Source organism: Calliphora vicina, chromosome 5 (genome assembly GCF_958450345.1).
Source record: "Calliphora vicina chromosome 5, idCalVici1.1, whole genome shotgun sequence".
NCBI lineage: Eukaryota > Metazoa > Arthropoda > Insecta > Diptera > Calliphoridae > Calliphora > Calliphora vicina.
Window position 1 is genome coordinate 59,170,331 of NC_088784.1, and position 144,179 is coordinate 59,314,509.

Genomic DNA, 144,179 nt, shown 5'->3' on the forward strand with positions numbered 1-144,179 from the left:
CTATGGATTTAATCGAATCATTCGATTGGCATCAATTCACAACGAATCTTTTTGATAAGAGTAGAACTATATGGAAATTTTAAGAAGAAAACGTAAAAAAATTCCCGAAATTTTTCGATAAATATTTTCCGGGAACGTTTTCACGATTAGGAGTCTCAAAAAAGAATTTGTTTATGTAGAATAAGACAACAAATTTTGGTTGTATGTACTTGCTAAACATAGATATAGGAGGACATAATACTTAAAATGTCCAATTGTGCCAAAAAGTTGGCAAATATTCAATGAAATTTAAACAAATTTGGAAAAAAAATGTCTTATTTTGTGACCAGTAAACCTGCATTTTCACGTGCAAGCAAATTGTTGAGAGTTGTGGTTTTTTTATCAGCATAAACCAGTGACTTCATGTGGCCCCACAGGGAATGATCAATTGACAGGTCCAACTCTCGAAATTATTGCAAAATTTTGATTTCAAAAAATCGAAGGTTGCGGTCACCATATGGCACGTAAACCACAATGTCATTCATACTTTCAAACAAAAAAAAATAAATATTGGTGCGGTAATGATCTCCATTGATTTTTTTGTTAGCAACTCTGTTTATCTTCAACATCCATCAATTTGTTTACTTAGCGGACAATTTCTTGTGCACACATGCATTAGTCACGTGTGGACAGGAACATAATATTGACAAAAGGTGTCTAAATAAGAAATATTTATGTGCACAAACAAAATTTTTACTGAGTGAACAAATTGATGGCTAGTCAAGACGGGGCTAAATTCACTGGACAGTGCGCTGCAAGTGGCTGCATGATTGTATGAGTCAAGTCATTACCAAATGTTTGCTGGATTCGTATATAAATTGTTTACTATTATAAATATGTATGTATTTATTTAAAATCTTTTAATAAAGTAAAGTTCACAACCCCCGCTTTTTGTTAAATGTTAAAGCTTCTCACTCAATTTAAAAAAATTCCTATAAATTACAAATAATTAAAAACATTTTATTATAAATTCAATTTCACTTTCAAAACTATAAACATAAGTTAAATAACAGTTTTTGTTGAAATTCTTTTATTACAAAATGTTAAAAAAAAGAAACACAGAAAAATTACATCAAAATCATGTACAAACAAAAAACATTTTTATTATTTAAAATAAAATAAAATTTAAAAAATCACAACATTTTTTTGCACTTTCTCGGTGAAGCACAGACGGACAGATGGTCATCGTTGATTTTTATGGCAAAAAGAAAATAAAAAAATAATGTGGCGCAACAAGTTGCCAATAAAATTTCAATTAATGTGACAATTTACCACGATACTTTTTTACATATTATTTGATTTTTTATTGTTTTTTGTTAATTTTGCATGTTTCTGTTACCATTTCATGGTATAAATCTGTAACATTGTTTTTTTTTCTTTCTGCTATTGTGGTTTAAATTGCTTGTAATTGTTACCGGTAGTATTGCGGATGCTCTTTTTTACGTAGTTTTGCATATTTATAAAATATATTTATGTTTTTTGAGATTGTTTACGAGTTTATTACAAACAAAACTAAAAGTGAAAATTGCTATTTTGTCGTAAAAAATATATTTTTTGCTTCAATTTGTTATTATAACTCCGAAGCTACTGAGCCGATTAAAACGCAATATATATGTGAAAATTTGTACATAGCATGGGGGAAATGTTTTCAATATTCAATCAATCGAAAGAAGAACATTAACTACTCAATTTTATGTATATCAAACAAAAAACTAAAATTTTGTGAAAACGAGCGAATTCACTTAATTGTGAATAAATTCGAAAAGAATCAATCGATTTTTATGTCAGATATCTCATTTTGTTGCTATTATATGTGGATTTGCAATAAAGCAATAAACCTGAACAATTTCTCTTTTTCGTTTCGTTTTCGATTTTTCATGAGTTTTTTAAAACAAAAAAAATGCTATTTTCTCGTAAAGTTAACATAAATTATGTGGAGGAACGTCTAACAAAATTTATAAGTTTACTTTTTTTTACTTTTAAAATTTTACTATTTTTGTATTTAGGTAGCCATGATGCATCAAATCTATATAGTGGTTATAAATTTGAATTTGAAATACTTCTGTGTCAGGTGAAACTCTGTTGCTCGAATTTTGACTTAGATTTCATGGTATATTTCTCCAAAGCTTCATAATAATGTTAATACAAATCCATATTACTATAGATTGAGTTAGAATATTATGATTTTTTTGTTACGCTTTTTCTCTGTCTTAAAATAATTGTGGTTTTTTGACCCCAAGTACATCACAGGTTTAATATTTTTATATAATCCTTAGCCATCGTGGAATATATCTGAGTTTTATCAAAATCTGCTTATAAATACCATTATCGTACTTCTTATGATAAATCAAAAATATTAAAAATTTTGATATTTTACCTCGTTCGGAAAGGTGGTCACACTACTAACCACCTTTTTATAGTCTTTAAAACACAGTTTATTGGCATCTATTGCCATTTCAATAAACAATTATATTTTTTGAAGTCATCGTTTATGATTTTTTGCAAAACTTTGCCGTCAGGGTGCTCTGGTTAGATAAATATATTATTTTGAAAATATTGTAAAAATCTGTTTTTTTAAGAGACTTTCACGCATTCAATAAAAATGCACAGAGTGTTTATTATTCATCGAATTCAGTGTTACTTTGCTATTACGGTTGTTTGTTAAAAAAATATAGTCAAAAATATTCGATTTCCAAAAAAAATTTATGAAACAAAAATGTTTATCATAGTTAACTAACCACTTCACTCCACAAAAAATGGGGTGGTTTTTTATTTTTGGATTTATTTTTTCTTACTTTTTATAATATACTAACCTTGATTAAAGTAAAAATGCAATTGTTTTGATTTTAAACTTTTACACAAAAAAGCGTGGCTGAAAGAGCTAAGTAAAACCTTCAGTATACACTTCATATAGATTGAATAACAATATTCAGATTTTTCTTTATTAAAAACGAGCAGCAATATATAATAATTGAATATTGATCAAAAATTTAATTTTTCCGTAATCCATTTATTATATTTATATGTAGAATTCATTAACCAACATTTTAAAAGGTTTGAAATTGAAGTTTTTACTCTTTATAATAGATACTCAATTTCCTATCCATTGATATATACTATATTTAGGTACATAGAACATGTTCTAAAACATTTAAACAACTATTTAAATATCAGTTGGTATTAATACATAATAATTTCAAAATGTCAAATATTTATTGATTTACTTCCTTTATTTCACATTTTTCAATAATTGTAATTAATCATGATTTTTATCGCTCAAATCGAATTAAGGCGTGACATATTATTTAATTAATTTGTTTAATACTCTTTAATTATAAACAAAGAATAATAACAAAAAAATCATACTAATAAAACATCAAAAATAAATGTTTGTTTGTTGTCAAGCACCAGCAAAAACCTAGAATGAAATATTTGACACTTACGCCTACATCTGCTAAACAAAATCCCCCTTCAAAGCCAAAAATAAAACTACACAATAATTAAATAATTATTTTTTTTGTAAATTTTTCAATTTAAAAATTATTTAATGGATTTTTTTTGCTCAATATCTTTGATTAAGTCATTTAAAATAGTGAATTTTAACACGATACATTAGAATTGTATACAAACAAGTAACTTTTTAAACATCATTATCACGTTTGTTTTTATGTGGATTTTATTGGACACTTTTTGAAAATATTAAAGAAAACTTCAGTTACATACAGAGTGATTTCTGCTTATGTCATTTTATTTAATAGTTTTAATGTCATGTTCCTTCACACTCTTTTAGCGATTCAGTGTAATCGAACATTCAGACAATCAGTGGTCATTTATTCATTCATTCGTTCATTCATTCAATCGTCCAACCCAGCCATTTGCTATTCATGCAAGTGCGAGTACTCGACTACATTCAGCCAGACACAATGACAATAATTTTAGCAATTTTATGTTGTTGACAAAAAAGCAAAAACGAACAAATAACTAAAACCATAAAATAAAACTTAACAATAGATTCACTGATGAGGTTTTGGTCTGTTTTGTTTTGTTTATGGTGTCTACTGTGTTTTTTTTTTTTTTGCTTTATGTTAATATAAATCATTTGGAATTCATACATTTAAATGCAGACATTAATTTATCAAAATAGTTCCAGCACATACTTACTACGACCACTGATGCATATTTTAGTCATTTAAATAGTTTTTGTACACATTCATATGTGCAAAAACGACTAAATGCATTCGATTACAATACGAAATAAAGTTAACAGTTTTTTAACTGTCAAAATGACATTTAATTTTTTTATCTTTGTGCTATTAAAAGGGACTCTGTAGAGGTTGTAGTTTACCTATAGTATATGCATTTATAATTTAAGGATAAATTGCCAGCGATAACATATTGTATTTAATTAATTAAACTTTCTTTTATTTGAGTTGCATTCACCAAGATTGGAATGTATTTTTCAAGCTTAAACAAACTTCCAAGTCTTTCCTCGTATCAACCACCATTCACATAACGCTTTTAATTTCTTTAGAAAATCCAACTAATTAAAATTCTGCAATTATAAATCAATTCCAGAAATCAATTTAAATTTCAATTAATTTCAAAACCCTACATATATGGTCAATAGAATAAAATCCCTTTTGTAAGTGAGTTTTCTTTTTTTACCAGGCAATGTAATAAAACCATTAAGTACGAAAATAAATTCTAAAGCAAAACAAATATCTATTGAAGTTGTTAAACATAGTTGAAAGCATAATTGATAGAATATGGATACATAGAACTAGTGGCTGGGGCATAGAAAACAAACCAAAGTTGGAATCTTAAAAAAACCTTAAATTTATTGCATTTGCAAACAGAGATTTCTAAACATGCATTTATAATATAAAGCCAGCAGTCTAATAAGAAATCCTTGTGGTGAATAGTGATTCTGGAGTCAAACTGGCTATATACATATTTTACAAAAAAACTGTAGTAAAATTGTAATATGTAATGGTTTTCGCAAGCAATTGTATGTATATTCCACTGGAATACAAAAAATAACCATTGAAAAGAAAACTTTAAATTACAACATCTCCTTAATGGTGGTGTAGACTATAAAAAGTAACAAAGTATATATATATATATAGTTGGACTTGCAACACCAGCTATATTTTTTGTGTATAGACTTTTTTGCGAAACTTGGAGGTGTGCTTTTCGGATTATTTTGACATTTGAAAATTTCAGTCAATTCGGATAATGTTAATGTTAGTTTACTGTTGCAATATATTTTATTTAACAATCTAAAAAAGTCTACTTTTTGGGTTAGCGTAATCGATTGTTCTACTTTTCAAAATAGATTGTTCGACTTTTTTCAAAATCATGTGCGAAATTTTATAGAAATATCTTCAAAATTGCGACCTGGGCATCATAAAATCGATCTGTATTATTTAAGGTGCTTATTTTTGGGCGTTAGAAACGTCAGCACTAATGCAATATCGGTAAAGGTATTTATAGACGGCAATACTGAGTATTAATATTTGTAAGAAACTCAAGTATCATAATATAATTTCATCGTTTAGAAAAAATTGGTATTAGATTTTCAAAAACTACGAATGATTTTTTTGATTTACGGTCGGTATTCAATATTTGTTTAAAACAATTCAAATACTTTTTATTTTCATATGTATCGGGTATGTATTTATAAATACAAATAAGGCAAACAAAAATGTCAAGAAAATATAAAATAAAAATAAAGTTTGCAGAAAAATATCAATCAACAAAGAAATAAAATATTTGTAATACTATTGTGTAAACAATAAATGTTTTTTCGAAACGATTTTTTGAAATACCGAATGATTTCAATAATATTTTAAATTTGAAAAGTGTTAATACTCAGTATTGCCGTCTATAAATACCTTAAGATATTTTTCTAGTTATTAGAAATTTGACATTTGTAAATGAAAATTCACCAATTAATTTTAGTCCTTTTGAAAAATTCTATAATGCAAAACCATTTTACCAGCCTTATATTCGCAAAAGCTCTGATACGTAACTAGGATAATACTTACCCATCTGAGACTTATACTATGTTCACATTTGCAGAGTTAATCATCTCAAACGTGATTAAGCTCTAATCACTTCAAAATCGAGATGATTATCCATACATTTAAATGATTTGTTAATCACTTCAAATTGACATGATTAAATCTTAATCACTTCATTAATCACGTAGGATCAACTGAACATACCTCAAACTGATGATGATGTAGCATCGGCCATAAATAAATTTTGACAGAAGTTTTTTTTTCCTTAAAAAACCTTAAATAATTCATCAATATTCACAATTTTATAATTAAAAAGTTTAAAATAATCTGCTGGTATCTTTAATAAAGTATTTATTTCCATATTTAATGCCTTAAAGAAATATAAATTTGTTTGTTGTTTTTTATTTGTCAACTTAATCATTTTAGTGTCAACTTAATCATCTCAAATGTAATGTGAACGGCTTTGATTAACTTAATCAAAATTTTGCTTAAACGCGTTTAAAAGCCCAAGTGTGAACATAGCATTATGAAGCCAAATTGAAATTTTTATTAAATAGATTCTTAAAATGTTGGAACTGATCTATAAGATTTTATTAAGTCAGAATTAGAACAATATATCTCATAAGTTTTTCGTATCAGCAATTAAAACTTTAAGGATTTGTGGAAAAAGTTAATTTTGAGAAATAATTTGGTCAATATGCCAATATTACTTTTGCTCTATATTAAATATACACAGAGAAAACACATTCGTTGTGGTAACCGAATTTATCGCCAACCGAATTTAGTCAGTTGTATGTACTATCTCAGTAATCAGTTGCAACTACTGAATATTTTCGGCAGACACAACTGACTTTTGAGGAAAATAATTCGGCAGGCATAACTGAATATGGCAGTGGTTGTAATTAATATATATGTATGTATTTTTTTTGGTTTTTCCTTATTCACACTAAAATAATAATTTATTAATCTTGGCCGTATCATATCTCATATAATATTTTATATTTAATAAACTTACATTATTTACTAATCTTGAGAAGATTTACATACATATATATGAATGATCTTAATTTCTCTCCAATGGGATTACTTAATTTATGAGAATTTTCTTTTATATTTTTAATATTATTAATTGTACAAACAAATTTTGGATTTTTGTTAATATTTTAATTTAATTTTTATAACAACTACTAATAGGTTGAGAACACAGATTCATTATTATATATCTTTTACAATAACCGAATTAGATACATTTTCACAATCAATTATTGGTTATTATAACAAAGAACTAGGGTTTGGGGTCCGGGAATTCCCGGCCAGGAAATCCCGGGAATTCCCGGCAATAATTTTACGGGAATTCTCGGGATTTAAATTTAAATTTTATTCCCGGGAAAAACGGGAAATTTAAAATTAATTAAAAATACTTTAATACATTTAAATATAAAATCTCTGTTTGATGAATGGCTTGTTGTAAATATTAGTGGAGGTTTTAAATCCCATTAAGGATACAGTAGAAGCATTAAGCCGACATTTCGCTATGATGAACACTCCTTATGAACAGCAGTTATCTAAAAATTCTACGATTTCTCAAAAAATGGGAGCAAAATTTTAAAAACGAATTAGATTATACAATCAAAATTGAAAAAGAAAATCCTAAACATTTAAAATCAAATGCTGAAAGTTGTTTTAAGTGGGAATTAGCTTTTTTTGAAGCAAGTAGCAATCGGAGAAAATTTAGATTGCCTTTATAATGCTTTATTAACGATAAAGGCACCACCTGTTTAAAGCGAAAGAGATTTATCGGTGTTTGGAAACTTTTCCACTAAAATATGAAATCGGCAAATGACTTAATTCATTTTGAAAACTCAATTTTAAAAAAACAAAATAGTTCTATGAGGAACATATAACATTATTTATATGAAATAATAGCGGTATTCACAATGTAGAGTACTTTATCTAACAAAGTAACAAAAGAGCAATTTAGCAGAAACCAAAAACAAAATACATTAGAACTACTTTTTTACTTATTTACACTTTTTAAACTATATGATGTAATTTTTGTTTTGGAAATTAATTAAATTTTATTTTAAAATATATTTTATGAAAAAAAATATAATAAAAAATATGTATAACAGAAAAATTAAAAAAATGAAGCTAAAAACTGCATTACAAATGCAATTAAAATATTGATGGACAGCGAATTATAAAGGTAGATACATTAGGAATTTATAAAATTGTGTGACACTTTATGGCTCTTTTACTCTATTACCAGGACAAGAGCTCTACATCATGCATATCGCTAATATTTAATTTTATAGTCACAAATGATCTCCAAATATTTTATCCAACATTTTTTTTGTTTTATGTTAGTAGAATTGAATTGTAATGTATTGCTTTTAATTTTCTTTCCATAAAATTAAACAATTTTGTAAAATAAATTTATCCGGGAAACCCCAAACCCTATAAAGAACGTATAATATTATACATACAAATATTTTGATATTACAGAATTATTGATTGTAATCCTTATATTAATGGTTATGATTCATAACCATTAATATAAGGATTACAATCAATAACTTATGAAAACGAATTTACTAAATTTAATTCAGTTGTGTAATCCGACCAAGTCAGAATTTCTTTTGTGAAGTCCCATTTTTATTATACCGATTATATTTACTATTGTGGGAACCTATTTTCCATTACAATTATGTTTTTACAGTTATACGAGTAGAAATCCATTGAATAAAAAACATTTACTTCGTTTTATTAAATTTTAATAATGACAACCGATTTGTAGACTAATTATCTATTAGAATCGCACATTTTGCTGTAAAATGACATTGATTTGTTAGTGCATATTTGCATATTTTATTAAAATGCATATTTAGTTATATTTAAGTTCAAAATGCATATTTATGTGCATATTATCCAAGTTTTTAATAATAATAGCATTTTTTGTCGTCAATGGGCAACATATTTGTCGAATTTGTTATAGAAATAGCTCCAAGTGGGTTATTACTTTATAGCTCGACCAAAATATTGATGATTTAAAAGACAATTTTCTGAAAATAAGTGAATTCAATTAATTTTTTAAAACAAACAAATTTGCTCAATTTGAGTTATCATAACTTATGTGGAGAAACGACTAAAAAAATTCACGATTTTACAACAAAAAAAATGTTTAAAAAAACTTTTGCATAGAATTTAAAATTTGGACCATAACTAGTGGAACCACAATACATCAAAATTGTGTAGTGGTTTAAAAAGCCTCTAAATTTTTTTTCGATTTTGTTGCCTGTGCTATTGTTGATTTTGAAAAATTACGAAAAAAAATATACATTTTATGAAACTAAAGTACTAGGATCTAACATAAATAGTTTTTTTTTCAAAATAACTCAAAATTTTGAGGGTGTTTCAAAAGCTTTTAAAACGGGTTTAGTATGTCCTCACCTAGGCCTACAACCCCCATCGGGCCGATTTTCAATTTCTGATAAAAAGTGCTATTTTGTAGCAGAGTGTTATTACTTAATGTTGTTTAGAAATTTAGAAAAAAAATTAAATGTCAATTACTTGCAATTACTTTACCAATTATACGTAATTGGTAATTACCATTTACCAATTACTAATTACAGTAATTGGTAATTGATAAAAGCCAATTACCAATTACTTGTAATTGGTATTTGTTGGTTGCCAATTACAAAATGTAATTGGATTTGCAATTGGCAAATTTCAATTACTAATTGCTAGTAATTGGTAATTGGCATTTTTCAATTAGCAATTACATGTAATGTAATTGGTAATTGAAAAGTAATTGGTAACGCCCAAGTCTGATGATTCCGAAATACAAATGGGCAAAATTTTAAAAACAAATTAACCCTAAACATTTAAAATCAAATGCTGAAAGTGTTTTTAAGCGGGAATTAGCTTTATTTGAAGCAAACACCAATCGGACAAAAAATTTAGATTTTCTTTATAAATCTTTACTGACGATAAAGCCAACATCTGTGGAAAGCGAAAGAGTTTCCTCGGTGGCTGGAAACTTTGCCACTAAAATAAGAAGTCGGATGTCAGATGACTTATTGAATGCCTACACAGAAAAAACTATTTCTTAAACCGTTTCAATTCAAACATTTTTAAAAAATGAGTTTTCAAATTAACTTACACAGAAAAAATTATATTTCAATTCAACCATTTATCCCATATTGAACTGGTTTCAATTATTTCATAATTAAATCAAGTATTCATTTGCTCAAAAACTAAATTTCTTGATATTTTCTATTGAATTTTTAGTTTTGAATTTGATTATTTTGACAACTGAATATATAATTTTCGTTATTGGTTGAATTTCAAATACAAAAATTATTGAATAGATAATTTTCGTAATTGAAAACACATTTTTGTTATTTTTTGTGTGATGAAATTGAAATGAAATTTTTCATTCCCGTTTCCCGGGAAATAAAATTATCCGGGAAACCCCAAACCCTAAAATGAATAGTATCAACATTTATTTCAGATTTATGACATTCTGAAGTAGGCCTAATAAAGGGGCCAGGGTCAATTAAGAAGCGATCATCATAATATTTGCTATAGAAATTTCGATTTGTGTAAAATTTTCTAAATTATAATAGTAGCTCTACGTTACAAACATCTGAATAAATAAATATTGATCACCTCTATCGTGGTGTAGGGTATAATAAAGAAATAAAATAATAATAGTTCAAATACTGATTTCTTAACTTTCCACTGTTACAGTCAGTATAACCAGGCAGTTCATTGAACTAGTTCCACATTGATGAATGAGTTTGGACTAATAACCACCACAATTTACTTGCTGAGCTTGGTTCGCGGATGCTTTATTTTTGTTTAGAAGATTGTTAATATGGTACATTTCACTCGGAGCTTTAAATTTTATTTGTATAATGTATAGTACATATATTAAAAAATAAAAATGTTTAACCAAATGTCCAACAAAAAATTAGGAAATTATTTTCTAAAACACGGTGCCAAGTGATAGTTTTATTCAATATAATATTTGGAAATATATCAGTTGACCCTAAGTTATCTAATATGTTCTATTAAACTGCAGGGTAATGACTCGTGCTTAAAAACATATACACACATACACACTAGACAGCAATGCAGACTGGATCGGAAATGCACTTTCAGTTATTATTTTTTTGATTATTTTATTTTTTACTTTTTGGCAAAATGTTACAAGTACTAAGTACTTACGAGTAGTAGTTATAACTAGCAGTTTTACTACTTAGTAGCAAATAAATATCGATTAAATATCTATGTATGTATGTTTTTGTATCCATGTGTATAAAAATATATTTTTTGTTGGGTAATCTCACAATAAAACTATCTAAATGTTGTTGTTTGTCTAAACATTGCCAGTCATGTGGCTGCTGCAAAAAGGCGATTGTAGCAAAAAAATAACAACAAAACAAATATTAAAGAAAAACATCGTCAATAGTTTAATCTAATATTTAACAGAAATCGAGAGCAATATTTTTAACGATTGGCAGTTTAGATTTACAAAAAACCAACAATTTTATTACGAATGTTTTGAATTTGTTTCATACCAGTTGACTTGTCTTTTTAGCATCAGGGACGTAACATTAATTCGTTTCGCCTTAATTTTAAGTCACTTTAAAAAGTTAACAGAAACAAGTGGTGATTTGCTTCAATGAATTTAAATCCGCTTTGTTTGAGAACAAGTTAATTAAAGTTTTTTTTTTCGAACAAATAAAAATTGTACTTACACTTTCAATAATAAAAATTATGTCCACAATCCTAAAAAAATTCAAAGGAGACCATTCGTTTGTGCCTTATTAAGCCTGTGATTTAAGGAAGGTCAGGAAGGTTAGATTTAATTTGAAGCCTCTTGAGGCATAGCTCACTTAGGTGAAAGTGTAGGTCCCTTTGTGATAACTTGTGTCCATCACACCATTCCACAGTGGGGCAGAATCGAAATTTTTTGGAAATAAATCTGGCATGAGGGTAGTCAAGGACTATTCGAGTTTAACTTATTAAAATGGACCCTACAAATGCTCCAGTGGCGGCGCTATGGGGGCTAAAAGTAGGGTACCTTCGATATGTAAACTTTTTAAACACGTGCCATCTTTTTCTTCTATTAATTAAAAATGGTTTTAATTGTTATACCCTACACCACCATAGTGGGGAGGGTATTATTTTTTTATTATTATAAGCAAATTTACAATTTATTATAACAATTACATACATATATAAATTGAAAATATACATAACGTTAAAGCATGTAAATTTTACCATTTTCTCACCTTTTTAACCAATTATATGACCAACATCCCCTTTCACGAATGGTTATACAGATTCCTCCATTATTGTTCTTAAACGAGTTCCTTCTAAACTCGACGCATTTGATGATGAAAGAGTCCACTGAAATCCTGTTGAAAAATAGTTTTATGTTATTTGTTCATATGACTGGCGCAAATTATTGCGATTGAGATATTGCGATAAAATTTGGTAGCGAGGACGTAGCCTATTGAAAGCGACTGAAATCGGTCCATTATTTCACCTAGCACCCAAACAAATGTTCTCCCGAAATTATAATTTATCGGTCGTAAATGGTTAAGTTATATATGTATCTACACAATTTTTTATCCAAATAAGTTTTATATAAACTGAATTAATGTCACCTAATTTTATGATGATCGGTCCATAATTAGTCATAGCTCCCATATAAGCCCCGCTTCCAAAAATCACTTTAACGAGCTTAAAAATGTTGGTATAAACATAAAATTCAACAGAAATAACACTCTTACAGACATAAATCACACGACCTATTTTCATGGCGATCGGTCCATAATTAGCCACAGCTCTCATATAAGACCCGCTTCCGAAAATCACTTCCATATAGACATAAATCACACGACCTAATTTCATGGCGATCGGTCCAGTATTAGTCATAGCTTCCATATAAGCCCGCTTCCGAAAATTAGAAAGGATTTTTTTGCAAAATATGATAGTATTGTTGATAGAGCTGACGATCTCATAATATAAATTGCAGCCTTTGCTTATATACCCCTCATATCGTGGGATCTTTATCAATCAGTGAATATTTAGATAAGCTGTTCTATCTGATATATTCGTCATTAAAACCTAGATCGAACACGGGTTCAGGTATCGTGTAATCAATAGGAAAATTCATATTGACTTTACCAAAAATGTTGGCAAGAGCATATTTAAATGTTTTGTGGCATTTAGCCTCATAGGGTAACCAGTTATAGTGAACAATACCTTAGATAGAGTAATCCTAAGTTCACATCTTATCATAATCGTCCACTTCAAGAAAAAGTCTCCATCTGGGTCACCTCAGCGTGAAATTAAAATCCCTTCAAATCGATTGTACAACAATGTAAATTTCAGCATTAGATATGTGGCACATTTCAACATTATTTTCATAGTCAGTCCTATTGGAAAGGTTGCTCCTTTCACTGAGCACCTGTTCATCAAGAGGATTTAAGTCTGCCTCTGTTTTAAATAACATTTTAACATTGGTGGATTATGTGTCATGAAACCTTCGCCTGTTACATGTTTTATCTTTTTTTTAGCAGATTTAATATTTTGTAACTTTAAAACTGACATACAAGTGGTGGCAGCATTTGTGTTGTGGCAAAATATTTAAAAGATAAACAAAAGTCAGTTTTTTTATAACAGAAAAGAAGGAGCGTTCATTTTCTTCGAAAACAACTTTCCTGAGATTTTACTTTTGGTTGGTTCCTAATGGAAAACGATGTAATTTTTTGCTTAGTGCTGGCTGCACTTGTTGGCTGATGTAATGTTTTTTGCTCTAATGATGTGAACTTCAATTGTAGACGGGAGTGTGTGGAGTAGAGTAGACTGTAGTTTGTTGGAGTTTCCTTTTTGTATTTATTTGCTGTTGTTATTCTTAATTTCAGATAACCGTATCTAATAGTTTTGGGTTAAAACTCTTTTCGTTTTTCTCTCTTTTTTGTTTTTTTTTGCTACAAATACTGCAGAGTCAGAGTACTTCTTGGCATATTGCACCTTTGGAGTGTTTGCTGTTGTTGCTGCTGGTGCTGCAATTGCTGTGTGTTTCCATTTTCATCTGTTCTGTAAATTGTATTAAAGCTACCTTTAATGTATCTAATCGTTTAAGCGTTTTATTAAATTATGTACGAATTAAACATTATATTGCTATTGTTTTTTTTTATTTCTTATTTTTTTGTTATTGCCTTTTTAAAGTTAGTTACTCAGATATATAGTTGTTTTTGTTTTAGTTTTAGTTTTTTAGTTGGTTCACTTGTTTTATTGGTTTGAAATTTTTTGTTTGTGTGGCTGGGTCGGTCGGTGTTGCTGGCTTAAAGTCTTTGAAACATTCGCTAGACTGGGCTTGGGGATACCAAGTATAACAAAAAGTAATTTAAATCAAAGTTGTTACATCATTGTTCAACTTGCTTTTATTTCTGTTTATTTTCTTAGACAATTTTTATATATATTTAGTTTTTTTTTTTGCTTCCATTTTTATCTTTTATTCCTGCTGGTTTCATTGTCTGACTTTGGTGTTTGAATCTTTGTATATATGTTTGTATGTAAGTGTTGTAGTTGTTGTTTTTTTTTCATTATTATGTATTGTATTGTTTTTCTTTTTGCTGCTGTTGTTGTTGTTATGGTTGTTTAATGGTCCATGACCTTGTTGGGTGTTTCCATCGTGTCAAGTTCAAGGCCAATTTTTCTCCTTTGAAAAAGTTCATTTTATAATTAAATCGCAAGCGAATTACGTGAAACTTCATTAAAACGCAACAGTTTAATTTCTGTTATAAATAGAAAACCGCACACGGATATTGTGAAGTAAAACTGAAACAAATGAAGTATTTATTAAATAAAAGTTTTAATGCAAAACAGTCTAATTTCACACGGTTGGTAATCCATTAATTCTTAAATTGTTTTTAGAACAGGTCATAAATGTTGGTCTTGTAAAATTTTTTCCATCATATTCGTACTAAAACAGTTTAAATTGTTTTTCTCTGATTGTGATTTAAATTTAGCTTAAGTGTTAATTGGAATGATTTTATTTTTTAAATTAAAACGGTTGTTAAGATAGCGCTACACGTTTTAGTTTGAAATTGATACCTTCGAATCATATTGTATGGAATCCTGTGACCCTTCTTTGGACGGTTCTGGAAAAAGTTAGATGATCAATGAATTTTGCTTGAAATTGTCAAACTTGGAACTAGTTTTACCTAAACGGTAAATAACAAATATCATATCATTGGACAGGTTATAAAATAGTAGGTCCTTCCATTAAGGCTTTCTTAATAGAAATTCCAAGTAGTACCGAGAAAGCTAGTATTTATTATTATACTCGCAGTACGCAAACAATAAAGTAGCATCGATATAATTGCGTTTTGACTAAACCAAATCACTTAATGCGATCGATGAACTAGATCAAGACTAGATGCTAGTGAAATTTGTTTGTCATAACAACAAAAAATTAATTCTCAAAATGAAATAGCACTGTCCTTATTACTGCCGGAGTTGTGCACAGTGTGGCACAAACGATATTTTTTGGAAATAAATCTGGCATTTCTAAACGGCTGGTCCGATCGGAATAAAATTTGCCGTGGGCGTAGCCAAGGACTATTTGAGTTTAAGTTACTAAAATGGGCACTACAAATTCTCCAGGGGAGGCGATATGGAGGCTCAAAGTAGGATACCTTCGACATGTAAAATTTTTAAACACGTGCCATTTTTTGTTTCCCATCCGATTTCAAAGATTTTTATATTTTTGGAAAGCGCTCGACTAGGTCTTGCTATTTATCTCGTATAAATTCCGAGTTATTGGAATTTCAAATTTGAAATTATAAAATTAGTTAGATAACTAAATTACCAATAATATACAAAAGATTTCAGAGCAATATCAATTATGAATTTAAAAATAATATATGTTTTTCAAGGTATCTTAACGGAGGACCTATGTTCCTTATAGGAACTAAAGGAATTAATAATAACAATAAATCTTAACGGAGAATATTTTCGCCTATAAAATATGTACTATTTTTCGAATGTGTCGGCCTTACGCCCTTCGGAATGTGACCTATTTTTTACCAAAATTTCCTTTAACATTTTGACAAGTTTTTTTTTACACTTTGTTATTTAGAATGATAAATATAAAAAACGTTGAAAATTTCATTGAATTTTGTTAATAAATAACGATTTTATTACATATTTATTGAGTTTCTAAAACTAAAATTTGTATCAAAATTTTAATAGGATTGCAAATATTAGGACCAGTTTGATCCACATTTATTCCGAACTAATTTTTTGTTTAAATTTCAAGTCAATATCTCAATTAGATTAAAAAATATGCCACTTTTAAAACTCAGTCCAGGGCCAATTGTAATAACTTAAACTCTAAATTTTGAATCTGCCCCTCTGTGCAGCGGTGCCATGAGATAATTTCCAATTCGGAAGCAATGTATTTCTTAATGCTTACAAAAACTTTTTCTTCTCTGGGGTGTATAAAAGTGAATATTTCTCCTCAGGAGTGCATCAAAAACCGGCTTCGCCCAGTAAAGATTTATTTTACTGCAGATATGTTTTGAAATACTTCAGAAAACCTTTGCGCCCAACTAACTGAGCCAAGCCGCTTTTTGATACATCCGATATTAGAAAACCTTTGTTGGTGATTTATTTAATTTTCAGAAATTGGGGAGTTATATCATTATCATAATTTTTTCAAAAATTCAAATCTGTTTTTCAATATTTTACGAAATATTTACACCATAACCATAAAAGCAATTTTAAAGTTTATTTTTGGTAAAGTTGATTTTATTTCGAAATAGAACTTTTGTTTTTTTCGTACCAACACATACATTCAAATAAATGAAAATATTTTTCAATGAATGTAAATAAAAAAAAAATTAAAATAAAAACAAAATGTATGTACATAAAAGTTCAAAACAAAAAGCTTATTTTAAAATAATAAAACAACGTTTTAAATCATATTTGAAATATGATTTATGGTACGAAATTTAAAATAATAACTTTATGGACTTAAAATCGACTTTAAGGCTTTTGTGGTTAGGCTGCTAATGATTTTTGTAAAGTTCTCTAGTTTCTTTAGTATTTAAAAAAAAGTTAAATACTAATTGGCTGTGCTAAAATCTGCGGAGATTTAACTGACAATTAAGAAATTTGCAGTTAATTGCATAATCCTGGAGACATCATTACATATTTAAATAACAAAGGAACAAACATAAAGATTTAAGACTTGGAAAGCCTGAAAAACATAAGATTTATCTGGAAGATGGAAAACTTTAGTACCAAATCATTACAGAAGTTCATTTTAGAACTAAATATGTCATATCGATTTATGTATCATATCATGTTTAGTGCTATATCTCTAGCATCCACAAGCAGAAAGTCTAACCGCATTACTGGTGAATATAGCTATTAAATAAAAATTTATTGGAGCTTTTGAAGGACTAGCGCGTAGTGCAACAGAATTATCAAATCCCTACAAGCATCAGTAATCCTCTTAACCCTCTTTTTTAAGTATAAGAAAAAAACATCGTTCAGAGTTATTTAAGAAAGTCCTTTAATAAGTCCATTATCAAGTGGGAACGTAAGAGAATTTCAAACCGTCTATATTAGTTACAGTTTTACATAATGACAACATAATACCTAAACCATAATCCAATTCATCCAAATCATTTCTAAACTATGTTTTTGCAAAGCAATATGTAGAAGACATTCAAAGGGAATGCAGTATTCTTCATATACAATTTTTTACGCTTTAAAACATATAATTTTGTAACATAAGGCCTTTAAAAAATTAACCTTGAGCAATAATTTTAAGTTGGGATTTTCATGGCTATGGGAATTTTCAAACAGAAGCCTTCTTAAATTCATGATTTAAAACATTTTTTTTATTTTCCCTTTCAATTGTCAAGGTTTAACTAGCAACTATTGTACTTCTTTTACACTAAGAGGAAAATATAAAATAAAAAATAACCTGCTCAAAAATAATTTAATTTATTTTATTTTATATTTCTAGATATTTAACTTTTTATGTGTTGTAAATAATTGTAGACGCGGAAAAATTAATTTTTGTTGATCGTAAAAACCAAACTATTTTATTATCATAAACATTCGTACAATATACACACTTCAATGTCATAATGCCCATCATGGCAAAAAAAACATATTTCCTTTGTGAAAGCCTTTAAGCAAATGCTGTTCTATAGGATTTTTTGCTGAAAACTTCAAAAATGTTACTAGCTGTTTTTTTCTGCGCAGAATGATATTGAAATCATAGACAATACGCTTGCCATCCATGTGTTCAACCATAAATCAATATTGAACATGACGAATATTGAAATGAAAGAAAAAAAGAAAATAAAATACTACTAGAGGCAACATACTGTGAAAATAAATATGGAATTTTTAAAAAAATAAAAATCTCGTTCTTTTCTCATTTCAAATAAAATGATGAATGACTGCAAATTTTATTTATTTTTTTATCTTTTATTTTTAACTCACATACATATATTTTTGTGAGTGTTTTATGACAAAAGGAAGTTTTTAAAGTTTTATTGTCATACATATTTAAACATGCGAATATAGCGTATATCAAAGTATATCAGTTGTTTCCAGATATTTTTTTAAAAAGTTACCCTACATTTAACAGACTAGCGACCCTATAATCACTTTTGTAGAATAAACTTATAGTCCAGCTGGTCTGAATTTTTTTTACAGTGGGTCATAGTTTTAATTTTTTGGTCGAATGTAGCATTATACTAACTGAAAAAAATGTTGTAAGTTAACATCTGAGAGAATTTATCTTGTCAGAGTTATATTGTGGAATTTTATGGGGATCATTTTTGTGGAAGATCTTAAACCCCTATCTCCTGTCTTTAGGGGTCAATTTGACCTCTTTTTTGAGAAAATCGAAAAAAGTCCTTTCAAAAAGGACATTTAAGGATTAAAATATTCTACGAAACTTTTTGCCGTAAAATTTCATTGGGGTTCACCAAAGACACAAAAGTTGTAGATAGAGCCCTTTACGCTTAATTAGCAAATCGGGTCTCACATTTTTTAAAAATATCTCCAAAAATCCAAGTATGATCCGAATGAGCTGAAATTTTATTTATTTTTTTTTAATTCAGCTCGATCTTTTTTTGGTTTTTTAGATATGGCGGGCCTACGAAGGTTCGAAATTTTTTTTTAAATGTTATTTATATTTGCTATATAATTTCGAAAACAATAAAAATAAAATGCTAGCAGTTATCTCATCCCTATAAAAAGTTACACGCGTCCAAAGTTGAAACATGAAAAAATGGCCATATTTTTTAGTTAAAAATTAAAAGCAAATGTTCAAAGTAAATTAAGTTTTTCAAATAAATAATACAAGTAAAATATATTTTATTTATCGCATGTGTCCTTTTTGTAGTTTTGTTGCCATGAGTGACCCCTTTCGTCATAAAGCTTTATGCCTTTTAAAGGTGTCGTAAGATCCGGTTGTGCTGCACACACATCTTTTAACATTTCTTTTTCAATTGGCATAAACATTTTTTTTCTCAGTTTTCGTTTGCATAAACTGACAGTGATCAATAAAGATTACAATCTAATGGATTTTATGGCAAATATGTTTCGTATATACAAACAACACACAAATTCATATTTCTGCAAGTGTATAAGCGTCTGTGCGTTCAATATTGAATGAATGATTTAGGGTTTTAATTGTGGGCTTGTTGGAATTGTTGGAAACCTTTCAAAATTCACTAAATAAATCCAAAACGATCGATCGATCGTTCGTTCATAATGCGTTAAATGGTAAACACCCGTTTATTTTAAAATTCAGATTATGTAGAATGATTAAATGTCGATTTTTGTGTTTTTTTTTTAATTCTCAGTTTTCTCTGTGTTATAGTAGGTTTATTGTAGTTTTTTTTTTACCTTTGTGGTTCTTAATATTGTTGTATGCATTCAATTTAGAAAAGAAAAAAAGACAAGCTTCTTTATAAGAAACATTTTATGATTCTTTACACGTATTGATTATTAATAAGTTGAAGTTATTGTTGCGGTTGTTGCTGTTGCAGTATGTTTTGTTTCTGTTATTTTTCCTGTGCGTTTGTACCCCATAGGTATTTAATGTAACGTTTTTTCTTCATTGTTTTGTTTTTATATGCGTATTATTGTTGCATTATGAGCGGTTTGGCGTTGTATTTATAGTCGTCTGCAGAAACTAATGTTTTAAGGAAACCATGTGGCAATAAGGCACTTGTTGCGTTTAAATGGCTTTATGCTTATCGTACATTTGAGTCTTAGATTGATTTAACTTATGCCGCTTTTATATACCTTAGAACAAACGCACACTCTTTGCCACTTGTTGTGGTTCTACAAACCAATTGTATCTACACGATTACACGTTTAAATATTTTGATAATGAAACACTGAAAATGTATTGATTTGATACTTTTCTTTAAAGCAAATGGAGTGCAAGGAGAAATAATATTTATATTTAATTATGAAATATTCATTCGGTGTTTAGCAGTGACCAGCATTTTTACAATTTCAATTAAATAATTTTGATTTTGTAATACCCTCTACAGGGTGGTGTGGTGTGGCTTGACTGCAACAAAATTTATGCTATGACCAACCCAGAGAAAAAATATAGTTGTACATGGTTACTGTAACCATTTCAATATTTTTACAATATTATAGTAGCAGTACTTATTTATATGATTTCGGTAAAAATTATATGATAAATTTAAGTTTCACATGATTGTCACATAATTGTAGTAAATAAATATAGTATGTTTATGGCAATCATGTTCATGATGAATCATTATATCATAATATATTGTTCTTAGATTATGATATATATAAGCCGGTAAATCCTTCATCATAAAAATGGTTGTCACAAACATATACTTATTTACTTCAACCATATACCATATTATGGTTACCGCAATTATATAAAAAATTACAGTGACCATAGTATTATTCAAAAACTTGCGACTATATTTTTTCTCTGTGTGCATATGTGATAAATACTAAACGATTTAAATTATTTTCCTACTTGAACTTTGGACTGTAATGGCCTGTTCGCAAGAGCAAACGTATATGTCGGTTTGTCTCTATGTTGTGTCTGAGTTGATTTGTGCCTGTTTATTTCATACAAATTGAGTCATAAAATTCAAGCTATGTTTCTGGGATTAAGATTTCCTTAATTTAAGAATTTAACTGATTTGCAAATTCGAAAAAAAAACATTAATATTTAACAGTAACATGAAAACTGAATAGTGCATCATAATTCTTGTAACAGTATAATAGCTAATGCTAAACTTATCGCTATTAAACCAGAGTATGATATAGATATGCGTAAAAAAGTATCTCCATTCAGAGATATTCGTCCATATCTACCAATGCCCAAACTAAATAACGACGAGACCACCAGTTATTTTGAAGTGTGTTGATAAGAGTATAACAAAAATAAATATTAATATTTATATCTCCCAATAACATGACACAGTTTTCTCGATCAAATTTGTTTAAAAATATGACTGATTTAATACTACGTCTAGCTCAAACTACTAAAAGTCATCCTTAATGAATTTATATAAAAATTTATTCAATTAGGAATTAATTAATTAGAAAAAACTTTGTCAAATAAATTGAACCGATCAATTGTGGACTGATCCTCAGAAAATTTGGTACTACACCATTTTTAATTGAAATTTGATAACATTATACATGATATAGAGAAAATGCCAAATGAAATTGAGAATTTCCATTTTAGATTGAGAAAATTCCAATTGAAATTGAGAATTTCAATATGAAATTGAGAAAATTCCAAATGAAATTGTGAAAATGTTGGTAATTGGGCATGGTTACTGTAACCATTTAAATAGTGTTACAAGATTTTTAACAATATTATAGTCACAGTAACTATTTACATGATGGTGGTAACCATAATATGGTTAATTTATGATTCACATGATTGTATCAACCATATATATGGTTACAGTAAACAAATATATGTTTGTGACAACCATATTTATGATGAATAGTTTTATCATAATATGTTGTTCTCAGATTATGATAAGCCTTAAGCCGAGAGCAACATAATATGATAAGTCCTTCATCATATGAATGGTTGTCACAAACATATATTTGTTTGCTGTAACCATATATATCGTTGATACAATCATGTGAATCGTAAATTAATCATATTATGGTTACCACAATCATGTAAATGGTTACTGTGACTATAATATAGTTAACAAACTTGTAACAATATTGAAATGGCTACAGTAACCATGCCCAACTATATTTTTTCTCTGCGTGTACATAAATGAAATACATTAAAAAAATATGAAACAAATAACATAAATATGTAAAGTTATTGTCCAATAGGCATATCTTGCTATTCCAAAGCGCTTTGTTGGAATGATGTATATTGTATAGCTCTACTGCAATCTCCAGTAGTTGTACAGGACTTGGAATCGTTAGTTATTAATTATTCAAGATATAAAATCCTCTGCTCTCCTACATTAGGAGGAATTACGGATGGTATGTTCATCCTTGACTTCATTGGTGACAATTTCACGTTGACGACTGTTGCAAGGGGCATTGTCACATGCCAGAACGAGTTCAGATAACTGATTGCCCAACTCTTGTCATCTATCAAGAACTATTTTGACCCATTCGTTTGCGCTTTCTGCAGTGAACGAACCACTACTATCCATTTGAATAATGTCTGCGGTACCAATTGCACCAATTCTACGACAAAATGAATTAAAATTGGTCTCTCTATCCTATTTTATTTAGAATTTTCTCAATTTCAAATTGAACTTCTCAATTTCAATTGGAATTTTCTCAATTTAAAATCGAAACTCTCAATTTCATTTGGAATTTTCTCAATTTAAAGTTGAAATTCTCAATTTTAATTGAAATTGTCTCAATTTAAAATAGAAATTCTACATTTCATTTGGAGTTTTCTAAATTTTTATTTGAAATTCTCAATTTCATATGGAATTTTCTCAATTTCAATGAAAAATGGTGTAGATATTGTTTCCATACTAAATCAACCAGATTATCTAAGGATTGTGAAAGTGTATCTAAGATTCATCCTCGAAAGATCTTCTTAGAATAAGAAGTAGGAGACACCAAATATACGCTTCCTCATAGTGACCAAGTAGAGGTGAGACAATGTCATTTTCTTTTACTCATTATAACATTGCAGTATTAGTTGATACCAGTAATATATAATCTGATTCGATTCACTTTCGGGGAAATATAGTTAATAAGATTTACTTCTTTGGAAAAGTACCAGTTTCATCTTTAAGAAATAATATTGTTACCAGAAGTTTAACTATAGCGCTATATCATTCACATGTCCGAAAGTTTTAATTCCTCTGTTTTCCAACTCAATTAACAAGTTATTTATACACAGAAAAAACTATTTCTTAAACCGTTTCAATTCAAATAAATATATATCACATATTGAACTGGTTTCAATTATTTTATAATTGAATCAAGTATTCATGTGCTCAAAAACAAAATTTTCTGATATTTTCTATTGAGTTTTGAATTTGATAATTTTGACAATTGAATATAAAATTTTCGTTATTGGATGAAATTTAAATACAAAAATTATTGAATAGATAATTGAAAACACATTTTTGTTATTTTTTTCAAATTCAACAAAATGGTAAATAATACTTCTCTCTGCTGAGTATCAACGTAGTAAATGTAAACCTATTAACAAATATCCTATAAATGAATTGGAGTATATTAAGATCAACCCAATAGGTTAGGTATTCAGACCGTCCAAAATCATTCGTCTCGTACAGCTCACTTGGGTCCATTGATAGTTCCCTAGAAGATAAAGGAAAAAGTAAGAGATATAAAAGAAGAGGGAAATATATAGGTTGAGTGGGAGTGAAGTTAGTAAGAGAAAATATAGGTAGAAATTGGAGGAGTAAGAGGAGAGAAGAATTTGAGATTTCAAGGAATTCAAATAGATCATCATGGGACAGTTTGAGGGTCATTATGAGGTGCAATTTGCATGTTCGGTGTTATCAACCACCTGCTTTCCCTAAAAATGGCATCTATGCACCTTAATTCCTTCCCAGATAACCCGGAGAGATTACTAAAGGATCGCTCGCCTAAAAGCCTGGCACGCAGATCACCCAGTGCCGGACAATTACAAAAGAAATGTAAGATGGTCTCTTCCTGCTCCTCATTCTGACAACTCCTGCAGAAGTCGTGGTGAGGCAGCTCAAGTCTTGCAGCATGCAGTGATCATCGCCACCATATTGCTAAGTTGTATTCGTTGCAAGCGAAGTAGATACGTCGTGCGTTTACAGTCCAACGCAGGCCATATCATCCATATCATGGCACAAGTGGATTCACTGGTCTTAATATAGTTCAATGCTCCATCTACATATATCCAAAAATGCACCAATAAAGCACATCAGTGCATAAAGAGCTGTTTCCACAAATCTGCCCTCAGTATAGTCATGCTGTGAGGTACTAAACTTATACTAAGCGAAAATATATATATTTTATGTTTCCTGATATAAATTTAAATCGTTTCCCAGAAGTTTCTTAATCATTTATAGAACTAGTCTTGAAATATGGTATAATTAGTGCCAATGAACTTGTTTAGAATCACAATAATGGTCAACAGAACGGGTTATAGAAGTTATAGTAGAAGTAGAGTTCTTCCAATGCTGTCATTAATTAAGCACAAAAGGTTCTGGTTCTAGAACTTGGAAGTTATTTCAGAATTAGTTCTAAACATTCTTCTAATGGTTTTAACAAATTCAAAACTAAACTAGTGTTTATTTTTTTATTATTTATTAGCAAAATGTGTTATCTCATGTTTAATTAGCAGCATTTGAATGAAAACAAATAAAACCGTAACACCTGACAAATTCACATTACTAAAATATCGAGCTTTTAAGAATTCTGTAAGTCTCTTGCTTGATTTGAGAAATGTTGGTTTTCTGGTTTTCATTTGTTTATTTCTTTGTAGAAATACCACAGCAGTTAATAATTATGAATACAAAATAAGATTCCATTTATAAAGGAAATTAAAACGTCTTTGTTTTTAAATAAAAAAACTTACTGCGTTGTTAACACACTTCTTTCTACCCATATGGAGCAAATAAATGTTTATAAGAAGACTTAAATAAATGTTTTCTTTTGTAAATGAAAATGGAAATACTAAATACACAGCCACATATTTTACAAAAGACCTAAATATGACATGTAAAATCATGGTCTTTAATTTATTAAACATGCATTTAACAGTTAATCACACATGATTCTAACTGAGTCATATTGAAGGAAACAAACAAAGCCAACAACAAACAACAATAACAAAACTTAACAAGACTGAAAAAAGAAAAAACAGCATGAATCAATTATATTTCGGTTTTCAAAACAGTAACAGCCGTTTGACCTACTTATCAAATTAAATCATTACTCACGTAAATACACTTTTTTTGAAATATAAAAACAAACTTCATACGTCTTTTTTTGTATTTTTGACAATAACTGACGCTTTTTTTTGGAAGTGAGTTTGTGTTGTTATTGTATCTGCTGCGTACTTCTCCGTATCTCTTATCTTTTTGAATGTGTGAATGAATGTGGAGTAAATAATGCAAACAATTACCGAAAAAAAATAAATAAATTTATACACAATATTGTACATAATAAATATAGAACATGTTACTTTTTAACATCATTTATTTTTTTGTACGTTTCGTTTACTTTTGACAATGTTTACAGCCAGCGAGTATGTGATCTGAACATGTTTAACACTTTTAAGTAATTAATTATACTAAAAATTTCATAAAAATAAAAATGAAAAATATAGAACACCATTAACAGAAATTGGTTTAAAATTGTTTTTAAACATGATCGTAAACAAGAAATGATTTTAAGTAGACATGTAGTTTCAAATGACTCAATGAATTGATAATGAGTGCTAAAAGAAGATGCCAAGTTTAATTTATACAATATTTTTTGCATCTAACTACTACATAAATAAAAATCAAATGTCGTTCATTGGTAATTGGATCAGTTGAGAATGGCTGGACCGATTTGACCATTATTTTTTTAAAATGTTCGTAATAGTCCAACTTAGGTTTTTACGGAAGAAAAATTTACCTTGACCACTCCCACTTTTATTGATTTATCTAAAACCGGAAAACGGCTGCACCGATATGGTTTCTTTTTTACTTTTTGTTCATAGTAATCCAATTTAAGTTTTTACTGAAAGAAAAATTTACCACGCCCACTTTTTTTTCGATATATCTAAAATCGCAGAATGCCTGGACAGTCCTGGATAGTCCACAAAAGTTTTTTACAGAGAGAAAAAAAAACCACGCCCACTTATCTGCAAATATGTGACCATAGGCAGTGACATGTTTGTTGAAGTTAGTGCGGAAAATTCCAACGATGAAGTCACTCAATTTCAAATGGATCGCTATGTTAGCAGTAACGAAGAAATTTGGCACATTCTTTCATTTGACATTCATTAAAGATATCCAACTGTTCTTCATTTAGCAGTACATCTGGAAATGGTCAAAGATTGTTGATCGACACCATGAGTTCGATTTTTTTTTGAAATGTGCCGGAATAATGAATTCTCCTGAACGCCAAGATATTGTACTTGAAATCAATCGTCAAAGACAATTCAACGGCGGAAACAAATAAATCCAGTTCCAGGTCAGATTTACACAGTCCATCCAAGAACAGTGATTGTTTCCATTTGCGTTTGCTATTAGTCAAAGTTCGTGGCCCAACATCATGCAAAGACTTCCGAACTTTAAATGGTGAATTGCGTGACACATATAGAGAAACGTGTCAACACTTGCGATTATTGGAGAATGACACTCATTGGGAATACACCCTCGCAGATGCTGTGCTTTCATCAAATGCTCATTATCTCAACATGCTTCACATCCAAACTGACTGATTTGTGGAGCAAATACAAAGATGTCATGTGTGATGGAACACAAATTCCACTATTACATGATCCACAAAAATATGCGTACGACATATGAAACATATGAAAAATGAAACTGGAGGAATTTTTTTTTTGCACGCTTCCAGTGGAAATGGACAAATTTTTTTGATCGACTTGATTTTGGCAACGATGCGTTAGCAGAATGATATTGCACTTGCTTCATCAGGAATTACAGATACGTTGTTGGAAGGCCCTCGAACTGCTCATCCAGCACTCAAGTTGCCATTGAATATGGAAATCAATGAAAATCCAACATGCTACATTTCCAAGAACAATTGCTTTTTCCAAGAAAAAGTTTTGCAGACCAAAGAAAGTTTTGCAAAGCAAACTTATCGTTTGAAATTAGTGTAAAATGGCAAAACAATCAAAGCCGGTTTGGTGGTGCGATGATTCTGTTGGAAACTCAAAGTGACTGTGAACATGCGTGTCGAGCTGCAGAATGATCAATCGGGAGAAGTATTTTCCAAACAATTGCTGGACATTTGCAACGGCAAAATCCCGGTTTATATTTCGACCGGCTGCATTCAATTTCCCGTCGCTTTCTGCCAGTTCACCGAATCAAAATCCGAACTCATCAGAAAGGTCTTTCCAAACATTGCAAAAAATGGCTGCGAAAAACATTGATGTATACGAATTGAATTTTAACCCCTTGTGGACCAAGGCTCTAAATCGTTCAAAAAGTTTTATTTTTTTATAAAATATTGAAAATAAGGACTTCAGGAAGTTATTTACAAAATTGTAACTTTGTGGAGGACCTGCAAGGTACCGAAAGGGATCTGCAAAAATCCGAAAGGGACCTGGTACCGTTGGGTCAGCATCGGATAAAAGATAAAAAAACTTATAGATTTCTGTTTACATTTTATTAATATATTGATTAGTTTTGTAACTTTAATAAAATTCTTTCTATTACTAGTCTATTTTATTGTATTTTACGAAACAGTATTTTTTGCATTGCAACATAAATAAACATCACAATGAGAACATGAAATAATTCTTCAAAGTACTTTTGTGCAAAAAGGGTAAAAATATGTTTTGTTTTCATTTTGTAAGCTTATTATTGTTATGGTACTTATAAGTACCGTCGGTCGACAAAGGGTTGAGATTCAAAGTGAAATTGCTGTCGAAGATGATGTCCCAAGATGATGTCGTCAGCTATCCAACCGACTTTTTAAGCTAGCTGGAATTACCTGGATTACCGCTTCACAATCTCCAACTGAAAGTCGGTAATCGGATCGGTAATCATAATGTTACGGAACATAAACCAATCACGTCTTTGTAACGGTACCCAACTTGCGGTAAAAAACCTGATGAATAACGTCATCGATGCAACAATACTTAAAGGAAAGTGCAAAGTTGATACCACGGATCCCAATAGCTCCGACCGACATTCCATTCGATTTTAAACGCTTGCAGTTTCCGTTAAGGCTTACATTCCCAATGATAATTAACAAATCTCAAGGGCAGTCATTGCGTGTTGGTGGCATCAACCTTGAAAATCTATGCTTCTCGCATGATCAATTGTATGTCGCCTGTTCCCGTGTCGGAATACCATCAGCGCCAGAGCATTGCAATGAACGAAATTATGATATCACAGCAAAGCAATCGAAAAAAAGTATTTCTTCATTCTAATTGGTTACCAGAACATCGATCTTTCAATCAAAATGTAAAAAGAACACCAAAGTATAGGCTAGAACTAGAGGCGCAACAGAATTAAGCTGAGAGTAAAAATACTTACTCTTTCCCAAATTGTATGGCTGACAGAACAACAAAAGTGCAAAATAAAGACCACCCTAATATATGTGGAAATTAAAATGCAGATGATTTTAAAACAAAAGACTTTAGACGATAAACTTGATTCTAATTGATAACAAGCGAACTAAAACGAAAGCTTAAGACTGCAACTAGATTTTCCCCTAAACAAAATAATTTATTAGTCATTATTAGTTTAATTGTGTTATACTGCTTCCTAAATACACTCAATCAAGTTTCTATTTGCATCATTCTATATACAACAAACTGTATTTGTTTAACTACAAAATCAACTCATAAACCAACAAATAAATTACAATTGAATGTACAAAAACAAAACAATGATTTCTTTATTTAACATTTATTTTAAACTTTTTAGATGGCAGCAGCAGCGGCAGCCTGTCGACCTAATTGTAATTCATCTTTAAGACATAAAATTTAATTTAGAACATCAAAAGCATCAACACGTACTACTTTGCATTTCAAATTTGTATCTGTTTTTGTAACAAATCTAAAAAAAAACAAGATCATAAACAAAAGAAAGATGGTCTGTCAATAACCTCAGGCCAAATACAACATTAACAAATACATGTAAGTACAGACAGACGGACGGACGAATGGGCCGACAGACAAATAGACTTACGGACTGACAGACAGACAGTCATAAGCTTTTTATGTAAGATGTTCGTTTCAAAACAAATATTAATTGTTGTTAACACTTTCCAAAGCCTGTTTCAAAGAATGTAGTATTTTTTTCTTTCTATTTCTCTTAGATAGATTTACTTGCCTTGTGTTCTCTTGTAACGAAAAGAAGTGAAAATTTTTACACTTTTATGCGGGCTAGATTAGACACCACAGTAATTTATCATCTTCAAGGAAGTTTAAACTTTGTATACTTGTATCTAACGACCCATTGGGCTAAAGCAGAAACTAAATAAAAAAATAAATAAATAAAATAATGTAAAACAAATCTAAGGGAAAAAGATTTCACCATTTATTTAAAAGACTCCAGCTAATGATGTTTGTATTAATGGGCGGAAAATAATGAAGTTAGAATTTATACGAGGTTCTTAATGGGAAGTTTAATGAAATGTGGTTTATCAGCTCGATAAAAGTAAGTAAATAGAAATAAACATTGTGCAATTAAATGCTTATTTTATTTAGTTACTTCTGTTCGTTATTTCGAGTGCCATCAACATATTTAACACTACAGGTTTAGAAAAAAACAAATACAGTGTTGAATTATTGAAATAATAAATAAAAAATATAGCTTTTAAAGTCTATGGTAATTATAAAAATTTTAAAAAATTAATCGAAAGTTACATGAAATGCAAAACATTGCAATTTTTTACGAACTAATTCCATTAGTTGTCTGTTTTAATACAGTCTATTTAAAGTTCCTCTTATAATCGACCAATATCGTTTATTGATCGTAGTTCTAGATAATATGGTGGATTGTTTCTTTTGATACAAAATAAGTTTTCTCACAAAATTATTCGAGATTTTTGATACGAAAATAAGAAAACCTATAACAACAAGGTAAAGCTAATACAAAAAAGGAGAATAATTTATTATTTTTGACGAAAAATTAAAACAAAGTTTTTAATTATAAAAACCGGTTAACCCATAAAAGAAACCTGGCAAGTCTTGTTATTCGAAAATATAAAATTTTATCATTCTGTATTCAGAAAAATATGTATTGGAAAAGTACTTTTTCAAATATCAAGGTCGGCAAGGGGATAAAAAGCAGGGACCGTAACGGTTATAAGTGATATCAAAAAAGTTATTTTATAACAGTTAGTTTGTAACTTTAAAAATAAAAATCCATCTAAAACAGTTATTTTTCAACGTAAAAATAAAAGTTCGCATGAAACTCTTAAAAAAGAGTTTTAAATACTCGTCATAAAAAAACTCATTTGAGGACTTTTATTTTTTCCGTCATAAAATAAAAGTTATTTAATGAGTTTTATTTTTCCCGTCAGAAAATAAAACTCCTTTTATGTAATTTGACACCTAAAGCTTGTCGATGGTCAGATCATTACAATTTCTAAAGCACCTTGCATTGCAATTGAAAAAATTGTCATTAAAATAAAAACAATTGGGATTTTAATTTGCTATTCTTTGATTACTATTATTAAATTGTTGTTGTTTTTCTATCTTAAACAAATAAATTACTACACTCATTATAACAGATAGACTCAATAAAGAAATATACTGAACAAAAGTAGAAAATAAACCAAAAGAGTTTTATTTTTTGACGGGAAAAATAAAAGTCCTCAAATGACTTTTATTTTATGACGGAAAAAATAAAAGTCCTTAAATGAGTTTTTTTTCTGACGGAAAAAATAAAAGTCCTCAAATGAGTTTTTTTTTATGACGGATATTTAAAACTCTTTTTTTAAGAGTTTCATGCGAACTTTTATTTTTACGTTGAAAAATAACTGTTAACTGTGGAGTTGGGATAATTTTTTTAATATCACCTTAGATTCTGAAAGAGCACGTCAATACGAATCTATTAGTATATAACAATATATGTGTCCGTTGATTCTAACATAGTGATTTTTTGATTTCAAATTTTCTGGATAACCGTTATTTACGGTCCCTGATAAAAAGCTCATCACTAACATCAATTTTAAACTAACTAATTGTATTGCTAGTTCCAGTAATAGAAAACGTTACCCTATGTTTTGTATTGCTAGAACTAGTATTGTCATTCGAATAAAAATTATTTGAATAATCGAGGGAAAGCATATATTTTTTATTCGAATAAGTAACATTTTTCAATTTAGAATAAAAAAAATATTCGATTAATCGAATAAATTTATTTTCAACTTAAATTAAAAATAAAATATTTATATAAAAAAAAGTTATTTCAAGTTTGTTAATTAGCAAATTTTATTATAAACGACTTTCTATATTAATTTTCCATACGAACTGTATCAGAAATTTCATAATGTTAACTTGAAAACGAAAACCTTGTGATTACTAAGACCTGCAATAGAATTAAAATGATTTACCAATTAATACTAAACAATATAGATATAATTTATAGTCAAACGCCTTAAAAATTTACTAAAAGCCTTAAATGAATTTAATAATACTGTAAGTCTTTCAATCAACAAATATTTCATCAAATATTTAACAGAATTTATATAACGACAACGTTCTGATTTATTATTTACAATTATATATTACTAGCTTGATCGGGTGCGCTTCGCTACCCCTGTCGAAGTAAAATAAAAAAAATGTGAAAAGATTTTATAAGCAAATAAATGAATGTAATTAATACCGGAATTTCTTGTTTGTGATATCCTGTGATTTTAAAAAATCTTGAAGCTTTTTTTAAGACATTCGCCTATTTTTAGCCAGACTCCTTATAATGATATGGAAGCTGTTTATTATAATAATTAAAGTAATGCTTCAAATGAGTTATTTTGTTACTATTGTAGATAGTCACAATTTTAGTTCTGCAGATATTCGTAAATAACTATTTACTTTGTATGGGTGCCCTCTTTTGTCCCTTTGTGGTCCAAGTTAAGAAAAACTATATAGTCAATTATAGCTAAGTTCCCACCTCATAACAGAAAAGGCATTACTGCTCCTATATACACGCATCTAACTGACAGATGCCTGGCAGAATTTTAACAAGCTGTTTCATTCAGTTTGTGTTTGACTGCCATTGATTGCAGACTACCTCGTAACTTGAGGAGAAATTGTCAAAAAGTAAATTTCGTGTGCTTATTTTTTGTGGAAAAACCCATCACTCAAAACAACCGAAAAAATTGAAAAAACTATATATACGGTGTTGGCCGGCCGGAGATTGAAATTATGAGAAATTGTGGAAGCTATAGTCATTTCACATGGCTCAGTGGTTTCAATATCGTTCACAACCGACCGCAAACCCAATCGAGTGACAACTTCGCAAGAGTATTTGGCATTGTTCAACTACAATATGGAAAAGTTTTAGCGCCGTTTCGTAACCGTGGATAAAAAGTGGATCCACCACAACACACCAGAGACCAAACGGAAGTCAAAACAGTGGGTTTATCGGGATGAATCGGCGCCAAAGAAGACCAATTTAGATTTGTCAGCCAATAAAGTCATGACGAGCGGTATAATCAGAGAAAACGAGAAAACCATCAATGGCGAATATTTTCCATCTTATTGGGGATTTAAAAATGAAAACGACCGCATTTGGAAAATAAATATATTCTATTTAACCAAGACAATTCAAGGCTACGAATTGCTCCCTCATCTTTTCTATTCTCCTGATAAATTGCTCGACGGAAAGAGAGTAATGAAATCATCTCACGAACACGACCTCGACAAATCTTATTTTTTCGAATGGATAAACAAATTGTAGAAACGTTTGACAAAGTATATAGAGCTCAAAGGAGCTCCTCCAGTAGCTAAAATTTTCAGCTCTTCATACCGTGCCGGCTGGTTGCTAATGTAACGCCAATTCCCAAAAAGGGAGAGGCTTACAACCCTGAAAATTATCGCCCAATAGCAACATATTCTGCACTTTCCAAAGTTATGGAGAGTATGGTTAACTCCCATCCAGTGAAATATTTAGATTCATTTCGAACTTTCTCAGAGATCGCACTATTCGAGTTGTTATAGATGGGAGAGTTCAAGATAAATTCAGGGGTACCGCAAGGTTCAGTTCTTTCTCCTACTCTATTTCTTATTTTTCTAAATGACCTTCTAAGTCAAACTTCCAACCCGATCTATTCTTTTGCGGATGACAGCGATATTTGTCATTCATATTCATTCAGTTACAGACCAAGCCTGTCGGAGATTGGGGAAATGAGGCAAAACATGAATAAATCCCTTAATTGGGACATTCTGACAATCTCTGAATGGGGTCGAGCGAAAAGTTTTAGTGTTACATGTTGACACATAAACGAATGACAGACCATGTCGCTTCATATGTATTTATGGGTGGTGTAAATATTGTAGAATCAGACACTCTTGATGTTTTGGGCATGAGAATACAATGCGATGTCCGCTGGTCTAAACACATTTTTCAAGTGTCGAAACAAGCATTCAAGTGTCTCGGATTTCGGAAACTCCATCTGATCTCATCACTATTTACACCACCTATATCCAACCGAAAATGGAATACACCTTCCATTTCGCCGGTGCTTCAAAGTCTATTTCGGATCTTCTCGACCGAGTACAGGAGAGGGCGAAGGTGATTCTTGGTGACAGTAGGGTATCCATCTCTATTGATTCGCTGGAGCATCGTCGCAATGTGGGCTGCGTTTCAAAACATATGAATTATTTTAACTTAAATCTAAAATTAAAACTGGATTCTTCAAATATTTTTTTTTAATTGCGATCGCAATATTTCAAGTGCTATTAAGATCACGATTTACTGATGCGATTAATTGCGATTAGGATTAAAATCGATTTGCAATCCCTAGTGGTAGTTATATAAGATTCGACACAGAAGAATAGAACTATCATACTTATTCAAATTAATTGATTCATCAAACGATAGTAGATTCGAAAGTTGATTGAGAATTTATACTTTCAATAATAGTAATAATATTTTATAGAAGTTAAATTTTATGAAGATATAACTATAACCGACATTACCACAATGTATTGTTGTGTTTTAAAGAGTTTTTTTTAAACAAATTGTTTTAAAAGGCAGAAATTTCACACATGTCAAATGAATTCATGCCACACTATTAATGTGATATTTCTGACTGTAGCATCTACAGGAAAGCATATCGGCATCTTAAATACAAACGACGTAACTATACTTTTATATTTCTTACAGGAGAAGCAAAAAACGTTATAAAGTCAATAATAAAGAATTTTTGATAATTTTTTGCATTTGAATTTCTTTAATAAAGTTGTAATTTTTGATAAAAAAGAACCTTAATCAACCAAAAACTCGATTTTGAATTTATGTGTAGTTAAGTCCTTTTGCATTTAAAGTGACGATATGTAGATGATCCTCTTTAATTTTCATTCAATTTTAATTTTTCAATTTTAAAATAAATTTTCCAAAAGCCCTCGCATAAACTGCAGTGGCAGGCAGTGTTTAGCAAAACTAAAGAGTCAAGACACAAACTCGATTTCAGTTAATGCTTTAGATTTGTTTTTGTTCCTGGATGCTGTTTCTTGTTGTCGCTATTGTTGCTGTTATTGTTATTAACCTTAGTTTCGTTTACTTTCCTTTAGTGTAAATGTTTTTAGGGCTTTTTTCTCTCTTTTGTTGAATTTTTGTTTTTTTTGTTTACCTCTTTGCAACATAAATGACAAGAACATCCAAAGCACACCCAAAAAAAAACACACTAACAAATCTTTAAATGAAAAAACAAACGAAAAAAAGGCCTTTAAGACATTTACTTACTTTTTAACAAACATTTTGTATGTAACTAAGTAAGTAAGTAAGTAAGCAAGTAAGTAAGCAAGTAAGTAAGTAAATGTTGTTTGTTGTTTTTTTCAGCTCTTCTCTTAATGTCATGTAAATCCCACATTTAACCACAATTACCATTGTCTGACAAAAATATCACAAAATAATGAAAACAAACCAAAAAAAAATCGAAAAATAAAAACTAGAAAAAGAAGACACTTTTAACCAAGTAACCGAATAGAATTGTCGTGAAAACGTTAACAACAACAACAGTAAAGTAGACAATAGTAGCACAGAGATACAAACACATTCATACACACAAAAGTCAAAAAGGACACTTTTTTGGTTGTTGTCAGTCTAAATCGAACAAAACAAAAGAAGCCCAAAAACTAAAAGTGTTCATAACCAAATAGATGTTTTTTTTCTTTGGTATTTAAGCCAAAGATGATCTGTTTAGAATCCCTGAGATTTTAAATATCTTTTTTGTGGTTGTTTTTCTTTCTTTACATTTTTTGCCCGAAACTCTGTCAGTATTTTGGGCCAAAATATGCTTAAAGCTGTAATTTTTGTTGCTTTAAATCAGCTTAAACTAAAAACTCTTCTTTTAAGATTTGTTGGCTGTTTTTTCTTATTTTTTGTTTTATTTGGTACATGTTTACCGCGAATTCGTGAAACGTGATGTGATGCTACGCGTTCCAAAATATTCATTTGTTTTGCCATTTGGCTAAAAAGGAACCATATACTTTGTTTCTGTCTCTCTTGACTTGTATTTTTTTCTATTTTTTTTGCTTCAAGAAACGTTTGCAGATTTATATTTTTTGCATTGTGTTAAAAAATCACTGATATTAATTTAAAAAATGTTTTTCATAGTTTTTTGCTGGTTTGTGACTGCAAAAAAGAACTTTAACAAGAAAAATAAAAACAAAAAAGGGAAAACGAAATGTCAACATAATAGATTTGATTTTTTCTTTAAAATATATTCAACTAAGAGTATGGGGTTTTAAATGTTTAAAATTGTTTGAAAATTATACGTTATCAAATTGATCAGTTTACTCTACAATCGAAAAAATCTTGAAGTTGATAACAAATAATAAGATCATCATTTATTTACACAATCGGAGGATCCATGTGAAAGCGGACAGCAAAAAACTTACTTTTAATAACGTTTTTCTTTACAACACCTGAACTATTCGAGTCTCCATTTTTTGCACGAATATAATAGAGAGTTTAGGTGTCCTCCTACCGTGTTATTTTTTAATTTTAAACACCGCGATTTTTGATATTTTTTTAGGCACAATATCTTTGGCTTTAAAATGGAGTGAAAAAATTATGCTAGTCTTTGAGGGCAATTATGTGTATATAGTTTTAGACAATTTTGAAAAAAAATTCAATTTTCCGATGAAAAAGTCATTGATCTGTGGAACCCTTTAGAACCGTAATTAGTGTAGTAAATTTCATTAAAAACGAAGATGTCAAATCCGAAAATAGCAGTTTTCTGTCCGTTTTGAAACGGATTCTCCCTAAGTTATTAATCTTCTATTAAGTCTGAAAGTAACGCTGCCATTGATCCGATTTGGGGAGGTTTTTTTTAATTTAAATTTGTTATGTGTTCAATGCAAATATACTGCAGCTTTAAAATTTAAACAATTTGCTTCATAAAAAGGTAATCCTTTGTGGAGTAATTCTCAGGAGGGGTCATCCCTACTCATGTAAAGCATTGTGTTGGAACTAGGATAATGTTTGTGGACATTCGATTTGAACTTTCCTACATTGAAAATGACAAGTCATCAACGGGAAGATTTTTCCACATACTGACAGTACGGCTAAAGAACGAATAGTGTGTAGACCCCAAAGGGTCTTGATCAAAAACGTGTATTACGTTAAAATCTGCGGGTATCTGGAACACTTGTGCCTTAATTTCATCAAAACACATTCCATTGTAGAGCCGATAGAACAGGTATGTATGCAGTCGAGAAACTAAAAAATAGACTTTGAAGCTCCGGCCCATACATGGGAGTTGTATTCCATTTTCGGTAGGATATAGGGTTTTAATAGTTAGGAGATCAGATGGAGTGATGTAATTCCTATGCCGTTTCAGAAAACCGAGACACTTGATTGTTTCTTTCGACACATGTATTTAGACCAGCGGACATCACATTGTATTCTCATGCACTGAAAATCAAAAGGGTCTGATTCCACAATATTTACAGTACCCATTTCGCACGAGATTATCACAAGGTCCCGATTAAGAGAATCATGTGTTGAGTCATTGCCCTAATCTCCGACTGGATTGGTCTATAACTGAGTGAATATGAATGGCAAATGTCATCTGCAAAATAATGGATAGGGTTGGAAGTTTGACGTAGAAGGTCATTTAGCTAAATAAGGAATAGAGTAGGAGAAAAAATAGATACAACTCGTATAGTGCGATCTCTGAGAAAGCTCTATATAATTCGATAGAAGTTATTACCGAGACTTACATATATGTTATAACTAACTGTCATCTGAAATAAATATAACATAATTGTATAAGTCCCATATAAAACTCAAATGCGAAAATATATATTATATATTAATGTGGCCTTATTCAAAACTTTTGGATTGTCTATGCTCCCAAGGTTAAATATTTTATTTAAAGTAGAAGAAGTATAAATAACAAATACAAAAGTTTTCTGTCGTCGATAACACAATTTAAAAAAAAACAAGTAAGAGAGCTATATTCGGCTGTGCCGAATCTTATATACCCTTCACTAAATTATAATTTAAAATAAAATTTTTTTTGGTAAAAAAAAAATCGGTTTAAAAAATATTTTTCCCGATATTAACCCATTGTACGTACGATTTACCTTGACCTTAATACGCCGATGCAAAATAAGTCAGAAATAGAGGTTGTCCTGGTTTTTTCCTTATATCTCGATTTTCACAATTGTATAGCAACCAAGCCGTGTTTGAATCATGTATGTAAATTATTTGAGGGCTATGGGAAGCTGATTTTAACATACAGACGGACACGGCTATATCGACTTCATATATACTTTGTGGAGTTGCAAATAAAAAATGTAGAAACTACAAGGCGAATAACAAACTTATATCTACCCTGGCCACTCATGGTGAAGGGTATAAATATAGTTTTTTGTTCATTGAATGAAACATATATTTTAGAGAAAGGTACTGCAGTTGATTAAGTATTTCTTACGACTTTGTAATTTTAAATTTCTATGACATTATTCAGCCTTTTATATCTTTGGTCATAATTGTCCAAGACATCTAAGTTAGACCTTCTCTACTTATTTTATAACTAAAACTAACCCTTTACTTTAGTAATATTTATACCAAATAAAATTCCTTCTTTCAACATACTTCTATGATTGCCATTGGCATACAGAATAAACAAAGACATAATTTGTTTTAATAATAGTTTTAGATACCTATAGCAAAGCTATTATAAAGAAACTACTAATTTTCCTAAGTATCTGGGGCAATTAAATAAATGCGTGTTTATAAATACAGCCATTTGATTGTGGCCTCATGGAACAGCCCATATTATAAATAGTTTTCCTTACATCTCCCATATTTCTTCACATACAATGCAAGCTAGAAATGATGGTTGCTTATGTTTATTCTTAAACAAAAAAAAAGAAGGCAAAGTAAACAAACAAACAAATAAAAGAAATCCTTTATCTGCAAATGCTACAAAAGGTGAACAAAAAAGTAAACGAATAAAAAACCCTTCAATTAACAATGGCAACAGAGAAATAATAACAACAATTGTAAAGGAAACTCAAACGTAGAATGAAAAAAATAACCCTTTTTTCAGCCTCCTTCGAACACAGCACAAGTACAAATATAGAATTTTGCATGTCATACAAAACAAACAAACAAACCAACAAATGAAACGAAATAAAATAAAAATAAAGTAAATAGATTTACAGAAGGAACCAAAGAGATCAACCAAGAAAAAAAATAAACGAAAAACAAGAAAAATAGACAATGAGTTGTGCAATTTAAGTTAAAGACGAAGAATAATCCTGAACTTTGTAAAACGAAAATAAAAATCGAAAACATACCCAGTGTAACCAAACAAATAATAATGATGATGATGGTTTTGCTGCAGTTGCAGTTGCCACAACTACTATTAAATCTGCTGCTGCTGCCGCTGGTGATGATCATGACGCTGGAGACGACTTGTGGCAGTAGTAGCATCAGTTGAACTTTTAAAGCCTTCTTCAGTTGCAATTGCTTTGTTAGAGTGTTACTCGTAAATACAAATTTACTAAAACTATTAAGAATCATCATCATCATCATCCTCATCTTCAGACTATTTCAACTTTGTTAGTTTTTTTTATATTTTTTGTTTCTTTGTTTTTAATGCAAACCTTTCATTTTCATTATACGAGCATGAAATCACACACATTTCAGTTACAAATATATTGATTATAGATACAAAGAAAAACAAATATCAGCCACAACTACCAGCCACCTCGATGTAAACAATAAAAACAATAAGTAATATTTAAATGGCCATCAGCAATAAATAAATAAATGAAAAAATAAATAAATAAATTCTTTAATATACAAATACTTATAATGAACATTAAATGGCAGAGGGTATTAAAATGATTGAAGAAGAACTTGTGTTAAAATGTGTTCATATCGTCAGTAAGGACTGGGAAAATGTAAAATCTTTTGAGGCCAAGATCTTTACAACTATCACAGATACCGCAACAAATCATCGACTAATCACAAAAGATCAACTGAGCTTTAGTAATATATTCTATAAAGTAGTCAAATTTAAACACACGTTCTATTAAAATATTTCAAAGTTGTTTCACAGTTTGGTGTAAAAAACTTAATGAAGCTGTTAATTATTGCCATATACATATATTTATAACACAGGCCAACAGCAAAATAAGGCTTCACTAACCACTATATTTTCTAATTTTAATTTGACAGTGATTTTTATATTAAAACAAAAGTGAACTTTTTGGTGCAGAAATTGATTAAACGTTCAGAAAAACAAATAATTGCAATGCAATATCAATTCCGCTTTGAAAACTAAAAGTGGTTTCATTCCGAAAGAAATTTTCGTTTTAATTTTTCTGAAGAAGCAAACTATGGAATTGATTCTCCTTTCAATCGGAATGAAATTCTGTGACAGGCCTGTATATTTTTAATTAAACAATAAAAACAAATAGTTAGTTTGAATAGATATTTAAACAATATTTTTTATTAAAACAATTCAAAATCAAACTGCATACGCCTACAGAAAATATGGAAAATACTGTTATATACAATATTTTCTATGCAAAAAATAGTTATACACAATATTTTCTATGCAAAAAACAGTTATACACAATATTTTCTATGGAAACTACTGCTATACACAATTTTTTATATGGAAAATACTGTTATACACGATATTGTCTTTAGAAGATACTGTCATAAACACATTTTCTATAGAAACTACTGTTGTAAATAATTTTCTATAGAAAATATTGTTGTACGCAATATTTTCTTCAGAAAATAGTTTTTTACGCAACATTTTCTGTAGAAAAAACCTGTTATACACAATATTTTCCATATTACAATATTCACTTAACAGTATTACCAAGCATTGTAAACAAAAAAACTATATATTCATTTAAAAAAAATATTTGATTCTATTAAAATGTTTGTAAAAATCAAATAAAATATTTGTAAAATAAAAATTTGCTGTGTGGAAGTGTTGTCTATAGTTTAAAATATTTTAAAAATGTTTCACAATATAAAAACATATGTACTTGATTTGTAGTACATTAAATAATGAAAATTGAAAAACAAATATTCGTTTTTGATTATTTACCTTAACATAGTCTTCATCTATTGCGAATTTGTATAAATAGTTTGCCAATAAATATGTTTGTTATCATAAAATCGTATCGTAAAATGCAATCTAAAAATTGACTTCATTTTTAGATTTATTTTCAATTATTATTAGAAAAAACCAAAAATAATTATTTACCAAGAAAATAATTTTAAACTTCAACACATAAAAAAAAATGTGCATAAAAACCGTTTAATTTACGTGCTTTCCGCAACGGAAGTAGGTTAAAAGTGTTAACAAACGAACAAAAAAATAAACAATTTTTATTGCCACTTCTTTGTTTTCTTCAGTTTTCTTTTGGCCGTTGATTTGAGTTCATTTGTAATGCTTTCTTAGCGCACGTCTTAATTGGTCACTTGTCATAAAATCATAAAGTCATAACTACTTCATACATACTTATAAATAGTAAAAACAAAAAAATAGTTGGTTTCTACCACATCAATGTACTGCTAAATGAGCTGATTGACAACTTGCCGACCGACAGACCGACCAACTGACTGCAAAATAAAAATAATTTAATTAAAAATATTATTTTTTGATAAAAATAAACATAATAAAAAATAGTTTATATTAATGTTTTAATTACTTCTTGACAAAATAAAGTATGAACAATTTTCTCTTGTTATTTTATTTTAATAAGGTTTTTTATAAATTAAAAAAAAAATATCACAGTAAACAAAATATGTAGTTAAGAAACTAACGTGTGAAAAAAGTATCGCACAATTTACGAATATTTAGTTCATTAAAAATAGTGCTGCTTCTTCAATAAATGGCCCAAAGTACGTATTTATTATTTTTAAAGAGCTGAAGAGAAATGAAGACGTCTAATTATTAGTTTTTTAAGGTAATATTTTTATTAAATGACAAATTCCGAATTTTATTATTGGAAAATATGTTTCAAAGAAATCAAAATATGAACTAAAAATTTAAAAAAATATATATAATCCCAAAAATTACACAACAGAGTTACAAACAAATATGGCTTTATAAATAATACTAACAATTAAATAGTTAAAGTTTTGAAATTATAATTTTTCTTCTGACATAACGATGGATATATTAATTGTAATGTATTGAGATTAATACTTGTTTAACGCCATAATCTTAGAGCCTCCGACATGCGACTTCCTTTTTAAAATCAGTAAAATATATATGTGAAGTTACAAAATCTGTTGGTAACTATAAAAAATATATATATGCTATTGATACAATTGTATCAATGAATTTCTTTTATACTTTTTTGAAGCATAATGTTTTGGAATGTTAATTTTCAATTGCTGATAGAGAGATGAAGAAGTGTTATTACCAGTTTGTCGATTTCGAAAGAAGTTAGTCGACGACATTTAATTCTATTTCTATAAAAACAAAATAAAAAATATTCTCTAAAGTAAGCGAATGAAATCTAAACAAATTTTGTTTTATTATCATTAATTGGAAAAAACTAAAAACAAAATTAAAAAAAATTTTATTACATTTTTTCCAAAAAAAAATCAAAATAAAAATATAACAATAGGGATAAAATATAACAAAATATGCCCTAACAAATCAATGCCATTTTACAGCAAAATGTGTGATTCGAGAAAAAACATGCATTTGTAATTGTAACGGAAACAATTATATAGAAAATGTTCGACATGTTTTTTACTTATGTATATGAATTGTATTTTATATAGCAATATTTGTTTAACTAGGTTTTGACAAACCTTTAATTTGAATCTAATACAGTGACTTTTGCGCTCGTGGATCTCATGTGCACTGGATCGTCCCAAGTTCACAAATAAATTTACCTTGGATCTTTCTACTGTTATCATATTCGGTAAAAACTTTGTGCCCCGATAGACTCGACGTTAGTGCGCTAGACTATCAATCTGAGGTTTTCGGGCTCGATTCCCACCAGAGAATGTGGCGGTAACTGCAGACAAGCAAAACGCTTCGCTAAAATAAATTTCGACATTTCGACTTATTTAAAATATACCATTAATATATGGGCAATTCCATGTCATCGTAAGTGGCATTTGTACGCCTATAGAGTGGAATGGATTTTGCAAAAATAAGAGTATATGAAAAGTAATTCGGTTTTTATGTTCCATTCAGAGGCTACTAACTATATTTTAAAAAAATAATAAGTTCTTTCGAAATATTGTTGTCCAAAATATCGAGCGAAATAAAGGTATATCGTACGTGACATGAAACGAAAATAATTTAGTGGTACATGTAGAAATATGCGAAAATTTGCGAATCGTGAAAGGCGTTATGTTTTCTTTTAATTTTTATTTATTTTTTTTTTTTTTTTTTTTTTTTTTACGTGACAGATTTTATCTAATAGTAAAACAATATATATTCTATAGAATATATTATAGGGTCATTTCGTACGATTAGTCAACCAGGATCGAAAAATAAAATGTTGATAATCATCGTGTTTTATTGAAGATATTTCGATATAATTTGGTACATATAATTCTTTCGGGCCAAGCAGGAAGTCTATTGAAACTGGATGAAATCCCATACAAATGTCCTCCCGAAATTGGACTTTATCGGTCATAAATGATTAATTTATGTAGGTATCCACACAAAAATTACCAAATTTTATTATGATCGGTCCATAATTTGTCTAGCTCCCATGTAAGACTTTAACGTTCATAAATCTCATAAAAATATTGGTATACACATAAAATTCAACAAATTTTACTCATGAATATAAATTATTGAATTTTTTAAAGAAAAATTTTACTCAGTGTAGGGTATAATATGGTCGGACTCGACCAACCATACTTTCTTACTTACTTGTTAAGGAAATTTAAAGATATTTATGGGAAAATACATGGTGATAATAATAAAAAAAACATATGGAAAAATCGTACGTTCGATACCGGTACTTAAGCCAATTAAACAAAAACCAATAGAGATATTTTATTATGTGAGATAGAGACCTACATTAATACACTTTTAAAATAAATTAATCGCTTTTAAATATTCCGTTCCATTTCGCCCATTTTTACATTTCACTACTGTCAGCTAACGTTGACTTTTATTTTGCGTACGTTCATTAGCACATGTTTATAACTATCATTATGAAAACTTAAAGTCAATGAAATCCATCTTTTTCAGTAAATATAGAGCTACCATTAGAAAAAAATATTTTTTTTTGGCAAAAAAAATGTATATTTCTAAAACGACTGCGAAGATTAAAAACATGGTAAGCCTTACTTAAAGGTAATTTTATTGCGGAATTATAAACAGTCTTTGAGTTAAGCGAATATATGTTGTGCAACCTCCTCCATTTTCGAAATAACGGTATATCTCGAAAATACGAGCGAAAAAACGGTTAGCACCACTGAATTCAGCGTACCCGAATTAGTTTAACCCACAGGGTGCCCTTCTTGACAGAACAAAAGTGTCAATTTCGTGCACAGTTTAATTATCGCCCAATTCAAGAGTTTTTACGCTCTCCTGAAAAATTTGACACGTGACATTCAACCAATATTATTTAAAAAAAACAAGCTTTGGTTTAGAAAATATTACAATATATTACTTATTATATTTGTTGATGTTGTTTTCTCTTTAAAAGTCATCTAATTTTGCTGAAAACAGTGCTTACGTTTTTTCGTAAAATATCATTAAACTATAGTTTAGGCTTAAACACAGTTAATAATAATTTATTGTATGAAATGAAATTGATTTATGTGGGGTTAAACTTTAATCAAAAAGATTAGAAAAAACTTTAACTACGTTTAAAAAATTGATAATTAAACAGAGCTAAATATTTTTAAGAATTCTGAAATTTTATATCTTAAAGTTGTTCACAATTTATTTATCTTTATAAAAAAGATTTATCTAAAAAAAATAAACAATAAAAAAATCGTTTTAAAGAAGTCATAAAATTTAAATTTTATATTTTAAGAATAGTTTAAATCCCAGCTTCTTTTTTAATTTTATTGGCTGACATTAAATTCTAACAAAAGCGCAACCATTTTTATGACTTTTGCTTTAACCAAATAGAAAAACAAAAGATTAAAGAAACAAACATAAATGTATATGTATGTATGTTTGCATGTAGAAGAAGTATTTATAAAGAAATAATACAAAATTTTAAAACATCATATTATAGTTAAAATTATTCCTTCTTTTCTTCTCTGTTTCTTTCTCTGCTTACCATACAAATTATATAACACTATAATTTAGTTTTTTTCTTCTTATTTACAGAGATACACTCTTAACACGCCTAGACTACCGGGTAGTACACAATTAAAAATAATAATAAAAGAAAGAAAACTAAAGGTAAGAATTTAATTAAAATAAATCATAATACTCACTCATTCATACAAGAGTTGGGGAAAAAAAGACAAAACGACGAAAAAACGGTTCTCACATATAAAAAGCAATAATTTTATGAAATTAAATGCTGTGAGAAAAAGTGTTTAAAAATAGTCTGTTTTCTTTTCTTTTTATTCATACTAAGAATTTTTCAGGAAGAATCAAAAACAGAAAAAAACAATGTAGACAATTTAACAAGTTTTCTCGAGTTATCATGTTTGTTAAAGCTGAGGAAAACAACTAAAGATGTTGGTTGCTTGTTATTATTGCTTTTATTAATGTACGAGTACTTCTCTTAAACTAAATTAAATCATTTCACTTTTTTCTACAAACAAAATATAACAAAAACAACGATAATGAAGTCATTAACATTATTGTTAAAACTATTAACAACAAAACTAGATGAGTCTGCTTAGAAAGCCACAGCAGTATTAAGCTTAAATGGGGTAGAAATTAAACTTTTGCTTTATCTTTTCAAATCAAACATTTAGTTTAGAAATTCAAACAAAATTCACAACAAATCAAGTTAACAGCAACAAACATAGCCACACAGCAACATACAGTGGTTCTGATTGAAATATTGATGGTAGAAAAAGATAGAATGTTCTGATCTTTATTATTTCCCATAATTTATTGTTAAAATATTTTCGACAATTCCCTTTAAATTAAAATACTCAAAGCTTCGAATTAATTCAATCTAAGCTTAATTCAATGTAATCTTAATTCAAAATTAAAAAATATAATCTATTCATTGCATAAAACCATTCTCAATAAAACCAATTCTTTAACTTAATTCAAAGGCTTTTATTTGAATAGAATTATTTTATTATTGAATTAATTCATAATAAAAGTCTGGAAGATGTTTCTCCAAAGGTTAGAAAGAATTAATTCCTAATTATAAAGTGTCTTCCAATATGGACTTCCGAACTTTGACAGTTGATAGCGACCGCATTGCTGAAGCTACATTTGTCGAATTAGCTGTCATTTATTCAATCACCATGGATGGGTATAACGTTCAACAACAGGAGCAAATAATAAAATTGTTTTATCAAAATGGATGTTCTGTTCTGTTTGTTTTTCATCAAAAGATCATCTTCCACGATTTCTGAATGAATCGATACGTTAATAACCAAAGTTGTAGAATTTGAGACCATACCAATCCACATAAGATCCAAGATCGTCCAATGGATTCCGAAAACGTCACTGTTTGGTGTTGATCGGCGCCATCGGCCTAATTTCTTTGAGAATGACGTTGGCCGGGACATCACCGTCAACAGCAAGCGCTATAGGTCAGTGATTACAAGCGATTTAAGGGCATGGTCATCTCACTTGGAGGTGGTGTGAGCTGGCCACCAAGATGACCCCGTTAGACTTTTCCTTGTGGAATTTTCTTAAGACGCAGATCTATTCGAATAAGACATAAACCTCAGCGGTGCACGATGTTATACTCCACCGTAGGGCAGAATCAAAATTTGTTGATCCGATCAGGACGTGGGCGTAGCCAAGGAGTATTTGAGTTTAAGTTATTATAATGGGCTCTACAAATGCTCCAGGGGCGGTGCTATGGGGACTCAAAGTAGGATACTTTCGACTTATAATAATTTTAAGCACGTTTTTTTGTTTCCAATTCGATTTTAAAAATATATTTTATATTTTTGGAAGGCGCTCGGCTAGGTTGTTATTTATCTCTTATAATTTCCGAGTTATAGGCATTTCAAAATTGAAATTTAAAAATTTTGCCATACCTTGGTCCGCTTTTTTAAAGTATAGGTCGAGCTTTTGGACCGATTTTTTTTATTAGTTAGACAACTAAATTGCCAATAATATAAAAAAGATTTCAGAGCAATATCAATTATGGATCCAAAAATTTGACCTATTTTTTAACAAAATTTCAACTTTGGGCCACATGTTCTAAAATCTCAAAGCTGGGATCAGAAAACTGATAGCAGATTTGGAATCCTTGATGTCTTCCATATTTATCCCCAAAGTATTTTCCCAGTCTATATGAGAAAAATTTTATAAAATACCATTATTAGGATTTCCGTTTAAAATTTTAGGAATTATGGGATTCACTTTGAACTTTTGACAAGTTTTTTAACACTTTATTATTTAGAATTATATCTATATCTATTCAGTTTCTAAAATTAAAATTTGTATCAAAATTTTAGTAGGATTAGAAACAATTTGATCCACATTTATTCCGATATTTTTTGGTTTTACAAAATAAATTTCAAGTCAATATCAATATCTTTCTGACTAAGTCAGAAACACTGACTTGTTGTTGAATAAAATATTAAGAAAGTTTATACAAATTTTTTTAGTATGAAAAAGTTCAATATTTTTGATATTTGCAAGGAAAAATGAGGGCTCCGAAGAAAAGAAGGTACTTTTTAGAATTTTTTACAAATTTATTTTTTGGTATTTTTATAATATTTGGGTTTAAATCTTCCAGAAAAAATCAATTTCCCAAAATTTTTTAAATTTTCAAAAACGTACCTTTTGTTCTGCGGCTCCTCAAATATATTAATCAGCAAAGAGAATATAAAAACACAATTTTAGAAGACAAATATTTGTGTTTACTTGTTATCTTCAAATATATAAATATTATAACAATATTTGATACACATATGTATAATATCACTAAAATATACCCACTGTGCAGCATCTTGTAGCCGCAAAACCACTTAACACAGACTGGTTTTTTGCCAGTTAACTTAACAATGCTCTGTTAAATTTAACAGTGTTAATGTTAAATCTCTATCACTGAAAGCTGCAGCGACGTTAGCAGATGTTAAGCATGCGCTTTAACATTGTCTCTCTGTCCAACCGTTCATCTGTCCGTCCGTCCTTTCGTCTGTCTGACTGCCTATCAATATTAATATTTTTTAACAGTCTAACGAGTTGGTTTGTGTAGTTGTTTTCTGTTTTTTTTTGTTAATTCACTCTTTAATAAATAAAATGAAATGAAAACGACATCACTTGACATTCTTAAACCGCTTTGCTACTGCTCTCTTACTCTCCCTAAATTTTTGTAAATTCTCCTATTCGTTCGGTTTTTTTGTTATTTTTGTAAAACTGCTCAGCTGGCTTCAATTACATGTGAGTATCCAGTATATGTGAGTATCTGTTTGTTAGTTGCTTGGCTGTGTAGTTTATTTCTAAAGACTGAAGTTTAAGCTTCATTGATTCTTAAGCTGCGGGCAAAAGTAAATTTATAATTTTTGTGTATAATTTTTTAGTTTCTTTCAGTACACATCGTTTAACGTATTCGTTACTCTGTACATTTGTTCGACTGTATGACGACTGTTAACATGTTTAATGGTGCCTGGTTTTTCGGATTGTTTTTGTTTTCATATTTATTTCTTTCTAAACGGTTCTCTCTTCGTCATCGTAATCGTTAATAAAATCAAAACAACAACAATAATCTTCTGCTTTTTCTTTTTTTGTATTTTATTATACAATGTTCTTTGATTTAATTCTTTTTCTATACACGTCCTCAACGTTTGGCTACAAAAAAAAAACTTAACAAATTTCTTTAGTGCTGGTAGTCGTCGTCGTCGTAGTCACTGTGTTGCTGTCGTCGCTTAAAAGAGAGGAAACAATAAAAACAACAACAACAAAAAAAGTTGGAAAAAAGTTTTGTTAGCCACACTAATGTCAGTACGGGTTCTGTAGGTTTAGTCTTCACTCAGAATCCATTTTATTAATGTGTCTTTTAACAGTCATTGCGGTTGCGGTAGAAAACGAAAAAACAAAAAACTTCCAAAGAAATTAAAAACAAAACGAGAGAAAAAAACACACACAATTAATTATAAAAATTAACAAAGCAACAAATGTAATTAAATAATAAAAATAGAAATAATAAATTAAATTAATTTAAAAAAACGTAATTTTAGTGGAAAATACGAAAATAAAACAAAAGACTTTAGACACAAGCTGGCTTTAAAGAAATTTTTGCAAAAAAAAAAAAGTTTAAAACAAAACAAGTGTTGGAAAATTAAAATTCTATTAAGCAAAAAAATATATGAAATATTTATCAAGAAAGAATTTTATTTGTGATTAACATAACAATAATTTATAATTAAAAACCAAACAAGCAAAAACTCAAAAAAAATATATATAAATTCTTTTAATTTGATTTGAACTTTGTTTATTTTTTGATTACAGAATATTATGAAATTTACCGTTATCAAATCTCAAGACAAAACAAAGTGTTAAAAACAAATATTAAAAAAAAATCAACAAAAAAATTATCATTAACAAATTACTTGTTATTGTTGTCTTTTAGCTCCAGTTGCTGAGAAATTCTTTTGATCGGCATTTAAAACAGCTGCCTGCTCCTCATATACATTGTGTTAATTTTTTTGGACAAAAAAAAAACATAAGCAAGAAAAATAAAACAAATAAAATATAATAAGAAATCTCCATAAATATACAAATGTTTTATTTGTTTTTTGTCCAGCCGTGTTAAATATAAAAAAATGAAAGCGAAATTTATATTATCTTTTAAGTGCTGAATATGTTTTTATTGTTTGTAAGTATTTCATTAATATTGTACCTAAATATTTTCAAGCCAAATGACATGATTCATATTGTTAAGTAATAAACGGTTTTTTAATGAAAATATCAACAAAAAAAACTTGAAATTTGGGTGAAATTTTTTGTTAAAGTTTCGTAAGAAAACGAAATTTATTGTGACATTGAAAGGAAAAGTGCTTGTGTGTGTAATAAGTAGGCAATATTTTGTAACAAATTATATGTTTTAAAAAAAATTAAATAAATTAAATAAAAAGAAAGAAGTATGAAATTTTTTAAATATTTGGAAATATAAGCAAAGATTTGCTTTCAAAAAAGTGGATATAAATCTGCACTTTTTAAATGAATTGTCCGATTTTATTCAAGAGATACAGTTGATTTTATGTTTTGAATTAGGGCCTTATGGAATATCAGGGGTTGTGCTTACAAGACCCCACAATGGAGCACCTAGGGTATATGAAAAATTTAAAAAAACAAATTTTAATATTAGTAGTAAATTATTCAGGCTCGAGTTAGAAAGAAAATTTTTAATTATTAAATATAATTTATTAAAAATAATTTTAAAGAATACAAAAAAAGTTCTATTGAGGTACACTGCAGAATGGAATTAATTTTCAGGATTAACCACCACCACGTTTTCATGTGTTTCTGAAACTAAATTTTTAAAAAGATCCGTATTTACTAATTTTCAAGTTACAGTAGTATTTCGGTGGGTGCTGGCGGCTACAATTTTTTTACAAAGACATTCCCCAGAAGTTTCTTTAAATGATGTATATAGTCATTGGACGGGCTTCGACGGTTCTTTTGGCAAGCTGTATAACATTCTTAGAAAAAAAAATAGTATATTTGAGACCCAAGTTTAAAGGACTATAACAGGAAAATGGAGAAGCCCATAAATATAAGATATACACTTAATAAAAGCTTATATCAATGTTTATCTATATTTTGAAGTATGAATTTCTATATGGTAAAACAATTGAGATATATCTAATTTAGTAAAGCAGTAAAATATTAAAAAGAAATTAACGAACATATGATTCAAAATTTATTGAACTTCTGGCGCTTCTGTCGAGAAAAAGAAATGTCCACTTGAAAAACCCATTTGTATTGGAAGAGAACAGATTGTCAGCTTCCGAAAAAACTTAGTTTTTCCAAATTCTGAAGATACCGATTTTCATAATTTTGTCCACCTAGACTTTGATTTGGAACCACAGTGCACCCTCTCCTAACCACTCTTTTGCTTTCTATAATCTTATTTCTATGTTTTCTTTGATTTAGTTAGACGAAGTTTACAATTTAATGAACACGAGACTGAATAATTTACTAATATAATAAAAATATATTTTTGTACCCTTCACCAAAGGCAGGAGGAGACGTAACGGTCAAAAACCTACGTCTATTGTCAAAAATCTAAATAACACATATGATTTGTGTTATTTTGGTTTGACAAAACGGAGTGTCTAGTTTCTATGTATAATTGGCAAAGGTATATAGAAGTTTGTCATTCCGTTTGTAACGAAGTCGATATAGCCACGTCCGTCTGACCGTAAATCCGTCTGTATGTTGAAATTCACTTTCTGTAGCCACCAAATAACTTAAGTACGTACATGGTTAATAGACCAGGTTCGGTTGCTATTTAAAATCGGCCCACAAATGGCTGAGACATAAGGAAAAAACCAGGACAACCTAGATTTTTGGCCTATTTTTGATCTATATCTGGATTACTAAGTCATTAATATAAACAATATGGATATCTAATGATAGACATTTCAAATTTCTTTGTGAAAACGTATATGGTCATATTCAGTTGGACCTACAATGGATCAAAATCGGAAAAAATATTTTTTAAACCGAATTTTTTTACCCAAAAAAATTTTTTTTTCTAATAATTATAAAAAAAATAAAAAATAAGTTAAAAAAGCAATTTTGAAAAAAAAAAATAAATTTCGTTAACCTAAAACTATTCAAATTTTTACTTGTCTTTTGTTCATTGAATGAAACATATATTTTTTAAGGTATCGTAATAATGAATAATAAAAATAAATTTTAGTATAATTTAAAAAAAATACTACCTAAAAATTTACAATTTTTACAAAATCAGCTCCACTGTACTTATTTTTAAGAGTTCGGGTAACAGTTTACTGGCAGAATAAGAATAAATTTATTTATTAAAATGTGTGAAGAAATTTGCAAAATTCAATGCTGCATTTTTTTATTTAATGATAAACTTAGAAAAGTCAAGATAAAATTCTGAAACTTAAATATATTTTAAAGCGATTACTTAAACAGGATTTGTTATTTTAATATTTGCTTTAAAATTAAAATTAAATTAATAACTGTCCAGATTTGTACAATTCACAAACTCTACAAAGCTTTGCAAACTGTATTTTTATTTTCTGACGGGAAAAATAAAAACTCCTCAAATGAGTTTTATTTTATGACGGCAAATTAAAACTCTCTTTTTAAGAGTTTCAACCGAACATTTATTTTTTCGATGAAAAATATCTTTTAACTGTGGTGTTCAGATAGTTTTTTAATGCCACCATAGATTCTGAAAGACCACTTCAATACGAATCTATGGGTATATGACAGTATAGGCCTCCATTGACTCTAACATGGAGAGTTCTTGAGTTTAACTTTTCTGGATAACCGTTATCTACGGTATCTGTTTTGGATTTTATTTCGTGGATTTGTTTAAAAATCATTGCTGAGTCAAATTGTATGTTCATGTAAAAACTTGGATTTTTGGCATTTTTTTTTTTTCGAAAAAAGGACTTACATTCTTTTTTAGTTATACGAAACATTTAAAAACAAAAGTGTAATATGTTTATATATGTTTACTTTTATCTAAAAAATAAATTTATAAGAAATATTATAAATGAAAAAGAATTAAAAAATGTTTGTTACTGCGAGGAACAGAGTTCTTCAAATTACACGTATTTTGGATAAAAATTTAAAATTAAAGAGAAAATAAAAAATATTTGAAAAAGCCATCCGCGGGAATTTGCATACATAGAAAACACCCCCTTAAATTCTTGTAAATATTTTTTCTGTTAATTGTCAGTAGGTCAGTTGTGCTAAATTGTTGTAAAACGGAATTGTAAAAGATGTCTCAGTATTGCTGACAACCAGCTGATTTGTACTGCTACAGCTTGCTGATATTTGTTAACAAATAGAAGAAATTCAGATGGTTCAGGTGCAAAAGTCAGTAGGAATCTGAAATTACTAACTAAAATATTATTCATACATAATTTAATCCATATATTGACAAAATATTAAAAAGTTTTAAAATCGATACATACAAATATGTATTTCTAACATTTTAAACATAAACAACTCCCACCAGTAATAAATGATGAATAAATTTCCCCAAAAAAAAATATTTTTTTATGTCCACAAATTATTGTTGTTTTGAATTGTATTTAAAATTCGTTTGTTTTTAAAATCAACTTTGAATTTAATTTATATTTGAGACGCCAGTTTTTTAACTGTTAGATGTTTTTTTATGTTTCTAATTTCAACCAGTTTGAATTCATCACAAAATCGTTATTTTTTTGTATTTGCTATTTTGCATGAATGACGTTTGTTGGCGGTTTAATCTTTTTAATATCGATTGTTTTGTTTTGTTGTATTTTTCTTTTAAAAATTATTTTGTTTGTTTTTTTTTAATTTTAACTGGTTATTCACACATCAATGAACGAACGACCTTATGACGTTTCACTAAATTTATGATTATTTCTAGTTCATTTACTTAAATAAAATAGACAATAGATAGACTTATAAAAACATACCTACATTTTAATATAAACCCATTTATTATATCACTCAGGTGGAGGTGGCGTTGAAGATGATTTTCAACAGAAACTTTTTTGTCTACAAATTGTTTGGATTAGATGTGTGATTATCGATTAAATTCATGCATTCGCATGTGAAAAGATTCATAAATACATGGTTATAGTGGGCGTATCTTTAAGTTGAAGATTTTAGGGTTTTATAGTTTTCATATTAATTTTGTTTTCTTGATCAAAATGTAGATTACAAGATAACATGTTTAATCTGTTTAAAATTTTATTGAATAAAGATCTGTTGCTCATTATCATTAGTTATTGTTGGTATGTATTTTGATTTATTTTAATACTCCAAATATTAGCATTATTAGAGGTCATTATCTTATTATCAATTCATTTGAAGCATTTAATATTATTAGTTACTTAAATTTGTAAAAGTTTGTTATGAATGGTGATGAAGTTCATATTTCAGTAATATAACATTTACGTACATATATAGAAGAATCAGCTAAAGCTAGTACTATGAAAAATATATTTTTATAGCCTACATATCGTCCCCTTAATAAAACAATAGTGTATATGTAATTTGTTTGCCATTTCGAAATAATTGAGTTTAAAATGTTTGTGTTAGTAGTAGGGTATTCAATCGGTTAACCGTTAATCGGTTAACCGATTAATTTTTGTCGGTTAACTGTTCGAATAATTCAAAATTGGCGATTTTCAAATAACAAATAAACCGATTAATTTGTGTCGATTAACCGATTAACCGAAATTTATTATTTTTGCACTTTTTTGTATTTATTTTTAAATTTTAATTCAAATGTCAAAGTAAAATTACATATTTGTTCGAACATCCAAGAATCATGTTTAAGGTATTTATAGACGGCAATACTGAGTATTAATATTTGGCAAAAACTCAAGTATCATACTACAATTTCACCGTCAAAACAAAATTTGATTAGATTTTCAAAAAATACAAATGATTTTTGATTTACTGTCGGTATCAAAATTTGTTTAAAAAAGTTTTTATTTTCATATACATATATCGGATATTGCACTTGATCAACAAGAGGGTATTAGATATTTTAAATTTCACATTTTTTTCATTTTCAATTTGAAAAGTGTTAATACTGAGTATTGCCGTCTATAAATACCTTAATGAGTATAAAAACTGACATATTTAATTTACATGTATTTGTCGGTTGAGAACATGATAATAGACGAAACTGGAGACACTACGGAAATAAGTTTTTATCAGAAATTATCGAAATTAGTAAAAGTATTTCTAAAAAATCCAAAAAGGACTTCAATGGTATAATGGAGATTTTATATGCTTAGAAAAATAACTGAGATATTGGATATTTTTTACCATGCCTTACTTTCGATTTCACTAACATCTACAAACAGCGAGAGAGTTTTTTCCAAGTCGAGTTTTATTAAAACTAAAGAAAATTAATTACTTTTTGGTTGAATTGCTATGTTTTGCCTATTTTGTATTTAAGTACAGAAAATTCGTGGATACATTTTCAGTTTAAAATTTAAAAAGAAATTATTCGGTTAATCGATTAATTTAAAATTAACCGATTATTAACCGATTAAATCTTAACCCCGATTAATTATTTGCTCGATTAACCGATTAAACCAGAAACCCGATTAATTGAATACCCTAGTTAGTAGACATCTAGAACAAAAGTAATATTTCAATTGATCTTTTGACCAACTTTGTAGAAGTAGAATGGTGTATATGCTTATACACTATTGTTTTATTGAGGGGACGATATAATCTTTGTCTCAATTTTATTTCACTCTCATCAAAATAAAAAATAATAATTCCTCAAATTCTGTCCGGAATGGTCGAAATATAAACGAACCCCCGATGTTTTACACTATTAAACCAAGTTTTTAAAAAAAGTAAGATTGCTATATTCGGCAGTGCCGAATCTAATATACACTTCACCAAATTTGACTTTAAAATAAAAATTTTAAATATTTTTAGGTAAACAAACTTAAAAAAAAATTATAAATTTATTTTTTTAATTTATTACTGAACAAAATTTTATGGGAAAATTTATTTTTTTTAAATTTTGATGAAAAAATTTTACAACAAAAAAGATTTTTTGGTGAAAAAAAAATTCGGGTAAAAAATATTTTTCGATTGTAGGTCGGACATACTACAAATATCTATTATTAGATATCCATATTGTCTATATTAATGACTTAGTAATCCAGATATAGATCAAAAATAGGTGGGTCGATTTTAAATAGCAAACGAACCGAGTCTATACCAGATATATTGCTGTATCATGATGAATCATGTATGTAAGTTATTTGCGGGCTAACAAACTAATATATAGCCCAAAAGGCTTAATAAAAAATAATTTCAGCCTTTTTGGAATATAATTGAAAACAAATTTAATCATTCAATACATTTTTAAAGCTATTTTATAATGGATTTGCATTAAAGAAAATTTTAATGATTCAATAAAGAATTTGTTCTATAAAGAATGAATTAAATACATTTGAAGTACAATGGAATTAAGCCTATGAATTAATTCATAATGAATTCATTAACGGATTGGTGAAGAGGTAAAATTTATTTTGATTTTGAAAATGGAATTAAGAATTATTTCTTTCGAACTTTTTGGTGTTAATGTCCTTTTATCAACAACAGAGTAAAATACCAAATTGATTTGTTCCTAAGAAAATTAATCCCAAAATAAAAATATTTTTAAACACCAACCTAACACCCACCATCAACAAATTTTTTCACAAAAGATTTCTATCATTGATTAACTGCTGAAATTGTATTTAAATTATAAATAGTAACTAAAAACCTTTTAGAAATAAGTGGACCGTTTATATTATGTCGCGTGGTTTATATAAGTTTTTAAAAATAAATTTTAAATTCTGAGTCTTTATTGTAAAACGATGTAGTTAATCCGCCAACCTGGCTATTGAAAACATATTCACATGCAAAATTTCAATTATAACTTGTCTTTTTTGAACTGGGTTTCCTACTTTTTTTCTCTTTATATCAAATGATTCTTTCTTTTCTTTCCAATTTCATTTCTTCCCTTCACATCTAGTTCAAACCTAGTTATATTCCTAAAGGGTATCACAATGGATCCTATGGGTCTCCGAGTGGAAGTGTACTTCTTATAGTACACACCCCTTCAATTCAATCTACCTATCTTAAAATAATTTCACAAACATTAACATAAGTGTGAAAACAAAAAAACGATTTAAATAAAATTTAGGTTTTATTTATGTATGTCTAAATACCCTGCCCAAAAATAAATTTCCCCCAAAAAATATTTCTAATACAAATAATAGAATAAATTTTAAATGTAAATTTCTCTACAACCCAAAATTTCTACTCAAGAAAAAAAAATAATCTCAAACTACAAAATTGTTATCGAAACAATGAAATCAAATCAAAACGTGATCGCAACAAGATCAAAACGATAAATAATGCAACAAAATTTGTAACTCACTTTCTTTACACAGAAACAATGCTTAAACAAACATCCGCAAAAAAAAATTCAAAAAGTTTCTAATGTCGATATACAGAAATAAAAAAATAAATATTTTTTGTTGTTATTTAAAGTCATATGACACACTTATTGTTGGGTATTTTCTTTTTTAAGGTCAATAAGTTAACAATTTTAAAATTTGAAAAACAAAAAATTATAACAAAAACTTTGTTTGCAAAAAAAAAATTAAAATAATAAAAAATACATAGCATAGACCTGCCACTTTGGGAGTTGCCCAACCCAAAAGAAAATAAAAATTAGAAAACCAAAAAAAAAAGAAGTAATATGTGTCTAAAATCAAACAAAATTTTCCCATTGTCTTTATGCCACAATAACAGCCACAAACTTAGAAGAATAAAGAGTTGAGGAAGGGTTTTCCCTTGCTTTAACAGGCCATAGCGAACATAATGTCCAAATATTTTTTTTTTCGTTTTTGTGTGCTATGTTTTTTTCTAACGATCCATCTAAGTATGTGCAAGTGCTTGGTGTGAGCACATATTTATTCTATCTATCTATTCCTCAATGAAGCGCAACATAATGGTCTGTAACTTTCGTTGCCAGTTTTGGCCAAAGGCCCGCTAACAATAACAACAAATAAACAATAATAATAAGAAATATGTATAAACTTTTTAACTCATTTAAAATTCTTTCATGATTTTTTTCTTTTTCTACAATTTTTTTTTGTTGCTAAAACAGAAAAGGCAAGTGTCACACACCAAACTGTTACTTGTAAAAGAAATTGAAAACAAAAGAACTCAAACACACACAGATACAACTCACACAGATACAACTCACACAGATACATAACAGCTACACACATGTACAAAACAAACTTTAACTATAAAGAAGAACAAACATAAAAAATCAAATATTATTTTTATGTTTTTTTGTATTTTTTTTCGAAAATAAACTTTAATCGAATGCACAATCACAACAACAACAACAGCAACAAATACTACGACATTTATTGTCTTCTTTTGTCTCCTGATAAGCTTCACTGCATGCTCAATGAATTATAAATATTTATTTACAGTTTGTTAAAGAATTCATTCATTGAACACAATTTTAAATTATTTCTCATTCAAATATTGAGCTTTAAGATTATTTGAGTCAGAAGTAGACCCCATTAGTGGTTTGTTACATGCATTTCCAAAGTGTCTGTTTAGAGTTTACCCTAAGGAGGTGGTGTACTTTTCCCACTGCTCTGGAATCTTATCATCAAAACTCTACTTAAAGACATGAAGAAAACATATTGTATGACGAGTAAATATCCAAAATACAATATTCCACTAAAGCTGGATTTCCGCATACACCGTAATCGGCGCCGATAACGAAAACTGAAACTGAAAAACGTTTGTGTTCGTCACCGTCTCGTTTCTGAATTGTTTGTTTTTTTTAATTTTGGATGTCGCACATAAATAGAATTTCATTATTTTTGACAAAATCTATTATTTTTTCCTCTTCCAATAAAGAAAACTTATTTTTTTTATTCATTTTGATTTTCTTTAAATTTCAAATAAAAAATAATTAAAATTATTTCGTTCCTACGGCGCCGAAAACAACCTACTTGAAGTTGTTTTCGTTCCGGCCCCAAATGACAGGTTTTTCGTTACTAATAGGTGCCGTTTCGTTCCCAATTTTCGTTGCCGATTTCTGAAAAAACTTTTTTCGGTGCAAATGTATGGAATTTCGTTTTCGGTGCCGATTGCGGTGTATGCGGAAACGTAGCTTAATGAGGCACTATATTTCTGTAAAACCTCATTTGGCCTAAACGTTAGAATCAGCTCTATAAACCTAAACAGGATTTTTTCAAGTGTCTCGGATTTCTGAAACGGTGTAGGAACTACTTCACTCCATCTGATCTCCTCACTATTTACACCTCCTATATCCAACCGAAAATGGAATACACGTCTCATGTATGAGCCGGTCTATTTTAGAGCTTCTCGACCGCGTACAGGAGATGGCTAAGGCAAAATCTATCCCTCTAAAACCCTGTGTTGGTGACTGAGTTGTGATTTCATTAATTCCTTCTTCACCTACAAGGCTAATTTCGAGTCCTGTCTTGCATGCTCATCCGCAATCGCAATGCCCTTAATATCACAGTGTCTGGCATCCAATACAGTCTTACTTCGAAGTGTTTCATCATCCTGTCTGGGGCTCGCTTAAATCTTGTATCAGATTGGATTTGATCATGTGACCCATTATGTAGGTCTATTGAAAGTGCGCTTAATGAGTCGGTGGGTTGTATAGAGCACAGTTTGAAGCATAAAGAATATACTTTGGCAGCATTTTTGGATATAGAAGGAGCCTTTAATAACATAAAGATAGAGGCTATTAAGGATTCGTCAGTGGAACTTAGGGTTCACGACTTCCTGGTGAGTTGGATAGTTTAAATGCTGGATTGCAGGATTATCAACTCAACCCTAAGATCAGAGGACGACTTACCAGAGGCACATCGCAAAGTGGAGTTGTTTCTCCTAATTTGTGGCTACTAGCGGTAAACTCCATTCTCAAAATCTTAGAGTCTAATGGTAGGATGATAGTCGACTATGCAGATGACCTGATGATCCTGATTAAAGCATCATCCTGCATGATGTCACTATCAGCACATGGTGATCTCTCGTCCTGGCCAGGAACTCACAGGTTGGGTGTAAACCCATCGAAGACAGAATTGGTCATCCCCAGAGTGCTGGTCCAAGAAGAAAAAAATCTGAATTCCTAGGATATTCCACGTTTGGAATGGTTTTCGTCCCTATTTCGACTAATTGCAGGACAGTGGCATTTGTAATGTTCCAATGTTTCGTACTCTGTACATCGTGTTGTCGGATAAACCAATATAAACATCAACTCTGTGTATCCAATTAACACACTAACTAGTCTTCTGAATGTTGGCTAACTCAGGTTCAAAATTTCCTTTGGTTTTTTTATATACCCACCATCAAAAGGATTTATTTTGTCATTATATTTGTAACACAACGAAATGTTGTTCGTAGATCCAAGAAGTAAATATATGCTGGGACTTTCTACCAATTTCTGATATTTTCGTTTACTGCCCACTCCTTAAGTTTATCCTTAAACTTTGAGAGAGGTTCTGGTGTTTTCCAGATTGAGAGTGTCCATACGTGATTCCATCCTGAACAACTTCTTCGCCTTCTCGTTTCCAACAATTCCATGCTAACTTGGGATCCATATTATCTCAAGATTTTCACAATTTTAGTATGAATTCATTTCATTCTTACATTACAAAACGTTCCGAGATTTAACATTACGGTCAAAATACTCGTTTGAGTTTTGTTATCAATCCTCTTCAGCCATTCAATGACCACAGAAAAGACAATATTATTTCAGCAAATTATTTCATACAAACTCATTCCCCTTTATTCAGACACATTTGAATCATCTGTATATAAATCGGTTCCATGGTTATTCCTTAGTCTCGTTACTCAATCCCCTTATTTTCCGACTGGTATTATGAAGATGTAGTTTAATTGAAATATTGTGTTAGTTCCTTAATTAGATACCACCCGAAATGTTGTCAAAACTATAGTTGTTATGGTCTAGTCAAAATTGTAGACGTTATCAATATGAATGGACCTGTTTTCGATCTAGATTTCTAGATGACTCCACCATGAAATTCCGGTTTGTGTGTCAAATATAGTATTTATTTGCGCCAGTTGAATTAGAGACTATCGTTCAGGCTATCAGATTACAGTAGCGTAATTCAAGTTGAAATTATGGCAGTAAAAAGTAGGAACAAATTCAGTACCATGGAATAGCTGACAGGGATTACTGAGAGGAAAGCGACCATTATATCGTTAGACAGTATGCATATCATATCGAAAATTGTCTAGGAATGATTGGTGTCTCTGCAGGACATTCATCGCTCACCCAAATATGGGTTCCCGGACATGACGCACTTGCGAATGCTGGCATACCTCCCACAAGGAGTAAATAATTAATTTCACATAATCTTTATCTCATTACCAAGAATAGATGGGAGAAAGAGAACAGTTCCTTGGAGAACAGACAAATCTGGCATAATAGAGATATTCAAAAAGGACGCGAATTGCAACAAATCTGCCTATATTCCACCTAAATAATATCATAGTTGTCATTACTGAACACTGGTCTCTAAGTGCAAACGCTGTGACTCCCTTACAACTACTTTCGTAGAAGATGCTGCGACTAAGAAGAAGATGAGGCAACTGAGCATTTTTTCCATTACTAAGGTCAATACACGGATTTTCGAATCTTTGATTCGTCATGGTTAAACTTTGTCATAGGAACTGAGATATCCTTGGATATTCTGTATCACCGCTACTATATTCTGTAGCTGATGATGGAGTATATTTATCAGAAACACCAACCAAAGGCATTAGTACTCAGACCAAATATGCATAACCGTCATGTAATTTGAATTCTGTCAATCCCATAGCCGAAGGTCTTGCCATTTCGTTAAAACATGATCAATATTCTCGGTTGAATATCGGTACCATATGGATATCTGTGATCATTTTCAAGAATATCTGACAGAACTGGAATATCTTTACTGCATGTGCTATAATAACCGAATTTATTATCCTAGTTAATCTGTTCGTGATCGTCACCGAGAAACTCAATGCTCTAGTTAGCAAGTATGTCTCCATGACCAGAGTTTCTTCGGTTCCATACTTCTGCAGAATTCCTCTGTCATTTATAATCATCAGTGCCGAGTTCGTCCCGATTCTTTCTAAGAATCTACGATGTGTGGGCTTGTTAGCCGCTAGTTACTCAAGATATTTTCCATGCATTGTTGAATTGAATCTTAGATTCTTAACAATATAGAAGAAAAAGTATTCGTCAGTGGGAAAAATTTTATGTAGAGATCGTCCTTAATAAAACATGTTTTTAGTAACATTTCGTAAAATCAAATGGCTAATGACTGCAAGCATTTAATGATCTGTTGTGAACTACAACTATGAATATATTTAACAATAAAGACAGACATATAGACAACTAGGCAGACCTTTTACATAGTATCATACATATTGTTTTTCCTTCTTCTTGAGTTCTTTTTTATTTTATTTTTTAGTTACTTTGTTTAAACATTAGAATTTAACCTCAATTCAATAGGTGGACACATAAGTATAAGCCCCACACAAACGGCTCGTCGCATACGAATTGAAAATTTATAAAGTGTTTGACTATTTTTGGTAGAGTTTTGTTTCTTTTATGCTTATGTGACTATATGTTTGAAAGTTATTAACTTCCTGTTGTGGGAACCTTTTTATGGGCCAAACAAACCATTTGGTTTTTCTATAATATGATTAATAAAAAAATGTTTGAATTAAAATATACGCTTCCATTAAAGAACACACAAGAAACATATAAAATACAACGTTATTTTTAGTTTCTTTCTTACAAAAAAAGTGATTAATAAACAAAACAGCATATCAACCAGAACAACAACAACAAAATACAATAATCGAAACCCAGAAGTTTTTAATATTTTTATTTTTGAATTGGTTGGAATGACTGTTTATTTTATTTAAAAAATGTCGTTATAAATATATATTTAGGGGATATCCCTTACCTTTTTACCCTGAGCACCACTGTGTAGTTCTACTTTGAGTGATTTTTATTTTTTTATTTTATTCATAAGTATTTATTCTTAAGCACCTTTTTTTCTTATAAATATTTGTGTATCAGTTTTTGCATATTAATTAGTTTTATTTTTTTTAATTTCAGTTCTTTGTTTTCAACACGTTTAAATTTTACTGAAAATATTTCCCACAGCGTAAGTTTTTTACACTTTAAATTTGTTGACATATTCTTTAATATAATAAAAATAAACAGACTTAAGTATTACGAAGAAAACAATAAACCCAACATGGTTGTATATTTGTTCAATAGAATTTAATTGGTATTTAGAAGTGTAAATCGGTATTGATTTTTATAATTTTGGGAATTCGGGATTTAAAAATAAATTCCGGGATTCTTTAATAGAAAACAAGTAAGAAATTATAGTCAGTCGAGCCAGACCATATAATACCCTACAGTGCACAGTGTGGGAACTGAATATTTGGAAATAAATCAGTAACTTTTAAACGCCCATGTGGAGCTTAAAAGTCCAAAATTGGGCAACGCGGTTATATGAAAAATGTTAAATGATGCTTTATTTTTGTTCTCGAATGGATTTTGAAGATTTTTTTTATATTTGGAATCTACTAGAAGAGATCTGCAAAAACCATAGCTATATATTTTGTTATAATTTACTAAATATTCGGATTTGAAAATCAAAAATTTGGACCATTACACAGTGGGGCTAAATCAAATTTTCTTGGAAATAATTCTGTCATTTCTAAACGGCTAGTCCGATCAGTATAAAATTTGACGTGGGCGTAGCCAAAGAGTATTCGAGTTTAAGTTATTAAAACGGGCCCTGCAAATGCTCCAGGGCGGCAAACGACATGTAAAATTTTTAATTTTGTTTTCAATCCGATTTCAAAGATTTTTATGTTTTTTGAAAGGCTTATGTGCTGTTTTTCTATAGCGAACGATTACTTTGAGTGGAAATTTAACATGTGTTTTGTTATTGTAACAAAAACAAAATACATGTAAAACGTCCACTCAAAGCACTCGTTCGATATGGAAAAACAGCACATTAATCTTGAAAAAACATGCTTGCGTGTGCTATTTATCTCTTATATTTTCCGAGTTATAGGCATTTTTAAATTGAAATTTTAAAATTTTGATATTCCTTGGTCCTCTTTTTTAAAAATTATAGGGTATACTTAGTTAAACAACTAAATTAACAATAATATACAAAAGATTTCAAAGCAATATCAGTTATGGATCCATATATTTTCAATTAAAAAATCCATATATTTTCAATTAAAAAATTAAAAAAAAAGTAGATTTTTGCTGTTTTTGAACGAAAAGATGAATTAACTATTTTTTATAAGAAAAACTTTCTTTAATCTATTTCTTGGATATGTCGTCCCTACGATTTTCAGAAATTTACCTATTTTTTATCATGTTCTAAAATTCTAAAGCTGGGATCAGAAAGCGGTAAGCAGCCTTGGAAACCTTGATGTGTTCCTTATTTATCCCCAAAGTATTTTTCTTACCCCGAAGGAAATGTCGATTGCCTGGATAAGGTTGTAAAAAATACCATTTTTGAGACTTTCGCTCCAATTTTTAGAAATTGCGGGATTCCCTTTGACCTTTTCTTTTGACAAGTATTTTAACACTTTGTTATTTAGAATGGCAAATTTAAAAAAACGTTGAAAATTTCATTGAGTTTTTGAAGGATGGAGTTTTAAAGTTGCATATTTTTTAATCTTATTGAGATATTGATTGATATTGTAAGGCCATAAATTAACTTATCTAAACAAAAAAAATTAATTCGGAATAAATGTGGATCAAATTGTGCCTTTATATATTGCAATGCTATTCAAATTTTGATACAAATTTTAGTTTTATAAACTCAATAAATATGAGCCTACTTTGAGCCCCCATACCGCCGCCCCTGGAGAAGAGCCCATTTTTATAACTTAAACTCGAATTCTCCTTGGCTACGTTCATTTTATCCTGATCGGACGAGCCGTTTGGAAATGCAAGATTTATTTCCAAAAAATTTTAATTTTGCCCCACGGTGCATTACATTTTATTTGGCTTGTTCACATTACCTTTTTCATCAATTTTGTTAGTTGACGAAACTATTCATGATTTTTTGACGAAAAGTGAACGAAACGGTGCTCGAAAAAATTGGAAAAATCAAAATCAAAATTTTTCCAAAATTACAAGGTCAGACCAATAAAAAATTTTACTATAAGTCCCTGATACACCAAAACGGCCATTATGTGGTAATGAAGTGGAATTGCCTAGAGCTAAATAAATGTAATTAATGAATAAATTTTATCCTGATCGGACGAGCCGTTTGGAAATGCAAGATTTATTTCCAAAAAAAATTAATTTTGCCCCACGGTGCATTACATTTTATTTGAGTTACATTTTATGTCGATATCAATACTTGTAAAATAATTTGTACAAGTACGAAACTCATCTGTGATAAATTTTATTTGGATACCAACATTTTTAACAGATTTATGATCGTTAAACTGTTTTTTGGAAGTTGGCCTTATGAGAGCTATATTCAATTATGGATTGATCAGATTTAAATAATCAAACGTGATTTCCTTCTTTTGTGTAGACACCTATATAAATTAGACAATTATAAAGTCCTATTTCAGGAGACAATTTTTATGAAATAGGTTTAATAATGGATTAAGTTTCAATGGATTAAGTTCTTAAGCCGTAAAACACGAATGTGCCAAATCAAAAAATCTTCAAAATTTACTTGGAGAGTCGGACGGACGAATATCGTTAAATACGTTAAATACATGCAGAAAAAAATATAGTAGTGCATGTTTACTGTAACCATTTCAATATTGTTAAAGTTTTTTAACAATATTATTGTCAGAGCAACTATTTACATGATTGTGGTAACCATAATATGGTTAATTTACGATTCACATGATTGTACATGTTACAGTAAACATGTATATGTTTGTGTGTGAATACCTTACACCTAGCACATATGTTTAGGATTACTTAACGTTAAAGCTCCATTACGAGAAGAGACTTAGGCCTTTAATTATCAATATAATAAACCATTATGTTTCAGTTCCCGTACTTAATTTTCGAAAATCACCCACTGTTGGCTTTTTAAATTGAAGTAAATTTTAGTTTGACTCCATACACATGAGCCTACTCTTATATACTACATAGTTCCTAAATACTGACACGTTAACTAGATCTTTATAAGGGCGGAAATTTCAATTATTTGCGTCTCAACAATGCGGCCTATTTTCACCAACTGCCAATGGTTCTACAAGCAAACTAAACCAACAAATTACAATTCCTTTGGGAATATTAAAAACCAACACACCCTGTAAACATACACAGTCTAAAAATACATAACACAATACTCGTTCAAACTTATAGGAAAGTAAATAAAAAAGCTAAATACAACAACATTTCAATTTTAAAATAAACTTTTCTATTCCATGTAACCGAAAGAAGAAACACCGCCCACCAATTGTACACAGTGTAGACAGACGACTGCACACTTTAACAGCCAAAAACAGAGAAAATCCAACTTTTTAGTAAATCGTACGCAAAATGTAATTAATGTAAAACATCTCTACTCGTACAACACTAAAAGTATTCTTTGTGCCACAAAAAGTAATTAATAATGTGCTCTGCTCGCGATGTTTCCTTTCAGTTTTATTTTTTTTTTTGTTTTTTTTCAAAAGTTTCAAGCATTAATCGAAAAAAGTCTAAATAAATTTTGAAAAACGTTAATCATGAAAAGTGTTTAACTGAAAAATACACATTTTGACTATTGAAACTGCTACAAGTTGTAGCCTACAACACACTAATACCTCTTTGACTTGCGACTATTTTGCATAAAAAATTAACAAAAGTTTAAAATGGTAAAAAATCAGACTGAGGAGTAGAGTGTGTAAAAGTCATGTTCTTTCTGCAGATGACTATTAATATTATTCAAAATGTACAAAATATGAGTGATAAAGGAATGGTAACTTTAAGCATATAGAAAAATAAACAGTAGTTTATAGTCAAAATCTTATTCAAATTATGATTTATGTGAAATTTTAGGACCAAATTGAAATTTAAATGGTCTAGTGTTCATGATTTCTTTAGTTGTACTAGTACTTTTTTTTAGTTCTTCTTTTTTGTCATCTTATTATGTCGTTCTTAAGACTTATCCGAAATTAATATTCAATACTCACAGTCGACTAACTGACATTTAAAACTGAATACATCGTAGATCCTATAAGTTTATGTCAAGTTTTAAGCGGGAATTAATTCTGAAGTCGTCATATGTTTAAAATCTCTACAACCAATGAGTGGGGCGTGATGAATCTTCAGAAAAAAACTATTTTAAATCTGAATTTAAAATTGATTTAACTACTTTAAAGAACTGAAATATATCATCCATATGCATGTTGTCTGAAAAATATAAATAAAACAACAACAAAAAATCTAAAGCAGACTTACTTATGTTTAAGTTCTTACATGATGTGGACATCATTAGTCACGGTGACATGAGTGTACTTCAGAATAAAAAAAAAATCAGCCGAAGCAACATTAAGTTGTGAATAAATTGTGTATAGAAATGAAATGTATTCATACTGTATCACAATCTATAAGAGAAGGTAGAAAAAGTCTTAAGAACGACATAATAAGTTGACAAAAAAGAAGAACTAAAAAAAAGTACTAGTACAACTAAAGAAATCATGAACACTAGACTGCTCGCAAATAATGAAATTCTGAATCATATCACGCCCTATAATTTTAGTTTTCACAGAATAACCATATGATGCAGTAGAAACATACCACCATAATAGGGAGGATATATTGCGTTTCTGCTGATGTGTGTAGCTCAAAAAATATTAGTCTAGCACCCACAACTCAGAACCACTTTTCGAGTCGATTTAACAACGTCCTTCCATCTGTCTGGCCATGCAAGCCTTGTGCGCAAAGTACAGGTCTCAATAATGAATACATTTCGATAAGAATTGTCCGGACGACGAAGCCTATTGAAACTGGATGAAATCGGTTCAGCTAGCCATCATACAAATGTCCTCCCGAAATAGAACTTTTTTGGTCATAAATATCTGATTTATAAAGGTATCCATACATTTCTAAAAACCTGTTGCGTATCGTTCCATAATTGAACTATATAAGATCCACTTCAGAAAATCAATTTAACCAGCATAAATCTCTTAAATCTAAATCTTGGTATCCGGAAAAAATGTAACTTAGCTCCCACACACTTTCGAAAATGACTTACGAAAAGTGTCATATTTTCACTGTAGGGTATTATATATTTATGGTCGAGCTTGACTGACTATACTATCTTACTTGTTTTCTATTCAATTTTAGTTTTCACATTTTACATGCTAATCTGTCCGCAATGACTTAACATTAACTCGTCACTGAGAGGTCAAAGTTCAATTGTTTAAAAATTTGAGATTTTTAATGAAAATTAAATCTAAATTTTAAAGAGTCGAACTGAAAGTCTTTCATTAAGTGCTTCAAACAAAGTATTCGACGTCATATTTTATTCGTTTGAAAGGCCTATCAATGCCTATCCGCCGAGGCTTCACTGGGTGGCTTGCATCAGAAATGGCCAGTTTTACATGACTCTGGCGCACAAATCAAGCTGAATTTGACCCATGCCATGGGTTATGTTGGCTTTGAGAGCCTGTTCTGCGACTTCTAAAAACCAACAAGAAGAATCGCACGATCTCGATGGCCTGTTCCCATCACCTTTTTTCATCAAATTTGTTTGTTGAGATAGCCATTCATCCAGAAATAGGCCTCATCGCTAATGATGATTTTCGCGGAACGTTGCTCGAACAAAGCAGCCATTTTGATAAAACAATTTTTTCGGATTTTGCCAAATAAACTGAATAAATGACAGTCAACTCGACAGATGTAGCTTCATCAATATGGCCGCTATCAACTGTCAAAGTTATTAAGTCCCTATTGGAAGAGCATTTATTTTCTGTTGATCAGAATTGTTTAAAATTGAACATGGACCAAATCAGTCCAACCATAAGAAAATGCTAGAACAAAATGTCCGTCCTCTTTTATACTCTAATTTACGAGTATAATTTTTTCATTCGCCTTAGGGCGGTTCAAAGGGAGGGGATTACATGTTTTAAATCGACAATGAAATGGTGTCAAATCGATAACGGACATTGTCAATTCGACCACGGTGTGTTGTCAAATCAACAATAGACGGTCTCAAATCTGTAACGATTCTTCGTTAGGAAATTGACACTGCAGTGTACGATTTCTGGACATACGGGGTTGATACATTATTGACACCAAATGGAGTCAAATAGTACACGGATATAGTAATTTTTTCAATGGGCTTGTTTAGTCATGGCAAAGGGTATAATAAAACATTATTAAGGTACAGCTTTAATGGGCTGATCTTAAACGACTTATTATTATTTGTTTATGAAATACAATTCTAAAAACCAACAAAGAAATATTCAACATTAACATGCGGCTGGCTTGTTGGACTAGCTGACTATGAATTGTTGAGGTTTGTGTAAAAATTTCGAAAAAAAGGAGTAGGATAAAACATAAAACTTTTAAAAAATCTCTTACAGAAACATATCTAAACATACATAAATACAAAAACTTAATTCTCCATATGTATTATATTTCATATGCAGTACATAAATACATAAGTATGTATACTTACTTACTTACTTACATTTACACTCCAGATGTAAAAACACAAAAAAAAATAGGAAAAAAAATCTGGGCTCTTAAGATCTGGTGTGTTGTGTTGTATGGTCTTTTCGTTTTTTTTTTATTTTATTTTTTCTTCCTTTTTGTTTGTGGCAGTTGAAATAAAAAAAAAGCATAACAAATAAAATAAACATACACATCATGTTGCATGAATAGTGTGCCAAATCCTCTTTTACCGTGATTAATGATGAAATGAATACGTATTTATTTATACACATACGTACTTGTATACTATGTTGTAGTTGTTGTTGTTCTTGTTATTATTGTATAACTCCTTATAAACATTTTCACTTTTAACTCTAGTTTGTTTTTTCCATTTTTTCCTCGTCAAAAAGAAAACATTCACAGACCAGGTTGGTTATTCTGTTGAAATATTCTTCCATGTGTATAAAGTTAAAATAAAGGCAAACAACACCCACACTGCCACCATCGTCATCATCATCCTACCAGTCTTTCCTAGAGTATTTTTGTATAGTTCGCAGAAGAACGAACATCATGCTAAATGCAAGCACGTACTAGAGAAAAGGCTTTTGCGTCTGACGACGATTCGTTCATACTTATGAAATTCACTCCTTGCAACAAAAAAAAAACTGCATCAAATGAATATTAATGCCAGCTCTGTTATGAATATTTTAAGTCAGCGTTTCAATTGAAAAGTTACTATGAGGGTTAGACAAGTAAAGATAATCGAGGACCGATCCTAACGATTTTCTGGGTTTTCTGGAAAATCTACAATTTCTAAATTTAGAAATATTTTTTTAAAAAATCATGAAATTCAACAAACTATTGGTCGATTTGCAAGGTATCCTATCCTATAGCGTCACGAGACAGAAAATAATATCATTTTATATTTGTCTCTTTCTTTATAAACTGCCCTTTTCATCGTTTTGTTTTGTTTGTTTGTCTGTTTTGATTATATTACTTTGTCTACCATATTCGCATTGTGTATAGCGTTTTGTTTTATCGTAGTACAAAATATTTGCTATCCCTTTTTAAGAGAACTGCCCTATCATCTGATTTTAAATTTTTGAAACGTCAAATTTGACATCTCTGTATACTTTGTGCTATCATGTCATATGTTGCTACCGACATTAAATGATGATTATTGTTATAGAAGTCCTATACGTTTCCATTTTCCATTTTCAGTTTTTATATTTATCTGGTTAGAAGATAAAACAAGTTTTGAATTAATTTCCTAGTTACTCCTCATTTCACCCACGTTTATGCATTTACATTAAAAAGGTGTGTAGTTTCTTATTCTGCATATTCATGCGTTTTACATATTTTTCTTTCATTCTACAGTTCGTATGAGCAACATGTGTAATACATCAGATTTATACATTATACACACACAAACACAGCAATATATGAATATTAAGCTAGCCCCGTTCTTAGGCAGGAAAAATAAGGTGTCGATGTTCCCAACTAAAATAAAACTTTCGTTTATTTTAGGAGAAAGAATATTGGTTTCCCAAAACTCTTAAAATACTTAAAATTTCCAGTCTTCTCAATTGTGTGTTGCAAAGAAACGATATACAAATTTGGTATCTTGAGAAAGTAGTCGAAATGAATAAAAGAGATTTACAAACAAGCTTGAGCTTATCCAAATATTTCAGATTTTATACCAAAAATTTTAAATTATTTAAATATTTGAATGGATTTATTATTATATAAATTTATAAACCATAATCCGTTTACAATATATTCGTATTAGTTCTAATTTTGATTGAATATTTCAAATTTCGAAACTATACAATAAGAATTAATGTTGAAAATGTGAAAAAATTCTAATATATTATTATAATTTAATCGATCCAAAATATAGATACAAAAACCTCCTGAGACTTGTTATAATTACAATTTAAACAATTAACCCTCCGTTACTCGCAACTGATCTGTTTGATACAGGCAAACTTTTTTTTATTGTAAATTTTTTTAATCACCCTAAATTTTAAGCTATTTTTTGATAAAATAATATTTTTACTGTATTTTTTTTGTATCACTTTTTTAAATACATTGCATTTAATATTGTTTTTATGTTTTCGAAATAAAAAGTGAAGAGATTATTTACAAATGCGCCTTTTTTTATTGATATCATTTTGATACATTGCGACTAGACTCGATTGAAAGTGATTGCGACTAACGGAGGGTTAAGAATAGAGTTGCCAAACGGGGAATCCCGTTCTCGATAATCTTGGGGTTTTCGGGATTTCCTAAATACCGAAGCCCGGGATTTTTTAATTTTAAATCCCGGGTTCAGCAAAGTTGTCAAGCTCAACTCCTGCTACAATATAGTTAATAAAGGAAAACGGTATTTTTGGTTTTCCTTTAGTGGGGCTCTAGAAAATCAATTCTTCACCTTTTTTTGTAAGTTGTCTAACAAAACTCAATTTAAATCCTCTTCAAATGAAATAGATTTTATCTCAAATGATGAGCTCGAACAAAATGAAAATATTTCGATTGCTAAAAGATAAAAGATAAGGTACTGTTTTTTTACCAGTATATACATTATGGAGGGTCGATTTGTATGGAGGATCAAAAAGTAAAAAATCGTATAGCAGAAACGCAATCTACGGAAAATTCTAAGAAAGTTTCCTCAAGAAACCATAGGTCTAATATCAAATCCTATCTTGCGCATTTCGTGTTATATCCAATAAAAAAAACTATTAAAAAAAATAAATACTGAAATATCATTGGATAAAAGACGAAATGCGGAAGATAGGATTTAATTTTAGACCTATGGTTTCTTGGGAAAAATTTCTTAGAATTTTCCGTAGAATGCTGAAACTGCTATACGATTTTTCGTGAAAAAAATGTACATACTTTATTGTTATTTCTTCTTATATAATGTACTCATGCAAGTATTTTATCCTTTTTAGTGTCTAATAAAAATTAATTGCTAAATAAAAAATTTTCTTTCCATTGTAAAGATATTATTATGTACGTTTCTTTTCTTATTCACGTTATAGTACTAGAAAATATCGGTTGTAAATTTCACCTTGCTAGATTAATGCATTTAAATGTTATTGGGAAGAAGATCAGACAATTTTGTTAAAGTGACATTCGTGTTTTAATTTGCCCATTTTAGTACCAAACATTTGGCCCATTTACGGATAATATTGAGGAAACTATCTCCTTTCTACATAGCTAGAAACTTATGAGGATCCAGAATATTTTAAGAACAATATTTCGATGTGTAACAAACGGAATGACCCACCATCATTTTAGCGGTATCTTTAAATTTTCTACTGATTGGGCTACGGAAATAATTAAAAAAACTCAATATAGTTTATAGTCCATTGATGTGGTCATGAACAGTTTTGTAGTAATTAATCAGTGCCAACGAGTAGAAATAAGTCAAAATGTTTACTGGGCGGTTGCTCTCTCAAAGAGTCGACACAACTGTAGTCTAGAATTGCTCTAGCCCTCATTAGTACGAAACAGGCTTTGGCTCTTAGTGGGGAGTGAACTCGCGGTAAGGTGAATGCAGACATTTGAAGAGACATACTGGATTATTGTATAGAAATTCCAGGCATTTGTAAAATAACATCCATATCGTCGTTGAGGTATATTAATTTTTATATAGCTTCAATATCAATAGAATTATTGTTTTTTTGCTGTCCTTAACAGATGTTAAAAAACACAGACGATTTTTTTGTCGGCTCTAAAAGTATTTAAATATTATTTTTTTCCAGAACTCATCGAAATACATACTGTTTGCCATAAACTAAAACTATTATTTCAAACACCATTTGCGTTTCCTCCATTACATAAGCCTTTTCAACAATGTAGATTTCATAAAAATCAAAATGGCTCTCAAACTAAAAACATTTCCATGACCTGTCTAACGGATTTTATTTTGTGTCCATAAATTGATAATTGTAAAATATTTAATTCTAAATTAAAATTAAGCACCAAAGCGAAACCAAATCTAATTTTTGGATAGAACTTCAAAAAATTTTCAAAAATCGTTTTGATCTACAAAATTAATAATCCAATTTTAAAATATCTGAATAAAAATCTGAAAAACGTAAAGTTCTTAAGAATACACCGTACGACATTCAATATTAGACACGAACCGGATGATATAAGTCTGAAACAATAAATTAAATGGAGAAAAACTGTATTTTCGGTTTTTCATTTCGTGATCCTGTTTCTTTTAAAAGGACTTAAAATTTTCAGAGGAGTACATTTTTAAAAAATTTTTAACGCACTATTTTCTTGAAAAGAAATGATTGGAAATCTAAAAGGATTAAAAGATAGAAATTTGAAAGGACATTTTTACCTCTTTTGAACCTTACAGAAGAAAATAAAAATAATACGAAATATTTTACAACTCTTCTTGATCATTTGACACCAAATTTGGAATAGTAGGATGATCAGAATTATACCAAAAAAATCATTTTTGATGAAACACTCCCTAATAAATATTTACAGAGAAATACTACATACATACATATATAGACATAAATACATACATACAATATTTATATTAATAATGCATCGCACGACATTTATGGTTTCTTATCCTTTTCATCATATTTCTTCTTCAAATATTTTGTGCTTAATAATTTTTGAAAAGAAATGAAACGATACAAAATGAAAAGAAAAACCTTTGTACCCTCGCAGTGTGGATCTTTTTAAGTCATCAGAAAATGGTTTGCCCTTCGGTTGCCGTTTCTCTCTGTATTCGAAATAAATTCACTTTTTTCAACAACTTTTGTTTTAATACATATTTGCATAAAAAAAACAGCTCTACATCTAGTTTTTGCAAAAACAATATTAATAATAAGTAGTTGAGTTTTAAAGAAATAAAAGGGTTTTAGTTTTAAAAAAACAAGAATAAACATGCTTTAATTATTCAGTTTTTTTATATGAATATAAGTTATTGCTAAAATATTAACATTAATAAAATTGAAAACGATTTACCCCCAGTAACACAAACTCAGATTTTGTGATAACCTATATTGTCGGTTAATATAATTTTTGTATGAAAACTGTCAGTTTAACTTAAAATTGAAATATAACTACACATTGAGATAATGGGGGTTGGATAATAAAAGAAGAAATATTTAAAACTCAATATTTTTCTGACAAATCAAATATTTATGTCAATCACCTTAAATAATTTAAAATCATAATCTCTTTCTTTCAAAACTACCGTAATGACGAGGCCTTTTTTCTCTTAATAATTCGTACCACTTTTGACTCAATCTTAATTGTATTTCGTTCATGTAGTTGTCTGGTTTAGTGTTTGTATTTATGGCCATTTAAAAATTACATGTTCAAAACTCGTTAAACACTTTTATATAATTTCTTCAACAGTTTACATTTTTTGTTGTTGTTCTTGTTATTGTTGTTGTGGTAGCTGTACGTAGTATTTTAAGTCATTTTCACTAATTGTGTGACACAAATAACTTTGCTAAATCTTTTTTTTTAGATTTCCATCAACCAACATTAACTGGCAGTTTTGTTGCTCTCTGATGGCGTCAGTCTTTCAGAACTTTCCAAATTTCATAATTGCCACTGCATGATGCAGTTGTCGTAAGTAGAATTGACGGCTGCAGCAGTAAAATATTAAACTGAAATGTGAATATTCTTGATTAAATTCTTAATAATTTGCATTCTTTATTAAAGTAATTGTAAGCAAATAGATGAGTTTCATTTTGGTATGAAAACAAACCAATAAATACACTATTTCCAAATGTTAGTTTAGTTCTACTTCTTTTTGGAGCTGATATCATGGTTAATGTAAATTCTTCTACATGTGACCATATTGAAATATCTGCAATTTTTATTATATTTTTACTTTTAAAACTCAAAGTAGAATAAAATGGATTTGGCATTCTCATTTCAATATTAAGGCAATATCGGAAATTTGAAAAAATATGTTGTGTTGATGTTTACATGCTTTCTAGTTATAGATAAAGTTATAGTACCTAAAAGGCTACAAGGCCAGAAAATTTCAAATCCACTTAATTTTAATAATTTCAATAACTTTTGTAGAAATAATTAAGCCTTCAGTGAAATGAGAATAAAATATTCTATTATACCTCCTGCAGCTTCGAAAATTCAATAAATTAATTGATTCTGCAAATACATACATATATAATATTAAAATTAAACAAAATTTAATTAAAATTTAGTTTAGAACCTAATTAATCAAAACGAAAAAAGGAAATAGTGTGAAAAATTAATAAGAAAATATCTTAATAAGACACAACAAACCAAATGCTAAATGAAATAAAGAAAAACCTCAAGAAATGTCGTGCCACTTTCTACTTAAGCCAGTCAGACCCATCCAGTCAGCCTGCCTGCTGCATGGCAAAAACAAACACTCACTTCCAGCGTGTCATAGCGTCGGCAGTAGCAGCCACAGCAACAACAAAAAATCCACGCTAATAAGCTGCAAAATAACAACAACAATGCCAATAATATACAGAGTACTAGACTTGGAGTAACATTACCAGGGATGCTGCTGTTGTAACTTTTTTTTAACATTAAACAAATAACGATTACCGCGTCACTTTGTGCCAAAGATGAAATACATTCACACATCCATTCGATCTAGGGAGCATATATAGATTCATACCAGGGATGGTAATATTGTTATACACAAACATTTTCTCAAATATACACACATTTTCTCTATAGAAAATACTGTTATACACAAAATTTTCTATAGAAATAACAGTTTCTTTCGAAAATACTGTTATACACAAGATTTTCTGTAGAAATTACTTCTATACACAAGTTTTTTCTAACGATTATTCAGTCATACACAAAACTTTTAATAGAAAATGCTTTTATACATAAGATTTTCTATAGAAAATTCAGTTATACACAAAACTATTATATACAAGACTGTTATACACATTATTTGATATTATACACAAAATATTCTATCGAAATTACTTTTATACATAGAATTTTTCATAAAAATAAACTGATTTATAGAAATACTAGCTGTCCCGGCAAACGTTGTTCTGTCATAGCTCACACAAAGTTTGAAGACTCCCACTATAATAGTAGTCCACATATGCAATAATAAATTTTTACTTTGTATGGGAGGTACCATGCCCATAGTTCCTATATAGTTCAATTGTGAATCTAAACCATCCAGGCACCCACTCAAATACACACAAAAAATTTCATCGAAATCGACCCAGCCGTTAAGGAGGAGTTTAGTTACTAACACACGTACAGAAGAATTATATATATAAAGATTTAAATTTATATTTTTACATAAATCGGATAACGTTTAGAGGTGCGCAATTATATATTATAATTATCTATATAAATATATAAATGTCTTTGTAAGTTTGTTTGTTGGTTTGTTTGAGCATCACGCCTAAACGGCTGAACCGATATTATTGAAATTTGGGACATAGATAGATCCTTACTTGGAAGCGTCAATAGGCTATATCTTTTTTTAATACTTGAACTAGAAAGAGATTTAAAGGGGGAAAACCGGTAAAATTGGTACCTTTAGTTCTTAAACAATCAAGAGTAAACGGCTGCACCGATTTGATTGAAATTTGGAACATAGATATTCCTTTACTTAGAAGCAATAATAGACTATATAGTTTTTCTTAAATTGGACCACAAAGGGACAAAAGAGAGCAAAATTTGTACCACCCATACAAAGTAAATAGTTATTTTCGAATATCTGCAGAACTAAAATTGTGACTATCTTCAAACAAATCAATTTTGTATCACTGTTTGAAGTTTAACTAAAAATGGGACGGATCGGAACAGGGGTGTGATACCTCCCATAGTTATTTTCAAATATATGGTGAACTATAATTGTGGAAGTCTTGAAATTTAGTCAGAATAGTACCCTTATCATTTTACATGGTTTGGCTGAAAATGGGCGGTATTAAATTAGTAGGCGTGGCACCTACCATACAAAGTAAATAGTTATTTTGCAATATCTGGAGAACTGTAAATGTAAAAGGCTTCAAACTTCATATGAGTTAATTTCTTATCAGTGCAAGAAGTTAATAAAATAATGGGAAGGATCGGATCTCGGGGTGAGTCACCTCCCATACAAAGTAATTAGTTATTTCTAAATATCTTGAGATCTATAATTACTAGATTCTTCCAAATTTTTCCGAATAGCTCTCTTATAATTTTACATAGAATGAAAATGGGCGGCAGTGGATAAGTGGGCGTTGAACTTCCCATGCAAAGTATATAGGATTTTCGAATATCTGCAGAACTATTATTGCGACAGACTTCAAACTTTATACTAATCAATTTCTTATCAGTATATGAAGCTTATCCACCCCTTCTTAATTTCTGGCATAACAGGACACTGGCATCAACGTAATTTACACAAAGTTTATAGACTCTTACAATTAGATTCACTTGATATTCGAATATTTATATATTTTATTTATATATTTTATCTACAATGGTAATAAAATAACTCATTTGAAGCATTACTTTAACTATTATAATAAATAGCTTTCATATCATTATAAGGAGTCTTAAAAAAAGCTTCAAGATTTTTTAAAATCACTGGATATTAATCACAAACAAGAAATTCCGGTATTAATTATATTCATTTATTTGCTTACAAAAACTTTTCACATTTTTTTTATTTTACTTCAACAGGGGTAGCGAAGCTCACCGGGTCAAGCTAGTAAAATATAAAATACATGTAAGCTCTCTATTGAGCAAGAAAAAAATAACAAAAAAAAAGCCCATTTTGAAAAACAAAAAAGTCAACAAAGTTTTAAATTTTGCAAAAAAAGTCAAAAATTTTATGTCTTGAGTTACAAAACATTTATTTTGATAGATATCCAACTTGCATCCTACTAAGCGACCAAACAGTTCTTTCAGGAAAAAACCTTAGATTTCTTTTGAGAAAAAGTCAAAAAAGTTTTCGAATTTGGATAAAAAATCTAAAATTTTTTATTTTTAATTTTTTTTTTCGAAAGATTGAACAAATAGATATCTAAACTATTTGGGACACATTTTTCTGAGAACAATAGGTAAAAAGTAGGGTTTTTAATTTCCTGACCTTTTTTTTCTACATTCCCGGGTACCTGGCTATTCCCGAAATATATAATGATTCTGTAAATTAGGAATATTATAGCCAAATTTCATATAAAAACATAGTGTTATAATCATTATATATCAGAGCTTCGAATTAATTAATACAATTTGAGTTTAATTCACTAAAACCTCAATCCGTAATTAAAAAATGTCAGCCTTTCATTCCATAAATAACAGAATTTATTTAAACTTTGAATAATTAAATTTTTGTTAATTCAAATTGAGTTAACATTTTTTTTCTTCATTCAGTTTAAATTGCTTTTAATAATTTTTGTAATTGATTTGAATTGAAGAAAAATTTAATCATTAAATAAATTTTTTATGCTATTTTGTAATGGATTTGAAGAAGAAAATTATAAATAATGAATGCTCAATGGAATGAATGAATCGTTAAGAGATAAAATTTATTTTCATATCGAAAATGGAATTAAGAATTAAATCGTTCGATCCTTTTTTACGTATGTATGTTATGTGTGCATATATGTACATAAAGTCTTCATTTAATATCTTATTATTTACAAAATATAAAAGTTTTTACAAATAATTTTTAAAAAATGTAATGACGGAAAGCTTAAAAATTAAAATTTCAAAATTATTAGAGTCAAGGGTGTTCATTCATAAAATCAAGACGATTATGAATTTTCATAATACAGTGTCTGCAAAACAAATTCATTATAAAGCTGCCATTGTTACCAATACATATTTATTGGATAAGCGACAGCAGTACATATTCAGGAACAAAAATTTATCAAAATGATGAAAATGATTTTTCCAATATGTACGTACAATTTTTTGATATTTTCGTAAAAAAAAATTTAATAAAATATCGTATTTCTAAATTTTTATTCGAAAAACCGCAAATAAATTTTTGACTTTTTTGATGAAAAAAAATAGAGTTCTAAAAATCCCGGGAATCGGGTAGTGAAAAATTGGAAAAATTCCGTGAAATTTGTCCCGGGAAATCCCAGGATAAATACCCTAGTAATAAGTAACATTTCAAAGTTCGTTCACTTGACATGAAATCCACCATATGTATAGTTAAGTTAGACTATAAATGTTGTAAAACTCCAAAACTTTTTTAGTAATACGTATTATAATTTTTTCGGGTTTTAAAAAAATTTACCCTTTACTGCGTGACATTTTCTGTTAAATTCTGCTCTTTGCTTCTTTGAATTGAAAAAATTCTTTAAGAAATAAATTTAAAAATGTTGTGACCAAAAACAAAGATTTGTTCAGGTTTATTGCTTTATCGCAAAGCCACATATAGTAGGAACTAAATGAGATATAGATCATAAAAATCGATGGATTCTTTCGAATTTATAACAGTTAAAATTAACCTTTTTAATATTTAAACATCTATACATAGGTAAATGAAATACAAAACTATTATTAATTGAATGTTTTTGAATATTTAATTTTTAAAATTATTTTTGAAACTTCCATTAATACTAAACATTATAGGATTTTGCTCAGGTTTTCAGCATTTGATTTTTCGATGTCGCAGAACCATTTTAGGTCATGGCCACCCTAATCACTACTATTGAGTAAATAAAAAATTACGATGGTATTAACATTTCCATCTCTGAATCCTACATATCTACGTGTATACATATATTCTATATTACATTAAGCTGGTTAGCAAACATCCAATCATCCATCCATACATCCATTTAACCATTCATCCATACAACCATTTAGCCAGCCAGTCATCCATCCATCCATCTATACCATCATTTACTATCATCGTCATTATTCTGGCTTTGGCAAATTTTTAAATTTAAACTTTTCTAACACGGCAACAGCGACAGACAGACATTCAACAATAATGAAATGTATCTATGAGTATATGTATGTGTTTATGTGTATCCAGCAGTTCTGGGTGACTGTTCCCAACTAGTGATTTTACCTATAATTTAGAGTGACTAGTTATTTCAACTTACACAGATACATAGATTACAAATAGACTATCTAATAGCTGGTCCGAAGTAGTCAACTCATTGGATTCACATACCTGTTACATTATATTCAGTTATCTTACTAGCTACCTAAATGATTACTTGATTAGCCACATAACTTTAAGTTCAGAATTTTCCAATTATATTCCAGAAATGTCAAATACAATTAGAAATTTCTGAAATATAATTGGAATATTCTGAAATTCAATGTAGACAGTCAAATAACCGATTTCATGTAAACAAACCTTTCTCCGAATACTCTCCCATATATTACTTCTCATGGGTAAAATAACTACGTTCTAAAGTATAGTACAAGATAAACGTTTGACGTGACCACACTCTAGATTACTTAGAGACACTAAAGTTACAATTGACTTCACGCTAGACTACCTGCGATGTATAAAATACCTAATTGGCTTATCCCTGGGATACATTGACAGCTTGTACTGCTGGGTACTTATGACTTGATGTTGCAACTTTAAAGTTGTTTATTTTTATGTACATAAAACTATACGTATGTATTAGTATATTTTGCAGCTTAGAATGTCACAAATTAATTAAGCTATTTTTGATTAAATCGAAATTGTGTTTAAACCACTTATTTTATTTTGTTTTCCTTGTATTTTCTTCATGCCATCATACGTTCTGACAGAAATACATAGCAGGAAGATGGGTACAGCGTAGAAGAAGCAACCAACAACACATCTGACAACAAATGGCGAAAGACATAAAATTGTGTCATCAAATAAATGACATGAACTCAAATATCCGAGGATAAATTTTTGCAAGTGAAAAAGCAAAAGAAAAACTATGAAAACAACAGCCTGAAAAATACAAAGTAATTTAACAAGTACCAGCTAGTACTTTGTCTCAGCGACAAAGTTTTTCTTTTGCAAGTTTTATTATTATTTTATATTTTTTTGCCATCAGCTGCTTTTTACTAAGTGTTTGAAAGTAGTAGTAAACGGGATAAATGGGAAAAAAATGAAGGAAGCAAATAACAGAAAAAAAAGAGCATCAATTTTTGTCCAGTAGCTTGGAAAATGTCACGTTTTCGCATAACTTATGATTGTCTTAGGTTCTGCAGCCTCTGCTGGTCCCAGTAAAAAAATGTAAACCAGTGTGGTATACGGCAGTTGCGTTGATGAGAGGGGTTTAATGGAGAAGTTACTTGTGGTTTGTTTAATGGTTAAAAGAATTCTAGAATTTAATCCAAAAATTTGCTTAAAATTAGTTCCTTTAAAATTGTTTCTAAATTTTGACAGCAATTAATTTGAAAATTCAAATGATATCACCATCTTGTCAGTACATATGGGCAATTCCATTAAAATGACAACCACGATTGAAAAACCAAAACCCCTTGAAACTTTTTTTCAAGGCGATTTGAATAGGAGAAAACACTAAAATGTTACTATGTGAAAGTATTTAGAGCTTATTACAACATTTTAAGGGCAAAAATAATAGTTTAAACTGACTTTATTTAATCTTTTAATTAAATTGCTATGTTTTAGGCAAAAACCAAGCTACCAATTGAGAAGCCGCAGAACAAAAGGTACTTTTTTATAAATTTTGGGAAATTGATTTTTTTTCTACCAAAAAATCAATTTGTAAAAAAATTCGAAAAATTACCTCTTGTTCTGCGGCTCCTCAATTAGCATGTAGTATGAAATAAATTTGACTCTGATTGTTTTTTTTTTTGCTATTAACAAATTTAGAGTTTCCAAAAAACCGAAAAATTTCAAAACCGCGGTTTCGGGTTTAAAAAATTGAAAACCGATCGGTTTCGGTCGGTTTTGGGATAATTTATTACATATTAAGTGTTATAGAAACAAAATCAGTTGATAATATAGGAAAAGCTAACAAATTTAAAATTCAAAAATCAAGATGATAAAGGAAAATTGGTACATTTTCTTTTAATGCTACTTTTATTATTTTACTTATTTTAAATTAGTTAACATATACATTAAAGTTGGCTAATATGCTTCTCAGTAAAGAAATAATCAAGAAAAGGTGAACTAAACCAAACTAAGGAGTACTTTTTCGTTCTTTAAATGATTATTTTTGAATTTTCAATATTATTGAAACTATAATCAGGAAATTAGATTGATTTCCAACTTGACGGGGGTTCAATTGAGGAAAATTGGTACTTTACCCGATTCCCGGGATTTTTAGTCGGGATTCACGGGAATTAAAAACTGACGAATTTACAAAGAAAACTTTAGAACTCTTTTTTTTTAAAAAAAAAAAGTGAAAAGTTTTTCTTTTACAATTTTTCGTTTATATCTCGGCAATAATATACCACTTATTATTATTATTTATTTGGGGTTTTTCGAATAAACATTTAAAAAAGCATATGGAAAACTGCATGATCTAGGAATAAAGGTGAATAATCTTCAATGCCAAGATAGACCGTTGCGAATTATTTCAGAAAACACTAGTAGAATAAAGGCCCCTACTTTTGATCGCGGCACACCATTTGGTATTTTAAAGTATAGAATTGATTTTGGCCTTGAAAGGAAACACAGCAATAGTCCTTGGTAACAATGTCAGCTTTATAATGAGTGCGTTTTGCACATATTGTATTATAAAAATTCACCTTTGAATCCAATAATTTGGAAATTTTCGAGATCAACATAAATTTTATCTCTTAACTATTCAGTTAAATGTATTGAATTCATTCCTTTTACTAAAAGGATTAAGAATTTTTTTTCAATTCATTTTGAAAATGATTAAAAGTTAAATAAAACTGAATGAAGAAAAAACATTTTAACTCAATTTGTAGTAGATCTGAATCAACAAAAATAATAATAATAATTTAAAGTTTGAATAAATTCTGTTATTAATTAACTTTTAAATTAATTCAATTTAAATTATGCTTTTGAAGGAAGCTAAAGAATTAGATATTGGGAATGGATTTATGAAATGAAAGGCTGACATTTTTTAATTACTGATTAAGATTTTAGTGAATTAAGCTAAAATTGAATTAATTACTAAAAAGTTCTATATATAATGATTATAACACTAAGTTTGTATATTAAATTTTGCTATAATATTCATAGTTTACAGTATTATTATATATTTCGGGAATAGCAGGGTACCCGAGAATGTAGTGACAAATTTTACCGATTCCCTGGATTCAAAAATGGTCGGGAAATTAAAAACCCTAGTTAGAATTCGCAAAAGGTGACTTTAGTGGTACATTTCTTTTGCATTTTCAATAATAATGCGCCCAGAAATATGAAATTAGGCATACATGATGCTGAGTGGGAATACAAAATGTGGATCTTTATGGTACTTTTTAGTACCATTTCTTTGTTCTAATTGGGGTGGCGAAGCGCACCGAGTCAGCCAGTACTCCATACTTTTATTGGATATTTGAAAAATATATTTTTTAAAAACACTTTGCATTCTATTTTTTTAAATTAAATAAATAAATAGTAATTTGAATTTTATTTGTCAGGAAATACTTGGATGAATCTTTGGATTCTTTGTTTATCATTTCTAAGAAGAATAATTGTCGGTTTCGGTTTTAGGACTTGAAAAACCGCGGTTTCGTCTTCGATTAAACTCTAAACAAATTGTTTATTGAAACCTAATATATATTTTTAGTTTACATATATCTGTCAGGTTCGGTATTTCACGTACGATATTAAATTTTATTTATTAAAACTCATCCAAAGAATTTTTTTATTTAAATATGACGGATTGTAAAGGAAAAATATTTGGGTTAGTTTAAGATCTTAAAAGAAAACATAACGCCTCTCACGATTCACTTAGAGCTTGGTTTGCGCATCATTATGGCTGTGTAATAAAATATATTAATTAAAATTTGCAATTTTATAGCAAATTTATCTCCAAAGACTCCCCCACAAATCCACACCACTGCCAACCATGTAACTAGAAAGCAACAGTAAAAAAAAGTGTAATAGATTTTTAGCTGAATAAAGAAAAATATCCCTAAGTAGCAATTGTCGCTTGTAAAGACTAATAACACAAGAGCGTGAGAAATTACGTTTAGTTTAGTTTTTTCATTTTTTTTTTTATTTTTTTTTTGTTCTTTACATCTGCCACAACTAAAAAGTTCCTTTTACTAAAATTGCCACAAAAGGAAACAAATACGAAAAGAAATTTTCACAAGAAAATTATTGCTGCAAAACAATTCCATGTTTTCTAATGCAGTGAAGAAGGAGACTCTGTGATGTTACACAGAAGAATCAGTGGCCCAGCCCACTCAGTTTGTTTGGTCTGGGGGGAAAGAACAAAGTGAAAATGAATTCATTTTATATAACAAATGAGAAAATAATTAATTTAAAACCAAGTAGAAAAAATAAAAATAAAAACAAAAAGCAGATTGGAATAATAAACTGAATGGCTTTTAACAAGGTAACTGGATACTGGGGCAATTCGAACGTTTTTTTTTTAGTTTTTAACACAACAACTATGGCAAATGAAAAAAAAATGGAGCATTTAGGCCCTCATGAATTGAGGCTAGAAAATATACTGCAACAACAACATAAAAACCTACGAACTTTTTGTAAAATACTTAAATATCAAATACACAGATACTCAGGCAGTTATTTATACCCTAGTATGAGTAGGTCCAAATATACATTCATCCATCCCTACATACATAAATAATTTTAGTTTAATTTTTTATAACCAGCATCACCATCCACAACATCAAGAGCAACATGCAACAAAAAAACAACAACAACAACATAAAAATGTGTTACAGCAACAACTCAAAATGTTGTTGTTGCTGAAGTACATAAGTTCAGACATACATATGGGCAATTCCATGTCATCGTACGTGACATTTGTACGCCTATGAAGTGAAATAGATTTTGCAAAAATAAGAGTATCTGAAAAATAATTCTAAAAAAATAACAAGTTCTTTCGAAACATTGATATCCTAAATATCGAGTGAAATAAGAGTATTTCGTACGTGACATAAAACGGAAGTAATTTTGAGGTACATGTTGAAATATGAGAAAATTTGCGAATCGTGAGAGGCGTTAGTTATGTTTTCTTTTAATTTCTTACACTAAACGAAATATTGTATCTCTACATTCCGTCATATTTAAATAAAAACAATCTTTGGATGATTTTATAATAAATAAAATTTAATATCGTACGTGACATACCGTAAGTGACAGATTTTACTCTTATAGTAAAACTATATATATTCTGTAAATACATATATGTATACAAAAACTAAAAAAATAAATAGAAAATATATATTCGGTTTCAATAAGCAATTTGATAATAGTAAAAAAACAATCAGAGTCAAATTCATTGCATACTACATGCTAATTGGAACTTAGTTTTCGCCGCAATCTTAGCCTAAAAAATTCCAATTAAATTAAAGAATTAAATATAGTCAGTTTAAACTAGAGTTTCGTGTTCGGTTTTAATCGAAACCGAAACTGTGGTTTTTCAAGGCCTAAAACCGAAACCGACAATTATCTTCGGTTTTTACTTTTAATCTATTTTCAGTAGAAAAATTAAAAATTTAGAAATGAAAAACAAAGAATCCAAAGATTCATCCAAGTATTTCCTGACAATTAAAATTCAAATGAATGTTATTTATTTAATTTAAAAAAAGAATGCAAAGTGTTTTTAAAAAATATATTTTTCAAATATCCAATAAAAGTATGGAGTACTGGCAATTAGAACAAAGAAATAGTACTATTAAGTCTCCCTTTCTGAATTAATAATAATTCAGGATAACATGTCTCTAGATTCAAGTTTATTGGTTCATTGTAATGTGGATTCATTCGAAACGTATTATTAGATTTAAAAAAGTACCATAAAGATCCACATTTTGTATTCCCACTCATGAATGCCTAATTTCATATTTCTGGGCCCATTATTATTGAAAATGCAAAAGAAATGTACCACTAAAGTAACCTTTTGCGAATTCTAACTCATTCAGAGTTATGTGTGTGTAATTTTATTATTATAAAATATTCCAAAAGTACTATTACAATAAAGAAATAGTACTATTGCCAACTATTATGTACATTAGTAAAATAATTTAATATAATAAAACGTACAATTAGAAGATAAAGTACCAATTTTCCTCAATTGAACCATCGTCAAGTTGGAAATCAAACTAATTTCCTGATTATAGGTTCAAAATTATAGAAAATTCAAAAAGTACCATTTTAAAGAACGAAAAAGTACTCCTTAATTTAGTTTAGTTCTCCTTTTTGGTATCATAATACCATTGAGTCCCCTATTCTTGATTATTTCTTTACTGAGAAGCATATTAGCCAACTTTAATGTATATAAGCTAACTAATTTAATATATTAAGGGCCATTATTACAACTTTCAGTTATAGTTAAAGGTAACTTTAAGCAATAGAAAAAGGTACCCTTAAAGCTAACTTTAACTATAACGGTAAGTTGTAATAATGTCCCTAAAAAAGTGTCATTAAAAGAAAATGTACTAATTTCAACGGATTTTGTTTCTATAACACTTAATATTTAATAAATTATCACAAAACCGACCGAAACCGATCGGTTTTCAATTTTTTAAAACCGAAACCGCGGTTTTGAAATTCTTCGGTTTTTTGGAAACTCTAGTTTAAGCTATTATTTTTGACCTTAAAATGTTGTAATAAGCTCTAAATACTTTCACATAGAAACATTTTAGTGTTTTCTCCTATTCAAATCATCTTGAAAAAAGTTTCAAGGGTTTTTGTTTTGGTTATCATTCTCGTGGAATTGCCCATATGTAGAAATGGATGCTGCTGCAAGTATGAATGTAATGTAACGTTTAACTAATGATGGGAAGAATTTAACCTAAAACCATTATTTCATGTTCTCGTCAAATATGGCCATAGACAAACAGTTCTATCTCTAGAGTATGTGTGAGTGTGAGACAGTCAGTACCTTGAGAAGATCTTTGGAAATCCTTTTATATTGATATATTGCACTATAAATATCTTTAAAGGAAAAATAGCACTGATGCTGGCCACTATAAAGTGACCTCTTCCATATCGCAAACGAGAAATAAAAAAATACAAAAATTCATGTTGTCATCATAAAATATTTATAATCATGCTGATGTTGAAGGAGTTGATCATCATCTTTTAATTTGGAGAAATCTCTTTGCTGGTTTATATGGTTGGTTTATCTTGTATTTGGAAGTAAATGAATATGATATGTTTATATGTAGCTACATAATGCAAAATATTAGGAGCGGGTATAATAAGTTTGTTATTACTTTAGTAATATGTTTCCAGACCGCATAGACCGTTCATACAAAAATGTATGTCGGTTGACAACATGGGCATTTCTATGGTCACAAACGTGACATTCGTATGCTTTGTAGTGAAAATATTAAAGAACTCTGAAACATTTTTTTCTTATTTACATTTTTTGACTAAAAGATAGGTTTTGTCAATTAGTGGTTTCAACACAAAAAATAGAACTCGTTTTCGACTTTATATAGAAAAATGTCAAAATCAGCGAATTGGAATATAATTTATTAAATATTTTTTTAATTAAAATGTAATAATGTTGAGAATAGAGTTGTCTGGTTCAAATATTTGCATTGCTTTTGGTTTTACAACTTTTAGTATGATTTGTCAAGCGACATGAACGCGACATTGGAATATGAACAAAATCTAATGAAAAATTTACAAATATATTAGAAATAAACATAATATCCCGAACAAGACAAAAATGGAACTCGTTTTCGACTTTATCTAGAAAAGAGTCAAAATCAGCGAATTTTAACATAATTTATTAAAGGATTTTTTGATTAAATAATGTTGGAATAATGTTTAGAATAGAGTTGTCTGGCTCAAATATTTGCAGTGGTTTTAGTTTTACAACGTTTAGTATGATTTGTCTAGCGACATGAACGCGACATTGGAACACGAACAAAATCAAATGAAAAACTTTGTTCGGCATCTTTTAATTTTATTTAATAATTTTTGTTGATAGAGAGATTTTATAATGTCTGCAGTTGAGAAAATAGTTGTGCAGCGTTAAATTACAAGAACGAAACGCCCACTTGACATCGTTAAATCGAAATTACGCAATCGGGAAAATGCTCATGCAACAACTGATTTGTTTGGCAGACGTTTTGCTGAAATCAAAGATCACTGATGTCAATATTGTTTATATAACCGCATAATTGAAAATTGGACTCATCACTAAAGATGTTTCCGTTGAAAAATGCGTTGTTTTTGTTCAGTTTTTCAAAAAGCCAATTCACAAACATTCCATGACTAAAATTTCCCATGTCAACGGATGACATCTCAATTCTTGTCATTGCATCACTTGACAGCCTATTTACACCATAGCCTCAAAGGTTTAATGTTTCCAGAATTCAGATAAATCTGCTGAAAACATTTTCTAAATTTATTCTGGACTCATATACGTACGTATGTTTATGTCAGAAGCTAAAAGGCGTAACTAAACCAATACGTTTAATTAAAGAGGAGTAAATTGGAACAGCTTCTGAAAAAAATCAAATAAGATTCAAACCGTATACCGATTTTTCATATTTGTATACCCTTCACCTTCGTGAGAAGGGTATATATAAGTTTGTCATTCCGTTTGTAATATCCACAATATAATTTTCCGACCCTATAAAGTAAATATATTCTGGATCCTTATAGATAGCGGAATCGATTAAGCCATGTCCGTCTGTCTGTTGAAAACAATTTTCTGAAGACCGCAGATATCTTCGGGATCCAAATCTTCAATAATTCTATCAGACATGCCTTCGAGAAGTTTCCTATTTAAAATCAGCAAAATCGGTCCACAAATTTGCTGAGATATGAAAAAACCAGGACCTATATATGGATTACTAAGTCATTAGTATAGACAATATGGATATCTAATGATAGATATTTCAAAGATCTTGCAACGCCGTATATATGACCATAGTAAGTTGGACCTACAATGGGTCAAAATCGGAAAAATATTTTTTGAACCGAATTTTTTTTTTACCAAAAAAAAAAATTTTAAAAAGAAAAAAATTCTTTCTAAAATTTAAAAAAAAAAAATAAAAAAAAAAATTAAAATAACAATTTGAAAATTTTTTTTTTCCAAAAAATTAAAAAAACAAATTTGGAAAAAGAATAAATTGTATTTTGAAGTATAATTTGGTGAAGGGTATATAAGAATATAGCTCTCTTACTTGTTTAATGGAAAATATTTATATAATAAAAGAACAAAATAATTTGCAAAGAGTTCGCAACTAAAAAAGCTTCATTTTTTTTGTTGTTTAGAATTAGTGTGCTGAATTCCCAATAATTGATAAATTCACTGAAATTTATTGTTGGGGGATAAGCTAGTTCCTATGCGCATTTCACTGGTTGCTTAGGCCAGATCATCAGGAAACCTTTTCCCAAAAGGCTTTAGAAAAACTAAAGATATTATACAAATAAACCACTAGAGTGAATGAGAATTACAGACACTCAAGCTTTATTTGTAAAAATATCAAAGGATGTGCCAGAAGCTAAAAGGAAGCTTCTGGCCATATGTGTATTAAAAGAAAGTGACTATTTAAAACGTTGTTGTGTAAATTTATATAAATAAAAAGTTGTTATAATTTTAAAACTACTTGGCGCTTTTATTACTAAGTTAAAGGACATAAACCACTGCTTTTAAAAGGTAAATCTTAACAATATTCTAAATATATGCTAAATTGAGTAACAGTAACGTGAAAATTGTAAAATTGATTGACCTAATTTATTTTGATTTTAAGGCCAATAAGTTACAATAGCTGGGAGCTTCAAAAATGAATTATTGTATATACATTTTGATGTAAATCGTGGTAGTAATTTTGTTGATTTTCCGTAGCAAAATTTACAGCAAAATTAGTATGATATATTTACTTTTAAATAAGCTAGAATGGTCTAATATTATATATGTTTAAGCGTAATATTATTTTCAAAAGTAGGGTATCATTGGTTTGACCTTTACTGGCAAATCCATATCCATCTATACAAAACATATTTTAACGGACATCTTTATGATGATGTTTCTACTATTTATTTGCAGCATAAAGTAACAAAACAAAATGTATAAAAACATAAAATGACTTTTATTTGCCATCATTTGCCTTGTGACCATAATAAATCGAACGAACGTGATGTGCAAGTACAACTTACCGCTCGTATTCTGTGTGGATACACTTTCATAATCATGCTGATGATGATGATGGCAATGCTCTGACATGAAGAGCACTATTTTAGACGAGTTTAAATATCATCGCATTTGTAGCCCATCTTCGAAAAAAATAAAAAAATTGGAACAACTTACAACATACACTTGAATGTTTTATAAAAGTTTTAAGGCATTTTCATTTTTTTTATATTGTTTTGTCGTTTTTTGTGTTGGTTCCTTCAGCACGTTAATATTGCCACATATTTTATGATTATATTACTTTTGTTTAAAAACACCACTCACTATCCACACATACTTCAGTTTTACAGGCCAAGTATGTATCATTGTATCCATATTTGTATGTATGTACATTAGTAGGGTCCCATTTTAAGAGCTCAATTACTCAAAATTATTTTTCTGGTATCAGACGTTCAAGGAGCAACTGGCAATCGGTGTGGCAGTAGACCTCTAGTTTGGTTGTTCCAACTTTTAGTTGTTAGAAACGAATATCAACAAATGTGCTTGCCTCAACTAATCTGTATTTTTTTTTTCTATGTATAATAAATATTTTAAGAAATTTTATTTTAAATGAAGTAAAAAGTAACATATTTGTGGGGCTGCCCTAATATCCATATTCAAGTTCCCACTTTGCCTCGTAACTTGTCTTTAAGTATTTATCTATTTAGTGTTCTTATTTTTCCCCCTTTCCTATTTAGTTTTTTATGTTTTGCAAATTAAAAATGTCCATAATAAAATTATTATTACGGGTATTACATATTTAAAACATGTTGGTTTATAAATATTAAAAACAATTAATCTTTCAAACAATCACGGAAGAAAAACATGTTTGTTCGAAATTCCAAGAATCACACAAATAATAAAAATTGTGTAGCGAACAAGTTATCCGTTTATAGTGTTTTCGAGATATGTAAAATTGCCAAAAAAAATGTATTTTATTTAATTCTATAAGAAGATTGATTAATTTGTAAATTAAAGCTTTAAGGATATTATATGTTTTGTATAAATTAGAGCTTGGAATTTTTGAAAAAAAATTATTAATTCGTAGGAATTCACAATATTTTACAAATTCATCACCAGTAAGCATACCGTAATTTGTCTTAAGGCTGGGTTAACCGACCTCAACGTATAATATCCTGAAGGTATCAGCAAAACGAAATATTAACTAAGGCCGATTTATATTACTATCTTCTTAATATTTCAAGAGTTCGAACGAAATCTAAATTATTTTGAAATTTTTTGTATAATTTCGAAGATATATAGGATAAATGGATTTCCCAAATCAAATTCACCCATGACACGTTTTTTTCAAAAGGTGTTCCAAATACTGTGTTGTATCTGAATATTGTTTATAGTGAAGACACAGTTGTAATCAACTTCATTTCAATTATCAATACTCAGATCTGTAAATGAATGATTCATTTTTGAATTAACTCCGAATTATTCATGCACTGAATTAGCAAATTTTGATTCAATTCTTTTCACACCAAAAAATTAATTTAATGAAATTTGAGTCAATTCAAATGAATTTGGTAAAAATTAATTGCAATTCATTTCCAACTCTAATGAATTTCTCAAATGAATTGCAATTCGTTTCCAATTCAAATGAACTGTAATTCGTTTCTTATTCAAATAAATTTGTCAAACTGAATAGCAATTCATTTGATTTGAATTGATTTTGAATTAATTCAAATGCATTAGAAACAAAATTATCAATTAATTTCCAACTCATTTGAATTGAATTGATTTTGTATTATAAGTAAATCTACAGTAATCACTGTCGTTTTGTTATTCAATTAATTTTTTATGTAAAAGACACTCTCGTTTTGTATATCACCTAGTATAGTCCAAAGACAAAAAATTCTTAGATTTGAAATTCCCATGATATACTGAAATTGTCAGGTAGCGGCAGAATAGGAATTGAATTATTAGGTATCGGCGAAAATCCTATCAAAATGGGAATATTTTGTTGATTTGCCCAAAGAAACTTAAATTTTTATTTTTCATTCCCCCTAGATCTGATCTTGAATTTGTTTTTTGATTTCATTCATTTGAATTGCAATTCATTGTTCTAATTCATTTGAATGAATTCAAAATAGGAATACTTGAAGTAGTAAATGTGTGATTTCCCAATTATTATTAATTTCATACAGTTTTGTTAATTGTATTTTGTCCTTTATGAATTAAGCATAAGTATTTCAATCTAACCGTATGTCTGTGTGTTGGTTGAAATATGCTTTGACTTTTTAAGAAAAATTATTACACAAAAATTAACTTTCAAATCTGTCAGAATAAATAGTGAATTAACTGTATTGAAAGAATCACCCAAATCGATATACATATATTTGGCCAAGTTATATGTAAACGAAAACCGGTTTATCGGTTCTAGTAAAACTTTTCATATAGCATTCAAATGTTTACCTCTAACAAAGTATATAGTTGTGAATACAACAAATATTTATTTGCTTTAAATTTGTTATATAAATCGGTTCTTTATTCCGATATTTCAAAGAAGCATGATCTACATTGGATTTATTTTGAAAAAAAAAAATCAAAAGAATAAAAATTCAATATTTATTAAAAAATCATAGAAAAATCGCATAAAAAAATCCACAAAAATATATTTATTTAATTTATTTAAACAGTAAAAACAAAACCCGTTCAAAAAAAAAACAAAAATATAATTGTCCAATTCACAATTGATGTTGTAGAGTTGTATGTCATAAATATTTTTCAAACTAGTTTTTCGAAACAAAAACAAAACATTAATAAAAAATCTACGACATACAACGATACAATGCTACGACACCAATTGTGAATTGGGCAAATATTAATTCATTAATCAAAGAAAAAACAGCAAAAGATCCAAATAATAAGCTAAAACATTTTTTAAGGAAATTCTGTAAATATGTATGATTAATCTGAATCACTGAATAATTGTCTGCATCGTTTAGGAATTGGTTCAACGTCACTTTTATCACTAGATGATATAATCATATTGTCATGATATTGTAAAATATCATTCTCACCACTAGAATTAAAAAAAAAAAACATCTAAAATCGCATAAAACGAGACCTGAGTGTATAAATATATTATATTAAAGTTACTGCCGAGATAGCCGATTTTTCATAAAATATGTAATCTTTTTAAACAAATACTGGCATTTTACCTAAATATTAAAGTAACATTTTTATAAGATAAATAGATTCGTAATTTTGACTAATACTAAACAATTGTCTTTAAATTAAAATCTTATACATAAATATGTATTTATGATTGTCATTTAATTATTTTGAATTGATTAATTCACTTCTCTAATTCATAATTGAATAATTTAAATTACAAATATTTAAACACCTCATAACCATAATTAAGACATCACTAAACAATATTAAATATTCTATTTGATTGTTTTAAAACAACACACACAGATGTAAATTATATTAAATGACAATAACGACGCATTTAAAAAAACATTTGCATAAAATTAATATGAATTCAACTTGTTTTAAATCACTATGAAAAACAAAGATGTCTATGAAATGATTCATTAAAACATATTTGTTACACAGAACTAACTATTAAATGTTTGAATAAAACTTTGTTTAATGCTTTGGATGTTACGAATATTTAAGATTTTATTTAATAGGCATTTTAATTAAGATTGACTCATTAAGTTATTTTTAGTGGTTTTTGTGACGTCAAATCTGCATTTATTCTTAATTAAGATCTTTATTGAAGTTGACATTGACAACGACTGATTCACTTGGGAAATTTATATAAAATGTTAATTTGTAAAAAACAGGCTTCTTAGAAAATGTAAACAGTTTTCAAAGAAGTTATATTGTGGTTAAAGTAAATGGTTTGATTGGAACAGAAGATAAACAGTATTTAAGCTGTAAACTTTTGCACTTACATTGAGTAGTGAAAATAAGTTTAAGTTATTGTTAATCGTATTAAAGTTATTTTGTAAATAATCTATAAGCCGTAAAAGTTACCGAAGACCTGCTTTATACAAAAGTTACAACTAACTCTTAAAATTAAAAATAAATGGAAAGAAAATTTGAATATCGTAAGACATATGAAGAGCCGCAGAACAAAAGGTACTTTTTCGACTTTTTTTACAAATTGATTTTTTGGTATTTTTATAATATTTGGGTTGAAATCTTCTAGAAAAAATCAATTTCTCAAAATTTTAAAATTTTTAAAAAAGTAGCTTTTGTTTATAACATAGACAAAGATACATAGAGTGGAAACTCTCCTGTCAGTTGTCAAGATCCTAAGTGGTGAGAATGTATTAGTAAACAAATTATTTAATATGAAAACAACACTGTGTAATTTTTTGTGTATTTCTGTTTTAGTTTTTTTCCAGTTTCCGCTCTTTGAATATTTCTCTATGATTTATAATTACAAAATTGCCTTTCAGCAGTCATCGCCTCAATTAAATTTTGCCCACACATTTTCCATTTATCTATTTATATACCAAACTACAACCGTGTATTACATATGGATGAATATCCAGGGAATTTCATTAAATATTATTTTATATTACGAACAATTTTAACAAAAATATCCAATAATTTCCTGCCATTTAATTTATTTTGTACAATTTATTAAATTCTCATTTCGCCTCTCTCTCTTTTATTGCAGGATAATTTGCCAACAGTTATATAATACCAACAAATATTGTGGAAATATTATCCAAACATCATCAAAAAAAAAGATATACAAAGTGTTGAGATTCAAACCGAATGCAGTATTTTAATTACGCCCTACAAACTTCCTCACGTTTCCTAACCTCAACAACATCAACAACCACTGCACCATCAACGAATACCTCAAACCATTTAATACCCCAACCAACCAACAACAATTTGGCCTCCACCTCGAACTCTACCACCACCCACAACAACAATCCTAGTGTAGAAAATTTAAACGCCAACATTGAAACCCCATCATCGACCACAAAAAACACACAGGTCAGCTCTAGTGATTTGGATCCCACACAAAATCCATGAAATTTACTTACATTTAATGTTAACTTTGCGCGAAACAAACTGTTATCATTCTTTAATCGCGACATGGCCGCTACTGATGGCCAAATAATATTGGCCGCATCCCGCTTCGGGGACTCGACGTCATCGCCACCCGTTTATTTGCGTGACTTTTCCAAACAAAAGCTGCCGGCTGTAGCCAAAATTGTCAAGGGTCAACATCAAAATCTCGGCGTACCCACACTCTCAGCACCTTCACTGCAGAGTACGGCCCTCTTCCTCAGTTCGGGCAAGAAATATCAGATTCTAGCCCAACCCATCAAGTTGAAAGAGGGTCGTAAGCCTACAAATGTCGGTGCTAAGGTTCTAATACCCGAAACGTATCCTGGCTATTTTGAGCTGCTGAGCGAAGATGGCCGCTCGACGCGTTGCATCGAATCGGTTCTGGAGCTGTCGAAACGTCGCAATTGTCGTGTTTTGGTGCGTGAGACATTTCGCTGTCCCCAGATGAGTCGCACCATACATGCGGGTGAAATGCTAACGACCATGAACGACAATGGCAAAGTGTTGCAGTGTAAAAATATCAAAGATGAGATCATCAATCTGCCACTCGATACCAAAGCGAAATTTTCACCTATAGCTAAGGAGGATAGTATAAGCGGAGTTCATACTGTGAAGAATCTACTGTTGAAAAGAATGCCAGTTGTTGTGAGGTAAGTAGAATTTTGATCGTTCTCTCTCTCTGTTAAAATAAAACTCCAATTCATCACAAAATATTATTTAATTAAAAAACAACATGGAACATTTAAACCCACAATTCTTATTGGAAATAACCAATATTTACCAGTTCATAAAATATATAACCCTATTCCAATCTATCAATCAGCTTAGCGTTAAAAATATCAAACAATTACGTTCCTAATCAGCATCATTGCTCTTCCTCTACTTTCAGATTAGTTCATGGTAGCGCACCGAAGGGTCTGAAACAACCGTTCGTGCCGGAAATGCGTCTGTTGGGCTGTGTTGAAATTGATCGTATTTTTGCTTTGCCATTGCAAAAAGATAATGACTTGGTGCCAGTACCCCTAAATGCTAAAATCAAATTGCAACGAGCCAAAAATATGGATCAATTGGAACATTTCATCGAGTACACGCGATTTCTTGAGAAAGCTCAACGTCTGCTAAGCGATGCACGTGATCGTTTGCAAATAGTAGATATTAAGCTGTCGGAGAAAGAGAAAAAGGACTCGAAATTTAGTAGTCGTAATAATAAATTACCCGTGGTTATGTTGCCATCAGCAGCCGGCGTAGCGTATGTGGCCAATGGTCTATTGGAGAACGGTTATATCCTCAAGCGTAGCGCCAGCTGTGATTCGTATAATAAAAGTCAACCGCCTGCGGAGATATCCGAAGATTACAAGGATATCGATCATATATACGATTATGTGAGGGGTTTGACGCCACTGTCGAAGGCATTGTCGCGATTTGAGCCCATCAGTGAAACGCCCACAATTAAGTCACAATACACCGATAGTAGTGGAAACTATTGTAGTCTCATACGAGTTAATCAGAATTCAAGCAGCCATAATAACAGCAATAACAACAACAACAACAATAATTCTAGTAGCAATAATAACAGTTTAAATAATAGTGGCAATGGGGGTGGTGGTGGTGGCGGCAGCAGCAACAATAATAACAACTCAAATAATAATAACAACAACAACTACAGTAGTCTGGAATCAAATAAACATACAAACACCAACAGCAGTCACAATAGCAGTAGTAATCAGAGTCATCAACACCATCACCATCATCATCACCAACATCATTTGCCAGCCGCCGTTGGCCAACAGTTGCAACATCACAGTCAACATCATCACCATCAGAATCACTCGCATAATCATCCCACATCCGGTGGAGGAGGCGGCGGCGGCGGTGGACTAGGTGGTAGTGGTGGTGTAGTCAATCATTATCAACACTCACATGTCCAAGAGGATATTAAGCCAGTGCCACCACCAATCGAAACTATACCGGGTAAAAAATTACCAGAGAAACGCCAACGTCCCACACTACCAAAGCTTTATTTGAAAAATTCTCATAGTGCTGGCAGCAGTAGTGGAGGTGTTGTTGGCAGTGGCAACACAACCAACACCAGCAGTTCCAATGGTAGTCATCACAATAATCATCACCATAATCATCATCCACAACACAGCAGCCATCATCAGACACATCATCCAAATCCCCATAGTCATCAAGCGTCGGTGGTAAATGTATCATCATCGTCCGTAGCTGCCGCTGTGGCAGCCCATCATCATACGCATCATCACCATCATCATGGCAATGCAGCGTCTAATGGCAGAGTTTTGACACCAAGTAATCATCATCATACGCCCATTAATGGAAATGTGGCACCTTTAAGTGCTGGCATATTAAGCAAAGATTGTGGTTTAGAGCCTCAGTCACCATTATTTCATATCAGGTGAGTTGCATTAACTTTCTAACAAATAATTAAAACTGTAGTTTAGTGTTAATGTAGAGTCTTGTAGCAAGTGTTAGCTACCTACTCCCACATAGTTATAATCCTTGTAATTTTTTTTTGATTTTCATAGAAATAAAAGTAGAATGTTAATTTGATAAACTTGAGGGTATCGAAATAAAGATTTCAAAAATCTTTCCTTGTTTATTTAACCAAGTTCATTTTAACCTCAAATATAAGAATTAGATGAAGACCCGCCCCTGTGAAATTTCATAATAAACTTTTCATAATGTTCATACATTAAGTGTTGGAGTAAAGTTTAGGCGACTAGATTTTGAAAATTAAATGTGTAAAATATTAGGATCATAGCTTTTGCACTTTAATTTAAACGAATCGAAATGTGTGCGTAACTGTCGTTCTAATGAGATATAAAAGGTAAAAATTGGTTACAAAATTTTAGTGACACGCCATTAACGTGTCTCAGGCCACTAGAACAAGAAATGTAGGAACAGAATTATACCATGTTCACACGACGACATTATTCGTCATTCACGCTCTCATTCGTCATTCAACCCCCAATTACGAACTGAATTACATGATTCGCCATACAAAATTTCAAGTGCGAATTACCTTGTTCGTACGTAATTCAGTTTGAATTACCTTATGAATTACGAACGAATGACTGTCATCTCTAATTTTTATCGATTATTTATGTATCAAAATCAGCTGTCCAAACAAAAATGTCAAAACAAAATAAAGAAAAAGATTTTTGTATTAAATAAATAAATAAAAAGTCTGATTAAAGTTAAATTCATTTGTAGAAGTAGCAGATCTGCCATTCATTCAGCACACACTTCTAATAAAGCCCGCTCGCTGCCCTGGTCCCACTTTTTCTTTTTTCTAATAATGAAAATAATAATTAAATTATATTTGTTTAATTAATAATGCTACAATTTTATGTAAAACAGAAGAAAAAAAAACAAGAAGAAGAAATAAATAAATGTCAAACTGAATTACGAATGTTGTCGTGTAAACAGGTTGATTCGCAATCGTAATTCAAAACGCGAATTAAGTAATTCAGACTGCCGTGGGCATTAACATATTCCGAGAATATTAAAATTAAATATATTTTTACTTAACATATGTATATCCATATTTACTTGTATTTGAGTTTTTGTCTTTGTACGATACCGTTAACCTATTCGCAGGTATGACAAAATTTAATTTTTTTAACGCAGTTTCAAAACTCCATTTCAAATTTTAAAAAATTTTGGTAAGAATTGTGCTGAATTTCCAATTATTGATAAATTCACTAAAATTTATTGTTGGGGATAAGCTAGTTCCTATGCGCATTTCACTGGTTGCTTAGGCCAGATCATCAGGAAACCTTTTCCCAAAAAGGCTTTAGAAAAACTAATGATATTATACAAATAAACCACTAGAGTGAATGAGAATTACAAACGCTTTATTTGTAAAAATATCAAAGCTTAAAGAAAAACCAAATTTTGTTTAACACATTTCAGAAGAGTATGAACAGAACAATGAACAGAAATATACGATTTGACAAAAAAAACCGGTGACCGGCGGAAAATCAAATTTCTTTTAATTTAAAAAATTTAAAATAAATATTGATCATGCTTTTAAAAATTAAGATGACAAAAGATGGCAGATTAGGAATAAAGATGACAGATAGAGGACACAAATTTTATAGATGACAGCCAGTTGAAATAGATGATTGTCCTCTAAAAAAGAGGACGTATGGTCACCTTAGTAAAGTAAACTCTAACATTGTAAGTATTGCTGTTCTTTTACTGAAATCTGAACACTTTGTTCATACTAAAGGATCATATTTTTCTAGATAAAACAAATTCGGTGTCGCAACCGAATTTGTTGCCAACAAAATTATGAAAACAGAAAAATATTTGTCACTCCAACTAAAATTTTGTAGTCACAACTGCAAGATTCGGTCATTAAGACTGAATGATTTGATTGGCATCAAATTCGGAAATATTATCTCTTCTTTGGTAGAAGAGAGCTCTTGAGCCAGTTCCTATATTCATACTTTGTTTGCATCCCACTTTTATTGTGCTTTTGGAACTCGATATGCCCTTTAATAATCCGTTAACATTGATAATAGGGTTCTTAGCGGACGTTTTTCGTTCCCGCGAAATGTTAAAAATACTATGCATTCCCTAGGAATTCCCGGGAACTTTTAAATACTAAATTAAGCTAAAAACCAGTAAAACATGTTAAAGTAATTGGCAAAAATTCAATAACAATATTCAAATATTTATTTATCGTCGCACTTTCCGTGATATAGTCTTTCTATGTTTTCAATGTTCTTGTTCATCGCAAAGTTTTCAGTAAAAAAGTCCAAAAGTTGAAACTGAAAGGCTACTGGGATAATCTTTCAATAGCCAAATATTGGTATCTGAAGGGTGAAACTCCGAGATGTTGCAATAAATTCGATTGCAGCGATTCCCTTAACATAGATACTGATACGTCCTACTGCTCATTATTGTAACCGATTACCATTTATTTCAGGCTCATAAGAGTATTTGTTGATCGGATAAACCGGCCTTTACAAGTACGAATGTTTTTGTGAGAAAAACTGATCCATTAATGAGAGAATTTGTGCGGCCAAATCCAAATAATCTAGGGGCTCATCTAGAGCAGGCACTTCGAGTTTTGTGCTTCATTATCATCATTTGACTAGGGCTGTAGAGTTTCATTAAACCAGTGTCCTAAAAACTTTCTCTATCGTCTTTTAGAAATTGTCGGAACTAGACAGAGTATCATTCAAGTATGTTGAGGAATCAGAATTGGGTTCACATTCACTGCGATCTTTAGCATTGGAACGTTTCAAGTTACAGGCTTTGTAATACATCTCAGTTGCCAAGAAGGTAAAGTGCTGATATAAAGTGGCATTACTCTCTGCAGGGTTTTCTACAACATCAAAATACGTTGGTTCCGTCAATGCTGATGTCTGTCTTCCTCTTGTTTGAGGCATATCCAAAGAAGTACTTTCAATGTTTAAATCTTTATCTTCTATAAGTTCTGTCAAAATCAAAATACAATGATTAGCTATAGCTGCATTTAAAACCACAAAACTCTTTTATGCCTTAAAAAGATTTACTGTAGCTGATGCTTTCAGGCAAAGGTATTGAAAAGCAGTTCCATTTTTGTTTTTCCATTAGACCTAGTTCCATGTGAAATGGTGGAAGTAACATTTTTTCTGGATAAACTGGGGGATCACTTTGTTTTTTTCCAATTAAGTTAAGTTTTTGGGCAGAAATAATAATCAGTTCCGAAACTGAATTGAGTCCATCAGACATTTGGAACGCAAATCGTATCCTGAAGTTTTATCTCTTCGTTAAAGACTTGTCCTAGCTGCAAATTACTAATCGTTGCTGACTTTTGCTCATACCACTCATATAAAAACCTGCTATATCTTCAGAATCTCTAAAATTGTAGTGACGATGGCTTTGTATTGCTGTCATTTGATAGAAAGAATCAGATATTCAGAATATATCAGCTACTATTTTGTTAAACAACATATAAAATCAAATAGCTTAGTATATATATATATTATGTATTTAATAAAAACAGCATAATTACTCATTAATTATTTGAAATGATTTAGGTAGTAAAAGAAGCCTTTTAATTTTTCCCCCATTTTCTCTAAATTTTTCCCTTTTTATAGATATAAAAGTCTCAGTAGTCTTCAGTTGACACCCGATAGTAATTCAGTTTCACCGCCGATCTCAACAAATCCCAAAGGACAACCAGTCGTTGTGGCACCACCCGATCTAGTACTTAAATGTAGTAACAATAATATTAACAACAACAACAGCAACAATCATCCAATACCACTGCCGTTAAGCAAAAGTTCTAGTACCACTGGTGGTTTAAACGGAATGCTACACACCACTTCCTCACACAGTCACAATCACAATCCACGCGAGGGAACACTCGATTCATCTCGCAGTGGTGGCCGCACCTCGGGCGATTCAAATAAATTGCCCGAAAAGAAAACACGACGTCTGTCGCGACCACGTAGTCTATCGAATTTAGTCTGGGATTTAAGGCCATCCAAAGAAAAATCCAAAAAGAAATTATACATTCATCATTTCGATCATCGTCAGCAGGCGACTTTGTATTTGTAGTCAATTTGTAGTTGTGTATCAATAAGAGAGCCAACATATAAAATAGCGTCAAAGATGGCCTAAACGAAGAGAACAAAATGGATTCAAGTTAATTGCTTAAATTTGTTTAGAAGAACTGAAATGTTTCGGAAATGCTTAAACACCTACACACACCTTCAACAAGGAACTCATAGATACATCTACATTTTACATAAAATACATCATACACTTTATTATAATCGTCATCGTTATCATTGTTGTCGTTGTAGCAGTTACAAATTTTCTTTTAATTTTATTAAATGTTGCCATCATTAAAAAAAGCATTAAGAAAAAAATAAAACAAAACAAAAATCTATATAAATCTTTAATAATCAATCAATCCTCTTAAGTGTTCGGAAGTAATGAAAACAAGGATCTTTAGTACATATGAATGAGGTAAGTGATCTATGCATAATGACAATTATTTTACTATTGCTCCATAAGCAAATACAAAGATTATTTGTTAATATGTACACGCAGAGAAAAAATATAATTGGGCATGGTTACTGTAACCATTTATATAGTGTTACAAGTTTTTTAACTATATTATAGTCACAGTAACCATTTACATGATTGTGGTAACCATAATATGATTAATTTACGATTCACATGATTGTCTCAACCATATATATGGTTACAGTAAACATATATATGTTTGTGGCAACCATATTTATGATGAATAATTTTATCATAATATGTTGTTCTCAGATTATGATAAGCCTTAAGCCGAGATCAACATAATATGATAAGTCCTTCATCATATAAATGGTTGTCACAAACATATATATGTTTACTGTAACCATATATATGGTTGAGACAATCATGTGAATCGTAAATTAACCATATTATGGTTACCACAATCATGTAAATGGTTACTGTGACTATAATATAGTTAAAAAACTTGTAACAATATTAAAATTGACCACGCCAATTTTTTTTTCAAAATATCCAAAATCGCAGGACGCATGGACCGATTTGTCAATTTTTTTTTTTAATGTTCGCAAAGTTTTTACAGAAATAAAATTTGTCCACGTCCACATATTAAATACATCTGCAAAATACATCGATCCGTGATCACTCATATTCATTAATAATCGGCCAATAAGCGTTTAATAAAAAAAAGGGGCTCGATCTGTGATCAATCATATCAATAATATTTCTTCAAATTTTTTATAAAAACTCAAAATATCTAAATTCGCTAATAACTTGGCCAATAAGCGTTTAATCAAGAAAAGCAGCTCGATCTGTGATCACTCATATTTCTGAACAAAAATCGATTTTTTATATAAAAACTCAAAATATCTAAATTCGCTAATAACTTGGCCAATACGCGTTTAATCAAGAAAAGGAGCTCGATCTGTGATCACTCATATTTCTGGCCATATATATATATATATTAAAACCCCAAATATCTAAATTCGCTAATAACTTGGCCAATAAGCGTTTAATCAAGAAAAGGAGTTCTATCTGTGATAACTCATATTTAAGACCAAAATTCGATTATTTATATAAAAACTCAAAATATGTACATAGATTTACATGTATTCTGTTGTTGCAAGACTTAAGATTTTGACAACAAACTTAGTTTCTTTGTCTCTAAGTAATGTTTCCATGTATATTCATTGTACATATTTTAAAATCAAATGTAAATCAAACATAACCCAAACCTATATGAATAAAAATTATGTATCATTCGAACAGAAGCATTTTTTTAATTTGACAGGACAACGCGTTGTTTTAACAGACGTTGCAACGTCTGTTAAATATCATTTAGGATGAGGAGATCTATAGAGAAATCTGATCATATTTGGAAAGTTGATAAGATCCTACTTTGATAATACCACACTACTAAATATAATTAATGCATTTACTAGATCAATATTGGATACTGAATCTAATATGTTGCATTGAGGTATTATCCAGTCTAGTACTGTAGTTTTCCGAACCTATAAGTTGTCAGACTTGTTCGTTAAACTGGAGAAGTTCATTACGTATTAATTTTATTTTGATTTGTTCATTAAAATGAGTGGAATATACATATATGTTTTGTTTAGTTGTTCAGTGATTTGGCACATATCAGTATATAGAACCTACTCCCTTGGAACCACACACGTAACTAGTTCCCTATCAGTTTCCTTCACATGGTGGGAGTTTTTCATTTTAGTTGACTATATTGTAAAATAGAATTATACACAATCAACAGCTTAGACAATTTCTCCACTGCCATTGACAAATGTAGCAGGCAGTCACATCCAGCACATAGAATATTGAATTTTTTCTTAAGCAATTTTTCTTATTTGAATTTGGTAAATTGAATCGTGTCTTAGTGTCCCGATTTTTACTTACATTTCGATGTAAAAGTCAAACGCAAATGAGTTAAAATGTTTTATTTGTTATTTGCAGTTTAAGTTTTTCTCATTTATTTTAATGTTTCTGCAAATACAAAACAGAAAAACTCCAGAAAGGAAAAAAAGAAGACAGAAACATTAAATGAAAATGATGATGGTGATGGTGCTACGGCACAGATTGAGTTAGAGGTAGAGAGTATTCAACTGCAGTAGATTAATGTTAAAGTTGTTAACATATTAACGTCTTTGTAGTTAAATTTAAATTAACTTTTTTTTTAAGTTTAGGCCAGAAAATAAATAAACAACGTACCATGAACATAATTTCGTAAGAATTTTCCAGACACACCACAGAGTATTTTTTATTTTTTTCATTCATACAATTATTTTTATGGTCTTAAAGAAATTTGCCGAACTGTGTTTTAGTTGTTGCATTTAGGAGTAGTTTGTTTAGAATGGGGGAAAATAGTTTTATGAATTCTCTAAAGTTGTGGGTGTCAAGAGATGTAGGTATACAACCAGATGAAAAAATAACATTACTGATTATTCACTACTTGAAGATGTTGGTAAAAGTCTTGCGAAATTATTTTTTTTCTATCTTATCCCAGCAGTTCTGGTAACTGCCTCCGGGTCTAAGACTGTTTAGGGCACACTGGTTACCGAATTAGCTATTAGACTAGTTACTTTAACATAGTTTTCTGCGGTAGTTTACACTTCAGATTACAAAAGGACACTTAATTTGCCTTTGCGAAATATTACTTCTGGTAAACTCTAGGGCCACTAATATGACAATTGACTTTACTCTAGATTACGTGGGATGTGTTAAGTAATCTATTGATTTATCTTTGTATTGCAAAGGTTCCATGGCTGTCATATGACTAAAAATATATAAAATAGAGACATTCAAGTAACTAGACATTAATGAAAAATACTATATATCAAACTGCTGGGAAGTACTTAAACTATTTATGTGAGATTTCGGGAAATCGTATGAGAGTAAGTAAAAATTTCACCTACCATTATTGGCTGCATGTAGAGTGAAATGAATTATTATGGATTTATTAGCAAATATTGATGTAACTTCAGAGAAATATCTCAAGAAGTCTGAAGACTAAATTTTCATTGATGTACTTGGGATCAAAATTGGTTTTATTTTTTAAAACTACTGTCTGGTTGGAATTTTAAAACATTTTTTAGCAGAATTTTATTGTGTTTTTATTAGGAATTAACCATTTTGTGCACTCAGGGTCAAAATTGGTCAAAATCTTGTCAAGACCTATTGAAGAACTCTTCTGAAACTTTATCATAATCAATAAATGAAAATAATCTCGCAGTATTTTAATGAAAAAATTCAAATATAGAAACATGAAACCGTTGATCCCGATGGTGAAAATTTTAAATATATTGAGTATATTCAGAATTCTGTTACACATTTTTATTAAAACTTAGCAACACTTTAAGTTATGCTCCTAAGTGGACTCAAAGTTAAAATCGCAAGTACGCCAGAATGATGATCTTTATACCTTTTTTTTTTATTCTCATACGACAACACCATAAACTGGGCGTTCAAAACGTTCGTTATCTTCCTTGCTTGTACGGCCACAACGAAATTCACATTTTTACCATTGAAATTGATGGTGCAGAGCTTATGGTGAATGTGTTTCATTGGTTTCAACGTCCGAGAGATGGTTTGTTCGGTTCGGTTCAGAAGTGGTAATTTTGAGACGGAAAACAAAGATCGCCCAGGCCAGCCAAAAATGTTTGAAGGCCAAGAATTGGAGGAAAACTCAACAAGAGATTTCGAACTCATTGGGAGCTATTCAAGCAGCAGTTTCAAAACGTTTGAAATTGGGTAAGCAGGGAAATTGGGTACCATACGAATTAAAGCCGAGAGACCTTACAAGACAATTTTGCATTTCCTAAATTTTTGCCTCACCCGCTTTATAGTCCATACTTTTCCCCGTCCGACTACTATTTCTTTCGATCGAAGCAGAACGCTTCCTCTGGAATACACTTCACTTTGGATCAGAGTATCCGATATTGGCTTGATTCGTTCTTGACCTAAAAATATGTGTAGTTATTTTGGCTCGCAATCCATATGTTGCCATAAAGATGGGAAAAGGTCATAGCTAACAATGTGCAATACTTTGAATAAATTTATATTGTACAAATGTTTCAAAATAAAAGCTGTAAATTTGAAAAAAATCCTTCAGTTTTAAGTCATACACCCAGTATTTTCATGAGAGTTTTTCGGAATTGACCCTTGTATGAGAGATATAAACAATTATGAACCGATCACCACGAAATTAGGTTATTTGTATATGAAACATATTTGTGATGATTTTTTTTGGATACCAGCATATCGCTACCTTAATATAGGAAGGCCGTAACTAACATTATCCTTACTTTACAGGAGATTTTTTTCAACACAGATTTTTATGAAGGTCTTCAACCAATTTAATGTTGTGACATTTTATTTTATTAATAGTGCATTACTGGATTTTCTGTCGAAGTATGAAAAAAACGAGTTAGGACATTTCTATATTATGATTCAATAATAATGATATAAAGCTGTGGAATAATGTGTGTGAATATCTATATAAATCAATCATTTATGGCAGATAAAGTCCTATTTCTGGAGAACATTTACATGGGGCCAAATAATGAACCGATTTCTACCAGTTTTAACAGACTTCGTCCTTGGGCCGATAGTAATACATCTGCTAAATATTATCGAAATATCTTCAAAATTGTGACATGTACTTTGCGAAAAAGATTAGATGGATAGACAGACAGACAGAAGGACATTTTTAAATCGACTCAGAAAGTGATTCTGCGTCGATCGGTACATTTTAAGGCGGATGTTAGACTAATATTTTTGGGAGTTGCAAACATCAGCACAAATACACAATGCCGCCCCCACTATGGTGTATAAACTTAAAGCAACTAAATATGCAATGAAAATGTTGTAGTTCTAAACTACTTACTAATTTTTCTTCTGGGATATTGATATCGTCTGAAAATTAAACATATAAACATACGTATCCTATAAACAGAAATCAATTGGGGTATTGGCACGGTCTACTATTTGGTCATATTGTCATAATGTCCTAAGATTTTATGATAGTTTAAACAAATTTTTGTTGTGTTTCAAGCAAAAAAGTTCTAAACTAATAAGACTATTTGAACTATGTTTATTGTTTTGTCATAAAATAATACTTTTTTTGTTTAAAACACAGAAGCAACTATTATAATATATTAGGACATTATGGCAATATGACTAATAGCAGACCATTTGAACACCCCAAATGTACATTTGTTTTATATTCATACCATTTAGGCCATTTTCGAAGTTCACTTTTACTTTTATTGCAGAAGAGCTATTTTAGGGGTAACAGTAGCTTAGCGGTAACTGTATTTATCATAGATTATCATAAATCATGTCATTAGTTACAGTTATCTAAACAATAATCTTAAATATTTCTAATAATTTTCTTCTTGTTCTCTTTGCAGATTTTTCGATTAACATATCTGGAATTTGTATAATACCAGGGATATTATTAACTATTTTATTATTTTAAAAATACGCTAGAAAATTATGAATAAATCAAATCCAATAAAATAAACAAAAAGAAAAGAACAAGATATAACTACATATTGTATTCGATTTGTGTTCAACATTTTTGTTGTTTTTTAGAACAAAAAGAAAAAATAGCTTTAATTGTTTTGTTTCAATAAATAAAATGTGCCTTTTATAATTTATCTTATTGTAAATTTAAAAAAAAAACTCTCTCCCTCTCTGAACTTAATCCCTAAACTGTGGCTTGAAAACGAAACACATCAAAACAAATTCCATTTAAATATTTAACGCAAACAAATATTTCATATGGGAGTCAAGTCAGCTGAATTTGAAATTTATTTAAATAAATACGAAAGGATTTCATTTAAGGTCTGTTTTCAAATGAAATAAAGACTTTAAAACTAAAGTCTACATTTTCAACATTCTTTCTCTGTGTGAAAACGAAAAAGAAAAGCAAAAATGCAAAATTATTTAACATTTGTCAAGTCTTTAAAATTGTGATTTTAATTTAGTTTTTTTTTATTAATGAAAACAAGAAAAGATTTTAACTTTTTATGTATTTTAAAAGTTTATTTTACAAAAAAATTGTTTTAAATATAACTTACAATTTTTTCTATAGAAAATAACTTTTTAAATATTAATTATTATAGTAATTGTAATTGTAATAAACAGGTTGTTTCTCAAATGGAGATCAAGTAAAAACCTGCTAGTTTTTAAATTTAAACCATAAATGTTCTCAAAGTCACATTATTAAATACATAATTATGTAATATCAAATAACGAATTTTTGTCTCCTTGATAATTGTTTTCTGAAAAAGACAATTAAGGAAAAACTAAATATTTAAATTGAAATACACTCGTACTTAAACATAAAGGTGTTGCTATAAATATAAATTAACACACAATTTAACTACAATAAATAAACCTAAACAAATCAATTACAACAAGAATTCATAAATAAATTAACAATTGAACAAAATAAAAATAAAAAAACAAGCAATAATTATTAAAACTGCAATATGAATGTCTATAACATAGAATTTAAATTAAAACCACAAATTTTAATCAATAAAAAATAGTTACTTTTCAAATACAAATTGAAAAAAGTTAAATATTAAAAAAAAACCTCTACTCGCCACCATTTAGTTTTTTGCTTTCTAATTTATATGCAGAAGAAATAATCATAAGTCTTAATGCATGTCCATATTAAATGTATTTTTATTTTTATTTTATTTTTCCCATTATTATAATTAATTATTATTATTATTTTACAGTTTAATAGTTTATACATGTAGATGTATTTGTATTAATTAAATTAAATATTATTGTTTGATTGGATTGAATTGAAGAAGGAGAAGAATTTGCACTGCTGCAGTCAGTCAGCCAGTCATTTCTATAATCGTATTCGTATTAAATATTAATTAAATTGATTAAATATTACATATTATGATAATTTTAGGTTTTAATGAACAATACATCCATGCATACATACTCGTACATAGAAATAAATAAAAAATTATAAAACAATACAATACATTCATATATTTTATGTCTATTAAAATAAAAAAAAAAAACTATAAAAATAAAGAGAAAAATACAAAATATTATTAAATATGAAATTTAAGCAAATGTTTTATTTGAATGTTCCAAGAAAATAGCAAAGAAATGCTGTGATATTGTAAGTATGTAAGTACAAATGATTGTAACGTGGAAAAATATTGCCCCATTACCCACCTTTAAGTATACCATCTGATCAGGATCACTTTCCAAGTCGATTAAGCTAACCAAAAATCAGGATCACTTTCCAAGTCGATTGTCAAAACTAAAATATAACACGAGATGTTATTTTCGAGAGTGGTCCTTTTATGGGAGATATGGTATATCATGGACTTTACCAAATTTGATAGTGTGAGTTTAGTTTATATAAAACTAATTGACTGATTTGGGCAATAGAAAATCTTGTACCAATTATCTCTGAAATTGCGACCTGTAGTTTTGTTAAAAGGTTTACATAGACGGACGGACATCGCTTAAACGACTAAGAAAGTGATCCCGAGCAGATTGATATACATTTAGTTGGATATTTTTGTTGCACGTTACAAAGATCAGCACTAACCCAATAATCCCTACCCACTATGGTGTCGTAGGATATAAATAGCTGGACACAAATCAGATCAAAAATACAGAGACATATTTTCACAAAAAACAGCATTATCATCACATTTGAATCACTATCTTGACTGAAAATAATTTTAACTGTTACATATTATAAATATACCAAAGAATCTGAGAATTAAAGTTAAAATAAATGCTGATAATGTTGATCAAAACTTTAGATACTTAGTTTATAAAAGTGGACACGGAAATTAATTTAATTAATATGAACGCAGGATCAACTTCCAATTGTCTCGTAGCGTCAATAACGGAGTCCAGTTTGACATTGCGAAGGCACCCTCTTTATCGACGAAAGCAAAGGGTATTCCTTATAATTCCAGGAGTTATCTATATGACTAACCCCTCTTTATCGAAGACAGCAACTAAAGGTTATATCGGCGTTTCCTCAATACTCTCAAACAAACAAACTGTCACCGTTTAGTATCGGTCCATGATTTCATCTAGCCCCAACACAAATGCCTCCGCAGAAGATTGTTTGAGTAGCCAGAAATATGTTAATTATGTCGCAATTCTGATAAAATTGTGCACAAATTAGTTCTACGTATTATCAATTTATACCTTGAATATTCATAATTGTCTTATACTAATTGATATCTTGATTTTATTATAAGTATCGGTCCATAATTGACCCTACCCCCATACCCTAAATCAGAAAAATATTTTAAAGATAATATTAATCACACTGTCCAACAAATTGAGACATTTTGATTAGAACAGAATAGTGACCCTATAATTCTGAAAGAGCATGTTGAATAGATCATTTCTGTAGAATAAACTTATAGTCCAGCTGGTCTGAATTTTTTTTTACAGTGGGTCAAAGTTTTCATTTTTTGATCGAGGGGAGCATTATACTAACTGAAAACAATGTTGTAAGTTATTATCTGAGAGAATTCTTATGGCCAGGGTTATATTATGGAATTTAATGGGAATAATTTTTGTGGGAGATCTTAACCCTCTAGCTCCTCTCTCTAGGGATCAATTTGACCCTTTTTTGAGAAAATCAAAAAAAATCCTTTCAAAAATGACACTTAAGGATTCAAATATTCTACGAAAATTTTTGCTGGAAAATTTCAGTGGGGGTCACCAAAGATACCAAAGTTGTAAATAAAGCTCTTTATGCTTAATTTGCATAATTACACGCCACCTTGGGTCTCACATTTTTTAAAAAAATCACAAAAAATCTATTTATGATCCGAATGAGCTGATATTTAAAATATAAATAGTCCTAGAGAAGATCTAAAATATATATACATATGTAAAATATCACTTTTAGGTTAAGAGTTATTTAGGTTTATTTATTTATTTTTTTTTATTTTGTTCGATCTTTTTTTAGTTTTCTAGATATGTCGAATATTATAAAAATAATTTGCTAACAGTTATGTCGTCCTTATAAAAAGTTACACGCATCCAAAGTTGGAACATGTAAAAATGGCCGTATTTTTTAAGTTTTTTCAAAAGCACATTTTGCATGGAATATATAAAAAAAACGTTAACATTTTTCAAAAGGGTGCAAGGTTTGTGGAGCTCCTGATGAATAAATATATGCTTTTTGTATAAGAAGTTGGTATTGATGAAAACATTAGGACTTGAGGATTAACAGTTTAGTAAAATTAAATAATTTTATGAATTTTTCGGACTTTATTTAACTTAGAACCTAAAAAATTTTAATATTGGGATTTTTCATGAACAAAAATATAAAATTTTAATTAATGTAAAATTTTAACGGTTAAAGATATTACAATAAAATTTGGAAATAATGTAGATCCAAATGTCCTTAAATCAATGGAAGTATAATCTTTAACACTTTTTATTTTCAAATACCAAAATTCCTAATACGGGGAAAATGTGTTCCAAAAACAGAGTTTTTTTTAAAAACACCCTACTGCTACGTTATTTACGGTGTGATAGTAAAATAACTTTGTACGTGTTTAAAGAAGATATAGGCCTATACATGAATGGAGACTTTTCGAGGATCGGTGATTTGCCTTTTTAGAATTTATTGCTCAAACCAAATTTTTTTTTTTAAATTGGCAAAGTTTGCATTGGTCTGGAGGCGACTAGGTCCACTTAAGTGAGCCAAGTTTTACTTTTCACGCTTTTGCATTAGGTTATCTTTTCGGAGCATATATAAATTTTTCATAGTCCCGAAAAAAAATTTTTTCTACAAAAGTAAATATATAGGAACTTTTTTTGGGAAAAAACGTAAAAAATACAGCCACTTTTACATGTACCAACTTTGGATGCGTGTAAATAGATTTTTTGTGATTTTTTTTTAAAAATGTTGGGAAAAAACGTAAAAAATACGGCCATTTTTACATGTACCAACTTTGGATGCGTGTAAATAGTTTTTTTGTGATTTTTTTAAAAAATGTAATCCAAGGTGGCGTGTAATTTTGCCAATTAAGAGTAAAGAGCTTTATTTACAACTTTGGTATCTTTGGTGACCCCCATTGAAATTTTCCGGCAAAAATTGTCGTAGAATATTTGAATCATTAAATGTCCTTTTTGAAAGGACTTTTTTGATTTTCTCAAAAAAGGGTCAACTTGACCCCTAAAGAGAATAGCTAGAGGGTTAAGATCTTCCACAAAAATTATCCCCATAAAATTCCATAATATAACTCTGACCATAAAAATTCTCTGAGATATTAACTTACAACATTTTTGAAATTTTTCACACCCGTTTCGCGGGAAAAAATATTCTGGGAAACCACAAAACCCTAGTTGCGACTCATAATGGGGGAATTTTATAATTATTAAAAATTATCCTTATTTTGCCACCCGAAAAAATAAATTTTTCAAGTCCAATCCAACTCAACTATTCAACGTATATATTCTGAAAAAGTCAAGTAAAAGAAATTTTCAATTTCTGCTAGGATACAAACAAATAAAGTTGCAGCACTTTATATTTATTTTATACTATCCCAGCAGTTATCAATGTAGGAAATACTTTTTTTCTAATGCAACTCTCTTGTCTTTATATTTATTGTAAGTATTTAGAGCCGTTAAATCAAAGTGCACTTAAAACCTTTTATGCACTACGTTATACGAGTGCAACAATGCCATTTTTTTTTTGCTGTCAATAAAAATGCCAACTAACGACCACCTTGTTGAAAAACGTTACAAATTGCCTCGATTACTTAAATAGAGACACACACACAAATTTCCTTTAATTTTGACAATAAACAACAAATTAACAACAACAATGAAATAATTAACAATAGACACAAAGAAATAAACGAAAGAAATAGCAATTGTTTTAAACGTAAAAATAAAATAACGACCAAAAATTACAAATAATTAAAGCGTCAATACAACTTGATTTGTCCATAATTGGTCTAAGACGCTAAATGTACGACTACGATTACAACAATAACACTTTAAACGTGACAACAACAACATCAAAAAGCAACAACGAATCAAATGTATGAATGTGTGTGAATAAATTGTGTGCATTTTTAACTTAAACGCAAAAAAAGTAAAAAACTCACAAAAAATACAGATTAAAAATGCAACATTATTGCACAGTGGGTGGGTAACATGATACTAACAGTGCAAAATTATTTGATATTTCAAATTTCTAGTTCTTTAATAAATTCTACATACATATTTAAGAACACTTTATTAATAAGCAAAATGAAATCATAATAAGTTCAGAAAAAATATTTCGACGACGTTTATCCAAAATGGTTTATCTGCAGATTTTGTAAAAATGAGATTTTGATGCCAAACTATTCCCTGTGATGCACTTTTCCTATGGTAGGAATTTCTGATCAAAATGTTGATTTGTTTGCGACTTATTCACATTTTTTGTTTGGTTTATCTACATAAACACTTTTTGAAGGCAAAATGGTTTATCTACAATTAGAGATGCCAAACGGGGAATCCCGTTCCCGAAAATCCCGGATTTCTTAAATCCCGAAGCCCGGGATTTTCCAAATCCCGTTTTTCATAAATAAATAGGGGAAATTGTAATTTCTGTGTGCCTTTTTCATGCATTTTGACATTCTACATGACCGAATATCACAAAGTGATGTTCAGAAAAGTTGTTAAGCTCAACTACTGCTACAATATAGTTAATAAAGGAAAACGTAATTTTTGGTTTTCCTTGAGTGGGGCTCTAGAAAATCAAAGAAAATTTAAATCCTCTTCAAATGAAATAGATTTTATCTCAGATGAAAATATTTCGATTGCTAAAAGATAAGGTACTGTTTTTACCAGTATGTACATTAGGCTGGGTCGAATTGTAGGACGATCAAAAACTAAAAAAACGTATAGCAGAAACGCAATCTACGGAAAATTCTAAGAAAGTTTCCTCAAGAAACCATAGGTCTAAAATCAAATCCAGGCAAATCTCGGTATAACGAATCTCATTTTAACGAAAATCCGATTTAACGCACGGTCAAATTCGTAACATTGACCACCTTATATAACGAACGTTTCAAAAATTGTATGCTCGATATAACGAATGATGAGAAAAAAACAAAAAAAAATCAAACAATCCACCAAATTTTTAACATTGACAACCTTATATAGCGAATATTTCGAAAATTGTACGCTCAATATAACGAACAGAAAGTATAAAAAACAAAAGTAGTCATGAATGTAAAAATAAGAAAATAAGTCGTTACAGTACCGTTTTCAATGGTTACTTTCTTTAATAATAGGTCTGTCTATTTTTCTATAGTGGTTTTAATAGCTTGTTTTCACAATATCGAATGAAATATTTCGTTCGCATTCTAAGCAAAAGAAAACTGATTCGTTCACATTAACATGAAGTTAAGGAATCCAAAATCAGATTTCTTCCGCTTAGAATGTGAACGAAATCTTTCATTAGATATTGTGAACCAGGCTATAATTCACGTGAATTAAATATGGAAAACCGTAGAAGAATTTCATTGAACGAAAAACTAAAAATTTATATGAATGAATGAAATATGGAATAACAAAATTCTCAACATGTATTTTGAAGAAAATAAAAACAAACATTTTATCGTGACTAAGTTTTTTCTGTAAATTATCTTTACACAAATTAAGTGGGATCTTCAAAATCTGTTTTTTTTTTTTTAAATGTTTGTCCGAGTTTAATTTTCTACAGTTTGAATCATTCTCAGAATCGAAATCCCTTACAGTAATCGTGGAAAATACACCAAGCCATCCTCCAGAAGAACAATTAGTAAAAACTACTAAAGATATACAAATTTGAACGATATTCTTGCCTCCTAATGTCACACCGCTCATCCAACCTAGGGATCAAAACGACATAGGTTTAGTTAAATTCCAAAATAGAAAAAGTTGTCCAATATTAAAAAAAAAATCATCTCGATATAACGAATTATTCAATTTAACGAATGGGCCTGACAACATATCGTTCGTTATACCGCGATTTGCCTGTCCTTTCTTGCATATTTCATATTTTATCCAATAAAAAAAACTATTAAAAAAAATACTGAAATATCATTGGATAAAAGACGAAATTCGCAAGATAGGATTTGATTTTAGACCTATGGTTTCTTGTGGAAAATTTCTTAGAATTTTCTGCCATACGATTTTTCGTGAAAAAAAATCGACACACCCTAATGTAGTATTTATTGTTATTTCTTCTTATATAATCTACTCATGCAAGTATTTTATGCTTTTTAGTGTCTAATATAAATTAATTTCTAAATGAAAAATTTTCTTTCAATTGTAAAGATATAATTATGTACGTTTCTTTCTTATAATTTTCGGGATTTTAGATTTCCCGAAACCCCGGGTCGGGATTTCGGGATTTTTTACCAAATCCCGAACCCCGGGATTTTCAAAAATCAGTCCCGATTAGCATCTCTATCTACAATGTATTTGCAAGATTTTCATAGCAGTCGTTTATTAAAAATCTGTTAGAACGTAATTATTTTAAAACGAATTCATCTTTTCTGATGAATATTAATACGCAGATTTGAAATATTTTTTCGAAATGTTTCTATCTTCACACAGTTTAACGAAAAAAATGTTCGATAATTGGGATGGGAGTTTATTAATTTAACCAAAAATATTATAAGTTAACATAGTGCTCATAGAATATTTAAGTACATATGGCAACATTTTTGTCCTCAAATTTCATCTTAAGACACACTGCATAAAGGGTGATTTGCCTATAGGTTTTTATTGCGATGGTTCCGGCCAAAGAAATAATCAAAGCGTTTGATACCGAATACTTAGAAATCAATTTTTTCAAAAACATCAACAATGAAAATATTATACGCTTTTCCAGTATTCGTCCTGGACGATCTATGAATGGCCCAAATGTTTCAAAACTAAAATCACTTTTATATTTACCGAATGGTAGTGTAAAATACAAAGTCGGTATATTGACGAGTACAAAGTACAGGATATATAGATCCACAATCACTTCACCAAGAATATCTTCAAATGGAAACATCTACAGGAATTGAAATCTGTGATACCTAATGAATATCATTCTGTCTATGATAATCTTCATTGAAAATAAATCTAATTTATTCAATAAATACACTATGCACGAAATTGACACTTTTTTTTAGGTTAGCTCGTATTTTCGAGATATACCGTTATTTCGAAAATGGAGGAGGTTGCTGGGTGCCCCGCTTGACAGTTTTTTCAACTAGCACGGTATATATTAATAAAAATCATCACATTAACCATAAATTGTTTTCAAACAAAGCGGTTTTTCTAATCATTTTAATACTAACATCGAAAATTTTCTAAGACAAAATGCGAATAACGGGTTTTATTTTATAATTTATATTTTAGGGAATTAGTAGACAATAAGGGTTTTGCAGATAAACAATTTTGGATAAATGCCGTCGATTTGTATTTTTGAATCAGGTTTTTCAGTTTTGTAAGTTGGTAGACTAATTTTTATTTTGGTAATTTCCTTAAAATTACATTACATAATCTTTGCCATCAATATAAATATTAATAGAACTTCAGGATCTACAGAAATTTATTCGTATATTGTACAAATTCATTAAACATTAAAATATTGACATAAATGTATCCACTTTTCCTGGAAATCCTAGATCCTAAAGGTTTATAATTTATAATTGCTTCCGTTACCTTTTTGGACGAGGTGTCTAGTGTTTATAATCCGGTTAACCGAAAAACCGGCTTTTCTTCGAAATCTCGGTTTTTTGCGAACCGGTTAAATTGAAATGTTGATTTTCGGTTAACCGGTTTATCCGGTGAATATCACTCGGTTAACCGGTTTTTAAAATTTGGGACTAAATTCAATAAATCTCATGTTTTGATGAATTTTTTATAGTCATTGTGTACACATTATATCAAACATTTGGTCTGATTTGAAATCTAAACTGCTAATATACAATATAAATCTCATTCGATAACATTTTTAAGAATTACAATGACTCTAAATAGTACAGGACAATGAGTTTACTTAAAAACTTTTTCGGAATCAATTGAACATAATGAAACTAGTAAAAAATAAAATTAAATTCCGCATAATTCTAGAAGTTTAGGCTAAATCCTACTAATGATTCATTAAAAACTTAGTGATGATTTTACCCAACGTTAAATTGCATTTGATGTACACATCTTTTGTTCTTAAAATTTTATTTTATTAATCATTTCGTTAGCTTAGTGTACAAATGTTCTAAGTTACTCTTCACGAGAGACAAAAAACGTTCTGAAATCCTTTTGAAATCTGTTAATGCAGTTTTATTACTTATTTGGTATGATTTATTATGACAAATAATCACAGTTAAGAAGTGCGTTTGCATCTCATAGGTGCTTTTTTGGGACTTGGGACATTTTCTGTTTTATATCAGAAAGTCTAGGTGTTAATAAATTTCAAAATTATCAAATATTTAATTAAAATATTTATGATTTACATTTTTTGGTTGAAATTTAATGAATAAACAATTCCATTTGACTGAGATAATAATTTTTACAAAATAAAATGGAATTAGCACTTTTGAATATTTATAGTTATTAAATATTAAACATTCCTGACTACTGAAAACTAATAATTGTATGTATACTTTATTAGATATTTTATGTTTTCTACATATAAAAATGTATTAATATCGGTTAACCGGTTAAACCGGTTTTTTCATAGTCCGTTAACCGAAAAATCGATTTTCTAAAAAAGGCCAATTTTTGGTTAACCGACAAACCGGTTTTTTATAAACACTACAGAAAATACAAAAAACCCAAAATTTTGTCCCTAAATAACTGGCAGCCACATATAGAATTTCAATGATTAGAATCTAGTTTCAGTCATGCTTTTTAAATATTTATAATCGCAACTGATTTCCGATCGATATTTTGTCTCTGTGTGTGTAGACACCCAGATACTTCGTATGAAGTTAAAAGTCAATTGAAAAGCTTTTATCCTCCTTTCATCACCTTTTCTTCTACACTACAAGAAAGTAAAATAATTATATATAGGCATATTAATTGACTGAGTGTTACTTCTCTTTTTTAAAAAAAAAGAAAAAAATTAACTCTTGACTATAAAGTTATCCCGAATAACCAATTTGCTCATATTGAATCTAACTGAGGGGAAGGACGAGCAATAGCAGTATTGATCTAATACAGAGGGCCCAATCGAAAATTCTTAGGATCATGACGGGTGCACCATGGTACATAAGAAATGAGAACATAAACAGGGATTTCCAAGTAATTAAAACTAGTGAAGGATGAGTTTAAGAAAGTCCTCGATAAATATATTATAATACTACAATATCACCCGAAACCGCTTGCTAGACTTCTCGCACATACCCAAACGCGATCAAGGCTTCCTAGAGCCGATTTACCACCCCTCTATGATATGGCTCATTTGTTAATTTCAAATAAGAGTCAATAAATAAAAAAAAATTTAAAAAAACTGTTGTAGTAATCTGTAGAGCTGCACGAAAGATCCTCCGGATTGTGTTGCTACTACAACTTTCTTTTAGGTAGGAAGGATGATGGACCAGCTTTTATTACGCCTTGAGATATAACATCTCTTAACGTATTTCCGAGGTAATGGATATTGGTCTATATTAAACAAATTTTCTTAATTATGAACTAACTCAGAAAAAATAAATTTCCATTTATTGGTATCACGGAGAGTAGACTAAGGAAAATAGTATAATTGATATCTAAAGGTACGGTCACACATGGCAAATATTTACTCAAACAAGCGTAACCAATTTGTTTAGCACAAATTTGTTTGACGTGTTTACTCTTACAAGTGTTTTGTAAGATCAAACAGCATCAAATAAAATAAAACAAAATATTTGTTTTGAATTGTCTTAAGTAAAAGGAGTTTTTGACAATAAATAAAAGAATTAAAATATATTTTATTTAGCGGTTACGTATTTTTCGTCAAATATTTGCCATGTGTGACCCTACCTTAAGACGAAATTCTCTCGAATTATATTTGGGGCATATCTTTTAAAACTAGCATTACTGCACGAATATACACATTTTATAATTTTGTGCCCAATGTGCAATAACTGTAATCGAAATTACAATTGATTTGATGATGTTATTTTATGGACTTAAACACACTTAAGTGTGGCTTAAACAGTTAAAAACACACAAAAAACACTATAGTTGGTTTTCCGTAATAAACACTAATATAATACATACTAGCAAACAAATTGTATACCAATGCAATCGATTTTCAAATGCCCTACATTCAAGAGATCTTTTGATTCAGCATCTCAATTTACATCTTTTGAAAGGCAGTATATTTGAAATTAACCATATTTTAATGCTTTCTCATATACATTCTTAATAAAATCCTAGAAAGCAATTCAAATATTTGTTGAATTTGTTAAGCTAAATTTAAACAAATTGATATTACAGTTTAGACCATAAATTGAACATTGCATTTCAAATGGTCTGAGATTTTTGTAATAACTCAAACATTTTCTAACCGATTTATTTTTAAAAATGTTTAAAAATTTGTTTACAAAACGCATAGCTCTTTTTATATTCGCAGCCATAGGGTACCAGTGAGTTTACTATTCTCCAGCAACCAAATCCATTAAATGTTAAAAACATGAACAATAAAAAACTTTTTTTGTCATACTTATGTTCGTTTAGGAACAAATTTGATTTTCGAATTTGTAAAGCTTTTTGTTATAGAGTTGTAGCCTCTTCTTGATTTCCAATTTGGCGTAAAACGTTTATGCCTTAATTGATCAGCAAGTAAGTGTGAGAGTGTTTTTTTTTTTTTTTTGTAAATAGTGTTTGGAATTTTATAATATGATTCTTCCATTGACTACATTTAAGTTTATTTCTAGAATGCGGAAGAAGTTTATTTGAATTTATAAATATTTTATTTTGTTTTAAGTAGCAATGCATTTAAATATTTTTTATGCATAATTTTAATGAAAACAATTAAAAGCCTAGAGTCATGTGTCCATGAAAGGCTCATATTATTTCGAATATTGTAAAAATGTAATCGAAGATTAACAGATTTTCATAACTCTAAGTGATCATTAATCGATCATGATCGATACCACAACCCAAGGTCGATATTCCCCATAGTTTCGTCCCAGAAGGAACTCATACAAACTCGACATGTTGATGTCCAAGCTGGTCTAGAGTATGAAGTATAATAAGTCAAATCGAGGAGATATTTCGACCTGAGATTTGACAGCATTTTCTGATGCCTTTGGTGGCATTGCGGATGCGTAAATTTTAGCTTGGAAAACGTATCAGTTATTGGGGCAATCTGAGAAAAATCAAGAAACCAAGTGCCTCAGAGAAAATTCCCGAGCAAGTGCATGTTCCTGTCTTTGATCCATCAGTTTATACTGAGATCGTGACGTGACTTATCAAATATTGTTATATTATATGTTATGACACTTTCAAAAGTGTCACAAGACCATGGAAACTTGTCACTCTTTGGAGTGTCATAACATGCATGGACCTAATAAATAAATCGGATGATGAAATTATGTTGACAAATAAAAATAATTTGAAATAAAAAATATATTTTTTCTTAAGCCTAGACTTTTCAATCCATGTATAAGAATTAATGTTATGTACTAGTATAAATAATATACTAAAGGGTGGATCCATGTGAAAGCGGACAGCAGTCGGATTTACCATCTCTGATTTTAATGAAATTTACCACATACATAACACCGTGATACAATTTTACATTTTTTTTGTTGGACTTGAACGACACTATACACATATGAAACCTGTGATCATATATAGTAGAACTGAGTTTTCAGTTTTTCATTTTGTGATCTTTCCTCCCTTTTAAAGGACTTCAAAGTTTTTTTTTTGATATGAGGAACATATTGGATATATTATAATATATCCAATATGTTCCTCATATCAGTAACTTTCTCAATGGAAACTCATTCCGATGTAAAAATATCGCGATTTGATTCAAGATTCAAAGATCGTGGTGTTAAAAATTAATAAAGATAACGGTATAAGGCCACCTAAACTCTCTACTACATTCGTGCAAAAAAATTTCGATTAATTCGGGAGTTATAAAGAAAAAAGTTATTAAAAGTACGTTTTTTCATATAAATTCATATAAAAATTTAAGCAAATAGAATAGAACAGAACACAGTTGAATCAATTTTAATTTATAATAAGGGTACTCATTTTCCATTTGTGCAAATTTGAGCGACGTTTTTCTTGAACTCACCTTTTCAATTTTGTGCAAGTTTATACAGAAAATTTATATTTGATAAAAATTTCAAATAAAAATAAATTCAACAAAAGCTTTAAAAAAAATTTGTTCAAATTGCATACATTTTAATTTGAAAAATGCTAAATGAAAGTGGTATACATAGTTTGGAAGATTTTGTTTATGTTCTAGCTGTTGGTTAATGTTTTCAGACACAATGCCATTTAATCCATTGTTCCAAAGTTACACAATTTTCACATGCACACAATTTTTATTTTTTTTGATTTTTATATCTTATAAATAAAAATAAACAAAAGCAGCTGATTCATCAAATGCACAATAAATTCAAGTTTTCGAGTCTAAATTGACGCTCAAACTTATCGGAGTTGTGCAAACGAATTTCCATACATTTTTTGACAGTTCATTTGCGAGACTGTAAAAATGCACAGATTGCACAGTTTGCGAGACATATAAGCATTTACATGAGGGCCCTCATACCGTGAACTTTATTAACACTGCGATCATTTATATTTTTTTCATTGAAATATATATTCCGAAAATTGACCTTAAAGCTTTTGGAAGTAAACAATTTAATTCACACCATTTTAAGTACAATATCTTTGGCTTTAAAATGGAGTCAAAAATTATGCTGGTCTTTGAGTAGTTTCAAAGTTATGGTCAATTATGTGTATATACTCTTAGACAATTTTAACAAATTTTTTAATTTTCAAATCGCGATATTTTTGAAATGGAATGGGTTCCCGATGAAAAAGTCATTGATTTGAGGAACCTTTTGGAACCGTAATATCGAAGATGTCAAATCCGAAAATAGCACGTTTTGTACGTTTTGATATGGATTCTCCCAAAAGTTTTTATTATTTCTTACTTTGTTGCAACGTACATAATTTGCTATGACAGTATTAATGCTACAAAAAAGTCTAGAATCAATATGCTTTTAAATCAGTGATGGGCAAACACACTTACTATCTCATTTGCGATTGTATGTGAAGCAGCAGTCAACTCACCCAGCAGTTAAGCAAGTAGTCAATATATCTCTTATAGACAGTAATTGGCACTAATGTCTGATCACTTGGCTGACTCCAATTTATATATTTTAGGACAATTTAGAAGTCAATTGGTTACTTTATACATTCCAGGTAAACTAGCGTGAAGTCAATTGTCACTTAAAAATCTAGATTGTAGTCACTTTAAACGTTTTGTGAGGAATTCGTTTTATACAAATTATTGTGATATAATTCTCATACAGTTTATTTTCTTAACCTAGCGTGAAGTCAGTTATCACTTTAGTGTCTCTAAGTAACCTGTAGTGTAGTCACTTTAAACGTTTATTTTGTACTGCACTTTAGAAAGTAATTATTTTACCAACCAGAGGTAATCTTTTGGAGAGTTGTCTGAGGAAAGTTTGTAAAAGCAATCGGTTATTGGACTGTATATGATATGTCTTTTTATGTCTATTTGAGGTCAATTAGCATCTGTACATGTTAAAATGTAATGGGTAAAATCACTAGTTCGGTACTGTGACCTAGAACTGCTGGGTTGTGAACACACATAAATATAGGCAGTAAAGTTTCATAGATACTATCGATTATTCATTTCTAAAATGTTCCTTTCTTTTTATTACGATTGACTTTTTGCCATTTAAAAATTAATATCTTTAGTAATTGCCGGTGTCCACGCAAGACAACAAATATCACATCACAATGAATCCCTTCATATTTTATCGCAACATTAAGTTGCGTGTTTATCTCGGCAAGACAGATAAATGAGATGACATTGTTATACAATAAGACCAACAACAATGAACTATTTACATGATCATGCAACTTACTCCCTGTAAATGAAATTGATCACTTAGAAGCATCTAGTACGATATCATGTCCTCACATGTATGTTTATTTATCGGTGTTAAAAGCATTTTTGTAGTGATCACTAAATGAAGATTAAAGGAAAAATGTTGAAGTTATTAGCAACATTTACAAGAAGAACAAGTTATCCATATACCGCGATCCATGGGGTATTGTGTGCAGCCCATAACATCAGCGCGGTAGGCCCACGGTTCTTGTGAAGTTAATTATAATTTTAGGTATCCAGCGGGATCATAAAGACCTCCCGAGCTAATATGATTTGCTCGACCGGAAAATCTGATTTACCATAGGCCAAAAGAAAATGTGATGGTATCTAAAACTACAAATACCCGGTAAATTGTCCCGGAAGTAAAGGAATTTACTTCTGAACATAGTAACATACCAGATAAATCACCCTATTGGTTCCTATGTTGGTCAAACAAATTATCCTGTAATTTTCAATGTCAAGCCATTATGAGCACAAGATTTTTAACACTGTCCACGACGACACCCGACCTTACATCAAAAGATAATAAGACCCTAAGTACAACCTGACTATCCGACATCACAAAACCACTCCTTAAACATTTGTACTCCATAAGTACGAGCAACTATGCACTGACAAATATCTATTTATTAAAATTACGAACATTAGTCGATTTAGTATAACGAAGATGTAAAAATATCTTACTCAAATTATGTATGTATTTAAACTTAATTGTAAAAACAAAATCAATACTACAAGAAGTAATTTAAACTAAGCAAAATAAACTCATCAGTAGATTTATATATTCATTATTTAATGTGCTGTTTTTCTGTAGCGAACGAGTACTTTGAGTGGAAATTTAACTTGTGTTTTATTATTGTAACAAAAACAAAATAGAAAAACAGCACATAAGTGTCATAGAGTCGTCATACTCAATCTACTAGACATTTCTTTATATGATCGCATGTGTTGTAATGTAAGATAGCGAGTAGCCCTTAAGGAATAACTATGAAAAATTGTGAATATTTTTTTCTTTCATATAATGTTGGTCTACATCTACTCGTTCATGTACTTTCATGAGTACAAAAGCGATTGTTAGTCTCTAAAGACTCAAAGTGTCCAAGATGTTTAAAATGATGTATTTATGTGTGTCTAGATGAAAAATGAGTATTAACATGTTTCAGATGAAAAGGATGTGCTTTAGGCAAATAAAGTGATGATCACTTTTAAATATTCAACACAAAAAACTTGAAAGCATTTCGAGGGCTAATTGATAAATAGTTGAGAAATAATAAGTTGTTATGTATTTTAGAAAAACAGGCAAGCTTTTTTTTTAATTTAACTGCACACAGAGAAAAAATATAGTTGTGCATGTTTAGTGTAACCCTTTCAAGTTTTTTAACACAGTAACTATTTATATGATTGTGGTAACCATAATATTTACGATTCACATGATTGTATCAACCATATATATGGTTACAGTAAACAAGTTATGTTTGTGACAACCATTTTTATGATGAATCATTATATCAAAATATCTTCTTCTCCGATTATGATATCCATAAGCCGAGAGCAACATAATATGGTAGTCCTTTATCATAAAAATGGTTGTCACAAACATATCGTGTGATATGAATTTATTATTAAATTTAAATTGTTTATTGCACGCTCAAAATATTATGTAGGTAAATTCAACAGAAAATTCATTAATAATAACTATAAATTTATTCAAAAAACGGACCGCTTACATTTCATTTAAATCAAAATAAATTTTCATTTATTTTTAAATGTTAATTTTTTAACAAACAAGCTTTGTAAAAATAACTGATTTTTCTGTAGTTTGAACTTACAAAAATGTCTACTACGAAATCGGTAAAAATAACTGTTTTATCTTTTATTTTAACTGTAAAAAATTAACCTACCAAAAAAGTTAAAAAAAAACAGTTTTTTCATTTGTTTGTTTCTTTTTGTGTTTTTTATTATTTACTTTATCAATTAAGAATATGTTAACAATATTATTAATGTATAATTTTAATATGATATTAACAAGTATTTTAGGGATAATATCTTATTTCTATGTATAATAATAAGTATAAAGTATTTACCTTTTTCCACTGTAAAATTTTGGCCACCACTTTTCAGTATGAACACCTAGAAAGTTGCAAAAAACAAGACCACAAGAAAATCGCTCAACTACAAAATAACAACATTTATTTATTCTAATTTTGCAAATGTTTGTTCGAAAAGCGTCTCTGATAAACTCACTAACGACTGCAACCTCTGCCACTATTTATAACACTGTCATCTGTACTCTAGATTGCTCTTTAACTGTCTAGAGCTTTCTAATACATACGCCATCTGTGGTGTACTTTCTACAATGTCTTTAACTGAATATTCGAATTCGAATATACGGTCGCAGCAAACGGCGTTGCCATACTTACGATCAATGGTCAACTGAAAGCTTTTATTCAATGTTAATAATGCCCACAGATATGTTAAAGTCTGGGCATTGCTATTTGAAAGCATTGTGCAACTTTAAATCAGCCGTTAAAATCGTTATACATATTTGAATTCAAATACAATTTCGTAACAATACTCTATTACTTATTTTTTGGTAAAATTTTTATAAGAAAACTGAATAATTTATATTGTAATAAATTATTTGTAGAACATTTTTTTTTTTAATTTTGACTATTAAGACTTTTCAAATTGTATTTTTTTGTCAACATACAAAAAATTTTCTACTGAGAAATTATTTTTTGTTTTTAAATAATGATGTCACAAACATTTTTTATAAATACAAATGACTGATAATGCTGGGTATACACGATACTATTTTTCGTACTAATCGTAGTATGAGTTGAAGTACGATTTTGTGATAGACGTTACTACAAATCGTACTATTTCCTTTGAAAAAAATGACAAGTAATAAAAATATCACAAAAATCAAAAATTTTTGATTTTCATACTTCGTTAGTACGACAACATGATACACGTTACTAATTTCATACTTATACGATTTATCGTACGACTTATCGTAACGTGTATACCTAGCATAATATTAACTGTACCGAAAAACAATTTTTTATTGTAGGTTGTTTTTTGAACAACGTACGTAAAATGTTAAAATATAGGCCCTAATTTTGTAAATCACGTCACCAAAGTGATATTTATGCTGGGTATACACGATACTATTTTTCGTACTAATCGTAGTATGAGTTGAAGTATGATTTTGTGATAAACGTTACTACAAATCGTAATATTTCCTTTGAAAAAAATGACAAGTAATAAAAATATCACAAAAATCAAAAATTTTTGATTTTCATACTTCGTTAGTACGACAACATGATACACGTTACTAATTTCATACTTATACGATTTATCGTACGACTTATCGTAACGTGTATACCTAGCATTATATGGAAAGCAAAAACAAAATTTCAAAAATTTGAAATATTTGTTTTTGTTTTATATACAAATTTTTCAAATTATGAAAGACAAATCAACGCTTGAATTTTGGTGCGTTTGTTCTGTTAAGAATTTGTATATAAAATAAAAACAAATTTTTCAAATTTTTGAAATTTTGTTTTTGCTTTCCATATAAATATCACTTTGTGACGTGATTTACAAAATTAGGGCCATAGATTTCGTTGTAAAATAACAAAAAATTCATTAGTTTTTAACATAACTTTTTGAATAAACTACTATCAGTTACTGTAAAACTATTTTGAGTGCATATAAAGACAATTTGGGTAAAAATATAGTATTAAAATATTAACAACGGGTTTTCTTATTGTTTGTCCCGCTTACCTATTTTCAACAAGTTCGAACATTTTTTTGGTAAAAATTTTGGTTATTCCCGAAATCCGCAAATTTTAAATCGCTGATACATAAATACTATGGAATATATTGATATATTTTTTTTTTACATTTGTATCCCCTTATATACTCCTAACCATTCCCAACGATGATCTAAAAATTCTAAAATGTCTTTAAGAATATTTTAAAAATATAGAATATGAAGTTTAGAAACTGCACTTAAACGATACAAAAATATTTTTTGAGAAATCGCACTTACATTTCGAATGGAGAGACCATATCAAATTCAATATGGCCATGATCTGAACTACATTATAGTTATTGTAAAGAAATGGTACTTTTAAAAGGAAAATACAGAATGGGCAAGTGATAACAATGACCGCCATTGATTGGTTTTAGAAGTTATATTTGGGCAATATATCTAAAAATTTCAATGTTATCAAGAGCAAATATCATTTAAGAAACAAATTATATTAAAGCATGTATACAATTCATTATTTTTAAACCAAAACTTATTTGAAACTCAGTGTATACTAGAGTATTCGAATTATTCGATTTTTCTCTTGTTCGAATAAAACGAATAATAATTCCAAACGTTTCAAATTAATCAAATTCTTCGAATAATTTAAATTTTTTTAAAAAAGTAAAGAATGAAGTTTTTGTAATATTTTATCGTTAAAGAAAAACCAAAAATAACGTTAAAGTTAACAATTCAAGTATTTTGATAATGTTAAAAAACATTCGAAAACAAAGTCCATCATTAAATTTTCAACAGAAATATTCTGATCAGATTAACTCCCGAACAATCTACAAAACAATTGACAAGCAAACCCTTTAGTTTCCGTTAATAAAATCACTTAATACATATATTTTAAGATCATGACCTTCATCTATTTCAATTTAATCACTATAAATGTCATCCCCAATATCACTTTCGACGGCACATTCTCCATCACATTCCACTTTAATCTTAGTTAAAATTTTGATTATTAATTGCGATTCTTCTAATATTTCGCCAGCTAAATAACAAATATTTTATTCCGTACCTTTTATTTTCTTTGGTTCAAGTTCTAAATTAAAAATGTTGAAAGATTTGTTTTTAGAATTGTAACTTCTTGCAGTAATATTTATATATTTATAGAAGGAGCTATCGGAACTAGAGTATCCAAAACCGGTCAACCGGTTTTTTCATCTTTGTAAACTCCAACGGTTTCGGTTTTTTGACAAACCGGTTTTTGTAAGACGGTCAACCGGTTTTATTGAAGATTCCGTGAAAATTTTATCAAAATCGGTCCAGCCATTTTTGAGTCCATACGGAACATACATACACACATCCATTTTATGAAATATATGGCATTAGCGGTATAATGTAAAAATTGGATTTTTACACGCCCCTCGGCCCACAGACCGAATATTAAAAATCTGACTATACCCGCTGGGCTATTTTGAAGATTACCTGAAAATTTCATCAAAATCGGTCCAGCAGTTTTTTATATATATAGATGGCATTAGCGGCATAATGTAAAAATTTGATTTTGCCACACACTACCGCCCACAGACCAAAAATCTGACTTTAGAGTGTTACCCGCTAGGCTATTCTGAAGATTCCCTGAAAATTTCATTAAAATCGGTCCAGCCGTTTTTGAGTTCATTCGGAACATACATACATCCATTTTTATATATGTATATTGTTACGAAATTGTACTTGAATTCAAATATAACGATTTTAACGGCCGATTTAAAAGTAGCATAATGCTTTCAAATAACAGTGCTGTAAAACTGTAACATATCTGTGGGCATTATTAAATAAAAGCTTTCAGTTGAGTTGATCGTAAGTTGGCAACGCTGTATTCGATTTCGAATATTTAAAGAACATTGTAGAAAGTACACCACAGATGGCGTATGTATTAGAAACCTCTAGACAGTTAAAGAGAAATCTAGAGTGCAGATGGCAGTGTTATAAATAGTAGCAGAGGTTGCAGTCGTTAGTGAGTTTATCAGAGACGCTTTTCGAATAAACATCATCTAAGTGCCTTAAAGTGTGTTGTGTTTTTCAAGTAAATTCGTGTACATTATAAATTGTGTCTGTAATTCTGAGAATTTATAAACGTGTATAAAAAACATTGAGTGGCTATTTAATTCTGTTGTTGTTGTACATTTTAAAGAAATAAAGAGTTGTTACAATTTTCAAACTACTAAACGGCTTTTATTTGCAATCAAAAGTATCCGGTTTATTTAAAGGAAATAAACCAGCGTTTTGAAAAGGTTAAAACGTAACAATATAGACGAAAAATGTTTGTATAAGAAAATTCGATAATCTGCTTTACGAAATCACAGAATGGACCTAATGTAGTATTTTAAGTGTCCAAAACCATATTCAGAAAATTTCCTTTCCAATGATACCAGTTTGGAGCTAATCGGTTGGATGGTCTCAGAGTCTATAACGGACATAGGTAGAAACATTTTTTGTATTTTATATGTATAGAATAGATAGATAGAAGATTATGACAATATGACTGATAAGACACCTTGTGAATTGACCAACTATGATTTAGTTTTATTAAATTGTTATGATACTTCATTACCTTAAAGGCAATTAACATTTACTTTAAACAAAATTAATGTACAATATTACTGTATACTTATTTTAGTGATTGACAGTACATATTGCTGGTTTCTATAATCAACATGTTTAGCAACTAATATCTTATCTAATATAGTTGAGTGGAGACTTCTACTTATCAACTATGTTCAGTACACATTGTTGTACTGTGTGATCATTCTAGAAGTTTCTCTGCTAGAACATGCTGGACATCGTCAGAAGATGCCGCTGGTGTATATAAATAGTGATAACGAGTTGCAATTAAAAAAGTATATTAGTTTAAAGAACATATAGTCACAATTTAAACTTCTATCGTGAAATTTTAAATTACTAAGTATTAGATAACATTAACTGCATTTCGGTTTATTTAAAGGAATACAGGTAAAAACGTAACAATGTGAATGTATGCATGTATTCGTTTAAGTACATATGTATATATTTTAGATAATTACCAATTTACCATCGTTCGCTGGAAAATAAATCTCAAATGCACGTGTAAAAAATAACTAATTGCCTATTTTATCATGGGAAAATATTTTATTTTTCAATAAAATTAAAACAAATTATTGATACAAAGAAGTCTGCATTTATACATCTTTGATAATGATCCACATAAAATGTTTTAATATAATTTGTAGAGTTCGTCAGAATATCGGGTTTCGTGAAAAAACGTATCTGAATGAAGGGTAGAGATATGAACCAATATAATGTAGGCACTGATTATTATGCATTTTGTGTAATATGGCTCTTCCCATTTAGTTAATATTATCATCTCTATTAACTTGCTATATTCATACATTTAAATATTATCGGGAATAAAGTTGTTCATATATTTTGATCCAAAATATTTAGCCCCTTTCATGTTTTAATTGTTTTTAAACCTTGGACGAACATTTTTATTCTGACTGATTTTTTCCCATTTTCAGTATCATACACAGAGAAAACTGATTCGTGTTCACAACCGAATTTGGCGCCAATCGAATTTTGTCAGTTGCAAGTACTATCGACAAATTCGATTGCAATAACTGAATAAATACGGTAGACATCACTGTTTTTAAAAATGATTCGGTAAAAATATATATGACTATTGTGAATTATTTTCAAAATTGTTTGACATTTTTTTTTTATTATTTTTATTGAAAATACAATGAATATTTAACCAAAAAGAAAATCGTAAAACAATAATATAGAAAACAAATAAAAACTATTAAAAATACATTCAAAATGTTGAGATTTGTTGCGCGGCTTCGTCCCCATCTTTATTTATGTACAAAAAGGTAAACAGTTGGCCACATCGATACTCTACGGGTCATTTTTTGGATTACAAGACATACAAAATGGATCCACCAGTAATGAAAGAAGACGGGAGAACTTCTACAACGCTTTTGAGGAAAGTCATTATGTAATATTGGTCACAAGATAATATAAATAAATAAGAAATATAATTATGAAATATGATTGTTACATACATATATATGTATGTATATGTAAATATAAATATGTACATAAGTACATAAATTGCAATAGAGCATTTACTCCATGCAATTTACATACATAGTACAGACTCATTGAGATATTGAACTTACTCTAGCATATCCAACGGCTAATCTTAAGAATTTTAAAAGTTTCCTTTAATTGTATTTTTTACATATGTATGCAATTGATTTTATCATAGACAATTTTTTAATTTATTTTCAAGAATGTCAAGCAAACAATTTATCAATTCAATTTTTATATCAGTTGGGAACATCGAATTCAAGTTTTTTACATCACAACCGAATTTTTCAATTACAAACACCAATATTTGGAATATGAACCAAATTTAAACTGAATTAATATAGGTTGTACCTACCGAATTGACTAAATAAATGTCTACAGACACAAATTGGTAATACCAACTTATGAAACAGTAGTTGGAACCTCAATTCAATTTCAATAATGTTTAGATAATTCTTATTACTGAAAATCTATTAAGTTCAGAGTTTTTTGATAACCACAATAAAATTTCGTCTAAGATTATTAAATTTTTATAATGGGAACCGTTTTCCAACCAATCTATTTTCTGTGTGTAGATTTCTTACATTCGCTACGGCGATTTTTATAAATGTATATGGGGGATTTCATGTCAAGTGAACCAACTTTTGAAATCGATGTCTTCCGATCGGGATGAAATTTGCACATTTTGAAAAAAAAAAGTCAACAAAGTTTTTGATTTTGCAAAAAAAGTCAAAAATTTTATGTTTTGAGTTACAAAATATTTATTTTGATAGATATCCCACTCGCATCCCACTAAGCGACCAAGTAGGTGTTCAAGGAAAATATCTAAACTTTATTTTAAGAAAAAAAAAAAAATAAAAAAAAATAGCGTATTTTAAAAAAAAGTCAAAAAAGTTTTTGATTTCGGAAAAAAAATATTAAAAATTTTTTATTTTTTTTTTTAAATATTTTTTTTCGAAAGATCGAAGAAATAGCTATCTATACTATTTGGAACACATTTTGCTAAGAACAATAGGTAATAAGTTACATGGATAAGAAAAAACCCCTGTTTGACCAAATTGTCAAAATTTTACCCCCTATAACTCAGAGAGTTCTCGACCGATGTTGTTGAAAAATTGTGTCTGAGTTACTATCCAATAGAGCTAACCTTGGTGCAAATTTCATCCCGATCGGAAGACATCGATTTCAAAAGTTGGTTCACTTGACATGAAATCCCCCATATGTATGTTCTTATTATCGGATTTCAATCTGATAACGATATTTTTAAGAGATTAATGTATGTTAACCCTCCGTTAGTCGCGGCTGATCTGGTTGATACAGGCAAAAAGAATTTTTATTGTAAATTTTTTTAATCACCCTAAATGTTACGCTATTTTTTGAAAAAAATATATTTTTACTACAATTTTATTTTTATTACTCTTTTAAATACTTTGAATTTAATATTGTTTTTATGTTTTCGAAATAAAAAGTGATAAAATTATTTTCAAATGCGCCTTTTATTCTATTTGATACATTGCGACTAGTCTCGATTGAAAATGACTGCGACTAACGGAGGGTTAATATGTTTTCAAAAGTGCTTTTTATATGGGAGCTATGATCAGTTCTAGGCCGATCTTTATAAAATTTGGTACGACGATATATACATATATATTGTTAAGTAATTGTACTTGAATTCAAATATAACGATTTTAATGGCTGTAATAGCAAACTGTAACATAACTGTGGGCATTATTAAATACAAGCTTTCAGTTGACCATTTATCGTAAGTTGGCAACGCTGCGACCGTATATTCGAACTCGAATATTCAGTTAAAGAACATTGTAGAAATAGCGCTTTCTAGATGGTTATGCAGTGTTATCAGTGTTGCCAATTCATGGTGAACAAAAAGGGCTAAATACTTAGAAAAAAGGCTAAAAAGTGGCTAAGAATGGGTGTTAGCCCTTTATGTATTAAAAAAATACATACATTTGACACAAAAAACAACTTAGAATGTTACATTTGGCTATGCCGAATAGACAAACAAAAATGTATGAATATAACACACGTTCAAATGCAAGAAAATAAGAATATTCTTATTAAATATCCTGTATGTTGATCCTTAACTTATAAATAACGTAATATGGGGCCACACGTATATTTATTTTTATTTTATTTATTTATTTATCTGTTTTTCCATACAACAAGACATACATCTTTTAATTATAGTGTGGAACTAGGGGAAGTTATTGTAATACAATATAGTTTAACATAATAATTTATTAAGTGTGAAAAATTTAAACATTTTAAAAATCAAAAATTAAAATAGTTAAGAATGTTACTTTTTAACAATTACTAATTAACAAAAATACTTATCATAAATACAATATCAAGTTTAAAGTGTAAAGTTACGTTATATCATTATTCAAATGTTTCGTTATTTCTGATTTAAAAGTGTTTACGTTGCTGTTTGTTTGTGCTTTATTCGGAAGTCTGTTCCATAGATGGATTGCGTTATAGTAAAATTGCCATTCCGTTATCTTACTTCGGTGTGCAATAGGTATGACCTTATTCCCTCTATTAGACCTTGTAAAAGTTATCCGATTATATAAATATGACGGCACTTTAGTGTAAACGATTTTGTGTAGTAGCGTAAGTGTCCTGATGTTGACCAGATTATTGAAGGTCACGTTGTAAAGCCTTTTACTTAAGGTTGCAATACCATCATGAGTATGAAGACCAAATACATATCTGGCAATATTGTTAAAAAGAGTATTTAACTTCCGCTTACTAGCGGAATCACAGTTAGCATAAACTTCGCAACCATAAAGTAGTACTGGCATTAAATAGGTTTTAGCAATTAGCATTCTAATGTTAACTGGGGTGTAAAATTGTGTTGCCCACAGATTACGAAGCATTGAGTACGTTTTACCTACTACAATATTAACGTGATTATCCCAGCTGAGCGTGCTATTAAATGTAACGCCTAAATTCTTTGCTGAAGTAACGATTTCAATTTTTTCATTGTTAATACAAATGTCAACGTTAATATTTTGTTTTAAGGATTTCTTACGGATTATTAAACATTTTGATTTTTGGCGGTTCAGCCATAGACCATTTCTTGATGCCCAGCAATAAATATTGTCAAGATCCGAATTAAGCTTACATACATTTTCATTTATGGTCTTAAGCGAAGTGTTAATGTATAGCTGTACGTCATCAGCATATAAATGAATTTTACTGTAGGATACATTATTAGGCAAGTCATTAACATACAAAGAAAATAAAAGTGGACCCAAAATTGAACCTTGTGGTACTCCTCGGGTAACAGACAGAGCTCCAAAGTAAGTGTCATTTAAGAACACAGATTGAGAACGATTATCAAGGTACGATTTAATTAATGAAACTGATGTGTCACTGAACGCGAATTGATGATACAGTTTTGAACAAAGTAAGGAATGATCAACAGAATCAAAAGCTTTCGAGTGATCTAGCAGAACCAAAAGTGTTAAATTCCCACCATCAATTGAACAACGTATATCTTCAGTAACATCTATTAAGGCTGTGATGCAACTGTGTTTCTGACGAAATCCGGATTGCCTGTTGGTGAGCAGATTATATTGGGCTAAATGATCGCTTATCTGTTTATGTAATATTTTCTCAAGAACTTTAGATAAAAATGGTAGAATAGCTATCGGCCTGAACTCAGAGTTAGACTTAGAAACTGGTATTATTTTCGCATGTTTCCAGTTAGTTGGAAAAACACTAGTCATGAGGATGGTATTAAAAATATGAGTGATATGAGGCAACAGCTGAGGAAGTAGGATTTTAAGAAATTTAGGGCTGATGTTATCATAGCCAGTAGCATTAGACTTAATAGAAGTAATATTTAGTAAGACCTCAGATTCATTAACACAGCAAAATTCAAAAATGTCACGACGGTTATTGTTATTATCAAAGTTATAGTTGTGCTGTCCAAGAGTAGGAACTGGTATTCTTGTAAAAACATCATTAAGTTCATCTGCACTATATTTACTGACAATGTTATTATATCATATGCCGATGTTTTTAAAGCCTCGTATTTATCACCTGGCCTGCAAAATGCTTCTAGGCAAATTTTTTTATATGAAAGACAAATTATGTATAAAGTAATCCTTTGTGATAACTTCGATGGAGAATATTTTGATAAGTGAATATATGGCAAATATACCTCTCATGTAATGCAGAAAAAAAATATTCTAAAAATTATACACGTCGCCGGCCAGAATTGATTTTCATTGGCAAAAACATAAATTTTGCCATTAGTTAGTAAACATATCAAAACTAAGATAGCCAAAATATGTAAACATAAATATTTAATTTAAATTTGGAAAAAAGATAATTTTCTATATTTGATCAGATAAAAATGATCATAGCTAAATTATTATCGATAAGGAACTGAATTGTTCTTTCTAAAATGGTTGTATTGTACACAGAAAAAACTATTTCTTAAACCGTTTCAATTCAAATATTTGTCACATATTGAACTGGTTTCAATTATTTTATAATTGAATCAAGTATTCATGTGCTCAAAAACAAAATTTTCTGACATTTTCTATTGAATTTTGAGTTTGAATTTGATAGTTTTGACAATTGAATATACAATTTTCAATATTGGTTGAATTTTAAATACGAAAATTATTGAATAGATAATTTTCGTAATTGAAAACACATTTTTGTTTTTTTTTGTGTTTTCAATTACGAAAATTATCTATTCAGTAATTTTTGTATTTAAAATTCAACCAATAACGAAAATTGTATATTCAATTGTCAAAATTATCAAATTCAAAACTCAAAATTCAATAGAAAATATCAGAAAATTTTGTTTTTGTGCACATGAATACTTGATTCAATTATAAAATAATTGAAACCAGTTCAATATGTGATAAATGTTTGAATTGAAATATAGTTTTTTCTGTGTAGTCTTTGAAAACGGTATACTACACGGCATGTGTTATAAAATATTTGTTAAAGTACTATATTTACGTCAATACATCGCCCAGATAAAGTTAAAAGTATTCTCTTTAACCCTATATATGATATTATAAACGCCCGGACCCGCGCGTAAAACATTAACATATTTATTAACAATTTTTATTCAAATAACGTCCATTTTCTCTATATTAGTTATGGCATGTTTTTAATGTATGGAAGGTAAAACAATTTGTATGTGCTTAAATTGTTTACTGGTTCAACATTTTTAGTTAATTTTTGTCATAATATCCCTGCCAATTTTTTTGAGCTGATTTTACTAATTTTCAACAGCAAAAATTTCAGATCATTAGAGTAAATATATAAGTTTTGATTTAGTCATAAAAATGGCTAAATGAAAATAAAAAAGGCTAAATTAATTTTTTTGTGGCTAAACAAGATTGAAAAGGGCTAAATTTAGCCCAAAAAGGGCTAAATAGGCAACACTGAGTGTTATAAATAGTGGCAGAGGTTGCAGTCGAGAGAGAGTTTATCAGAGACGCTATTTGAATAAACATCAACTGAGTGCCTTAAAGTGTGCTGTATTTTTCAAGTGAATTCGTATACATTATAAAGTGTCTGTATTTCTGTGAATTTATAAACGTGTATAAAAAAAAACATTGAGAGACTATTTAATTCTGTTGTTGTACATTTTAAATAAATAAAGAGTTGTTACAATTTTCAAACTACTAAACGGCTTTTATTTGCACTCAAAAGTATCCGGTTTATTTAAAGGAAATAAACCAGCGTTTTGAAATATTTATCAATTAAATTAAAGAAGGTTTAAATAATAGAATAAAATATTCATAGATGCGTTACTGAGAGTCAAAAAACTTAAGTCCGTTGTCAAAAACATAAGGCTTGCAACAACAAATACATGTAAATCAATATATTTTGTTGTTGGTCTGCCATAAATTTGGGAATGAGTAAATATTTTTATTGTTTTGTTTGAATGTTCTCAAAAATAGACGAAGAAAATGCGTATTTATATTGTTCTCAAAAAAAATAATAGGAATTTGATCGCTGAAATAGAAATTTGTTCATTGTTTTGAAAAGATGTATGCACTTCTCTTCATACCTATTCAACTTTGAAAAATTATGTACAATAAGAATTTTTCAAAGTAAAGAAAAATTTTGTAGTTAATACTTTTAAATTAATTTTTTTGAGAAACAAATTAAAAAAAAGATCAAACTTCTAATAATCTTTACCGCGATCAAACCTCCTTTCTATAACTGACAGGATCGCAATCAAATGTATATTCTTAATCGTTATATGTGGAGAAGTCGGTATAGAAATGTCTGTCTGTCCATGTATTGGTTGGTTTTTCTGAAGCCATCAGATATCCTATTTCATTTCTGTAGCAATCCTAAATACCTATGTAAATATTTGAAAATTATTTTAGTATGTGTTTTGGTTTAATTTGACCCAGTAACATAATAATAGATCGATATTATTCATAAGTTTACTTATATTAATTGATAAATATTAATCATACGCTAACATAGTTCATGTGAAAAATTCAACTGTATAAAAAGGTTAGAACCACTGGAGTTAGCACGCCGGGTGTACCGCTTTACAGTTTTTATACCCTACACCACCATAGTGGGGAGGGTATAATGCGTTTGTGCAGATGTTTGTAAAGCCCAAAAATATTGGTCTAACACCCACCTTAAAGAATACCGATCGACTTAGAATCACTTTCTGAGTCGATGTCCGTCAATCTGGCTGGCTGGCTGTCCATGCAAACCTTGTGCGCAAAGTACACGTCGCAATGTTGAAGATATTTCGATCAAATTTGGTACATATAATTTTTTTGGCCCAAGGACGAAGCCTATTGATGGTTAAAATCGGTCAATTATTTCACCTAGCCCCCATAAAAATGTCCTCCCGAAATTGGACTTTATCGGTTATATTTACAGAATATATATTGTTTTATTATAAGAGAAAAATCTGTCACGTACGGTATGTCACGTACGATATTAAATTTGATTTATTATAAAATCATCAAAAGATTGTTTTTATTTAAATATGACGGATTGTAAAGGAAAAATATTTTGTTTAGTATAAGAAATTAAAAGAAAACATAACGCATCTCACGATTCGAATATTTTCGCATATTTCTAGATGTACCACAAAATGAGTTCCGTTTTATGTCACGTACGATATACCCATATTTCGCTCAATATTTTGGACCACTATATTTCGAAATAACTTTTTATTATTTTAAAATATAGTACCCTCTGAATGGAACATAAAGACCAAATTATTTGCCCATATGTATATCGAATTAAAAAAAAGTAAGGTTAAAAAATATTTTTTTTTTTATCGAAATCTTTTAATAATTTACACATTTTATTTTATTAGTAGTATACAACAGAATATGTTCGTTCAGAGACCTGTCAAAGTGTTCTTCAATGGTCTCACTTCCAATGACAGCTTCGCATTAATGTGACAGATCACCTTCATAAAAAGTGCTACAACGAAATCCGGGATTGGTAACTGACCAGTTTTGTGGCAGTAACTCCAGGGTTACTACTTAATGTGTAAATACATTCTGTAGTTTTGAAAAATCTATATTCCGGAAATTTTCAACATTGTATATAAGTGGTAATTTTGATTCTGTATTCATAGAAAATATCTGTACTTACATGATATAGGGAACCACTCCAGTTGTTCTTCGCTAAATATTATTACCATAATCCCAATTTTTCTTTCTGTTGCTGTTGTTGTTATGCTTTTGTACGTGCTTAAACTACTCCCAAGGGTCAAAAAACTGTTGATGTACAAGAATATAGCCAGTTGTTTCAGATTGTTTTGGTTGTTGCTGTTGCGGAGGATCATTGACAGCAGATATATACGTTTTCTACAACAATATTCAAGTTTAAAATGAACCACCATCAAGTTCATGAAGTATCAAACATATTACAAGGAGACAAACAAAAACAAACACAAACTAACAAACAACAACGAAAAAAGAATATAACAAAACAAAAACAAATTGACAACTGCCACAATATAAAGAAATGAATGCAATTGTTAGTTGTTCACACGATAGACAACTAATAACACTACGACTACAACAACAGCAGAAGCAGCAACAGCAGCAATCTAATCGAAATATATACAATTGAATAGCACAGAATAGAATAGAAGAGTCAGTCGTCAGTACAACTTGATGATAGTCAGTATCCTCGTATATTTAAAGTTTAGGCCGTGTTAGCGTAACGAACTGTATTCTTGTTTATACCCTTCACCACCAAAACTGCTGAATGAGGATATATAAGTTTGTCATTCCGAGTGTAATATTGATCTGAGACCCAACAATGTGTATAAGTATACATACATATATTATAGATCAATATGAAATTTAACATGATTTTCTTAAACAGTTTTGTATTGAAATTTTGTAAAAAAGGTTAAATAGGGCCAGTTATTAACTAAAATATGACACAATCTTAAAAAATTTATATTTTCACAAATTTGTTGGTATTTTTTTTAAATGCATTGTAGATAATACAATAAAAATTTACAAAATTTTCCTACAATAAAAGGACAAAATCTGTTGAAAACGTTAAGAATAATAGGTCCATGATTTCTCCTACTCTAAATCATATAAATACGGTATTTTTAAACTATTTAACTAAAATATATTTCGTATTGAAAGAAATCACCACACCATATTTTTTTAGAATCGCTCCACATTTGACCATAGCCCACATATAATGTTTACTTTCGAATATCACATAACTACGCATAAAAATAAGATAAATATCCAATCGGTTTTACACATATTCGTCGTCCGGGGGTTTAAGTGCCCTATGTGCCAAAAATGCATTTTGAGTAAATCGATGTTGAACTTTAACATAATTGTTCTAAGAAACTACTCGATAGGATTTTGTGATTTTTATACCATAAATTTGTTTTAAAATGATGATTCTGAGGAAACATTTTTATCTCCCGATCGCATCTACAACGGGATATTTTCTAACGGTAATAAAAATCCTGTTTGCTCTATGCGCCATCTTAAGCATATTTCCTTGCAAATATATACATGTAGAGCAAAGTAGCATTAACAAAGCAAAAAAACACACATACAAATCTCTGTAAAACTATATTCATTTACAAAAAACCAAAAATAAAAGCTATTCACAAAGTTATTATGGAATATATCAAAAATATAATAAAAAATTAACACCTTAATTTTTTTTGAGATACCTACATAAATTGATTAACAATTTTAATTCAGAAATTATTTCATTTTGAATTTTTGCTTTTCTAATAACGACCGATTATTAAATACATCTGCAGAATACATCGATCTGCCCAAAAATCGATTACTTATATAAAAACTCACAATATCTTAAATCATTAATAATTGGCCAATAAGCGTTTAATAAAGAAAAGGAGATCGATCTGTGATCAATCATATTTCTGAACAAAAATCGATTTTTTATATAAAAACTCAAAATATCTAAAATCGCTAATAACTTGGCCAATACGCGTTTAATCAATAAAAGGAGCTCGATCACTCATATTTCTGACCAAAAATAGATTTTTTATATAAAAACTCAAAATATCTAAAATCGCTAATAACTTGGCCAGTACGCGTTTAATCAAGAAAAAGAGCTCAATCTGTGATCACTAATATTTCTGAACAAGAATCGATTTTTCGTTATTTTTCCCAAAAAAATAACGAAAAATCGCCTTTTTTAATTTTTTGAAATTTAAGCATAACTTTGGACTCAGTCATTATTTTTAATCAATTTTTTCTTTATGTTATATATACATTTCTTGTTAGTCCTATAAATTAAAAATAGAGAAAATCGGAAAATATTTGAAACCGCGGTCATCAAAAAACTGGAGTAGGGTGGGTAAAAATGTTAAAAATTTATTATTCATATGCCAATATCTCTTACGCTATAAGAGATAATTGATAGCTATAGTTATATGTAGTACTCGACGAGAAGATTCTATATATATGTAATTTTTTGAAATCGGAACACAAACGAAGAAATATTATTATTTTTAAAATTGAACATACCCGAGGTCTCCTAGCAAAAGAGGTCTTGAGCTCCAAATCTTCTCGTAAAAAACCGGAAGCTCGATTTTGATTTTAGAACCATGGTTTCTTCTGGAAAAGTTCTTAGAATTTTCCGTAGATTAGGAATTTGCTATACGCTTAGTAGTCAAAAAAATTGACCCACCCTAATATTCATATTTAGAGAAAATAATGACAATAATAATGATTGGTAAGTTTTTACAAAAGGAAAAAGTCCGAGAAATTAGTACCCCTAATTATAGAATCCCAGATTTTTCTAACCATTTTGGAGTAACCCGAATTTCTCAGGAACGGCACAAGCAATTTTTAGCAAGAAAAGCTTTTTTTAACAAATGGGATGTGCCTATGCCCTGACACTGCTCTCATTCTATGGAATTTAGAATCACAGATTATCCTGATCTTTGGTAAGATCCTAATTTTCTCAGGAACGGATTGAGGTTATTTATTATTAATTAATAAAAAACATTACAAATTATTAAAAAATTTAATTATAGTATGTTATTTTCTAAAGTACGATAATTTGTTATGGTTGATATATTTTCTCATTCCTTCCTTCATATTAATTTCCGGTACTGCCACTCGATTCATGTGAATGAGATCGCAAAATTCCCTCGTTTTCATTTTCGGCGTTCCTATTTGGACGTACATATTTTTAACGTAAACTTGTCTTCCTAACAAAGATATAAAAACATTAATATCGAATAAAACAAGCTAACATAAATACGGTGTCCCAATTCATATAATCAGTCCTAAGCTCAAATATCAAACATTAAATATGGAAATTCTAGTGTTTTTAACAGTGTAGTTTCTGTAATTCTCATATTACTTGGGTGCAGGGTATTTAAGATTCGGCACAGCCGAATATAAAATTTTAACTTGTTTTTTTTTCATTTTTGTTGTTTCAGTTGATTTTATTGTAAAAATTTCTATAAGGGTATAATTTGACTGGATGGATGTTTGTTTGGTTTAGTATCATCAACTGGTTACGAATGATTGTAGTACGATGGCCCATAAATGACAGCTCTAACAAGAACAACAACGACATCTACAGTATAGCAGAGGATTAAATCAAATACAAATCAAACTAACAACAACATTCAATTGATATTAAAAATCTAAACATAAAAGCAGTAGCGTTATTCATAGAATTCCGACTTTTAAATAGAGGGACAAAGTAAATTTTCTAAGATAACAGATACAAAGTCCTTTCATTACACAGGTCAACAGCAAAAAAAGGCTTCACTAACCACTATATAGATTTGATGCATCATGGTTACCTAAGTACAAAAATGGTAAATTTTTTTAATTCTATTTACAGATTTTTTAAAAATTTTTTTTTTTTCTAAAATTCTGAATTTTTTTAGATGTTTCTCCACATAATTTATGATAACTCAAAAAAGGTTAGTCCGATATTATTGAAATAAACTTAGAAAAGTTTAAATTTACATAACCTTATATATTGCGTTTTAATCAGCTCAGTAGTTTCGGAGTTATAATAAGAAATTGAAGCAAAAAATATATTTTTTACGTGAAAATAGCTATTTTTTGTGGTTTAAAAAACTCATGAAAAATCAAAAACGGCAGAACATGTTCAAACAAAAAAGGAAAATTTTGTGAAAATGAGCGAATTTACTTAATTGCGAATAAATTCGAAAAGAATCAATCGATTTTTATCTTCGATATCTCATTTTGTTGCTATTATCGGACTAACCGTTTTTGAGTTATCATAAATTATATGGAGAAACATTTAAAAAAATTCACAATTTTAGAAAAAAAATTTTAAAAAAATCTATCCATAGAATTTAAAAATTTTACCATTTTTGTACTACTGGAACCACAATACATCAAAATTGTGTAGTGTTTTAAATCACTCCAAAATTTTTTCGATTTTGTTGTCCTGTGTTATCGTACATTTTAGATTTTCAGCATTTAGTTGCATGCAAGGTGGACTGACTATTCGAAAAGATTCAAGACAACGGTATTGTTTCTTTATTTTGGAAACGGAATTTAAGCGGTTACTGAACTTACGAATTAATTCATAGGCTTAATTCCTTAGTTCTTCATTAAATTCATTCCTTTGAGAATTCATTCTTTATTTTTAAATTTTTCTTCAATTCAAATTTATTACAATTTCTTTCAATTCATTATTTAAATGATTAAAAACAAATTGTTTCACGATGTCGAAAAAAAACCAATCGAACAAATTT

General features: G+C 29.4%; 1 protein-coding gene across 1 annotated transcript; it reads left to right on the top strand.

Annotated features, from left to right (window-relative positions):
• Positions 1–49,031: 49,031 nt before the first annotated feature.
• sano (serrano) lies at positions 49,032–108,365 on the top strand. The gene is made up of 7 exons (XM_065511511.1): positions 49,032–49,251; positions 49,705–49,950; positions 63,001–63,049; positions 95,431–96,487; positions 96,727–98,253; positions 101,954–102,830; positions 108,293–108,365. Exons 4-6 carry the CDS (start codon positions 95,862–95,864, stop codon positions 102,414–102,416), a joined length of 2,616 nt encoding a protein of 871 aa, XP_065367583.1. The 5' UTR covers positions 49,032–49,251; positions 49,705–49,950; positions 63,001–63,049; positions 95,431–95,861; the 3' UTR covers positions 102,417–102,830; positions 108,293–108,365.
• Positions 108,366–144,179: the final 35,814 nt, after the last annotated feature.

What these genes read in the sequence shown, in the direction of transcription:
- sano (XM_065511511.1), top strand. Translation starts at nt 95,862, where the DNA reads ATGGCCGCTACTGATGGCCAAATAATATTGGCCGCATCCCGCTTCGGG. An exon ending in AGAATGCCAGTTGTTGTGAG is followed by an intron (nt 96,488 to 96,726) that starts GTAAGTAGAATT and finishes CTCTACTTTCAG; the next exon opens with ATTAGTTCATGGTAGCGCAC. An exon ending in TCACCATTATTTCATATCAG is followed by an intron (nt 98,254 to 101,953) that starts GTGAGTTGCATT and finishes CCCTTTTTATAG; the next exon opens with ATATAAAAGTCTCAGTAGTC.